At 44.0% G+C, this 121896-nt stretch overlaps 1 protein-coding gene and 1 pseudogene across 1 annotated transcript; one reads left to right on the top strand and one right to left on the bottom strand.

Moving 5' to 3' along the window:
- The first annotated feature begins 1989 nt into the window (after positions 1-1989).
- On the top strand, positions 1990-98552 carry LOC124799205 (odorant receptor Or2-like). Its single transcript, XM_047262740.1, has 7 exons — positions 1990-2292; positions 31673-31906; positions 50192-50457; positions 64481-64583; positions 69747-69848; positions 77478-77633; positions 98496-98552. The coding sequence occupies exons 1-7, from the start codon at positions 1990-1992 to the stop codon at positions 98550-98552; spliced, it is 1221 nt and encodes a 406-aa protein (XP_047118696.1).
- A 1412-nt stretch (positions 98553-99964) lies between these two features.
- Positions 99965-100161, bottom strand: LOC124799712 (annotated as a pseudogene).
- Between the last annotated feature and the right edge of the window lie 21735 nt (positions 100162-121896).

Genomic DNA, 121896 nt, shown 5'->3' with positions numbered 1-121896 from the left:
TTTGTCAATGCGAGTTTATGGCCATTCTTTGCAAACTTTGAAATGGACGCAATAGGGGAGATAACAAGCTGTTTATGGAGGGCTGTGCTTCCACGCTGTATTGTGTTAGCAAAAGACATGGCAAACGTATGGGAAAGAGGCTGTGAAGCTGAATTTTTTTCCGTTTTCTGCGAATTAACTTGAAGACCCTGATTGGTCAAATCGGTTTGCAGTGCAAAGACCATTCACCGAGCTTAGAATACCAGGGTCCAGCTTGTGATTGATTGGCTTGTGCGAAATTGGTGGAGGTCAAAAAAGAGAAATGTGCTTTTGGAACCGAGCTGAGGAGGCAACACAGAGTAAGGGACATCAGCACTCTTGTACAAGTCTCTTGTACTGGCGCTTCGCTAGTAAAGAACTGCAGGTCTCTACATAAATGGTGAGACTTGTGTCTCTTGCTAGGGCGCGACTTAGAGCCTGTGCCAGTCACCTTCTGAACCATCAGAGGTACTGCTTAAATCATCACGGTCACAACGAGTGACACGTGGGTGTACTTATTTGTCTTGAGTTGGCTGTCTAAACATTTGACGTATTCCGACATGCACAGTCATGGCAGAGAGTCAGATTGGTTTGGCAGACCAGCAAACGGGTCCACCTGCACACTGGAATCCGTCGGGGTTTCAGAGGCTCTTAGGGAAGTACCTGCATTCTGAATTAACCGAACGCGAGTCCGCGTACTTGCATTTTTCGGGATCGCGCCATTAATAACAGATTGCCGCCGTCCATGACTTCAGTCGCCAAACGCATCGTAGCGTGGCGCCTTGACCAGTAGGATGATAAAGTATTCACTGCTGCGACGTAAGGCTATAATATCTATTTCTCAGCACCCTTTTCTTTCGAACCATATTTTTCCTTTTTTTGTATGGTAGAATAAAGATGCTTGGTGGTGGCGTAGTTTGATGGCATAACTTGGATTCACGTGTATGAAGTGAGATAGAGCGAGTAGTGTTCTGGTTAGTGTCGTGTGTCGATCCCCAGCAGATCATTTTGTCCACCATAGATCCCATTTTAGTAAGGCTTTTGTTAAATAAATATTTTTTGTATGATGATTCTTTAATAATTTTGTTGTCTTGCCTTGTTTAAGATCAATAAATCGATTGTGCATTAGACTACAACTTCTCCCTGAGTTCTGATTAACAGTTGCTTCGCATTTTTATGGCAGTCTAGATCAGAAACATAAGGAGTAGCTTTTTCATTTGGTGTCCACTGCGTGGATCTTTTACTTCATTAACCGTAATCACCTTTCAAAGTAACGAGCAAACCCGAGACGGGCTGAGCACAGACCCACACGCAGTTCTCGCGTGCGGCTCGGCACACCGCGCCAGAGCCTGACACGGGGTACTTGAAAGTTGTAAACACGTTTCAATAATTGCTAACTAAACCATTTGTGGGATAAAGTACACAAAGTCACTAGTAACATCAGTTCACACTCATGTAATACACGTGAGCAGAGCCGATCTCTTGATATTTAATGATCTTGAAACTCTTATTTACATAAAAAATAACACGTATTTGAGAGAATATTTTTGGATGTAATCATTCACAGTAACAACCTAATCTAACTGTATTTCTAACAAAGGAAAACACTCTATTATGAACTCACTTTCCAACCGGATGCATCCTCTGGTGATTCTTTAGTAACACGATCACTAAATCCACAGCTAAAACCACTAAATATGTTTAAAATAACAAATTATAGGTGTACATAAACCACAGCTCAGCGATCGACAGGGCCACACCGAAATCCAAAACCTCTCGGTGCAATTGTCGTAAAATCGGTGGGAGGACCGTTCAGTAACAGGTCTCAGAAGCTTACTGAATAGGATATTTCGATAAAGATCCGAAAATGACGTCACTACGAGACTAACCTACTGCTCCGATCGGTATGAACGATACAGAATAGGGCCCGTGACGCGGGGACAAACGTGTTGTGCAGGGACGGCGCCGGCCATGCGGACGGACGCTCGGCTGCCGCGGACGCTGCTGCGCGCCGTGGGGGCGTGGTCGCCGCGCGGCCGCCCCTGGGCCCGACGCCTGTACGCCGGCTACTCGGCCGCCGTCGCCGCGTCGCTGCTCGCCTTCGTGGCCAGCCAGCTGTCCGCCATGCTGCACTTCTGGGGAGACCTGCTCAGCGTCACCACCAACGCCTGCGTCACCTTCACCTACTCCCTGGCCGTCTTCAAGCTCGTCGCCTTCCTCAGGATGCGCCGCTCCGTCGACTGCCTCGTCGCAGACCTCGACAGGTGCATGCAAGTACGCTACTCCCTTGCTTTGTTTATTCCGGATTAAGTCCCAATGCTCACCACGCTGAGCGATTCGTCGTCGCACGCAGTGTACCTACGTCCGGTACTCCGCAAAGTTTCGAGGCTTACACCAAGTGAAAGAGAGATAAAGTGAGAGGGAATTGTGTGTTGTAATATTATTGGGTTTCGGATGCTCTGTATATAACATTACTACTGGCCATTAAAATTGCTACACCACAAAGATGACGTGCTACAGACGCGAAATTTAACCGACAAGAAGAAGATGCTCTGATATGCAAATGATTAGCTTTTCAGAGCATCCACACAAGGTTGGCGCCGGTCGCGACACCTAAAACGTGCTGGCATGAGGAAAGTTTTCAACCGATTTCTCATACACAAACAGCAGTTGACCGGCGTCGCCTGGCTAAACATTGTTGTGATGGCTAGTGTAAGGAGAAGAAATGCGTACCATCGCGTTTCCGTCTTTGATAAAGGTCGGATAGTAGCCTATCGCGATTGCGGTTTATCGCATCGCGACATTGCTGCTCGCGTTGGCCGAGATCCAATGACTGTTAGCAGAATATGGAATCGGTGGGTTCAGGAGGGTAATACGGAACGCCGATCGGAATCCCAATGGCCTCGTATCACTAGCAGTCGAGATGACAGGCATCTTATCCACATGGCTGTAACATGGGGACGTTTGTAAGACAACAACCATCTGCACGAACAGTTCGACGACGTTTGCAACAGCATGGACTATCAGCTCGGAGAGCGTGGCTGCGGTTATCCTTGACGCTGCATCACAGACAGGAGCGCCTGCGATGGTGTACTCAACGACGAACCTGGGTGCACGAATGGCAAAACGTCATTTTTTCGGATGAATCCAGGTTCTGTTTACAGCATCATGATGGTCGCATCCGTGTTTGGCGACATCGCGGTGAACGAACATTGGAAGCGTGTATTCGTCATCGCCATACTGGCGTATCACCCTGCGTGATGATATGGGGTGCCATTGGTTACACGTCTCGGTCACCTCTTGTTCGCACTGACGGCACTTTGAACAGTGGACGTTACATTTCAGATGTGTTACGACCCGTGGCTCTACCCTTCATTCGATCCCTGAGAAACCCTACATTTCAGCAGCATAATGCACGACCGCATGTTGCAGGTCCTGTACGGGCCTTCCTGTATACAGAAAATGTTCGACTGCTGCCCTGGCCAGCACATTCCCCAGATCTCTCACCAATTGAAAACGTCTGGTGAATGGTGGCCGAGCAACTGTCTCGTCACAATACGCCAGTCACTACTCTTGATGAACTGTGGTATCGTGTTGAAGCTGCACGGGCAGCTATACCTGTACACGCCATTCAACCTCTGTCCGACTCAATGCCCAGGCGTATCAAGGCCGTTATTACAGCCAGAGGTGGTTGTTCTGGGTACTGATTTCTGAGGATGTATGCACCCAAATTGGGTGAAAATGTAATCAAATGTCAGTTATAGTATAATATATTTGTCCAATGAATACCTGTTTATCATCTGCATTTCTTCTTGGTGTAGCGATTTTAATGGCCAGTAGTGTATTTGTCATAAAAGAGAAGGCCAGCCATCGAGCCGTAGTTGGTAAACTATTACGCATCACAGCGCAAATGTTAAGAAAAGAAAAAATTTGTAATGTGCGTCTACATAAATACGCGAGTCCAGCAGTAACTGCTTCAAATAAACACTATGACCTGCCAAGCGCAGATATACAAATAATTGCCGCAGCGCTCGATCCTAATAAAATACGAAACATATGAATCATAAAAATTTTGTCTTTTGTTATGAATAGTTCTAAAGACTTGGTTACCTTTACTGTTTCGATGCTGACGTGTTAAGAAGTGCAGTGTAGCATCCCTACAAGTTTTATAAAATGTTTGTGTACCATCACTACAAGTTTTATAAAATGTTTGTGTACCAGAAATCCGGCCGGGGTGGCCGAGCGGTTCTAGGCGCTACAGTCTGGAACCGCGCGACCGCTATGGTCGCAGGTTCGAGTCCTGGCTCGGGCATGGATGTGTGTGATGTCCTTAGGTTAGTTAGGTTTAAGTAGTTCTAAGTTCTAGAGGACTGACGACCATAGATGTTAAGTCCCATAGTGCTCAGAGCCATTTGAACCATTTTTGTACTAGTAATGTAAATTTTCGAACGAACGCTTCGATAAACAGTGCGACACCATGAAATATTCACCCGCACCCAAGGTGGATTAATTTTGAGAAAATACTGGACATACAAGAAAGGACATTGTCGTAGCACGGAATGTGTCGAAGCTGCATTGGTAAAGAACCGGAACTTCAAGCGCTGATAGAAAGCACCGAAGCTGAAATCGTTATAGGAACGGAAAGCTGGTTGAAGCCAGAGATAACTTCTGCCGAAATTTTTACAAAGGCACAGACGGTGTTTAGAAAGGATAGATTGCATGCAACCGGTGGTGGAGTGTTCGTCGCTGTTAGTAGTAGTTTATCCTGTAGTGAAGTAGAAGTGGATAGTTCCTGTGAATTATTATGGGTGGAGGTTACGCTCAACAACCGAGCTTGGTTAATAATTGGCTCCTTTTACCGACCTCCCGACTCAGCAGCATTAGTGGTAGAACAACTGAGAGAAAGTCTGGAATACATTTCCCATAAATTTTCTCAGCCTGTTATAGTCTTAGGTGGAGATTTCAATTTACCAGATTTAGACTGGGACACTAAGATGTTTAGGACGGGTGGTAGGCACAGAGCATTGAGTGACATTATACTGAGTGCACTTTCCGAAAATTACCTTGAGCAATTAGACAGAGAACCGACTCATGGAGATAACATCTTGGACCTACTGATAACAAACAGACCCGAACTTTTCGACTCTGTAAGTGCAGAACAGGGAATCAGTGATCATAAGGCCGTTGCAGCATCCCTGAATATGGAAGTTAATAGGAATATAAAAAAAGGAAGGTTTATCTGTTTAGCAAGAGTAATAGAAGGCAGATTTCAGACTACCTAACAGATCAAAACGAAAATTTCCGGTCCGACACTGACAATGTTGAGTGTTTATGGAAAAAGTTCAAGGCAATCGTAAAATGCGTTTTACGTGCCGAGTAAAACAGTGAGGGACGGGAAAACCCACCGTGGTTCAACAACAAGGTTAGGAAACTACTGCGAAAGCAAAGAGAGCTTCACTCCAAGTTTAAACGCAGTCAAAACCTGTCAGACAAACAGAAGATATACTACGTCAAAGTTATCGTAAGGAGGGCAATGCGTGAAGCGTTCAGTGAATTCGAAAGTAAAATTCTATGTACCGACTTGACAGAAAATCCTAGGAAGTTCTGGTCTTACGTTAAATCAGTAAGTGGCTCGAAACAGCATATCCAGACACTACGGGATGATGATAGCATTGAAACAGAGGATGACGCGCGTAAAGCTGAAATACTAAACACCTTTTTCCAAAACTGTTTCACAGAGGAAGACCGCACTGCAGTTCCTTCTCTAAATCCTCGCACAAACGTAAAAATGGCTGACATCGAAATAAGTGTCCAAGGAATAGAAAAGCAACTTGAATCACTCAACAGAGGAAAGTCCACTGAACCTGATGGGATACCAATTCGATTCTACACAGAGTACGCGAAAGAACTTGCCCCCCTTCTAACAGCCGCGTACCGCAAGTCTCTGGAGGAACGGAGGGTTCCAAATTATTGGAAAAGAGCACAGGTAGTCCCAGTTTTCAAGAAGGGTCGTCGAGCAGATGCGCAAAACTATAGACCTATATCTCTGACGTCGATCTGTTGTAGAATTTTAGAACATGTTTTTTGCTCGAGTATCATGTCGTTTTTGGAAACCCAGAATCTACTATGTAGGAATCAACATGGATTCCGGAAACAGCGACCGTGTGAGACCCAACTCGCTTTATTTGTTCATGAGACCCAGAAAATATTAGATACAGGCTCCCAGGTGGACGCCATTTTTCTTGACTTCCGGAAGGCGTTCGATACAGTTCCGCACTGTCGCCTGATAAACAAAGTAAGAGCCTACGGAATATCAGACCAGCTGTGTGGCTGGATTGAAGAGTTTTTAGCAAACAGAAGACAGCATGTTGTTCTCAATGGAGAGACGTCTACAGACGTTAAAGTAACCTCTGGCGTGCCACAGGGGAGTGTTATGGGACCATTGCTTTTCACGATATATATAAATGACCTAGTAGATAGAGTCGGAAGTTCCATACGGCTTTTCGCGGATGGTGTTGTGGTATACAGAGAAGTTGCAGCATTAGAAAATTGTAGCGAAATGCAGGAAGATCTGCAGTGGATAGGCACTTGGTGCATGGAGTGGCAACTGACCCTTAACATAGACAAATTGTAATGTATTGTGAATACATAGAAAGAAGGATCCTTTATTATATGATTATATGATAGCGGAACAATCACTGGTAGCAGTTACTTCTGTAAAATATCTGGGAGTATGCATACGGAACGATTTGAAATGGAATGATCATATAAAATTAATTGTTGGTAAGGCGGGTACCAGGTTGAGATTCATTGGGAGAGTCCTTAGAAAATGTAGTCCATCAATAAAGGAGGTGCCTTACAAAACACTCGTTCGACCTATACGTGAGTATTGCTCATCAGTGTGGGATCCGTACCAGATCGGGTTGACGGAGGAGATAGTGAAGATCCAAAAAAGAGCGGCGCGTTTCGTCACAGGGTCATTTGGTAAGCGTGATAGCGTTACGGAGATGTTTAGCAAACTCAAGTGGCAGAATCTGCAAGAGAGGCGCTCTGCATCGCGGTGTAGCTTGTTGTCCAGGTTTCGAGAGGGTGCGATTCTGAATGAGGTATCGAATATATTGCTTCCTGCTACTTATACCTCCCGAGGAGATCACGAATGTAAAATTAGAGAGATTCGAGCGCGCACGGAGGCTTTCCGGCAGTCGTTCTTACCGCGAACCATACGCGACTGGAACAGGAAAGGAAGGTAATGACAGTGGCACGTAAAGTGCTCTCCGCCACACACCGTTGGGTGGCTTGCGGAGTATAAATGTAGATGTAGATGTAGAAGTGCAAAATGTAAGTTTTATATTCCATGGTTATTTGTTCATGCTTAGTGGTACGGATTATTTCAGAATATACTGATGTGTTATAATGAAATCCCTTTTTTTTTTTTTTTTTCTTTGAGTAACCTCAGTGTTTTTCCGTAGTATGCAAACTATGTTACAGGGCAGCTCTTTATAGTTGTATATTGGTTGTTTTCGGGAGGCTACTAATATATTCAGTCTCAGATTTGATAACCATTACCATAACCCACTTTCCTTCATTTCACTTTCAATATTTAGTTAGGTCCCTTAGGCATTTGTATCGAAAATCAGATTGTGTAAAGGCAATCCGGCTTAAATGTCAGGTTCAAACACCTTCGCGTAATCAAACACTATTCCTCCTGGACACAATCGAGAACTGATGCAACGCAGTTCACAAAATCTGCTCTCTCTCTCTCCAACCTGCACCAAAATCGGTAAAAAAATTATCGTGAGTTCAAGATGTAGTATAATTACTATCGTCTTACCACATTACATACGACATATATATATGTCCATTGATCTGACCGGGCCAAATATCTCACGAAATAAGCGTCAAACGAAAAAACTACAAAAAACGGAACTCGTCTAGCTTGAAGGGGGAAACCAGATGGCCCGCTAGATGGTGCTCTCATAGGTGAAACGGATATCAACTGCGTTTTTTTAAAATAGGAACCCCCATTTTTTATTACATATTCGTGTAGTACGTAAAGAAATATGAATGTTTTAGTTGGACAACTTTTTTCGCTTTATGAAGGATGGCCCTGTAATAGTCACAAACGTATAAGTACGTGGTATCACGTAACATTCCGCCAGTGCGGACGGTATTTGCTTGGTGATACATTACCCGTGTTAAAATGGACCGTTTACCAATTGCGGAAAAGTTCGATATCGTGTTGATGTATGGCTATTGTAATCAAAATGCCCAACGGCGTGTGCTATGTATGCTGCTTGGTATCCTGGACGACATCATCCAAGTGTCCGGACCTTTCGCCGGATATTTAAGGAAACAGGAAGTGTTCAGCCACATGCGAAACGTCAACGACGACCTGCAACGAATGATGATGCCCAAGTAGGTGTTGTAGCTGCTGTCGCAGCTAATGCGCACATCAGTAGCAGACAAACTGCCGAGAATCGGGAATATCAAAAACGTCGGTGTTGAGAATGCTACATCAACATCGATTGCACCCGTGCCATATTTCTGTGCACCAGGAATTGCATGGCGACGATTTTGAACGTTGTGTACAGTCCTGGCACTGGGCACAAGAGAAATTACGGGACGATGACAGATTTTCTGCACGCGTTCTATTTAGTGACGAAGCGTCATTCACCAACAGCGGTAACGTAAACCGGCATAATATGAACTATTGGGCAACGGAAAATCCACGATGGCTGCGATAAGTGGAACATCATCGACCTTGGCGGGTTAATGTATGGTGCGGCATTATGGGAGGAAGGATAATAGGCCCCCATTTTATCAATGGCAATCTAAATGGTGCAATGTATGCTGGTTTCCTACGTAATGTTCTACCGATGTTACTACAAGATGTTTCACTGCATGACAGAACGGCGATGTACTTCCAACGTGATGGATGTCCGGCACATACCGTGCGCGCTGTTGAAGCGGTATTGAATAGCATACTTCATGACAGGTGGATTGGTCGTCGAAGCAACATACCACGGCCCGCACGTTCACCGGATCTGACGTCCCCGGATTTCTTTCTGTGGGGAAAGTTGAAGGATATTTGGTATCGTGATCCACCGACAACGCCTGACAACATGCGTCAGCGCAGTGTCAATGCATGTGCGAACATTACGGAAGGCGAACTACTCGCTGTTGAGAGGAATGTCGTTACACGTATTGCCAAATACGTTGAGGTTGACGGACATCGTTTTGAGCATTTATTGCATTAATGTGGCAGAAATGGTAAGGTACATGTATCACATTGGAACAACCGAAATAAAATGTTCAAACGTACTTTTTTTCCTTTATTGTTGTTTTAACACCTGTGCATCCGGTAGGCTGGCAGCAGCATCCTACGCTGGTCTTCAGCCTCAGAGTTGACAATGAGAAAACATAAAGAAGACACATAAGAGACTAAACAAATTGGCGGGTAATAAACAGTAGACATAGAATACAAAAAAAACACGAAGCTGTTCACACTCGGCGAGAAACACACGAGAAACTGACGGCACGGCGCACAGACACTGACGACGTCGACGGCACAGGTGAATGTTGGAGCGTGACGGCGAACACCAAACACAGACACGATGGCACACACACGAGAAACTGATGGCGATGATCTCTGGCGCGCGAATGTCCACTTAACGTGTGCGAGTCTGGGGACCTGCCAAGAGGGGAAGAAGGGGGGGGAGGGAGAGGGGAGAGAAAAGATGCCAATGTCAGAGGAGATGGTAGGAGGAATGGAGGTATGGGGGTTGGGGAAGCCCGGGGGAGGAAAAAATGGTTCAAATGGCTCTGAGCACTATGGGACTTAACATCTATGGTTATCAGTCCCCTAGAACTTAGAACTACTTAAACCTAACTAACCTAAGGACATCACACTACACCCAGTCATCACGAGGCAGAGAAAATCCCTGACCCCGCCGGGAATCGAACCTGGGAACCCGGACGCGGGAAGCGAGAACGCTACCGCACGACCACGAGCTGCAGACCCGGGGGAGGAGTGGGGAGAAAGGGAGGAGGGAGGGAAGCGGGAGAGAAGGGAGAGAGGGTGCCCATAGGAACAAACACAGGAAGAGGGAGGGAGTATCAAAGTTGGTAGGGGGGGTAGATGGAGGGGAGGAGGGCATCATCAGGGAGGGCGAGTTGCCGGAAGCCACCTTGGGAGAGGGTGTGGATAGTGGAGAGATGGAGAGCAGGTGGGACGTGGAAATACAGGCGCGGCAGCGGACACTGGTGGGAGAGGATGGGAGAGACCAGCGGGTGAGGAGGATCGAGTTTATGGGAGGTGTAGAGGATCTGTATCCACTCGAGGAAAAGGAGGAGGTGGGAGAACGGAATAGGGTCATACAGGATCCACGTGGGGAAGGGGAGACGGATGTGATAGGCGGGGCGAAGAGCATGGCGTTCAAGGATCTGAAGGGATTTGTAAAACTGTAGGGGGGGCGGAGATCCAGGCAGGGTGGACGTAGCAAAGGATAGGGCGAATGAGGGATTTATAGGTATGGAGGATGGTGGAGGGGTTCAGACCCCAAGGTCGGCCGGAAAGGAGCTTGCCTTGGCTTGGATCGTCCGGAGGTGGGGGGTCCAGGAGAGGCGACCGTCGAGGGTGACATCAAGATACTTTAGGGTGGGGGTGAGGGCGATAGGACGGTCATAGATGGTGACGTAGAAATCGAGGAGGTGGAAGGAAGGGGTGGTTTTGCCTACAATGATCGCCTGGGTTTTGAAAGGATTGACGTTAAGCAACCACTGGTTGCACCAAGCGGTGAACCGGTCAAGATGGGATTGGAGAAGGTGTTGGGAGTGCTGCAGGGTGGGGGCGAGGGCAAGGAAGGTGGTGTCAACGGCGTACTGGAGAAGGTGGACGGGGAGTGACGACGGCGGCATGTCCGCCGTATACAAAAGGTACAGAAGAGGAGAGAGGACAGAACTTTGGGGCATGCCGGCGGAGGGGAAAAAGATGTGGGAATCCGTGTTGTGGATGGTGATGTAGGAAGGACGTTGGGAAAGAAAGGAGCCGATCAGACGGACGTAGTTAATAGGAATGGCGTAGGTTTGGAGCTTGAAGAGGAGACCGGAATGCCACACGCGGTCATAGGTTCGTTCAAGGTCAAGGGAGAGGAAGATAGTGGAGCGACGGGAATTAAGCTGTTCGGAGAGGAGATGAGTGAGGTGAAGGAGAAGGTCATCGGAAGAGAAGGACGGCCGAAAGCCACACTGGGTAATGGGAAGGAGGCGGTGCTGGCGGAGCGGGCGGCGGTTTACCGGGTTTATGGAACATCAGGATACGGGAGGTTTTCCACAGGTCGGGGTAGTAGCCGGTGGACAGCACTACATTGTAGAGCCTGGCCGGGGTGGAGAGTTCAAACGTACCTACGTTCTGTATTTAAATTTAGAAAACCTACCTGTTACCAACTGTTCGTCTAAAATTGTGAGCCACATGTTTGTGACTATTACAGCGCCATCTATCACAAAGCGAAAAAAGTGGGCCAACTAAAACATTCATATTTCTTTACGTACTACACGAATATGTAATAAAAAATGGGGGTTCCTATTTTAAAAAACGCAGTTGATATCCGTTTGACCCATGGCAGCGCCATCTAACGGGCCAACCATAGCGCCATCTGGTTTCCCCCTTCAAGTTAGACAAGTTTCGTACTTTGTAGTTTTTTTTTCGTTTGACGGTTATTTCGTGAGGTATTTGGCCCGGTCACGATCAATGGACCACCCTGTAAATATTTATATTATACTAGAGTGTGTATCCTCGAAAAGTTCCTTCCGTCGTACCTCCTCTGTGTTAACACAGATGACGTGTTACTTATCTCATTTGTAGTTAAGACTGCAGTACACGCGAGATGCCTAGCTGCTTCCATCGCCCTGAGTGGAATGCTTAAGTTCTAAGTCTTCTATAGTTGTTGCCCCCTGCACAGAAAACAGCACGTAGGTCGTGAATCAGTTATCTTGAGGCTGTAACTGTTAGCGAGGAACTGGTATTATATAAATAATCAAATTTTGAATTGGTTTGTTTAAACGGGGTGCCACTCGTTTTTTATTAGCGGAGTACGAGAAACACCACAGTTGCAGTGCACTTTATTAATCACTAATACGTAATTTTCAGTCTTCACATTTTCACAGAGAGCTAATAAAATAATGAATTGCATAATTACGACTAAACTATGAAACTTCCTGGCAGATTAAAACTGTGTGCGGGACCGAGTCTCGAACTCGGGACCTTTGTCTTTCGCGGGCAAGTGCTCCACCATCCGAGCTACCCAAGCACGACTCACGCCCCGTCCTCACAGCTTCACTTCTGCCAGTACCTCGTCTCCTACCTTCCAAACTTTACAGAAGCTCTCCTGCGAACCTAGCAGAACTAGCACTCCTGAAAGAAAGGATATTGCGGAGGCACGGCTTATCCACAGCCTGGGGGATGTTTCCAGAATGAGATTTTCACTCTGCAGCGGAGTGTGCGCTGATATGAAACTTCCTGGCAGATTAAAACTGTGTGCCGGACCGAGTCTCGAACTCGCGACCTTTGCCTTTCGTGGGCAAGTGCTCCACCATCTGAGCTACCCAAGCACGACTCACGCCCCATCCTCACGGCTTTACTTCTGCAAGTAGGCAAAAGTCCCGAGTTCGAGTCTCGGTCCGGCAGACAGTTTTAATCTGTCAGGAAGTTTCATATCAGCGCACACTCCGTTGCAGAGTGATAATCTCATTCTGAAACCATCAAACTAGTTCTCAGTTACATGTCCAAAAATCAGAGTTTGCTAATTAAGCTCTTAACCAAAACCGACCATGGCAGACAATATGTTTGTCCTCCTTAAATACCGATAGAGCTCTCACATTCAGGAACCAATGATTGCTATTTAAGTCGTAACTGATACCGACTGCGGCAGACAACATGCCTCTCCTCCGAGACTGCCGAGCGAACTCTTGTCTGACAGCCCAACCACCTCGCCCGTCGTCCCACTTAAGAGCGAACCGAACATCTCCGAAGTGTTTCGTCTGCCTTTTCGTTTAGCAATTGTTTATTATTCTGCCGGCAATTAACACATTTGAAATAATGGAATGATAGCCCGCTAGTGTGAGATGCTTTTATATGAAATACAAGTAAATTCACTATTTAGTTTTCCCAATATTAATGACAGAAGTTTATCATTTTGCCACGCTACTTCCGAACCCAACGTCCAATGCTGCAGAACTATCACAATGTAGGTTGTCTTTCTCACGGTACTTGTGCCGAATAAACCAATTGTTACCGTTACACCGCGTTGCGTCATCTCCCCATACTGGCTTCTCAACTGCTCTAAGAAGAGCTTCTTTTAGCTGACTATGATGACTGCAAAGCCAGAAATAATAGAGGCTCAAGTAATAACAAATACAGAAAAGTTAAGATGGTGCTTTTAACGCATGGCGTGTGCTGCATATCCGCCTTCTCCACTTGAGCACAACGCGCAGAACGTTCATATACCCATGTGAAACTGTCAGAAAAGCCCTTCTCTGGAATGTTGTTTAACTCACGCCCTACATCGTCCCCTTCTTCGGTGTTGGCAAGCCATCAGATTCACATTCTGCACTTTGTCGTTTTGTGATATTTCATACTCATAATTCAAAGTCTCGTACCCACGAAGATTTATTTACGGAAAAAAACCATCCACATTTTGTATTTCAGTCATGTCATGGCAGGCGTCCACTCATCGTTATTTTTGTTCAAAAGTCAAAGTGCGCGGTACAAACGTTGCACACACTTTTCTCGCCCTCAAAACATTTTTCAGAAGACGATATCGCAGTTCCACATTACAATACAATGTTTCTTCGGACAAGCGTGCATGCCCAAAGGAACACTGCATCGTAATAACATACGCACTGCAGTATCGTATTTAACCGCCGACAGACGCCATGCGATTTTCAAGTAAAACGTCTCTCCTGTGCGGGAATACAAAGGGTTCGGCGCTTAAATCCGGACAAATGAAACTGTTTTATAGAATTTTAGGAGGGTAATCCCAAAAGTAACGTCTCCTGTTTTTTTTATAAGTACACAGACCTGTTTATTTCTACAATGGTTTACATCAGTTTACAGCTTGAACATTTAGCTATATTTCGACATAATCACCATTTCTTTCGATGCATTTTTGTGGACGCTTTGGCAGTTTTTGTATGCCCATGTCATACCAGCTCGCCGCCATGCTGTTCAGAAAGTTATGAACCTCTTCTGTCACCTCGTCGTCGGAGCTGAATCGCTTTCCGGCCAAATGTTCTTTTAACCTAGGGAACAGGTGATAGTCACTGGGCGCCAAGTCAGGACTATAGGGTGGGTGGGTGATTATGTTCCACTGAAACTGTTGCAGAAGAGCAACGGTTTGCCGAGCGATGTGTGGGCGAGCGTTGTCACGGAGAATGTGTACGCCCTTGATCAATATTCCACTTCTCCGGTTCTGAGTTGCCCGTTTGAGTGTCACAGTACCTGTCAGCGTTAATTGTGGTCCCAGTGATTCAGCTCCGACGACGAGGTGAAAAGAGGTTCACAACTTTCTGAACAGCATGGTGGCGAGCTGGTATGACATGGGCAAACAAAAACTGCCACAGCGTCAACAAAAATGCATCGACAGAAATGGTGATTATCTCAAAAAATAGCTAAAGGTTCAAGCTGTAAACTGATGCAAAGCATTGTAGAAATAAACAGGTCTATGTACTTACAAAAAAATAGGAGACCTTATTTTTGGGATTACCCTTGTAATAAAACAACATCCAAATGAAATTAAAAATCCTTTTACATGTGAATAGTGGTATCTTACAAGAGTAACGTTACTCGATGTAATGCCGTTTAGCCGCGATGACTGCCTCCAATCTTGTCCTGAAGCGATCGCACGCACTGTTCAAAACAGCGCTGTCCATATCCGCAAATGCTGCTTTGATAGAGATGCGACATTAGGGTGTCCCGTCTAACTGGTAACTCTTCCGACTCCGCTCCAAACATAGTACTCGAGGGTGTTCAAATCCGGGCTATTCGGGGGTCAGAACTCCTTTGACCAGAACATGCCAACGTTATCCGAGAGCCAGTTTTGGACTAAATGGCTCGTGTGATATCCCCCTCTGCCATCCGACGCATTGTTCACTCGCTGACATTCAATACTGACGCCAGTTTCCTCAGCGATTGCCCCTGATCCTCTGAAATCAGCGCCTGAGCCTTTTCGATGACTGACGCAGTTCGTGACGCAAGTTTCCTGGAGTGAGGTTTCCTCGCCGGGTTAGCGGAACCTTCCCCAGACTTCTCCGAATCATTATACTTGGCCACAAATCGTAAACAGTTGGTCTCGGGTACCCGAAGAATCCAACTATTTCAGCGGGCTAACGCGCAGCGCGAAAACTTTCGATAATCGCGGCTCTTCGGTTGCACTCCACATTTGTCCGTAACATCTCGGCCATTTTCAGGTTCTAACTGTTTACTAGATGCCTATATGGCTTTCAAGACGCCAATCGCGACCTCCGGCGGAACTACGATATGGGCGGCAAATTCAAACTGAAATTTGTCCGGATCTAAGCGTCGCACCCTGCACAGGTTGCAGACACTTGATTGAAGACATACGGAAGTGTGGGTCTGGACTTGAGTCATGTCGAGACCCACGAGAAAGACCGGCCGCGGCGCGTACGTCACGGAAGTAGTCCTGAACTCGCTCGCTCGCTCAGCTCAGAAGGCAAAATGCGTTTCTAAACCTGTTAACTCGCAGCTGGGCGTGTAAGTACTAACGAGAATTGCATGTTACACTGGAATCTGCTATTATGAAGTCTTACTTATTATCAGTACTACAGCAAAATTTAATTTAAGATCAATACTCGATATCAATCGTATAACGGCTTGTTTATAGCATTTAGTCTCTTCTGCTTAACAGTACTCATTACATGCTGGAAGTGATGCCTTATGCAACTGATAATCATTTTATCATATTTTTATTTTATTGTACGCCAGTACAGCTGTAACAAATTATAAGTAGGCCCTTGGACTTCCCATCATTGTAGGACTAATAACAGGAAGATTCCATAATAGCGGATGCCAGTAGAAGATTCAGTTTTCGTTTGTACGTTTATAGCATTTAGTCTCTTCTGCTTAACAGTACTCATTACATGCTGGAAGTGGTGCCTTATGCAACTGATAATCATTTTATCATGTTTTTATTTTATTGTACGCCAGTACAGCTGTAACAAATTATAAGTAGGCCCATGGACTTCCCATCATTGTAGGACTAATAACAGTAAGATTCCATAATAGCGGATTCCAGTAGAAGATTCAGTTTTCGTTTGTACGTTTATAGCATTTAGTCTCTTCTGCTTAACAGTACTCATTAGATGCTGGAAGTGGTGCCTTATGCAACTGATAATCATTTTAGCATGATTTTATTTTATTGTACGCCAGTACAGCTGTAACAAATTATACTCGTAAGTAGGCCCATGGACTTCCCATCATTGTAGGACTAATAACAGGAAGATTCCATAATAGCGGATGCCAGTAGAAGATTCAGTTTTCGTTTGTACGGACACGCCTAGTTACGAGTTAACAGGTATAGGAACGTAGTTTGTCTGCTGATTTAAGCGAGCGAGCGAGCGCAGGACTATCTTCGTGACGTACGCGCCGCGGCCTGTCTTTCTCGTAGGCCTCGGTCATGTTCGGATTGCCTAATACAGGAGTGGTCAAATGCTGCACGCTGTGCAATAGTGCGGAAGTGCGGCACAGGTGCGCACATCTCAGCCAGCAGGCAAAGCGGAATGCAGACGTCTGTGACTAGGCACGTATACCAAATGAGCGCTTCTATGTTTGCGCAGTATCAGGAGGACCGAAGCTTACGCATTTTTGCTTCTCTCTGGCGCCTCTAGCCTTACGTGAGACGTACCGAGAAATGCCGAATATTGCAAACAAGCAAAGAACGGGAGATCTATGTTAAACACGACCGGGAACTGCAATGCTTCTTTACAGCAGCAGGTGAAAACTCACAGTGGTTGCTGTGCCGCCGAATAATAGGCGACAGCGCAAGGTGACAACTGGAAGACTCTACAACTCACCGAGCGAGGTGGCGTAGCACACTGGACTCGCATGCGGAAGGACGACGGTTCATTCCCGCGTCCGGCCATTCTGATTTAGGTTTTCCGTGATTTCCCTAAATCGCTCCAGGCAAATGCCGGGATGGTTACTTCCCCGTCCTTCCCTAATCCGATGAGACCGATGACTTCGCTGTCTGGTCTCCTCCCCCACAACAACCCAACCCTCTACAACTCATTTCACACAGAAGAATGTAGTGTATTGAACAGTGATGAGGGGCAAGCCAAATTAAGTGCGCATAAGAAAATGGATGAGGCACATCAACAGGTGGTTAATGTAAGTCATAATAACTGATAGCTCTTGAACTCTTCGTTTCTGTGTTACATTTGTATCTATATTACTGTACAATTTCTCGTTTTCAATTCTCCACAATGACAAACACAATGCATCTGGACCGCGAACAAGTTTCAAGATTGCATTAAGAATAGCAAGGTCCGGGAAACCGTTTTCCGTAAGGGTGTCTATAAAAGACTGTCTCATTGATGCTGCAGAACTTTTTTTGTCCCGTGAACGTTAGCAGGTTTGAAGATACCGGCCTTTCCAATCAGTGACACGACGTGTAAGTGTTATTGGCGGCGATGTGCAAAGGCAGTTAATAAATAAGGATAAGGGCGTCGTTGCTTTCTCTGTTCCGTTGGATGAAGCAAAAGATCTTACAGACACACCTCAGGTAGTGGTATACCGGGTGATCAAAAAGTCAGTATAAATTTGAAAACTTAATAAACCACGGAATAATGTAGATAGAGAGGTAAAAATTGACACACATGTTTGGAAGGACATGGGGTTTTATTAGAACCACCTCATATTGCTAGACGTGTGAAAGATCTCTTGCGCGCGTCGTTTGGTGATGATCGTGTGATCAGCCGCCACTTTCGTCATGCTTGGCCTCCCAGGTCCCTAGACCTCAGTCCTTGCGATTATTGGCTTTGGGGTTACCTGAAGTCGCAAGTGTATCGTGATCGACAGACATCTCTAGGGATGCTGAAAGACAACATCCGACGCCATTGCCTCACCATAACTACGGACATGCTTTACGGCGCTGTTCACAACATTATTCCTCGACTACAGCTATTGTTGAGGAATGATGGTGGACACATTGAGCATTTCCTGTAAAGAACATCATCTTTGCTTTGTCTTACTTTGTTATGCTAATTGTTGCTATTCTGATCAGATGAAGCGCCATCTGTCGGACATTTTTTGAACGTTTGTATTGTTTTGGTTCTAATAAAACCCCACGTCATTCCAAGCATGTGTGTCAATTTGTACCTCTCTATCTACATTATTCCGTGATTTATTCAGTTTTCAAAATTATACTGACTTTTTGATCACCCGGTGCATACGATGTGTCGATAATGCTCTGCATGTAACTGAGGACGTTTTGGACGTGGTGCCTTTAAAGGAACTAGGACAGGTGTAGACTTACTCCTAGCTGTCGAGCAAGCGATTGATGGTGCCGGTATGGACTGGAATTAGTTTAATCTCAGTGACCAAGGACGGAGCAGCGTCAATGCAAGGCCATCAGAGAGGACTCAGAGTACTGATGCGCAAAAAGCTAGGGCTCACAGAAGAGGCGTTGTGTGGGATTCACTGCATGCTACATCGAGAGGTGCTTTGTGCAATATCAGTGACGGTAGAAAACGTCACGCAAATTGTTGTGCTAGTGTAAACTATCTGAAAACACATATGCTTACGCATCGCCACTTTCGGGAGTTCTTGGGAGAATTAGGAGAGGAGTACGGCGACATACCTTTCTACACCGAAGTGCGCTGGTTCATCATCATAAACCAAAGGCTACGCCTTGTCGATTTAGCCACGTCGCTCTCCCCATCGTCATCCGCTTCAATTCTTTATACGATTTTATCCCCATATCTTCTTTGATGTTATTAAAATACGTTGCTCTTGGCCTGCCTCTTGGCTTTTTCCCTAAAAGTTTTCCTTCAAATACATTCTTTAGGAATTGGTTGTGTCTCATTATGTGCCCTATCATTTTTGATTTTCTTCTTCCTACATAATTTAACAGCGTTCTGTTCCCATCCACCTCTCTTAACACCTGCTCACTACTTTTTCTATCCACCCGGCTTGATTTCGTCATTCTTCTCCATATCCACATTTACATTGCTTCCAGTCTCTTTTTCTCTGCCTTTCCCAGAGTCCACGCTTCACATACGTATGTTAAGACGCTCCAGACAAAAGTCTTGGCAAACTTTTTCCTACTTTCTAGGCCTATATCATTGTCTGATAGTAAATTCCTTTTATTTTGGAAAGCTTGCTTTGCCAAGGCTATTCTTCTCTTTATATCTGTGATACATTTATTGTCGTCAGTGATTGTGCTCCCCAAATAACAGATGTTCTCAACCTGCTCTAGAACATCATCTTCTAGTTTAATATTAACTTTACCATTTTATTTTGTCTTCCCTGCTACCATAGTTTTTGTTTTCTTCTTGTTTATTTTTAGATTAAATTCTCTTAGTATTTTGGCAAATTTTAGTAACATAAACTCCATTTCCTTAACTGAGTCAGGAAGTACTACTATATCATCCGCAAAAAGATTTTTTGATTTACGTTTGGTCGTAGTACATTTTTTAAATGAGAGGGGAAAGGTTAAACCGGAATTAGAAGACCCTTGATGGATATCAGAGCTTGCATTTCTCGTGAACATTACGCCTCACATGAACGTCAGTTTCCAAGGTGAAGGTAATTTAATTTCTGACATACTGGGAAAACTAACTGCTTTTGAAAGTTAGTTTGCTCTTTGGCAGAGACGACTATTGTCTGAAAACGCTGCACATTTCCCTACCCTTGGTTTGATCCATGAAAGTGCTAGATTACAAGAATACTTGTCAATAATTATAAAAATTAATGAGCAATATGTAACACGATTTGTGGATGTTACGAGTGTGTCTCCCTTCATTCGTTACTTTGCACGACCGCTTTCAGCATCAGTTCATGGTGCTCCGAATCGTTTACAGATGGAACTGGTCGACCTACACTGCAGTACACGGCTAAAGGACGAAATCTTTGCAGCACGAGGTACAAAAGAATTGTTGTTTGGTTAAAGTCTTCCTGTTGTATCAAATCCTTTGAAAGCTCCTTCCAACGACCGTTTGTAGTGTCAATTAATTGAATTATGGCACCGCGACAATATTTCTCATGCACAGTTTCCTTTCTATTTAAATCCAGTGCTATCTCTTCTCCATTTAATCTAAATTTAACTATTCCTTCCTAGAAATCAATCTGACACTCGTACTCCTGCATACTCCCAATACCAAGAATACAGTCCACTAATAACTTCTCCACTACAAGGAACGTGCATTTTATTGCTACATTTCCCATTTTCACCTCTAATTGTGTTTGTATTTTGACATTCGGAGAGCGTGCTCCAACAGCTCCGATGATTTTGCAGTTCTGTACCGGCAAAATTGGTACCTTCTTCTTCCTAATAATTCTCCGAAAAAGAGCGCCTGAGATGACATTGGCGGAAGCGGCGGTGTCCAATATCACATTCGTTGGAACTTCCTCCATTTCAACAAATACTTCCGATACCGGAACACTCGATCTGTCATTATGACACGTTATTAAATCCTTTGTTAACTCTTCAGTCAACAGCTCACCATCATTATATCTTAACAATTGTAATTTTACTGTTTCGCCCCTAACAGATCGCCTGACCGCTCCTCCGGGGCACGATGCGGTCATGTTTAGTTTGACTGATTGTTGGTCCGATTGGTGTTTGTCTCTTCAGCTACTTCAGTGATTATCGGTTGTTGTGGTGAATCCTGTCTATGTTGTCTTGCTTGATTCGTGTAATTATTGTTGTTGTTCTGCTGGTGTTGGTAGATCTGTCCTGTGTTGCCATACATTGGATTATATCGATTAAAATTCCTACTGTTCCTAAAATAGCCCCTCGCTGCACCATTACTAAAGTTTCCATTATGGTAATAATTATTGTTTGCATTTTGTCCATTACTAAGTCTCCTCGGAGAGTGTAGTTGGTTATGATTATTGTTACTGCTACCATTACTGCCATTCCCAGTCGAGTTGCAGCTCGGATTCGCTTCTATTGCTCTTCTTTGATACGACATTTCTCTTGCCCTTTTATTGTCCTCCTCAGTTATATCAATACGATCAAGCGTAGTCATAAATGAGTCTATATCCTTATCATTTATATATAACAGCTGATTCCTTATACTGGTGGGTAGTCTGGACTTGAGTATTCTAAGTATATCCGGCAAAGGAATCGGTACATCCCAATACAAAGATTTATTAATGTATTTCTCAAAATATCTCTTTATAGATCCTCTAGAAAATGAGAAAGGCTCAGGATATAATACTTCCTGCCTAAGTCTTTCTTGTACTCCAGCAGACCAATATTTTGCTAGAAAAGCCTGCTCAAATTCTTTGTAAAATTTACAAGAAGATGTTTGTTCGGATGCCCACAATGCTCCTGTTCCTTGTATATATCCAGATACAAAACCAATTCCAATTTGCCATTCTGTCCAAGATCGTGGAAATAGACCTCTGAAACTTCGAATAAAGACTACAGGATGAACATTCCTTTTGTCAGGGTTAAAGATTTGAAATTGTCTCTGTTTAATCATCTTTCCCTCAACGGTACTACGATTCCAAAAATCATCCTGTTCGTACTCTTCACTGTGGCTATCCGTTATATCGAATCTAACTTGTGACGTACCAGTTCTGTCTACATCGGATCTTGACGTGGACGGAATTTCACGCGCAGATTGAGAATGTTTCCTACTTCTCGCTGTTTCTAAATCCTCCTGCGAGAGATTTAGTGATCTTTCGATATTTTCTTTCCAACGCGAGAATTCTTCGCCAAGTTGTTCTCGAACTTCCTTTAACCCTTCGTTGAAAAAATTCTCCTCGGAACTCTCTGAAATTGACTGTAAAGCTACTTTCACAGTTTCTTCTATGGTTTCCGAAGGAAAATTTTGCCCCTCTAATGTCATTTCTGAAAACTTTCCCGCAAGTACATTCATTCTATGTTCCACTGTCTCCTGTTTTTCCTTCGCGTCGTCAAATTGCCTCTTTAGATTATCTTGGGATTCTATAATTTCTGGTATCATAGATACGGAACACTGTATGTCCTCTTGAGCTTGTATTATTTGAGGAAACAGTTCTACTTGTTTTTGTATCGTGTCAATTTTGACGGATACATATTCGGTTAGTTCCGCTTTTAATTTACTATTGTTTTCTTGGCATTGTTGGCGGACCTGCTCAATTTGAGCAATAAGATTCTGTTCGGTCCTTTCTGCCTGTTCTTTTATTTCCTGTGTCTGGGTATTTAATCTCTGATCTAATTCGTTAAAGGTTGCTCTTAACTGATTTTGTAATTCTGTTTGATTTTCGGCTAATTGATTTTGGAGTTCATTTTGTATAACGGATAAGTCTCGTTTTACCTCCGCTTGGCCTTCGGCTAATAGAGACAACTGTTGCATAATAACAACTAATGTGTCAACAACAGTCTGATCAGCTGTTGTATGAATGTTTTCTGAACCAGTGGGATTACTTATATTGCTACCGCTAGCCACAACAGTCTCAGGATTGCTGTCCGTGGCCTCTTCTTCTGTGCAAACAGCTGAAGGCTGTTGCACGTCTCGTTGCTGATTCAATGACATTTTAAATGCCGCTCTAGTCAATACCATTAACTAACTGTCAATATCAGGTTCTAATAACTAAATACCGTTTCAAATTTACTGTCGTAGACACACTTAACTTTCAAATTACTTCACAGATGGTATAAAGTTCAATGTCCAGATACGAAAATCACACAATATACAGTTCTACAATCTAACTACTATCTGGAAAAAAGTTCTTTCTAAATTGATTTCAAACTATTTTAACTACAGGATAAAAAAAATTAGATTTCTCTGGCCTTGTTCTGTAGTCTCGGTGTTGTCCAATAGTTGACATCGTTTCTTGGTATCAGCAGTCTTTTACTATGGGCACCGAATCTCTCTTCAGATTAGTTACCTCTCGTTCTCGTTGGTTTTCATGAAACAAAAAATACATATATTATATAACAATCCAAGAGAGTCCTGTCACACTGGCGCCACTGTAATTTTTCCTCCTATCTTTTCTACGTAATTCTGTAGCTCTCAATTCGTTCGAACAATCAATCATTCATGATAGGAAACACAGTCATAGCTGAGTCACTCAAAATGATTCTGAAATTTTACTTGTTAGAATGAAATCAGGCGATGATTCTTCTTCTCTGCAGGCTCGTGCTTTGCGGCAGTCTGCTAATCTGTACAAATAAAATGCCTCGTAATTTTGGGAGCGTTGTATAATCAGTCGGGAAACCTCATATCAAGCGGATATTTGGCTTTGATGAAGTTTAACCTTCCGAAGAAGTAATGGAGCTCTTGGATTATTAAATGCAGGTTCGTATCCAGTCTTCCGGAAGTTCCCTTCTGATTAACAACTACGCAATATATCGATAAATATCATTAATTCTCAAATTTCCAATACACACCTTTTATTTGAAGGAGCAATCTATATATATATTTCCTTTTTAATCGTACAGTTTCGTCTCAGTTATCTTCTGTCATAAATCTCAATAATCAGATTACAGTTCTTCCAAGCCAAGCTCAGGCTAATCGGCACGAAGACAATCTCGGAAGCTCCCTTTCTTTGTTTCTTTCTTCTTTTTTTTTTTTTAACAACCACCAGAGAGAGTACTACAAAGAATACTTATGCGCTCATGGCATAGCTATTGTATGAACTACTTTTCGCATGGATTCTGCGAGTATGAAGATAGAAAATTAGTAAACATCATTCAAGGGTAGAATTGTATCTGAATAATTCATCGAATATAAAGATATATTACACGGCGTATTTACGCACTATTTGTTTTTATTTTTTGTTGTAGAACAGTGACTTTTCTCGATACGGCGATGGAATAATGTTATACCTTCCCGTGATTGCATTACACTCTGTGAAAATTTCATGAGAGTGCCCCGGGTACAGTGTATCTCAGCGAGTGGGTAAAGCGAAGCGGCGATATGTGTGCATAGAGACATACACTAAGTGATCGGTGTCTGTTCCTTTGCCCTGTTTTCACGTCTGGTAAGTGTGCACAACGCGACCAGGAAGCTGCACCTGCGGAGCAGGACCCCACGTGGGCAGAATTTCTGACTGGCGGTCTCGCGGTTCTGGCGCTGCGGTCCGGAACCGCGGGACTGCTACGGTCGCAGGTTCGAATCCTGCCTCGGGCATGGGTGTGTGTGATGTCCTTAGGTTAGTTAGGTTGAAGTAGTTCTAAGTTCTAGGGGACTTATGACCTAAGATGTTGAGTCCCATAGTGCTCAGAGCCATTTGAACCATTTTCTGACTGGCCCTGGTCTAGTGGCAAGGCGACCGTTTACGATAACCGGGAAACCCGGGTTCAAGTCCCGGACTGGCACAAGTTTTCTACTGTGTCATGCCATTAAACAGCTCATCGTTGTCCATATTTGCAACCGCAAATACATTTCATGTTTTTTTGCGGATGTCTTGAACACCCGGAGATATTACTCCATTGAAACTTCCTGGCAGATTAAAACTGTGTGCCCGACCGATACTGGCAGAAGTAAAGCTGTGAGTACCGGCCGTGAGTCGTGCTTCGGTAGCTCAGTTGGTAGAGCACTTGCCCGCGAAAGGCAAAGGTCCCGAGTTCGAGTCTCGGTCGGGCACACAGTTTTAATCTGCCAGGAAGTTTCATATCAGCGCACACTCCGCTGCAGAGTGAAAATCTCATTCTGGCACATTACTCCATTGCTGTTTCTAACACAAAAACGTTGACACAGTATGGTCGCACATTCAGTACTAAAGATTGCCTGCTAACTTGTCGAATGCGAATCTGTTGTTTACAGTTGTTCGTTCAAACTGCCACCGTAGCTGACGTCATTCATACATAAGGAATGAACTGAGTCTCGGAACGTTTTGGGCGGACGGTGTACACCAGCTGTTCCGACGCCACTGGAAATAGCCCGTAGTATGTATCGGTTACTTTTCTGTTGTTACATCGTCAATGTTACAAAGAGGTACGCTAAATCACTGAACGTCTTCACTTCTTTTGTCAGTCACCGTGGTTTTTATGTTTGGCTTCGGTTTATTAAACCGTGCTGCCAACAACTTATTTCAACCGTAAAACTTACGTGCAGAGAAACAGGAAATCAAAGCTCCGCATTCTAGCCCTGTTGGGTCAATCGGGACCTACCAACCGCCGTGTCATCCATGACCAATGGCCTCATTGGGTGTGATATGAAGGAAGGGGCATGGGTCAATACACCGCTCTCCTGGCTTTTCCGACCTTGTAGCCGCTACTTCTCACTCACGTAGCTCCTCAATAGACGTAACGAAGAGGAGTACACCCCATTCCAGTCCCACAAAGGAAATATTCCTGCAGTACCTGGAACCGAAACTAGGTCCTCTATAACCAGACACTCACAATGACTCCTTAGCTACGGAGGCGGATTATATACAGAGAAATCACAGTACAAAAATTTGGAACAATGGCTTGTAAATAGTTTACAATGTTCACATAGCTACAATAGATACAGCTAAGAAAACTGGACTTACTAATTCGAGATAAAGTATAAAATAAAAGGACCTCAACACAGATTGGGATGTATACACACCTGGAGATTAGTGTGTTGATGCAATCACAGACGGGACAAAAAAACATCATGTTTACGCGTTACAGTCACGTAGATAACAATAAAAGGGCTTTGTGTATTTGAGGATCGTCATGACATAATGAAACAGTCACCATGTTAAATTTACTTGTGTAGTTGTTCCTGATGTCATTGGAGAGTCATTTTCTCTGCGCCGTCAGTCCTGAGCTTGTTGTCTTGCCACTAGCAAGCGCTGTGTAAATGTCTGGAGTTGCTCCGTGTTCTTCAGTGAAACCTAGATAAGGAAAAATGTTAAAAAGCATCTCGAAGCAAATGCAAGAAGTATTTAGAAGAAAATCCGTAGCTAACGATAGGGCACATTTCATAAATACCTCTAACTTTTCAGCAGTTTCTGATTCAATTGCACTATGCAAGCACGGATGCAAGGGGTGAGGGTTGGAGGGTAGCGGGAATAAAAATTTAGGATAAGTGTTTATACAGGGTGACAATTACTGAACTATATGAAATAAAATCATCATAACTTCTTAACGGTTTGCGTTAGGACGTTCAAACTGTACGGTTGGCCGTGGGGCATGATGGGAATTAGTATGCCCTGTATGATTTGGTTTAGCGACGAAGCCCACTTGCATTTGGATGGGTTCATCAATAAACAAAACCTGCGCATTTGGGGTCTTCGAATCCTCAACTCCAACGGGTGACTGTGTGGTGTGCAAACTCCAGTCACAGAATAATCGGTGCGATATTTCTTGGCAAGGTGACTACCGATAGGTACGTGAAGGTTTTGGAAGATGATTTCATCCCCATTATCCAAAGTGACCCTGATTTCGACATGATGTGATTCACGAAAGACGGTGCTAGACCCTATCGAAGCAGAAGAGTGATGTCCTGGTGGAGCACTTTGGGGACCGCATTCTGGCTCTGGGGTAGCCAGAGGCCACTGGCATTAGCCTCGATTGACCGCCATATTCTCCGGATCTGAACAAATGTAATTCCCTTTTGTGGGGCTATATTAAAGGCAAGGTGTACAGCAACACCCCAGAAAGGTTGCTGAGCTGAAAACGACCATTCAGGAGGTCATCGACAGCATCGATGTCCCGACACTTCGGCGGGTCATGCAGAATTTCGCTATTCGTCTGCGCCACATCATCGCGAATGATGGCAGGCATATCGAACACGCCATAACTTAAATCCGAATATCTGTAGTGACATTTATGTGTTGAATAAAGTGTGTGCATACTCAACGACGAACCTGGGTGCACGAATGGCAAAACGTCATTTTTTCGGATGAATCCAGGTTCTGTAAACAGCATCACGATGGCCGCATCCGTATTTGGCGACATCGCCGTGAACGCACATTGGAAGCGTGTATTCGTCATCGCCATACTGGCGTATTACCCAGCGTGATGCTACGGGGTGCCATTGGTTACACGTCATAGTTTGTAACTAATTTACGTCTTTTTCATATAGTTCAATAATTGTCACCCTGTATGTTTACTTGTCTATTAGTTTCCAAATTTCACAGAAGAATAAAACGACATGGAAACTAAATGTGTCGGAAATAGCTAGGAATTCTAGAAATTGGTAGCTACGCTTAACACACTATACTTATCAGTTGTTCGTGTGACAGCCTGCAGAAGTGGATGGGCTTTCAGCCTTACCGGCTACATTCCAGCCATCTGAAGGTTCACGTTCACAGGCTGATCATATCTGCTGCCACGAACAAACCCAACGCTGTTCGTAAATCCAGAGCGAGAACAGCTAACCATAGGGAACCGAAGGAGGACTGAAAGGGAAATAGCCTCCACTAAGACATGAAATATAACAAAAACACTGACTCCCTAAACTTAGGCGAAAACGACTTAAAAGAATCTGCCCTCCCCTCATTCACGCCTTCGCAAAGACACAGTCTGCAGACTTGTGTTCATAAACGTGGCACTCAATGAAATACCGATAATTTTGAGTGCATACTTCGGTTATACACTCCTGGAAATTGAAATAAGAACACCGTGAATTCATTGTCCCAGGAAGGGGAAACTTTATTGACACATTCCTGGGGTCAGATACATCACATGATCACACTGGCAGAACCACAGGCACATAGACACAGGCAACAGAGCATGCACAATGTCGGCACTAGTACAGTGTATATCCACCTTTCGCAGCAATGCAGGCTGCTATTCTCCCATGGAGACGATCGTAGAGATGCTGGATGTAGTCCTGTAGAACGGCTTGCCATGCCATTTCCACCTGGCGCCTCAGTTATATCAGCGTTCGTGCTGGACGTGCAGACCGCGTGAGACGACGCTTCATCCAGTCCCAAACATGCTCGATGGGGGACAGATCCGGAGATCTTGCTGGCCAGGGTAGTTGACTTACACCTTCTAGAGCACATTGGGTGGCACGGGATACATGCGGACGTGCATTGTCCTGTTGGAACAGCAAGTTCCCTTGCCGGTCTAGGAATGGTAGAACGATGGGTTCGATGACGGTTTGGATGTACCGTGCACTATTCAGTGTCCCCTCGACGATCACCAGTGGTGTACGGCCAGTGTAGGAGATCGCTCCCCACACCATGATGCCGGGTGTTGGCCCTGTGTGCCTCGGTCGTATGCAGTCCTGATTGTGGCGCTCACCTGCACGGCGCCAAACACGCATACGACCACCATTGGCACCAAGGCAGAAGCGACTCTCATCGCTGAAGACGACACGTCTCCATTCGTCTCTCCATTCACGCCTGTCGCGACACCACTGGAGGCGGGCTGCACGATGTTGGGGCGTGAGCGGAAGACGGCCTAACGGTGTGCGGGACCGTAGCCCAGCTTCATGGAGACGGTTGCGAATTGTCCTCGCCGATACCCCAGGGGCAACAGTGTCCCTAATTTGCTGGGAAGTGGCGGTGCGGTCCCCTACGGCACTGCGTAGGATCCTACGGTCTTGGCGTGCATCCGTGCGTCGCTGCGGTCCGGTCCCAGGTCGACGGGCACGTGCACCTTCCGCCGACCACTGGCGACAACATCGATGTACTGTGGAGACCTCACGCCCCACGTGTTGAGCAATTCGGCGGTACGTCCACCCGGCCTCCCGCATGCCCACTATACGCCCTCGCTCAAAGTCCGTCAACTGCACATACGGTTCACGTCCACGCTGTCGCGGCATGCTACCAGTGTTAAAGACTGCGATGGAGCTCCGTATGCCACGGCAAACTGGCTGACACTGACGGCGGCGGTGCACAAATGCTGCGCAGCTAGCGCCATTCGACGGCCAACACCGCGGTTCCTGGTGTGTCCGCTGTGCCGTGCGTGTGATCATTGCTTGTACAGCTCTCTCGCAGTGTCCGGAGCAAGTATGGTGGGTCTGACACACCGGTGTCAATGTGTTCTTTTTTCCATTTCCAGGAGTGTATACCGTGCAAATTACGACGCTTCCACCGTTGTGTGCGGTTGTTGCTACTGTTCTTATATTTGATTGGATGACACAGGGAGATCTCTAGTTTTCTGATGAATGCTTTTTAAGTTTTATATTTCTCCGAACAATAATTTCTTGAACATTACTCTAAAGCAATGTACTAATCACAGATTAAAACAAATTATAATAACATCAAAGCATTAACTATTACTAAACACTTGGTTCAATGCTACATTGTATGTGGAGGTGATAGAAATTTATATTCGGGCGCTGTAAGGATTGGTCGTGAGATAACAACGAACAGAGACCTTAACCCAGAGTGGAATACTGGATCCGTGTCTGGCAGTAAATGTGCTCAGGGAAACTTTCGACTCCTGGCAATACGAGGAGGAGTTATCCGTTTGTGTTAGGAAAAATGACGGATTTGTGAAAAGTGCTGCACAGTCAAAGTTGCATACATGAGAACTGAATGACTTAATGGGTGCTGCTGTTGATCGCCCCTCATCAGTGCAGAAGACAGCTACAGTTTAGAACTGGATGCCTCCTTGCGCAAGGAGCCGAGAGATTACCAGACGGCAAGTATCGCCTTCTGTGGCTTCAGTGTTACATTATACGGTGAAATGTCGACAGTCCTACGTTTGCGTGAGGTTTTTCTGTCACTCAGCCTCTCTCATAACTTTCGCTTACCGCCTGATCCCAGGTGTAGCGTGTTAAAAACTTTTACCGATTGTTATTTCACTGTTCTTACAAACTGTACTAAATGCAATTTGGAGTTATACTGTCTGGGCAGTGTGGCTGCAGCAAAAACGTAGCGTAATAATCGTATGCGACTGTATTCCACAGGGCGTGGTTTAGGTTCTGTGGGAAGGAGACTCCCATGAGATAATAATAAACGTAGGGAATAGACAACGCCATGTTTACTTGCACCTTAGACTTACGATGTACAGAGGGCAGCCGTCAGCTCCGCCCTCTTAGCTATGTTTTCTCGACGACCCATTCCGTGTACATAGATGTTTGTATCATTCTAGGTAAATTCATGGACTGTCCTTCGAGTTAGAAAGTCGCCACGGCGGCAAAGAGGTGTTCGTCACAGGATTAAACGAAGTCAAAGCCTTATTGGCAAACACAACCTGTATGAAGCGAAAATGAGCGTAAGGAGAGCAACGCATGATTCGTTCAATGAGTTATTATGTACAATTTTGCCACTTGATTCGACCAGCAGAAAGTAACTCCTTTTGAGAAGTACAATTTCTTAAAATAAAATGAGGTTAAAACAAAATATAGAGAAAACGAAAAATATACAGACGATAAAGCTAAAAATGGTTAATTTAGATGTAAGGATTACTATTTTGTATGGGACAGATGTGGTGTCGATTATTAGCTGCATGGTACTTCTATAGGCTACCCGAGCCGTAAGATGAGATTTGGAAGCTGTATGGCTAACTTGTGATAGGCGGTCTTTAGGGGATAGCATCAAAAGTAGGAAAAATGCAACATAAATGCGTAGCAGATTTAGAAAGTTATAGATGAGAATTTGGAAGGTTCTGTTCGGAGAATTGGAGTAATGAGAGAAATCAGGCTATGCTTGCAATTAAGGTTGCAGTAGGATTAGATAAGCTTCACTAGTAGTTTCAAATGGCTGTGAGCACTATGCGACTTAATTTCTGAGGTCATCAGTCGCCTAGAATTTAGAACTAACCTAAGGACATCACACACATCCATGCCCGAGGCAGGATTCGAACCTGCGACTGTAGCGATGGCGCGGTTCCAGACTGTAGCGCCTAGAACCGCTCGGCCACGTAGTATGGTTGGAGCAGGAGCAGACAAGGATATCTAGGCGGGAGAGTGTAAAATGTAAGTGATTTTGGTAGTATGTGGCTGTGGAATTTGGGTCAAACATGCAACGTGGAGCCAGTGTAAAATGTAGGGGGTAGTGCGAAGGGATGAATGTTCTCGTGGACACTTCCGATAAGTTATATGTTCCTTATGGGAGTGGGGGCTGGAAGACGTTAGGACGTTCGGAGTTTTTAGGTCGAGGGATGTCTTTGGGGAAAATTAGGGCAGTCATTTCAGGTTTTAGTACGAGAGATTAAGCATTGCAAGACATATAGACATTTGACATAGTTTGGAGTAATAACTTAATATGACTTACTATGACTTACTATGACTGATGAGGAGTTCACATATAAAATGAAAACGGATTGCAATCGATATCGAGTTTGAGACATACAATATAATAACAGCTCAGCGAAACTTTTAGAACTGGAAACAACCAAGGATAGTGTGGTCAATATCGTAAAATGAAACAGGATGCACGTCAACTAACATAGGAACAGAAATCTATCGTCAAAGACATAAACATTCATGTGTATGAAACAACCACAAACGTGATCAAAGACGTGGTGTGGTCATACCAAAACAACCTTAGGGTTGAAGGCAGCCTTCCACCACTGTTCACTCCCTGGCACCTTATTCTGCGGCCTTGCAGCAGTACGGGCGGCAGCTGGAGGCCGAGAAGCGGGCGGTGTTCGCGGGCTGCGCGCGCCGCGGGCTGCGCGTCTCCGGCGCTCGCCTGGCCCTGGCCGCCGTCTTCTACGTCAGCTGGGTGGCGCAGCCCGCGCTCAGGGCCCGCGCGTGCGAGTCCGCCGCCTGCCGCAAGCAGGGCGGCTTCCCGGCGCTCATCTGGCTGCCCTTCGACTACGCCGAGCAGCCAGCCTACGAGGTAGGCGCTACTCGCGGTAAATCTGGAGTGCTTCGTGCCGACAAAACCTACACTACTGGCTATTAAAACTGCTACACCAAGAAGAGATGCAGATGATAAACCGGTATTCATTGGACAACTATATTATACTAGAACTGACATTTGATTACGTTTTCACGCAATTTGGGTGCAGAGATCCTGAGAAATCAGTACCCAGAACAACCACCTCTGGCCGTAATAACGGCCTTGATACGCCTGGGCATCGAGTCAAACAGAGCTTGGATGGCGTGTAAAGGTACAGCTGCCCATGCAACTTCAACACGACAACACAGTTCATCAAGAGTAGTGACGCGTATTGTGACGAGCTAGTGGCTCCGCCACCATTGACCAGACGTTTTCAATTGGTGAGACATCTCGAGAATGTGCTGGCCAGGGCAGCAGTCGAACATTTTCTATATCCAGAAAGGCCTGTACAGGACCTGCAACATGCGGTCGTGCATTATCCAGCTCAAGTGTAGGGTTTCGCAGGGATCGAATAATGGGTAGAGCCACGGGTCGTAACACATCTGAAATGTAACGTCCACTGTTCAAAGTGCTGTCAATGCGAACAAGAGGTGACCGAGACGTGTAATCAGTGGCACCACATACCATCACGCCGGCTGATACGCCAGTATGCCGATGACGAATACCCGCTTCCAATGTGCGTTCACCGCGATGTCGCCAAACACGTATGCGACCGTCATTATCCTGTAAACAGAACCGGGATTCATCCGAAAAAATGACGTTTTGCCAATGCTGCACCCAGGTTCGTCGTTGAGTACACCATCGCAGGCGCCCTTGTCTGTGATGCAGCGTCAAGGGTAACCGCAGCCACGGTGTCCGAGCTGATAGTTCATGCTGCTGCAAACGTCGTCGAACTGTTCGTGTAGATGGTTGTTGTCTTGCAAACGTCCCCATCTGTTGACTCAGGCATCGAGACGTGGCTGCACGATCAGTTACCGCCATACGGACAAGATGCCTGTCATCTCGACTGCTAGTGATACGAGCCCGTTGGGATCCGTCACGGCGTTCCGTATTACACTCCTGAATCCACCGATTCCATATTCTGCTAACAGTCGTTGGATCTCGACCAACGTGGGCAGCAATGTCGCTATACGATAAACCGCAATCGCGATGGGCTACAATCCGACCTTTATCAAAGTCGGAAACATGATGGTACGCATTTCTCCTCCTTACACGAGGCATCGCAACAATGTTTCACCAGGCAACGCCGGTCAACAGCTGTTTGTGTATGAGAAATCGATTGGAAACTTTTATGTCAGCACGTTGTAGGTGTCGCCACCGGCGCCAACCTTGTGTGAATGCTCTGAAAAGATAATCATTTGCGTATCACAGCATCTTCTTCCTGTCGGTTTAATTTCACGTCTGTAGCACGTCATCTTCGTGGCGTAGCAATTTTAATGGCCAGTAGTGTACATGTACACTATCCGACCAATGGTATTCGGAAACCTTTTGGTGGACATTAATACAAGGTCTGATTCACAAGTTTCAAGACTGATTCATTTCTGAGTAGGCGAACGCACGCTGACCGGTCCCGCCGGGTGGAGAAAGTAGTGGGGGTCTCAGGGAATAAACTGACGATGCGGCACGTGCCTCCGGAACCATGGAGAGTGCGCATTGCTTGCAACGTGAGTGCGTCTCATTGACCTCGGTCGAAAAGTGGGGGAGGCGAAAATGGAGTAGCGTTGTGCGATTAAGTTTTGCGTGCGACTGAAGAAAACCGCCACGGAGACTCTCGTTGTGATTCAAGAGGCCTTTAAGGAAGAAGCCATGCCCCTTCCAATGGTTTTCATGTTGCATTAACGTTTCAAAGATGGCCACAGGAATGTTGAAGACAACGACTGCTCTGGGAGGCCATCATCAAGCCGAACGGATTAAATGTGTAGGGAGAGCAGGATCTTCTAAACACTCAGAGTATGGTGTGGAGGATTGTGACAGATAATTTGATGATGTGAAAAGTGTGTGCCAAAGTGGTGCCAAAAGTTTTGTCCGTGGATCAGAAGAAACGGCCCATGATTGTTTCCCACGAAATGATCCGGTGATAGAATGTTGATCCGAACCTTCTGGAGAAAGTGGTTTCTGGTGATGAGACCTGGGTCTACAAGTACGATCCTGAGTCGAAGCGTCAAAGCTCAGAATGTGTATGTGAAATCTTATGGGGACTTAATTCCTAAGGTCATCAGTCCCTAAGCTTACACACTACTTAACCTAAATTATCCTGAGGACAAACACACACCCATACCCGAGGGAGGACTCGAACCTCCGCCGGGACCAGCCGCACAGTCCATGACTGCAACGCCTCAGACCGCTAGGCTAATCCCGCGCTGCAAAGCTCAGAATGGCACACTGCTTCGTCGCCGAAGCCCAAGAAAGCCCGCATGAGCAGGTCATGTGTGAAGTGCAGGCTGATTGTATTTTATGGTAAAGGAGTGATACACAAGGTGTTTGTTGCTCGTGGTCAGGCTGTCACAGGTGACTTTTACGCTGGAGTGCTCCGCAGCTTGAGGAATCGAGTTTGCCGCGTCCGCCCGGCGATCAAGGGCGGTTGGATTTTCCACCACGACAATGCGCCCGTTCACACGTCCCGCACCGGCGCCGAAGTTTTGCTCAAGTTCAAGGTGACAACACTGCCGCAGCCAGCCGATAGCCCCGACTTGGCTCCAAGTGAATTTTTCCTCTTCCCCCGAATCAAGACAGACCAAAAAGGGCAGCAATTCGAATCCATCGAGGCCATCCATCAGGCTTAGACGAGAGCCCTTGACAGCACGACGCCCGAGGCCTTCCAGAAGGGCTACAAACAGTGGAAGACGTGCTGGCAGCGCTGTGTTGATGTTGAAGGATCATATTTTGAAGAATTTTATTCCGCTGTACTTAAATGTCCAATAAGTATCTAGTTCTCACTTAAGTCTTGAAACTTTTGAACCACACCCTGTATGGGGTGTGTCGACCCTTTGCCTTTACGATGGCTTCAATTCTGGTGGGGACACTTTCAATGAGATGTCTCATTGTCTGTGCGGAAATGACAAGTCAGCCCATTCTTCCTCAAGAGGGTAGAGATGTAAGACGCTGGGGTATAGAACTAAATCAACGTTCTAACTCATCCCAGAGTAGTTCCATTGAGTTGAAATCGGCACTGCAGTCAGACGAGTTCATTTCAGCCATGTTCTTGCCCAAAAACCATTCTTTCGCTGATGCTGCTTTATGGCAGGGTGCATTATTATGCTGCTACAATCATCGAATCTGATGCTTTCATATTCTTCAGTATTCGGTATTTTTAAGCGCAATGAGGGGACCACGCACTAACCAAGTAAAACTCTTCTATACTGTAACACCAGCTCCTCCGTACTTCACGTTTGACAAAGAAATAAACAAATAACACGGTGTTTTGCATCAAGGCGGACTCAATTTGTGATATTACTGTTTCACGTTTGACACTATACAGGGCGGTCCATTGACAGTGACTGGGCCAAATATCTCACGAAATAAGCGTCAAACGAAAAAACTGCAAAGAACGAAACTCGTCTAGCTTGAAGGGGGAAACCAGATGGCGCTATGATTGGCCCGCTAGATGGCGCTGCCATAGGTCAAACGGATATCAACTGCGTTTTTTAAAATAGGAACCTCCATTTTTATTATATGTTCGTGTAGTACGTAAAGAAATATGAATGTTTCAGTTGGACCACTTTTTTTGCTTTGTGATAGATGGCACTGTAATAATCACAAACGTATACGTACGTGGTATGACGTAACATTCCGCCAGAGCGGACGGTATTTGCTTCGTGATACATTACCCGTGTTAAAATGGATCGTTTACCAATTGTGGAAAAGGTCGATATCGTGTTGATGTATGGCTATTGTGATCAAAATGCCCAACGGGCCTGTGCCATGTATGCTCCTCGGTATCCTGGACGACATCATCCAAGTGTCCGGACCGTTTGCCGGATAGTTACGTTATTTAAGGAAACAGGAAGTGTTCAGCCACATGTGAAACGTCAACCACGACCTGCGACAAATGATGATGCCCAAGTAGGTGTTTTAGCTGCTGTCGCGACTAATCCGCACATCAGTAGCAGACAAACTGCGCGAGAATCGAGAGTCTCAAAAACGGCGTTGAGAATGCTACATCAACATCGATTGCACCCATACCATATTTATATGCACCAGGAATTGCATGGCGACGACTTTGAACCTCGTGTACAGTTCTGCCACTGGGCACAAGAGAAACTACGGGACGATGACAGATTTTTTGCACGCGATCTATTTAGCGACGAAGCGTCATTCACCAACAGCGGTAACGTAAACCGGCATAATATGCACCATTCGGCAACGGAAATCCCACGATGACTGCAACAAGTGGAACATCAGCGACCTTGGCGGGCTAATGTATGGTGTGGCATTATGGGAGGAAGGATAATTGGCCCCCATTTTATCGATGGTAATCTAAATGGTGCAATGTATGCTGATTTCCTACGTAACGTTCTACCGATGTTACTGCAAGATGTTTCACTGCATGGCAGAATGGCGATGTACTTCCAACATGATAGATGTCCGGCACATAGCTCGTGTGCGGTTGAAGCGGTACTGAACAGCACATTTCATGACAGGTGGATTGGTCGTCGAAGCACCATACCATGGCCTGCACGTTCACCGGATCTGACGTCCCCCGATTTCTTTTTGTGGGGAAAGTTGAAGGATATCTGCTATCGTGATCCATCGACAACGCATGACAACAGGCGTCAGCGCATTGTCAATGCATGTGCGAACATTACGGAAGGCGAACTACTCGCTGTTGAGAGGAATGTCGTTACACGTATTGCCAAATGCACTGAGGTTGGCGGACATCATTTATTGCATTAATGTGGTATTTGCAGGTAATCACGCTGTAACAGCATGCTTTCTCAGAAATGATAAGTTCACAAAGGTACATGTATCACATTGGAACAACCGAAATAAAATGTTCAAACGTACCTACGTTCTGTACTTTAATTTAAAAAGCCTACCTGTTACCAATCGTTAGTCTAAAATTGTGAGCCATATGTTTGTGACATTACAGCGCCATCTATCACAAAGCGAAAAAAGTGGTCCAACCAAAAGATTCACATTTCTTTACGTACTACACGAATATGTAATAAAAAATGGGGGTTCCTATTTTTAAAAAATGCAGTTGATATCCGTTTGACCTATGGTAGCGCCATATAGCGGGCCAACCATAGCGCCATCTGGTTTCCCCCTTCTAGCTAGACAAGTTCCGTTCTTTGTAATTTTTTGGTTTGACGCTTATTTCGTGAGATATTTGGCCCGGTCACGAACAATGGACCACTGTGATTATGATGGTAGCAGGCATTTACCAAACAGAAACCATTGCATCGGGTTGCCACAGGGTATAGAGTGATTCGCCAATCTAAATCAGTCAATTGCATCCACTATCCAATGGCGTCCCTCTTTAGAACACGCCAGAAGGCACTTAGTGCTGTTGCTCACCAGGAGCTTGTCGACCACTGTACCCCATTCGCCTTAACTCCCTACGCACAGATGTTGTGCTGGCAGTCCGTCAATAGATGAGGTCTGCCTGTTCTTGGTTTATTTCTTCGCATTTCTATTTCACAGTCGCGTCACCAACAATCTACTTGGACAGCTTTAGGAGAGTTGAACTGTCTTTGATGCATTTGTTGCTCCGGTGACTTTCAATGACTAGTCCACATTCGAGGTCAATAAAGTCTCCTGACCGACCCATTTTGCTACTACTGTTTCTCTACTGACAACGCAAAACCCCCACCTCCTTTTATACTAGTGGATTTGCCTCTCGTGATATCTAGTGCTCAGGTCCACACAGTGGCGGATACAGAAAAACCTCAATGCGGGGGCGCTAAAGATATCTTGAGCTACCTTTACTTTTACCGCAATAAAATTTACGAGGATAAGTTCCGATCAGTCGCGTAAAGGAAACCACTGGCAAAATCCGTTAAAGCTTTGACGAGATGTGTTGGGCAGTGTCTCTAGTATACCCGTCGATCGTGTCGCGTCGCTCTTCTCACTTTTGAGTGAACAGTGAGCACGTAGAGATACGTAGGCAATAGCGTCTCCCGCCAAGTATGAGGGCCTGGTTAGAGATTTCGCCTGTGTCATGCAGCCCACATAACACAACTGTCGAGAAGTACCTTCTACACACCAATTCTCGACCGCACACTGCAGGGGCAATGAAGACGCTACTGCAGGGTTTCCGATGAGAAGGGTTTGACCACCCACAATACAGACTGTAATTGGCTCCCCTTGAGTCGCATCTCTGCTCACAAGAACCGCTGGCTATGAAGACAAAATTTTTCCACAGAGAACGAGCTGCAGACCAGTGCAGATAACTGGCCGAAAGCACAAGCAGCTGCTTTCTAAGACAAGGATATTGGAAAGTTGATACAACACTACGACAACACTCGAAGTTGGAGCGGCGACTATGTAGAGAAGTAGGTGGAAGGTGTACCTAACTGTTGCAAATAAAACGTTTCTGGTTTTCAGTTTCGCGACCGACGGAAACTTACTTTCTGGACAACGCTCGTAATCAAGAGGAATTATTATGAAATACTATTATTAACACTTCACAATGAACTGATTACTCTCGCTCTTGACTAATCTTCACACTTGCACTTGTTACAACTAGGATTTTTTACTTATTCATTCCTCAGTCTTAATATTTCTGCTTCTGAATGTAAACTAGCCTTCTATTCGGCGAACAGCCCGTATTCGAACAAATGCCAGACGGAATAACGTATCGAGATCACTGGAAACGCCGCGACTTCTCTCGTAGGTATGTGTTAGCTATCTACGTGCCGCTGTGTCATCCTCAGCCGATAAGCGTCACTGGATGCGGATATGGAGGAGCGTGTGGTCAGCACACCGCTCTCCTGACCGTTGTCATTTTTATTAACCGGACCCGTTACTTCTCAGGCAAATAGCTCCTCATTTGGCCTCACAAGGGCTGAGTGCACCATGCCTGTCAACAGCGCTCGGCAGACCCGAACGGTCACACATCCTAATGCTAGCCAAGCCCGACAGTGCGTAACTTCGGTGATCTGACGGGAACTGGTATTACCACTGCGGCAAGGCCGTTGACATAGCAGGAAGAATACATGATTATATTTAGAGGTGATTTGGGACTGTAGAAGGTGCTCAATTTTCTACTCAGATCTGCCATCTCTAGCAGTAACAATGTATTTAACCCGCCAGGAAATCAAGTCGAAATGCGCTTGGATAAATAATATGGGTGCGTCGTTACATGCTCCTTCAACCCTACCCTATAGAGGCCATAAAACGTAGTGGCCAGTGAGCAGTGATATGCCCATCTCTCGCCAACCTAGAGGGTGAGTCACTAACTATTTACACCAAGAATAACTCCGAAAGTATGATGTTAGCTGTTGTGACTGACAATTCGCAATTTTTCACAACACAACTTTTATTTATGTAAGTTTACAATGTCGATGACTGAACAACAAAAGAAAGATAACAATAACGATGCCAGTAAGAGTCTCCTAATTGAGGCAAACAAAAGTTCACTTCTAATTTTCCACAAATGTTCGTGGTAACACACACACACACACACACACACTGGTAAAAGTCCAATTCAGAGACGAAGACGTAATCTTCAGCGGTCGAAGTCCACGAAGTCGGCATCCGAAGTGAACTGAACTTCGGGGCTGGTTCTAGCCCCTAAATAGCTGTCTCCAGCCAGGCAGGTTTTGGCGTAGTGATACTTCCTACAGGCCGTGGCTCGAGCTCCCCCTGCAGGAAGTAGTGCTCGGAATGTCTGTTTGCTTTATCTTGTATGTAAATAGGCGGTGTTTACCATTGTGCCTTTAGTACGCCTTGGACATAGACAACCCGTTTCCTGTGGTGTAATATGGGTTGTCGGCTCTCAGGCGCTACCTTGGCTCCGGGATAACAGTAGCTGAAAACTTTGTGGGACACAAATTGCATGGGACAACGGGGGCCATAATATGACTTTGGGTTTTTGTTGCGAAGGGGGTCGCTTCTGAGATATGAAGGTCAACTTTGTTTTTTTTTTTTTTAATGGGATGCTATAGTTTTGTAGTTATTTTCTGATAGCGGCCATCGAGACGAATCCAATTATGTGTAACAGTAAGGCCTTCGAAGGTCAACGAAGGTCACAAAGGTGGTATGAATGTCCATTTACAAAAGGCGTTCGAAGGAATCAATGCAGTGCTGCCATATTCTTATCATGAATTGAGTGGTATTCCTTATCACATCGGCACTTATGGAAGCACATGCTCTGACAATTCTCTGTCGTAAATCTTCACGTGTTGTTGGAATGTCTTTATAAACAATGTCTTTTACGAATCTGCACAAGAAAAAATCCAGAGGCGTCAAGTGTGGCGAACGAGCCGGCCACAACACATCTTCTCCGCGTCCAATCCACCGATTTGAGAATTGTCCCTGCAACTCATTTCTAGCCACCAGTGAAAAATGTGCCGGAGACCCATCGTGTTGATACCTCATTCTGTTCCTTCTTCCTAAAGGTATTTCTTCCAATAACAGACCTAATGTTTCTTGCAGGAATGTGGTGTACTTCCTACCATTAAGATTTCCTTCGATGAAATAGGGGCCTATAATTCTGTCCTCCAGAATCCCACACCATACATTCACCGACCACAGTTTTTGGTGTGCAACTTGCTGCAGCCAACAAGGATTTTCAGTTACCCAATAATGGATGTTATGCAAATTAACATTTCCATGATTCGTGAATGTAGCCTCGTCAGTAAATAAAATCGAATTAATAAATGTGTCACCCCTTGAATATGAAGTTGAGCCCATCGCAGAATTCGACGGGACGCATACAATCCGTACCAGTTAATTGTTGGTGCAGAATGATACGGTAAGGATGATATTCATGGCGATGCAGAACACGAAAACACTACTCTGGCTCATGCCAGATTCCATTGCGATTTGACGCGAACTAACACAAGGATCTCGAACCATAGTGGCAAGACTACCAATTTACGTTTCCTCGTTAGTAACTTTCCTTTGCCAGATATGTTTCCGTGTGCGTTAAAGATCCAGTTGTACTCAATTTATCACACACATATTTAAATGTAAGAGGTGTAGGGTGAGTACGTTGAGAATATCTCTCAGCGTATAAGTCTCTAGCTCTCATTGAATTTCGTTAGCATTCTCCGTAAATGAGAAGCATATCGACTTGTTCTTCGAAGGAATACATCATTCACATTCGCCTGATTCGACGATATTAGTCTTACCGTTTCTATTAGTGCCGTATTGCGAAACAGTCGAATGGTGTTACATGTCAGTGGCACGTTAGGTGGATATACTGTATTCGGCGAATATTTACTATTTGCACGATATACGACAGAGAATTGTCAGAGCATGTGCTTCGGTAAGTGCCGCAGTATAAGGAATACCACAGAAACCATGATAAGAAGATTGCAGCACTGCGTTGATACCAATGGTCGTCACTTCGAACACCTTCTGTAAATGGACGTTCATGCCACCTTTGTGACATTCGTTGACCTTCAAAGACCTTACTGTTACACGTCATTGGATTCGTCTCGATAGCCGATATCAGAAAATAAGTACCCAACTATAGCATTCCGTTAAAAAAAAATAGTTGAACCTTCTGTTCATGTCACACGGCTATGCGAACCAGAAATGATCTTGTTGTATACTCAATACCACTGCATACTACCACGCCAGATACTGGGCTTTATGACGATTTCGAATGCGATCTGCAACCGTTCGTTCTTCTCGGAGCCTCCACATACGGATACATAAATCGCGATGCTGTGTGCAGATCCGGAAATCGACAACCATCTGTTGCTCTTGAGCGCACACTATAGACTCTCCTCTCTCTGCTGCCGTCTCAAGGGAAGCTTCAACAGTGGTCACCATGTTGGCGTTGAGTATGTCCCTGCTGAAGTCACAGATTCCGTATTCGATTGGCAGTCGCCGGATCGCGACCAATGCGAGCAGCGATATCGCAAAACGATAAACCGCAGTCTGAACAGTCCACGTCCTGACGCTGTCGAATTCCGACACGTGCCGACGAATGTTTCTCCTTCTTACACGGGGCATAACACGATCTTCTCACAAACAATACTCAAATGAGATTTCTTAATCAGATACCGTGTAAGGTGTCAGGCAAATCCAACACCTTCCACGAAAACCCTGACATGATAAGCAAATCCAGTAGTATGTCACATAGCTCCGAATAAATCGTGACATTAAATTAACAAAAGTAATACGAGTAACGAGTGAGCAAATGGAATACCACAGACTAACACAAGAATGCCTAAATGCATGTCATACCTTCCCACCGTGAGACAGACGCAGTTCCGAGGGGAGAAACGAGAACAGAAGCCGAGAGCAGAACCGTGTTAAGCTGGAAGGCCCTACGATAAGAGACGGACGGACACCTACGTCGCCAGCTAACTGCTAGGACCACACCACCCGCAAGTTTTAGCGTGAGACTTTTTCGCGTCTCTGTTACGTCAAGACCACCCCCAGCCAATGTTAAAAGCTAGAGCCCTCCAGAAGAACAGTATAGATCTTACGATAACACAAAAAGGGCTACACCACCCGCAAGTTTTAGTGTGAGACTTTTTCGCGTTTCTGTTACGTTAGGACCACCCCCCAGCCCATGTTAAAAGATAGAGCCCTCCAGAAGAACAGTATAGATCTTACGATAACGCTAAAAGGACCACTCCAGCTGCAAGTTTTAGCGTAAGACTTTTTCGCGTCTCTGTTACGTTGCAAACTTTAAAAACATTGCCCCACCACGAAAAGTATAACGTTTCTCATTGGATAGACAGAATTTTTGTAGGCGGAGCTTAAGGTTAACATTGAGACCCTGATTGGTCAGATGAAAACACAGCCAGATAGTTTTTTTTTAAACCAACTTCGGTAAATTCTAGTAAGGAGAAGTTAGGAGAGGAGTTGCTTCTGAGACGGCGAGCTGGACGGAGCTGCGCTGCCCTCCACCCCCTGGCGAACACCGACAGCCGGCCTCGATAGCTGAGCGGTTCTGGGCGCTTCAGTCCGGAACCGCGCGACTGCTGCGGTCGCAGGTTCGAATCCTGCCTCGGGCATGGATGTGTGTGATGTCCTTCGGTTGGTTAGGTTTAAGTAGTTCTGAGTTCTGGGGGACTGATGACCTCAGATGTTAAGTCCCATGGTGCTCAGAGCCATTTTTTGAACACCGACAAGGTAATGAACGCACGCGATGCCGCATAACAGCGCATAAAGCTTCACTCAGAACTGCAGAAGTCTCATCTATTACACCCCCTTTTTGCGTAATATTAGTGTCGATCGTCAATTAAAGCTCATGGTGTTCACATTTGCCACTTGAAGTAAAAATCTGAAACGTGATGATTTTTCTGTTATATAGTTATTGAGAAGCCACATCAGCCACTGTAATTTACGACAAGTTAGATAAGTAATTAAAGATAATTGAGGGTCACTGTAGACCATTTTGATAGTTTTCTCTCTTGTGAAACTTAATTTAAACCTAGATTATAGATGTGATATGGCATAGGTCATCCTTCGATCCATTGTAGAACTTGGAAACCCATTCAGGGAATATTCGTTCACATTTTTGTTCAACGCAGTTGGTTTTTACCATCCTGTATTAAAACATTTCCTTTTATCAATAGTGCAATTTATAAACGATGTTTTGTGAGTAGAATAAAATTTCCAATGGTAAACTTAACTGCTTTTTCGACGTTATTTTACCAGCTAACTAAAAATAGGAAAGCCTTGAACCCTTTCCACTAAATTTAGTTAGTATTAAGATTCCTTTACAGGGAGTGCAGTGGAGCTGACGCTGAAATCATTAAGTATTTGATTATATCATCGCTAGTCTCACTGAACTCTTCTGAATTCTACATGTCATGTGTGGTCTGACGTCTCCTTACCAGCAACAGGTCCCAGGTTCAAAGTAGTCAATTCCCTAAAAAACACGCTCAGAGCGTCGTTGCGCGAAAGTGGTAGGGAGACACGATATAGAACAAACAGACACCACGCAGACTGTTTAGAACCGGCTGCGTAATCTTTCCTTATACACACAACAAACACAGTGTTAACCCACCTGTCCGCAGCTCGTGGTCGTGCGGTAGCGTTCTCGCTTCCCACGCCCGGGTTCCCGATTTGATTCCCGGCGGGTTCAGGGATTTTCTCTGCCTCGTGATGACTGGGTGTTGTGTGATGTCCTTAGGTTAGTTAGGTTAAAGTAGTTCTAAGTTCTAGGGGGCTGATGACCATAGATGTTAAGTCCCATAGTGCTCAGAGCCATTTGAACCATTTTGTTAACCCACCCTACAGGAGTTGGACAAACATATGGAAACACCAGGAGAAATGCATGCTTGAACTTAAACGCAGAAGCAAACCAAATCTGCAGGTTGCGCTGTTGTACTTGACCACGGACGACGCCTGTGCAGTGTCCTCAATACGTTGCAAGTGTCAGTCGGTGTCAGAACAGTGTTCTGTGAAGTCGGGAGTGCGTTATGTCGGAGCTAAGTGAATTCGAACGCGGGCAAATTGTTACTGCTCGTATGACGGGTGCCTCCGTAACTGAGGTCGCCAAAGTGTTCGTGTGTTGAGTACCCGTGACAGAGAATCGCTGAAGAGGGTTGCGAAGAAAAAAAAGAGGACGACAGCTGCAAAAGTCACTGCAGAGCTGAACGCCACGTTCCCGAACCCTGTCAGCACCAAAAAAAAAACATGAAAGGAACTGCATAAGTAGGTATTTGATGGGTAAGTGGAATTCCAAAATCACTCATCAGTCATCCAAATGTCCGTAAAAGGGAAACGAGGAACCGAAGCCACAGAACCTGATTTATGGAGAAATAGGAGACTGTCATTTGGTCCCATCAGTCTTGTGTCACTTGTTTCCAACTTCTGGACGAGTTTTACGCCACAAGAGTGAAACATGGCAGCGGTTCGTTGATTATTTGGGCAGCCATATCGTAGTGTTCCACGAGACCCATGATTAGTGTAGAACGTTGCATTCTTGTAAAGGGTTATTTGACCATTTGACTGCTCAGGTCCATCACGGGGTACAGTGTTCGTTACCCAATGATGATGCTGTGTTCCAAGACGACAGGGGTCCTGCTCACGCAGCTCGCATCGTCCGGGACTCATTTTGTCGGCACGAGGATGAAATGTCGCATCTCCTCTGACCACCAGGCACCAGATCTCGGTACTACTGGAACTTTGTGATGTACTTTGGAGAGAACGGTGAGTGAACTCTGTCCACCTCCTTCATCGTTACCGGAACTTGCCATTGTTTGCAGCAAGAATCTACATCTACATGGATACTCTGCAAATCGCATTTAAGTGCCTGGTAGAGGGTTCATCGAACTTCCTTCACAATTCTCTATTACTCCAATCTCGTATAGCGCCCAGAAAAAAAGAACACCTATATCTTTCCATACGAGCTCTGATTTCCCTTATTTAATCGTGGTGGTCGTTTCTTCCTATGTAGGTCGGTGTCAACAAAATATTTTCGCATTCGGAGGAGAAAGTTGGTGATTGAAATTTCGTGAGAAGATTCCGCCGCAACTAAATACGATTTGTTTTAATGATGTCCACCCCAAATCCTGTGTCATTTCAATGATACTCTCTCCCATATTTCGCGATAATACAAAACGTGCTACCCTTCTTTGAACTTTTTCGATGTACTCCGTCAGTCCTATCCGGTAAGGATCCCACACCGCGCAGAAGTATTCTAAAAGAGGACGGACAAGCGTAGTGTAGACAGTCTCCTTAGTGGAGCAATTACATTTTCTAAGTGTACTGCCAATAAAACGCAGTCTCTGGTTAGCCTTCCCCACAACATTTTCTGTGTGTTCCTTCCAATTTAAATTGTTCTTAATTGTAATTCCTAGGTATTTAATTGAATTTACGGCCTTTATATTTGATTGATTTATCGTGTAACTGAAGTTTAACGGGTTCCTTTTAGCACTCATGTGGATGGCCTCACACTTTTCGTTTTTTAGGGTCAACTGCCAAGTTTCGCACCATTCAGATATCTTTTCTAAATCGTTTTGCAGTTTGTTTTGATGTTCTGAAGAGTTTATTAGTGGATAAACGACATCTGCAAACAACCTAAGAAGGCTGCTGAGATTGTCTCCCAAATCGTCTATGTAGATAAAGAACAGCAAAGGGCCTATAACACTACCATGGGTAACGCCAGAAATCACTTCTGTTTTACTCGATGACTTTCCGTCAATTACTCGAACAGTGACCTCTCTGACAGGAAGTCACAAATCCAGTCACATAACTGAGACGATATCCCGTAAGAACGCAATTTCACTATAAGCCGGTTGCGTCGTACAGTGTCAAAAGCTTTCTGGAAATCCAGTAATACGGAATAGATCTGAAATTCCTTGTCAACAGCACTCAACACTTCATCGAGTAAAGAGCTAGCTGTGTTTCACAAAAACGATCTTTCCTAAACCCACGTTGACTGTGTGTCAATAGACCGTATTCTTCGAAGTAATTCATAATGTTCGAACACAATGTATGTGCATATCGACGTTAATGATATGAGCATGTTCAAATGTTCAAATGTGTGTGAAATCTTATGGGAGTTAACTGCTAAGGTCATCAGTCCCTAAGCTTACACACTACTTAAATTATCCTAAGGACAAACACACACACCCATGCCCGAGGGAGGACTCGAACCTCCGCCGGGACCAGCCGCACAGTCCATGACTGCAGCGCCTTTGACCGCTCGGCTAATCCCGCACGGCTATATGGGCCTGTAATTAAGTGGATTACTCCTACTACCTTTCTTGAATATTGGTGTGACATGTGCAGCTTACCAGTGTCTGGGTACGGATCTTTCGTCGAGCGAACGATTGTATATAATCGTCAAGTATGGAGCTATTGCATCAGCATAGTCTAAACAAGAATGGTATAAGATTCTCCTGGAGACTGTACAGGAACTGTGATTATTCATTCCGAGACGACAGGAAGCTGTTTTGAAGGCAAATGGGTTTTCCTACACCTTCTACGCACATGCCGAATAGTCTTTGATGTTAGCAGATGATATTTCTTACGATCAGAGAAAATTCATGTTATTCTATATTACTGGTGAATGTGGCCAAGCGGTTCTAGACGCTTCAGTCCGCTGCTGCTACGGTCGCATTTTCGAATCCTGCCTCGGGCATGGATGTGTGTGATGTCCTTAGGTAGTTACGTTTAAGTAGTTCTAAGTTCTAGGGGAATGATGACCTCAGATGTTAAGTCCCATAGTGATCAAAGCCATTTGAACCATTTACTGGTGAATGATTATTCTATTGTTACAAAATATAGCTACTGAACACGCAAATTCGTACATACCATTGATCATTATGGATTTTCTAAGTTAACAGTGTTGGGCTAAATTTAATGAAGAAACCCGGCATGTCATTCAGAACCTCATGCTTACGCTTTTGGCCACGGATTATTTCGTAATCCGTTGTACGCTGTGACTTGTTTCCTTGAAGAGTTTAGCTATAGTAGGTTTGTTGCACTTGTAAGTCCAGTCAATGTGCTATTGAAAACCGGGTTTTTAATTTTTCGCCCTTTTGGCATATGTAGCAGCTGCTCCACTGACTGCACATCACGTTGTAGATGCAAGATTTGCTAACTTTCTTAGTTAATTGGGAGAAATCATGCGCTAGGAGACAGTTCATGTGTGTATTTATTGATCAACTTTCATTGTCCAATAAGTCAGAGCAGACGGGTGAACAAAGGGTCAAGATGGTGACCCGAAGGCGATTTCAGCTCTCTGGAGCCTTTTTCGGAGCCTCCACGTGGTGATACAAGATAGAGAGAAAGATACTGCGTAATTTCTCTGCGAAGACACACTGTAGGAAAGACGAAGCCACCTTGTAGCCAGAAATAGTAGAACCTATTTCGTTTTGTGGTCGCAGGACGTCTTGAAAGATTAATTCTTACTCAACTAAGAGCAGATTTTGGACATCAAAATCGTAAACTCCATCGTATTCTAATCCCTTCCTTATGCCACGAATGGATGGTTGAGGGGAAAACACAACGCCAACCGAGCAAAGCTGTGAATGAGCCACACCTCAACAGTGAAACACGTCACTGAAACCTGGTATCGTGCCTCCGTACGTTGCTCCTCTCGAGCTTCCAGTAACTGGTGTCTTTTGGAGACTTCATCTCCCGACAGGCTCAAGCGACCAGTGGCTGCGTTAGCCAAAATGGATCCGGTGTATCCCCCACATTTCTCAACTCCTCACAATTAATTTTTATATAAACTCGCGTTTGTACAAGAAAAAGAAACTTAGCAGATGACATACTGGAACAAGGCCTCTCGTTACGTAATTTCAGTGAAGTTAACTGACCATTTTATGGTAAAGAGAATATCTACAATTCAAGTGCCGGCCAGAGATTGTTCCATTTGTATGGAGGCGGCAAAGGAGAGCAGGCTCCATTACCAGTTGTTGCGGCTGACACCGCAGGATTTCGATGCCTTAACGGCTGAGGCACTTACACCTCCAAGTCCCCTCTGAGGCCAGCTTTCACATGACCAGACAAGCGCCGGCGGCGAGTTTTTCCTCCCAAGACGTGACTCGGCTGCTTCCCTTCACTAAACGGGCATTTAACATCCCAACCTACCTCTACGGAGGCGCCAACAGTGCCACACTGCTCTTCTCAACGCCTGAGTGTGCGTCTGACTGAAATAAACTACTGGCCATTAAAATTGCTACAACAAGAAGATGACGTGCTGCAGACGCGAAATTTAACCGACAGGAAGAAGATGCTGTGATACGAAAACGATCAGCTTTTCAGAGCATTCACACAAGGTGGCGCCGGTGGCGACACCTACAGCGTGCTGACATGAGGAAAGTTTCCAACCGATTTCTCATACACAAACAGCAGCTGGGGAAACGTTGTTGTGATGCCTCGTGTAAGGACGAGAAATGCGTAGTACCATCACGTTTCCGACTTTGATGAACGTCGGATTGTAGCCTATCACGGTTGCGGTTTATCGTATCGCGAAATTGCTTCTCGCGTTGGTCGAGATCCAATGACTGTTAGCAGAATATGGAATCGGTGGGTTCAGGAGGGTAATACGGAACGCCTTGCTGGATCCCAATGGCCTCGTATCACTAGCAGTCGAGATAACAGGCATCTTATCCGCATGGCTGTAACGGAACGTGCAGCCACGTCTCGATCCCTGAGTCAACAGATGGGGAGGAATGCAAGACAACAACCACCTGCACGAACAGTTCGACGACGTATGCAGCAGCATGGAACGACGAACCTGGGTACACGAACGGAAAAACGTCATTTTTTCGTATGAATCCAGGTTATGTTTACAGCATCATGATGGTCGCGTCCGTGTTTGGCGACATCACGGTGAACGCACATTCGAAGCATGTATTCGCCGGCCGCGGTGGCCGTGCGGTTCTGGGTGCTACAGTCTGGAGCCGAGCGACCGCTACGGTCGCAGGTTCGAATCCTGCCTCGAGCATGGATGTGTGTGATGTCCTTAGGTTAGTTAGGTTTAATTAGTTCTAAGTTTTAGGCGACTGATGACCTCAGCCGTTAAGTCTCATAGTGCTCAGAGCCATTTTTTAAGCATGTATTCGTCATCGCCATACTGGCGTATCACCTGGCGCGATGGTATGGGGTGCCATTGGTTACATGTCTCGACCACCTCTTGTTTGCATTGACGGCACTTCGAACCGTGAACGTTACATTTCAGATGTGTTACGACCTCTCGCTCTACCCTTCATCATTCGATCACTGCGAAACCCTACATTTCAGCAGGATAATGCACGACCGCACGTTGCTGGTCCTGTACGGGCTTTTGTGGGTACAGAAAATGTTCGACTGCTGCCCTGGCCAGCACATTCTCCAGATGTCTCACCAATTGATAACATCTGGTCAATGGTGGCCGAGCAACTGGCTCGTCACAACACGCCAGTCACTACTCTTGATGAATTGTGGTATCGTGTTGAAGCGGCATGGGCAGCTGTACCTGTACACGCCATCCAAGCTCTGTTTGAGTCAATGCCCAGGCGTATCAGGGCCGTTATTACGCCCAGAGCTTGTTGTTCTGGGTAAGGATTTCTCAGGATCTATGCACCCAAATTGCGTGAAAATGTAATCACATGTCACTTCTAGTATAATATATTTGTCCAGTGAATACCCATCTATCATCTGCATTTCTTCTGGTATAGCAATGTTAATGGCCAGTAGTGTCTTTTCCAGATGGTGTACACTGTGCTGTCACTGGGGCTGTTCTACGGCAGCCACGTGTCCACCGGCCTTGACGGATTCTTCTGCACGCTCATCATCTACTTGGCGGGTCACCTGCGCTTCCTCAACATGATGCTCGCAAACACGTGCACAGGCGTCGTTCGAGAGGCTGCGGTCAGCGGCTACAAGCGGAAGAAGGCGGAAGCGTCGCCTGACCCGGACAACCAGATGAGGTCCCGCCTTCGAGAGTGCATCCGCTACCACAACGACATCGACAGGTTCGAGACTGCGCTGCCGTCTCGTGCATGAGATACAAACCTACATCTGCGTCTATTGCTTGTCTACCGTAACCTTTTTAGGGGGCATGACCGATGTATCCGTCTATGTTCTGCTTGTTCTCGGTGGATCCGACAAATATATCCGTCCGTAGCATTATGTGCCCTGCAGCTAATGGGATGACTAGTTTTAGGCCACCGGGTGTTACAGTACTTTTACTTAATGATTTGTGCACTAGATGCTAGATCTCGTCACTCAATACAATGTATTCTCAGCCAGTTATGTTTTCATTATGCTAGTAAAGACACAAATTATGGCATTCGTTATTCTCATTACCACAGCCTAGGACAACTGCTTCGGTCCAGATATCTCTCCAGAGAGTTCAAGATTCGACTGTACAAAACCCTGATCCAGCCTGTTGTTCTATATGGCTGTGAGACATGGAGTATCCAGAAACAGGACTTCCATAATCTCCTTGTTTTTGAGAGAAAAGCGCTTCGGAAGATCTTCGGTTCGGTTCTGGATGCAGATACAGGGGAATGGAGGATCAGCTACAACCAAGAGCTTGAGGAACTATACAAGCAGCCCAACATAGCAGGAACCGCCGAAGCCAAACGAACGCAGTGGGCCGACCATGTGGCCCGGATGGAGGGTCACAGATGGCCTCGGAAGCTCCTGGATTTCACACCTACAGGAAAGAGACCGCCAGAGAGACCCAAGAAGCGTTGGAGGGATGGACTCCATGAAGATTTAAACCAAGTGTCAATAGATGTAGACGAATGGCGGATAACAGCAATGGACAGAATAGAGTGGAGGAGGAAACTTGTAGATGCGTGCGGTCCACTGGGCCTGGTCACGTAGTCGTAGTGGTAGTAGTAGTAGTAGTAGTAGTAGTAGTATCTACCTTGTCAACTGATACTCTAGTCCAACCAATGAGTAAAAACACTGACGTTGTGGCACTGTGCAGCAAAACAGATAAGAATTCTCTGACTTCACGAAACATTGCAAACAGAAAAAGCTCGAATACGCAAAGGCGTACAGAAACAAGCAGATGTTGAGGATATGAAAAGACAAGGGAGACACTTTGATGGACAATGCGTCCTATTACGACAGATTTCAGGAAGTAATGACGTCGTGGAGAAGCAAGTGTTCTTACTGATTACAACAAGAATATATCAGGCGTGGGATGAGCGATTCCACGTTGCAAAGCTACCAAACGTCCACCAGCAGAGATTTTTCACTATTTATTGGAAGTTGCATTCTTCGGTGCTTACGTTCTGTACAAAAAACTTGCCGGCGAAGGAGAAGGATTGGAACTGATGGTTAGGCTCGGGGAACAGGTGGCCGCATCCTCTCCACAACAGGGGGTCATTATCCGGACGCCGACGTCGAACACCGAAAGCGACTCACCTTATAGCTAGGTATTTTCCAGAATTTCTACCAAGCACAACAAAAAAATTACCACCAAGGGAGTGTTGGGTATGCAAGTGAAGAGGCCTCTGAAAAGAGACATCTTATTGGTATGTAGAGCGTCAAGTTCCTTTCAGTGCAGCGCCATACTTTAAAACAAAAATGGCTCTGATCACTATGGGACTTAACATCTGAGGTCATCAGTCCGCTAGAACTTAAAACTACTTAAACCTAACTAACCTAAGGACATCACACACATCCATGCCCGAGGAAGGATGCGAACCTGCGAGCGTAGTGGTGGCACGGTTCCAAACTGAAGCTCCTAGAACCACTATTACACAAAGAAAACGACCAGTAATGATGTGAAAACAAAATTACTATCTCTTATTTACTACTTTCTATTCGATCTTAATAAACTATCGTTTGTTCCCTAAAGTAAAGTCAGCAATGTTTTTATGAGTGAGCGAGGCAAGTGGCGCGACTGTGCCAACCAACGCTCGGAGGAGTATTTGCCCTGAAAAACTGGTCAAAATTATTTCAGGCATTTTTTCGCATTGGGGTGAAGTGAAATTATTTGAACTTAATTATGTATTTATTTAAAAAATATTCGAACTTGGCATGCAAACTACTACAATATATCTTTATTAAGTGTGAAACTGTTAGCCATCAGCCGACCGCGGTGGTCTCGCGGTTCTAGGCGCGCAGTCTCGAACCGCGCGACTGCTACGGTCGCAGGTTCGAATCCTGCCTCGGGCATGGATGTGTGTGATGTGCTTAGGTTAGTAAGGTTTAAGTAGTTCTACGTTCTAGGGGACTGATGACCACAGCTGTTAAGTCCCATAGTGCTCAGAGCCAATTTTTTTTGTTGGCCATCATCCTCTTAGACACCTTCACCTTGCTCTATAGTGTCCGCCCCGATAGCTGAGTGGTCGCCGGCACGGTAGCTCAGCGTGTTCGGTCAGAGGTTTTAGCTACCCTCTGTAATAAAAAAAAACTGAGTGAACGGATCAACGAGCAACCAGAACGAGTGTCATCGTGCGTCCGCCTCGAACAAATTCAACGAACAATATAGAACAAAATGAGATCAACTAAAAAAAAAAAAAATGTGGTCAGCTTGACACATTACCGTCCTGCGGGCCCGGGTTCGATTCCCGGCTGGGTCGGGGATTTCCTCCGCTCAGAGACTGGGTGTTGCATTGACTTCACCATTTCATTCCCATCCGGCTCGCAGTCGCCCAATGTGGCGTCGAATGTAATAAGACCTGCACCAAGGCGGCCGGACCTACACAGTAAGGGGCCTCCCGGCCAATGACGCCAAACGCTCGTTTCCATTTTTTTTTCCCTCTATAGTTTCGTTCCTCTCATTTTCATCTAGAGGTAAAGACGGTGCGCTTGCGACCATTAGAATGATTGCCTTTTGCGAAAATGAGATACTTTTCTTATGACGCTGTGGTCTGCTAGAACTTAAATATGGGTCTGAACTGCCGGCCGCTGTGACCGAGCGGTTCTAGGGGCTTCTGTGCGGAGCCGCGCAGCTGCGACGGTCGCAGGTTCAAATCCTGCCTCGGGCATGGATGTGTGTGATGTCCTCAGGTTATTTAGGTTTAGGTAGTTCTAAGTCTAGGGGACTGATGATCTCAGATGTTAAGTCCCATAGTGCTTAGAGCCATTTAGCCATGGGTCTGAACTTAGTAACAATCTGCGTACTACATCTATGTTACAACCCACATAACTTCATCACCATGCATTAAAACTTTGTGAAGAGTTGGTCACACACAGATCTGTGTACATTTTTTCAGTCTGACGAGAAAAGGTATCAAATTTCTCAGCACAAGTACTGTTGCCACTCGAAACCAATTCCAGGATTACTTTGAATCGTTTAATTAAAAGCACACTGAGGCCAGAGATCCGAGCATTCTGAGTCGACAAATAATCTTCTGGATGTGTCATCTCCCCAACAACCAGCTACTGTCGTAGATCTTGAATTTTTCGACGCTTGCTGCGTCACTTAATTCTTGGAATGCTTTCAGAGGTCGTCCCTGATTTCGTGCATGTTCCACAGACCAGTAACGTAGTTCCATAGAAGAATTAAGACATTGTTCATTTATCTGCACGAGACGCTCATATTTGTAATTAGTGGCTGTCCATTTTTGTTTCTTGAAATCACTTTTGAAATATAACAAAGCACGACATAAAACACATGTTTGATCACCTGGACATTTTAACATTTCTGCAAGTCTTTCTTCCATGAACGAAAACGTCTCATCCATTTCTTCCCTTTAAATTGGTTCAGAACATCGTATAAACCTCTTGTGGTAAATTTCCTGACTCTACCCAAAGAGACTACAACAGAATAAGCGAAAAACTGCCATGATGCAATGGTTTAACTAATCTGATATTTCAGTTCGAATGAATAAGAAACAAAATGGCGGACGAGGGCGGACTATGCTATTGTGTTAAATAACTGACATCGGTCTAAATTTCAAGCCTGTGAAAGATATATGGCTTGACATGACCTGACTGGTAACTAAAAACATTGGTACATCGAGATTTTGAAGTAACAAATATAGTCACAGAAATACTGTCTACAAATATAAAATTTAAACAATAAAACAGTTAAGGTACAATGTAAGATAAAGTATATGTCTTTCATCCCCATATTCAGTAGGTGATTTTATTTAAACTTAACAACATAAGCGAGAGAAACAAATGTCACAAACAAGAGCCCACGGACGAGCACACTTATTTCACTCTATGTCTGGTTTGTATCTGATTCTGCAACAGGTGGCGCCAGTGAACGGTTCTGGCTGCCGAACGACGGGCATGTTGTCGACCTCGAAGGTTAACACGTTTGAAAGGATTTTAAAGCAACTTTGCGATTTTGATTTTTGACCGGTTTTAGAGTACAAATACTCCAACGCGCAGTGCGAGGGGAAATTACAGACTGAGTCAGAGAGCATTGCGCACGCAAAATACTCACTTAACGGATTAAGTGTGGAAAGGGGCACATTTTAAATTTTCTATACTCTCCAGGGAGGTATAGATTCAGCACATCGGTAGCCGTAAGGGAAATGAAAGATTTTTTTTTTTTATTATGTGCGCAATAGGTACTGAAATTCGTTACAGAACCACGGTTGTAAAGAGGAGACATATCCTGTACATTGCTCGGTGCCAGACTACGGCAGCAATCATAATATTTAATTTTAGTTACAGTGATCAATATGTGTCTGGTTCCCAGTATTATTGTGATTCTGGAGATGGACGTAGAAAGCGTAGCAGCAAGCAAACAGGTCGGAGCCAGAAACAGTAACGCCTTTCGGCTGCTCCCGGCGGAGGTTCGAGTCCTCCGTCGGGCATGGGTGTGTGTGTTTCTACTTAGGATAATTTAGGTTAAGTAGTGTGTAAGCTTAGGGACCGATGACCTTAGCAGTTAAGTCCCATAAGATTTCACACACATTTGATCATTTTTCGGTAACGCCTTTGTTCTGAGATGGGGCTTGCCCATCCTTTGTACATCAGTTCAGAGAGTCCGAGAAAGCTTATGGCTAGGGTGACCAGACGTCAGGATTAATCCGGACATGTCCTCCTTCTTCGCTCTTTGTCCGGGGTCCGGGCGGATTTTTACAGTGTCCGGCTTTTTCGCAAAGTTGAGCGTAATACAATTAAATTTACAATTTGTCCCGTTCTATTGCTCTTTTCTTAAATACTTCAACTATTGGCACAGCCTTCGTGATAAACACGCACGAAGGCGGTGTTAGTAAGTGGCACCAGGATCGTCGATGTTATCGTTGATCGAGCTATAAGCGAATGCAAATATCGATTATTTAAAATTTTCGTTTCGTATCTTCGCTTTGTATTGGCTTGGCTTGCTGTAGTGCACGTGTGATTTGTGAGTGTGATTTTTAACCGAGTGAGTTACGTAAAATATTTGGCTATGCCTAAACGAAAGTGTACTTTTTCTGATGTCCTTTCCTGCAAATAGCCGGCTTTAAGAAAGGGAGAAATGAATTTGAAGTGGAATGTAAGATTTGTGGAGCTGGAACGAACGTCTCAGTGGCCAATAAAGGTAAGAAATAACTCGACAGATTAACTGTCATGGTTTTATTTCATTGTTTCATAGCCATTCAGTTTATTTGTATTCGGAAGGTTAAAGTACAGTTTACATGTCGTCAGCTGCTTCTTGAATTGTAGATGTTGGTAGCTGTGCGTCAAATGAAGGGAGGTGAAAGGTCTTACGTTTCTCGCTTTGTAAAGAATTCCGTGTTGTTGACATAACAAATCAAGTGACGCCACACCGTCACCACAATCAATGTTTTTAATTTTTTTATATTGCTCAGTTAACTACCACCTGACCATCAATAAAAGTTAACTACTAGTTTTACAGGTAATTCCCAGCAGTCACGTGACTTGTCCAAAGCTGACGGGTGGTATCCGCATCTACAGTTGACCCGTTTGATGTGTCCTCTTTTTTTCTTCCTTTGTCCTCCTCTTTGAAGCTGTTTGTCCTCCTTTTTAAACAATTGCATCTGGTCACCCTACTTATGACTTATGACGATTTCAGTTGCGGCTCCCCCTGGGCAGGTGAAATAATACCCAGTTTGCGTTGAGTTGCCTTCGGCACCGCGTGTGTCGCGTATATACTCTGCGGAAATTTGAGAAGATTCGATACAACGAGTGTTTGCACTGGGAGTATGGATAGCATTCTCCTGGGATGTGGGGTCATCCAAGGCTGGCTGGCCTCTCTCTATGGTTGACATGCTCTTCCATAGCTGCGGTCATGGGCCGCGTTTACAGCGGCAGTTTCCTCCGTCGGCACTGAACAGCGACACAGTGAATACGTGGGATGTTTTTGACGATCTGTAGATCACTTTTGCAGGGTTTAACTGTTAATGCAATATGGCAATCTGTACAAAATAGTTTTTTGCCACTGAAAGACTCGTCTGCAAAGAGAAAAAGGCAGATAGTGGCTGGCCGCGGTGGTCTAGCGGTTCTAGGCGCTTCAGTCTGGAACCGCGCGACCGCTACGGTCGCAGGTTCGAATCCTGCCTCGGGCATGGATGTGTGTGATGTCATTAGGTTAGTTAGGTTTAAGTAGTTCTAAGTTCTAGGGGACTGATGACCTCAGATGTTAAGTCCCATAGTGCTCAGATCCATTTGAACCATTTTTTTTTTTTTTTTTTTTTTTTGCTTCCACACCGGCAACATCTGTGATGTGGGGGTAAATTCAGTAAGAGCCAATCAGAATGCTCCATTCATCCACAAGACATCCTTTGTGCTGGGGCATAGGAGCCTCTATATAACGGTGAGAACGTATGTGTTTTGGAGATGTTTGTTCAAAGCAGGACTTAACGATTTCCAGGAAGGGTAACACGTGATGGATTGGGTGCCTTGTTGGGACCATCACGAAGAATGCAATCGTTGTTATTCTGGGCTATTTTCGTGCACCACGTGAACATTTTGCGGCGATGTGTCAGCCACGTTGGGGAGGTAAACAAGTGCATGGCTAGATGCAGCTCACACGTCCTGTTAGGATCACTAGGAAGATTGCACCCTATGCTGTTCTGAGAAGCAGTGGAACGGATTTCTACAGCGCGACCTGTGACATCAGTATGCATAAGTAGAGAGGTGTCGTGCCAGCAACAGTAAACACATGCGAGCAGCCCAGAAGTGTGTCGTGTGTGCGAGCAGCGTAAATGCGCCCCCCGGCTTGCGCACCATGAGGTGACTTGGCTCTTATTTACGTAGACATGTGATGCCAATATAACACTCAAAGAACTCGAACTGTATACCGAAAATAGACGCTACTTTCACCTGCAGGCCGTGGGCTGCAAAGCCCCCGTGTGGTGTCTGTGGTGTCGACATATGCGCACGTTGGAACAGTTCGCTGATACATCGGGGTTGACACTAGTTTAAAAGCGTTTTTTATGTGTACTGGGTGTTTGTGCACAGAATTATTTTCTTCTGTTTAAGAGTTGTGAGCGTGTTTGTGGAGCCTTTTACTTGCACTATTTTGACAGTTACCAGTTTTTTGCGTGTCTGTTGCATTATTTTGCGAGCAGGTCTGTAGGCTGTATCATACATTATTTCAGTAATTTACGAGTGTTTTGTGTGTCTCTGTATCATTGTAATGCATTATTTCAACAGTTTTTAATTAGTGATCGTGTCTGCAGAGCGTTTTACATGCATTATTTTCACAATTTACGAATTGTTTGCGTGTCTGCATATCAGTGTACTGCATTTTTTCGGTGATTTACGAGTAGTTTGCAGGTCTGTATGCTGTGTATTGTGACCCCCAAGCACGTCAGGTCGAGTGTTTTGTATCAGTGCAATAAACATACTATGGCAAATCCATCCCTAAATAAATTTCTCGAAAATCAATAAAGTACACTCCTTCCTCTCTCCAGGAGCCCAGCACAGGCTGAGTCATTTTCCCGCCATTTTTCCCCCAGATCGCCATGGAATGAAAGTACACTCTGGTGGCAGTACTGTGTACTAGGTCAGTTGGACTACGGACCTCATGGCGGACACTGGATGGAGCTACTGTCTCAAATTGTTTAAATAAAGACTGCCTGCAAAATAGAGACTAACTGTGTTAGGTGGGAATAAAATTTGAAGATATACTGCATTCAGTGCTGTGCCAAACATTTCTGCAAGTTATTTACCCTTTCCACAACTAACGGTTACTTTTGTACAACTAATTTATAAACACCCTGTGCTTAATTTCGAATGCTGTAGGTTCTTCTGTGTTGATATATATATATATATATATATATATAAGTTGGTCCATTGATAGTGACCGGGCCAAATATCTCACGAAATAAGCATCAAACGAAAAAACTACAAAGAACGAAACTCGTCTAGCTTGAAGGGGGAAACCAGATGGCGCAATGGTTGGCCCACTAGATGGCGTTGTCATAGGTAAAACGGATATCAACTGCGTTATTTAAATAGGAACCCACATTTTTTATTGCATACTCGTGTAGTACGTAAAGAAATATGAATGTTTTAGTTGGACCACTTTTTTCGCTTTGTGATAGATGGCGCTGTAATAGTCACAAACATATGGCTCACAATTTTGGACGAACAGTTGGTAACAGGTAGGTTTTTTTAAATTAAAATACAGAACGTAGGTACGTTTGAACATTTTATTTCGGTTGTTCCAATGTGATACATGTACCTTTGTGAACTTATTATTTCTGAGAACGCTTGCTGTTACAGCGTGGAGGTTGGGTCCCATGTGCCATTTGATATTCAAGGGCCATTGAGTAGCATGTCGTAAATTACGACTATGTACCCATTTCTATTCCCCCGATTACAGCGACATCTGTGGCGAAACGAAGAAAATGTTTCAGTCAAAACTTGTGTCGATTTTCCATAGAATCGTTATCTGCAATAACCAATGGGGGTTTCCACTGAAGGTTTCAAAGTTGCCCCCGCCACCCACAGACGGGATGGTATCGTTGGATGTCCCCCTCCGAGACAAAAGAAGTGGTACTATAACTTTTTTTCATCCGATGCGTAGTTTTCGAGATATTTCAATGTCTTCACTTGAAATGTATACCGTGCATAATGTATTGACAGTTCATCGTGATACGTAGTATAAAAATACACCTAAAGTATATTACTGCGTAATCCTAACTGATCGACTATTGGTGAGAGTTCTCGTAATCAGTGGGGTGAAATTTATAGAAACAGGCAAGACATAAATACTTATCGCACCAGGAACAACACACGAATTAAATTTCGACACACTGAGATGTTTTCTGGTACATTGTTAGTCGAAAACATAAGATTCACTTTGCTAAAAATAGATCAATCATATATTAATTTGGATGCGTACCAAGCATATAAAAGAATACCTTGAAAGACAGACGTGGACAACTAGTTATGGACCTTCCTTGTAATTCTCTGCCCTACTGTAATATCACATTACTTTGAAGTCGTGCGGTAAAAGTCTTTACCTGTTTGAGGAAGTACACATCACAAGGCTGACAAAGAGAGGTACATTTCGCTGGTATCACTTTCACGTTGCAGGTCGGTTGAGCACCTTCTTCTACAGAAGTCCTATCGTAGCGTGTCATGTATCACGACGTAAAATAACTGTCAGTACTTTATAAATACTTTTTTGCTTATCAGTAACACCTGCCGAAGTTTTACTTCAAACAAAGGAAAGAAAGAAAGGCATTCCCATGATCAGAACATTATCAGACACACCAAAAAAAATATCGAATGGGAATAAGCGAACACCAGGAATCGAACACGGACCAGTAGTCTGATAGTCTAATGCTTTGAACGCTGGATCAACGACCACGTTCTTCTGGTTCATAGAATGCCAGGTACCCAAGAACACACAAAAACGCTAATAACTCGAACATTATTGACTTTCGATCCGATATTGTACAGTAAGTTTTCCTACACTTGTTACATACCCTCAGCTCACAAAAAATTATTATAATTCAAATGCTCGGGAGGAATAGGCACTGAAATGAAATACTGCTCTGTGCAGACGTAGTTTGTTACCAATCCAGCACGTACATTCTCAGAATCAGCATAGAGATCAAATTAAAAAAAAAGAAAAAAAAACGAATACGAAACAAAACACACGGTGGTAGATGCTGTCTATCCCGTACAAAATTATTAAAGGGGAAGGGGGGTCAAGCTAAAACGATGCTTCCCTCGTGGAAATAGCAACGACGCTTTCTGACTATGTAAGGTACTGACCGAGATCGCCGGCCGGTGTGGCCGTGCGGTTCTAAGCGCTTCAGTTTGGAACCGCGTGACCGCTACGGTCGCAGGTTCGAATCCTGCCTCGGGCGTGGATGTGTGTGATGTCCTTAGGTTAGTTGGGTTAAAGTAGTTCTAAGTTCTAGGGGACTGATGACTACAGATGTTAAGTCCCATAGTGCTCAGAGCCATTTGAACCATTTTTTTGACCGAGATCGTGAACCGCTAGCTGAACGTCAATATGACATAGGATGGTTGTAATACAGGGCTGCAGGTCAGATGGACTCGCTGCAATGAAGACCAAGTCCACAGATAAAGATTGCTAGTAGACCCGGGCTGTCGATATGCTCACCACTGAACTGCCCAACGGGTAATGTGGAGGCTGGCTGTAGGTGCGCAGCTGCAAACGCCGCGGCCGGCGAACACTCGCGCCGAGATGTGCGGAGAATCACGGCTAGCGCGCCGAAAGAACGAAGACTGTCCTCTGTGAAGACTGTCCTCTGTGAAGACTGTCCTCTGTGAAGACTGTCCTCTGTGAAGACTGTCCTCTGTGCCGAACGTACAACGTACCTCGCCCGAACTGTCCAGACCGTCCTCTACGGTGGACAGCCACCGAATCCTCGAAAATCCCTCCCCTCTTCTGTCCAAGACACCAAATCTTCGTGGAGTCGCAAAAAATTGTCCACTATAATGACCAAGAGGCCCGCACAATTGGCGACTGTGGCATACTTAGGACACCGGGCCAGACCTCCTGCCAAGACACGGCATAGTGGGCTTCCTCCAATGTGAAAGTTTGCCGCCAAGTGGACAATACGCCTCCAGAATGCAGGCCGCTGGCCGTTGCCTCCTGAAGACGGGGCGGCCGTCATGGGCCGTCTTGATGGCTATGCCACCGGCTGCACTCACAAACAAAGCGGTCACGCTTTTGTCAGGAGCCCGGATGCTTTCGTAGAAGAGCCTATAGCTCTTTCTTTCACTGCTGGTACCCTCGTCACATCTCCCTGCCGTCTTCACCGACACAGAAAAAAATCTAATGCCACAACTATTGTTGTTAGCGCCAAACAAACTCTGTCATTCCCTGTCATACCTATAAATTACCCTTTCTGATGACTCGCTACGTAGCTGAGATGGCTGCAGTGCCTCTCCAGGGGCTACATAAAAAAAAGGCATGAAAGTTTATGTGCTCAGAGGTTCAACACCTTTCAATATTAGTAAAAATATAGCTGTTTTTAGACGATCTTTCGATGTAAAGCATTGAAATTACGATTTTTCATCATCAACTTTAACCTCGATTTTTTGAAAAACTACGGAGTGTCTCTTTATTTTCACTACAGAATGTCACTGCAAAAGTTGATGAAAATCGGTCATACAGATGTTAGACCCTCCCCTTGTAAGACAAGAGTGATGCATTGTCAGAAAAGAATACGAGTACATGTTCTGTGGTACGCTTAACAGATGCATCACAGTGTCGTCCTCTTTCACGCAAAAATTAGGCTATTGCCTAAAAGATGGTGAGCTCCCTTTTCTGGATGTTTTGGTGCGTAGAAAAGGAGACGACTCCTTGGGTCACAGTGTGTTCCGGAAGCCTGCGCACACAGACTTGTATTTACAGGCTACGAGCTGTCATCACCCCTCACAGCGCAGCCGTGTATTACGGACGCTAGTGCATAGGGCTGGGGCCATCTCAGATCGGGACAGCTTATCGGCAGAGCTCAACCATCTCCGCTCTGTATTTGCCCAGAACGGGTACTCCGAGAAGCAGATCCGGAACGCGTTTCGACCAGCACGCTCCAAACCTCAAGAACAACCTGAAGAAGCAGATAACACCACGGGGTTGGTCTTTCTACCGTATGTCGGTGGCGTGTCTTTTAAGGTGGGCAGAATTTTCAAGAAACACCGGATTAAATGTGTTTTCCGGCCTCCAGCAAAAGTGAAATCGATGCTGGGCTCTGTTAAAGACAACCTCGGCCTGAGGAGACCAGGAATATACAAAATCCCGTGCCAGTGTGGGAAATCTTATATTGGCCAGACGTGTCGTACAGCCAAAGACAGATGCGACGAACATAAACGTCACACGAGGTTGGGTCAGCCAGAGAAATCTGCGGTTGCTGAACATTGCCTTGACACGGGACACGGCATGAATTATGAAGAAACCAAGATCCTCTCGCATGCTTCCACATACTGGGACTCCATCATCAAAGAGGCGGTCGAAATACGTATAAGCAGTGACCTAATAAACAGAGACACGGGGTTTCACCTGAGCAAAGCCTGGGAACCAGCCTTGGCGGCACTAAAGAATCGTCAGCCACAGATTAGCAACCGCACCGATTCAACGCAGATGGGAAGCCTTAGCGCAGATGCTTAAATCGCGCGCCAACACCTCGCGCGCGCGAACGGGGTCCGTCGCTCCCGGCCGCATTTTCCCGCGCCGCGGCGCGCTTCCGCAGACCGCGACCCGTTTCTCCAGCAGAGGACTCTGGTATTCGACGCTGTCTACGATTGGTCTTCGATGACGTTATGCCCCGCTGGCGCCTGCGCTGTTCTAGAAAGCCAGCATATAAATTGGCGCGTTTCTCAGCGACGCGACAGTAGCACCTGAAGATGGCCGGCAGTTGTCTCTCTGAAATATTGTGCGGTTTCCACAATATTATCCAGCGTAAGTCCCGGGAACCTATCAAGCAGGCTATTGCCTGTTCCAGCATTACAGGGCGGGGGAGTGGAATGCTGCGGAACTGGAAACGTACTCAAAGTTGATGTTCACTGTATAGCGAGATTCTTGTTGGCAAAAAGTCTAAATTGCAAATTCTGGTGAAATGTGAACCAAATGCAGTGTCACTTCCACCTGTAGTGCAATGGTGCCAGCAATTTGACCGAGGCCACACAAATGTGGGCGACGCTGACTGGAAAAAAAAGCCTATCGACGTCGACCGCAGATGACATTGTTCAGGTAGTTGAGGAACTGATTCGTAGCAGTCGGTTGAGAACATTCATGCAGCGGTCCTAGAATGGCTCTACCACCAAGGAGCGGATTTCTATCGCCGAGGAATTGAATGATTTTTAGAACGTTCCGATCATTTTCTGCAGAAATTTGGTGACTATCTTGAAAAATAGTGTCATGTATAAGTGTCACTTTGAATTCACGTGCAGCATTCGAAAAAAGTTGCTTTGACTGACATAGTAATATACAAATTACACCATTGTACCCTCGAAAGATATTCATTGTACAAAAATGTGCAATAAGTATTATGTGTAGACTATATCCTCAGACGTCTTATACACAACTGTTCAATTATAGGTATCAACTGTGGCTCCGTAGCCCAGTTTTCTTCTTTGCCAATCGTTCAGAATCTAAAAACAACAGCAGTGTTTATGATTTAAACGACCTTCACTCCTCAAGGATTTGCCTGTTTCTGCCACAGAGAGGAGAAAGGAATATGTCCATAAAGGTAATCAGCGACCTCCCTATTGGACTGAAGATGCTGATATACTTAATAACAAAAATAGTATAAGCGAACTGAAACATTATTACTTGACAACAGCAACTTCATAAAAGGGTTTATGAATGGATCATATCTCTCGCTTTCTCTCTTTTTGGTGTGTGTGTTTAAATAATCAACTATAGCCTATTTTGATTGAGAAAACATATCATTTTTGCAGGCCAGTTGACGGTTAGCATTTCTTGGTGAGATATCGTGAACATGATCTATGTAACCTGAAAATATTTACCTAGCAAACAAATGGAAACCAACTTCCTTGTGCAGACGAATAAAATACAGTTTTTGAAAATGTTGGGTGTAAATACAATACGAAAATAAGAATTTGTTAGAAGCGTGTAGAGGAACGAAACAGACGTACAGAATGGTTGATGACTCACTAATTATAATGTTGCAGGTGCGTGCAGCTCCTAAGTGGTATGTTGGGACCCATCCTGCTGGGACAGTTCATCGTCAATATTATCACCATTAGCGCCACAGCTTTCATCGCCATAACGCTGGTAAGAGGCAATACCGCCATACGATGTTCAGCTCCTCTTTCAACGTCAAATTAATCCTAACTGAGCGTAAGAAACACTGACATGATAAAAAAGCCTAATGTTACACTCACATATATTACGCAAGAACAAATGGGTGCCTCGAGTTGCCTGAAGTTCTCAGAATTTGTGCCGTTATGAATGATATCACTGTAGTATAGTTTTGGCAAGGCTAGCGACTCGACTAGTTTTTGTTTTATTTTAGGTGGAAATATTTTCCTAAATTTCTGAATATCATTTAAGCAAGAGACAAATTGCTTGCATACCGTTATAGTCTGCCCTTCCTCATTTTACTAAGATTTGAAGCTCCTCTTTTCGTTCTTCCGTGTTTGCAATTTAAAATGTGGTTGTTTTGGAAATCAGCCTTATGTAAACACAATTAGTTTATTTTTATATTTACCCAGACATGTGTCATCTTCTGTGGGTCAAATTTTTATTTCTGTAAAGTACAATGTCACATTTGTAATATTTTAACTGCTGTAGGCCTAAGAAATTACATCGCTAACTGAATTGTATTCTTGTACGTAGATTTTAGTGCTCGTTTTCGTCGGTTTTTTTTGACAGCATGTCATTTGCAAATTGCGCATGTAGAAAATTATTGCGCATTTGTGGAGAGCTGTTTCGAGGTTATGTGCGTTTCTGCACTTACATTTTTCGTCCTGTTTCGTCTCCCTGGTTGGTGTCTCAATCAACAGCTATTTAGTGCATTGTTTTCACTCAGTTTTTCACAAATTTCCGCTAACTGCTTCACCTTACATGTACTTACACAAAATGTAGTGAAATGTGACCTAAGTAGACACTTCAGACAACACACTCATTAAGAGGTGTTACGTTATTGTCGTTGCTCACTTGTTCATCGTTGGTCTTGTGTTTGTTATGCCGCTGATTTGGAATGTGTGTGTGTGTGTGTGTGTGTGTGTGTGAGAGAGAGAGAGAGAGAGAGAGAGAGAGAGAGAGAGAGAGAGAGAGAGGGGGAGGGAGGGAGGGAGCGAGATGGAAAGAGGGGTGGAGAGGGAACCAAGAAAACAGAAGATCTTTCTTTTTTTTTACACTGTGGGGAGTCACCTTTGTATACTTCATTGAGTGTTCCAAACAGTGTTTTGTTTCACGGTGTTGTATTATCATTCAGGACTCTCTTTCCTATATTATTGCTTTTTGTATGTGGTAGTTCTCCTCTGTTGTGAGCTTTTTATAGAGACTGTTGCTTTCCCTGAGTATCTTAAATTCAGTCTCCATGTTTTTTGGGTGGCGGTTTTCATGTAGTGGATGGTATGCAAAAGTGGAGTGTGTACTATCACTTCTTAGGGCTCTGATCTGTTTGGAGTATCTCGTTTTGAAATTTCTGCATGTTTGGCCTATCTAGACCGACTGGCATGAACTGCAGCGTAACTGATATATTCCAGCTTTAGAGAATTTGCCTGCGGAGGTGTTCTTGGATCTTAGATTCTTCTGTACTGTGTTATTTGTGCGGAATGATATTTGTAACCCTTGTTTCTTCAATATGTTTCCCATCCTGTGGACGTTTTTGTTACTGTATGTTAGCCTGTGCCATGCTGTACTTTATGTAGTGTTCCTGGTGACCTGTGTTTGACTGGATCTCGTGTTCTTGGTTCTCTGTTGTGGCTGCTGGTTTGTTCTCTTTTAATTTTTTTAATTTTGTTGTTTAGTTTGTTTATCATTTGTGTGTTGTACCCATTCTCTCTGGCTATTTGGTGTATTGTATTTAGTTCCTGTGTACAGTTGAATTTGTCCAGTGGAGTTCTGTTGAGCCTGTGTAGCATGTGTCAAACTTGAGAGTTTGTGTGCTTGGGGGTGGTTGGAGTTGATGTGAATGGTTCTACTTGTGGCTGTAGGTTTCCTGAAAATACCAGCCAGCCGGAGTGGCCGAGCGGTTCTAGGCGCTACAGTCGGGAACCACGCGACCGCTGCGGTCGCAGGTTCGAATCCTGCCTCGAGCATGGATGTGTGTGATGTCCCTAGGTTAGTTAGATTTAAATAGTTCTAAGTCCTAGGGGACTGATGACTTCAGAAGTTAAGTCCCATAGTGCTCAGAGCCATTTCAACCATTTTTTTGAAAATACCAAAATTATGATTGTTGTTGATACCGTGTATGGTAACGTCTAAGAAATTAAGCTTTATTTCCTCTCCTGTCTCAATGGTGAATTTTATTTTTGGGTGAACTGTATTTATGCCACTGTCTAATTGTATTATTTAGGTATCTGTTTCATCAATGAAGCAAGTGATGTCATCTACATATCGGTACCAGTAAATAATCTTGTGCTGTTTTGGATGTATGATTTCATTGAATAGTTTGTTTCGAATCTGGTTTAGAAATATGTTAGCAAGTAGACCACTGATGTGTCAGCCATTGGTAGGCCATCTTTTTGCAGGTAGAACTCTTTGTTGAAAGTGAAGTAGTTCTGTTCTGTTATAAACTTTATTTCATCTATGTGTTTACTTATGTCCCCTTGATACTGCAGCTGTTTTTTGAACAATGCTGATTGTTTCTTGTACTGGCACATTTGTTTACATGGATGTGATGTCAAAAGATACCAAGGTTGCTGTTGATTGTATGAATACCTTTTATCTTTTCTACCAGTTCATCGGTATTTTTTAGGTTTCTGTTGTTTCTGAAAGTGTATAATATCTGAAGTAATGTATGTAAGTGTCTAGCTAGGTGGTAAGATGGTGCATTTTTGAAATTGATTACGGGCCTGATTGGACATTTATTTTTATGTATCTTTTGTAAACTGTCTTTGCTAATTTATATGCTCATTTAGGATCATTTCGGATTTTTAGTCTGTTTCTTGATTGGGTAACTTGGTATCATCAAGGAATATGGGAGGACGTGCTTCACGAAAATGTTGGTTGATCAACGTTAGGAGCAATATGTCAACAACCTGTGACTCCTTCTGTAATACCTGTGGCTTTAGTTTGAGGCACGGGTATCGTGCCCATCATAATACTGATCAAAGGTCACTGAAACCCAGTGGAATGGAACGGTATGCACAGCTGACAGGGATAACAAGAGTACATGCTACATGATTTTCGGTGTGTCCGAATTGCAGCAGTTCAGTGTCAAAAGCCATAGCAATTACGTTGTGGACATCTCCCTGACGATTGTGTTTTTATCTCTTCAATCAAATTGCACATTTGCACTTCGATGAGAATAAGGGTAGAACGTGCGATAGCACAGCAACTTTTATTTTGGCAAACAGAACTTTGTTAGCGCTGCATGTGGGAACATATATTGTTTCAATCGAGTGTTAAGCCTTTTGCCAAATAACACTTCACTTATGGCTCTTGCAAATCTGGTGACCATAATTGTCTGTCACGCAGTATTGTCTCTTCAGCCATTGGTGCCTCTGTAGCCTTTTGGAAAACTCTTGTATATTTGGTGGTCCGCCGCTGGTAAGTATTTGTAAAAAACATCTTGTTGTTCACCATGAACTGCATGTAAAATATTTTATTGCCAGACCTGAATTCGGATATAGAACCCATCCTCAGTGCCACCTAAAACAAACAAACAACTTTATGTACATCGATATGTTGTAGATATCTGTATGTAAACAACGTACATCAGTATGTTGTAAGTATGATATGCATACATCTGTTTATTTGCCCTCTGTGTCGGATGCCATTCACGAGGGGCTCTGTATCCGAAAGCTGATCTGGTAGATATTTTACATGCAGCTCATGGTGCACAGCATTGTGTGTTTTAAAAGATCTGTAGCCTTTTGACTGTCTGACCTGCAACCATCGAGTGTAAACAGATACAGAGCTTCATTTTGGTTGGTGGTAAAACAGATATGTCTTCGTATTCTAAAATCATTTTTATTGTGTTTTAGCTGTTAGAGCTGGGGTGCTTCCCTCGTTGGAACACCTTTCTTTAATTTACCACCTTACGCCCAGTTATGCAGTTACGTAAAATTATTACGAGGGGCGTTCCAAATTGATTTACACTTTATTTTTTTCGATCACTCATGGTGCACGATCTGACTTGTCGTTTCAGTTGCGAGTTTGTACGAGTAGTACTTTGGTCTAAGCGTAGATGACAGGACAACCACTAGAAGCGTAATCTCCGCACAGTACAGCCCATTTTCCTAAGTGAGCGGACAACATGGAGTGTGTTCATCAAGGACAGCGTTGGACGAAATGGTTTCTGTGGAAGGACGTCGCGAGCAGTGTGATTGTTGGCAGTGTGTGGGGAGAGTGCACTGTCACGAAAAGTCCTCTCGCAATACTATAACGCTCGTCGCCATAGGAGTCGGAAAGCCAACGTCTGCCATCGCTGAGACAGAATTCCAGCTACTGCCACACCCACCGTTATTCTCCTGTCTTAGCCCCTTTAACTTCCGTAGGCCCTCCTCGAACCACTTTTCTGCAGCCTTTCGCACCCTCCGCAGGACAGCTGCTAGTAATTCTTGGAAGTTAACTAATTTATGCCCGAGCAGAGGTTTCTTCATAGCTGCAAACAGGTGGTAATCGGAAGGGACCAAGTCAGGAGAATACGGTTGATAAGGCAGTACCAGGAACTCCGTGTCTGCGATGGAAACCATGGTTTTCCGAATCGCTGATGTGTTTCAAGAGCACTTTTATTAATGGTGCAGACTCTTCACACACTGCCACCAATCGCCCATGAATATCCGCAGTGCTTACACTCTTCTTACACTCAATCTACCTCATCCAACATTGTTCTTGATGGCCAGAATACATGTTGTCCGCTCAACTGGGAAAATGGGCTATACTGTGTAGGGTTTAAGCTTGTAGTGATTATCCTGCACCTAGAGTTAGACCGAAGTACTAAGTACTTCCAACTATAATGATGGGTGAAATGGCGCACCGGGAATGGCGGGAAAAAAGGTGTAAGTCAATTTGGAACGCCACTCGTAGTAAAATGTTTCTACTTTTATATTTACTTGAAAATTTTGTCTATTCGATAATTAATTTACATCGTTTGCGGACAATAGTTCTCCATCTCAAACTGAAGTACTTGCAATTATCAGTTTTTCATGGAATTTCGTATAATCATCATAGAAACACCGTGAAATGGTTAATTAGGTCTTCTAACAAATTAGATGAAATTTGCACAGCTGTGAAAGCATAACAGTAACGTGTTGCTTTCAGAAAGCTGACTCTGCGTGGATCTTCAAGTACGGCTCCTACCTGTTCGCCATCGCAGTGCAGCTGTTGCTGTACTGCTGGTTCGGAAATGACATCGTTACAGAGGTGCGTACCATCTGCTGGCTTTACCTGTTGCGTGTTTTCATTGTTCTGCTTTCCCTATGAACTCAGATTATCCGTTCGTTGGACTAGGGTATCTTGCTACCATAGGGTTTAAGATGTACCGTCGAAGAGGCTGGAAATATTGGAAATTCCTTATGTTAGTTACGTCTTTCTAGCACTAGTAGCAACTGCTACTGCGCTAACCAAGTATTGTCATCGTTATCTTTAATGTTTCCCAAGTAGAAAAACACACTTTGGATATAGTAGTCCGTCTTCAGGCCACAAGTGACCAGTCGGGACCATCCGACCGCCATGTCATCCTCGGTGAGGATGCAGATACGAGCGGCGTGTGGTCAGCACATCGCTCTCCCAGTCGTTATGATGGTTTTCTTTGACCGGAGCCGCTACTATTCGGTGGAGTAGCTCCTCAGTTGGCATCACGAGGCTGAGTGCACAGCGCATGGCGGCCCGGACGGTCACCTATGCAAGTGCTGGCCACGCCCAACAGCACTTAACTTCGGTGATCTGACGGGAACCGGTGTATCCACCGCGACAAGGCTGTTGCGCTTTGGATATAGCCCATGAGTAAATGAATTATCTGAGATAGATGATGAAAAGTATCCAGACACCTTTTAGTAGATGTCAATAGGACATGTGTTCATTTCAAATGGTTCAAATGGCTCTGAGCACTATGCGACTTAACTTCTGAGGTCATCAGTCGCCTAGAACTTAGAACTACTTAAACCTAACTAACCTAAGGACATCACACACATCCATGCCCGAGGCAGGATTCGAACCTGCGACCGTAGCGGTCGCTCGGTTCCAGACTGCAGCGCCTAGAACCGCACGGCCACTCCTGCTGGCCATGTGCTCACTCTTCGCCTTGATGAAGTCTTTAACTCGGCACAGGATACTTTCAATGAAAGGCCTGTGGGGGGAACGGCACCCATCCTTTATCTAAAACTGAAACTGGAAGAGGTAATGATGTTGAAGACTAAGGTCTGCAACGAAGTCGACGTTCTACCTCATCCCAAAAGTGTTCGATGGGCTTCAGGTCGAGAGTCTGGGCAGGCCAGGCCGTTTTAGTAATGTTGTTGACCACAAACCATTGCCTCACAGATACAAACATCGTCTCTGGGCTGTTCTTCCATTATACACAGTACACAATGCTCTAATCTACGTTCATATCCTCCTGCATTTAGTATTTCCTTGAATGCTGTACGAGGACCACACCCTGAGCACGAAACAATACCCCATGCCGTAAGACCAGCTCCTCCATACTTCACTGTTGGCACTAAACATGATAGCGGGAACGATCTCCGGGCAAGCCCTTCCATTGGATTGTCACAGGGTACAGAGTTATCCATGACTCCAAATCACTTGTTTCCAGTCATCCACTGTGCAATGGCGTCGCTCCTTCCACCATCTCGATGATCACTTAGCACTGGCTACAGAAATGTGTGGCTTACGAGGAGCTTCTCGGCCTTTGTACCACAGTCTTTTCAACTACCTGTGTGAGACACCATGCTAAACCCGCCGGGCAGGACAAATAGTTTAAGTAGTGGAAAGGGGCCAAAATAAGAGGCTGTCAAATACACTCGAACTTTAAAAAAAACACAGCTATAGTTTTGGAACTTAATTAGCGGCTGAATGTACCGTACCATCTCATGCCTTAAGGGCAAGACCACTTTAATTTAAAAACGGCTGAAAGCCAGTAACTTAAAGCTCAACCAAAATCAGAAATTTAAAAGGCAAAGCCTTATCTTAAAACAGTTCCTTAATTAGGCTGAAGGCCCAAAGAATCTAACACTTTAAGAGCAAACAACTTAAATTGAAAATCGGCTGAAGACCTAACACTTAAAACTCAATAACATTATTTTAAAAAAATCCCAAAAGCTTTACGCAAAACAGTTCCTAAATTAGGCTGAAGGCCCAAACCATCTGACGCCTTAAGGGCAAAACAACCTTAATCAAAAAAATCGGCTAGAAGCCATACAAGTACAAACAACAAGAAAAGTCAGTACACCCAAGGGCGCTCATAAGTTCCGAGTGTCGGCCTGTTATTCAAACACTAACGCTCGCTTAGGTAAGACAGGCAGTCGGCCCAACCATTGTCGATACGACGACAACCCAACAGACAGACAGTCAATGGACCCACCGACCAGCACACAACAGGGAGTTCAATGGATCAACGTAGAAGGTATTGACGCCCACAACCAATTATACATTGAGGTGTCAAACAACACACCATGCTGGACAGCAACAACACGAGGAGGAAAATACACTGCCTGAATTTACATCAATGGCCATGGCATGTAACCGGAACGTTAACAGCCACAAGGCAGAAGATTCCGCTGGTGCACTTCAATTCAAATAACCGAGTACAGTTAAATTCCACCAGAGGGTGGCTAAAATTTGCAAACTTGAAAACACACGTTGTTGCTCACAGGAATATTCCAACAGCCGACAACGAACTCCAGACGACACAATGATTTGCTGGTAGATTAAGTCAAAACTCAACTTTCATGTCCAGGATCGGAGAGCCACGAACCTCATAGCAAAGGGAACAGCACCACACACTAAGAAATCGCATAGAGGCCGCAAGCAGGCCCGGCGAAACCACGCACCACGGAGATTTCCTCGCTGCTCCACACCAACAGATCAACTGCAGACCCGGAAATGGTGAAAGGATCAAATATACGTCGGCCGATGAGACGACCAACCGAACGACCAACCTGTGGTCATCCCACTCCAATCTCCCTCCGTCGGACAGTTCATGTGCGTCGCCAGCGGTCGGCGAGCACTGGCTGTCCGCGCCTCACCAGCGCTCTATCACCAACTTCACTGCTGCTGTGTCCCGACTGCACTGCTGGTCCATCTCCAACTGACTGCCAGACACATGACGATCCGGATATACTATCGGTCGCTCCAGAGAGGGTACAACAGTGCACTTATCGATACGCACTGCTGCTGCCACTTATGGGCAAGTAAGGCAGGAAGTTACTGATGCCAGTAAATGGAATACGAAAACGAGGCTGCAGTACCGTAATAGAAGATGACTAAAAATAAATGGGATAAACGTGAGCTATTCACGGCTCACTGTGCACAATCATTGTGATAGCATTTTGGAACTCAAGAGTGATTTCTTCCTCTGATTTCGTGCAAATTTTTTTACAAACATCTGCATTGCTTGACGATCCCTGCTTATGAGTACACGAGGCCTACATGGTCTTGTTCTAGCTTTGGGGGCTGCTTCGATTTCCACTTCACACTCACATCACCAAAAGTCACCTTGGGAAGCCTTAGAAGGGCAGAAATGTCCCTGTTGGATTTGATATCCAATGACTAGTCCAGGCTCGAAGTCACTGAGCTCTCCTAACCGACCCATTCCGGCTTTACTGCTTCTCTATCGAGAGCACAATATTCCTCCGTCTCCTTTTATGCTGGCGGTCCGCCTCTTGAGACTTATAGTTCTAAATGTCGGACTGCAAAGCAGTGCTGAAATACTTTTCATCAGATACTGTGCGATGAAGTTAAATGATGGTGTAGCCGCGAAAGAATGGAGTAATAAACCATGTCCGATAGCCACCAAGAAAAATCTTTCACTTAAGAATCAGCAGAATATCACAGGTGGGGGGTTGTAACCGTCCACCCTTTATATGAATGCTTGGTGTCTGTTCTTTATGATATCCGCAGCTGTGATACGTATTGAGACGCCCGCTAAACCCGCAGAGTAGAACAGGTGATTAGGATTGCGGAAAGGGCCAAATAAGGTGTCGGTCAGGTTCACTCAAAACTGTAATTTAATATAATTTAATAACACCTTTAAACCAAAACGGCACTTAGCCGAACCCTTAGAACTACGAGTTTCAAGAAGGCAGTTATTTCACTGCTGAAGGCCTCCAAACAAGAAATCTTAAAAGTCAACAAATAAAAATTCAGTTAAAATAGCAAATAAAATAATTAAAATATATATGGTATCACAGCTAGGCTGGAAAGCCTGAAGACCAAAGTAGATAGAACAAACATATGCAAGGTGGAATACAACCGACTGAGGGCCACAAACTTGAAAATTTTAAAATATATTACCATAATCTTTTAAGGCAGAAGGCCACAATGTTTTTGCTGAAAGGGTAATTTCAAGAATAAGGTTTTAAGCGGCTTAAGGCCCACAACTGATTTTCCAAAATTCAAAAATACATGAAGTCCAGTAAATATTAGAATTTTTAAATCATTGGCTATGATAGATTATAAACAGACAAATACCGGTAAGAAGGACAATAAAGAAAACGGCACTCAGAAGCCTCCAGGGAGGTCGGTGTGCCCTCGTTCACGTAGGTGAGACAGGTGGTGAGCCCAACTACACTTGATCCGTCGGAACCCAACCAGGGGACAGCCACGGACCGACCGACACAACGACTTGCTTGCCACCAATCAGTACATGAGAACTCAAACACAAAAGGTTACGAAAGTGATTATCCACAATGAAATATGTATTGGCTGTCAAAAGTACACTCCATCTTGGACAGCGACAACAGGTGAGGAAAGGACGATGCCTGAAATTACGTTAGTGGCCAGGGCAGGTAACCAGAACACTAACGGCCACAAGGCAGAAAATTCCGCTGGTGCATTCGAATTGTATTCAACCAATATAGTTAACTGCACCGCAGGGCGGCTAAATTTCAGCAATAGAAACTCTAGGTGTTGCTCACAGCAGAACCTCCCCATCAGCAAACCACCGAAACGAACCACACAACATGAATGGACGTGGCTTGGGTAGTTGAAACCACTACTCAACTTTGACGTCCTGGGTCGGTGAACCACGAAGCTCGTAGCGATCGGACAGCTCCACACACGCTCCGACACTGCGTAGGTAGCGCCAGCGGACCCAGCCGACTACACCGCGCGGAGATAACTTCCATGGTCCGCAGCAAGCGACTGACTCCCCGCAGAGTCCCGACAACATCTAAAATAGTCGTCAGTGGAAATAACGGCAATTACACACACAACCTGACAAATACTGGACGAAGACCTAAACGATACCCAACAGTAACTAAACACGCACGAAGACAAATCAGGAGTCGATGCATACACGCACACACAGCCAACTCATGAACGACCGGAGAGCCAAACGATCCAGCAAGACCGTGGCCCGGCTCAAGTGATGCATGGCGGCAATGGTCGTGCGAGCCATGTCAACACAGACCTCACTGCTGCTCCAACCCGACTGCACTAGTGCCGCATTGCAACTCCCCGACTGGCAGGTACGGACTGCTCTCCAGACGCGTTCCAACTGAATGGCAGCCCGAATTCGCAACCCGAACTCCCTTACGACAGTCAAAGACCGGGAAGTCATAGCAGTCGAGCAAAGATTCTACGAGAGAGGATATATCGATACGCGCTACTAGCGCCGGTCACGGTCAGGCAAAGCAGCAACTTAGTGACGGTAGTAATTTAATTAACGTAGTGAGGTGGGAGTACGTTAAAAACAGGGTGTAAAATACATGATGGCGGGAACACGAGCCACGCACGGCTTACGTATTATGTAAATGGAAAGTGGAAGGGAGAAAGGAAAGGGAAGGGAAGGAACTAAGGATACCAGCGGCGACACATGAAAATATGTGTCGGACCAGGGCTCGAACCCGGGATCTCTCACTTACAAGGCAGTTGCGTTAACCTCTCTACCACTCGGACGTAGTGTTTGGCACAACTGCGCAAACTATCTCGACACGCTGGCTGACCGACCCACATTCCCACTACCCCCACCCATCTGCAGTCCCAGTTCATGTGTTCCATGCTTGCTGATTTTAGATTCCCACTGGAGATAGAACATAAGTATTCATCAGCACTTAAGGTTGTGGATTGACTGACCATCGAGGTCAATCAGTTCACCTCGATGGGCAACGGATCAGCAACCTTCAGTGCGGATGAACATTTACGTTCGACCTCCGGCAGGAATTTGAAATTAGCGAGAATTTAGGACATGGACAGGGACCGTGGATGGACGGCGCTAGATGGGAATGTGGGTCAGCCGGGCAACGTGCCGAGATAGTTCGTGCAAGTGTGGCAAACACTATGTGCGAGTGCTACAGTGTTCAGCGCAACTGCCTAGCAATGAGAGATCCCAGGTTCGAGTCCTACATCTACATCTACATAAATACTCCGCAATCGACCATACGGTGCGTGGCGGAGGGTACCTCGTACCACAACTAGCATCTTCTCTCCCTGTTCCACTCTCGAACAAATGGTTCAAATGGCTCTGAGCACTATGGGACTTAACATCTTAGGTCATCAGTCCCCTAGAACTTAGAACTACTTAAACCTAACTAACCTAAGGACATCACACAGATCCATGCCCGAGGCAGGATTCGAACCTGCGACCGTAGCAGCCCCGCGGTTCCGGACTGCAGCGCTAGAACCGCACGGCCACCGCGGCCGGCCCACTCTCGAACAGAACGAGGGAAAAATGACTGCCTATATGTCTCTGTACGAGCCCTAATCCCTCTTATATTTCGGGTCTTTCCGCGAAATATATGTTGGCGGCAGTAAAATTGTACTGCAGTCAGCCTTAAATGCTGGTTCTCTAAATTTCCTCAGTAGCGATTCACGAAAAGAACGCCTCCTTTCCTCTAGAGACTCCCACCCGAGTTCCTGAATCATTTCCGTAACACTCTCCTGATGATCAAACCTACCAGTAACAAATATAGCAGCCCGACTATGAATTGCTTCTAAGTCCTCCCTCAATCCGACCTGATAGGGATCCCAAACGCTCGAGCAGTACTCAAGAATAGGTCGTATTAGTGTTTTATAAGCGGTCTCCTTTACAGATGAACCACATCTTCCCAAAATTCTACCAATGAACCGAAGACGACTGTCCGCCTTCCCCACAACTGCCATTACATGCTTGTCCCACTTCATATCGCTCTGCAATGTTACGCCCAATATTTAATCGACGTGACTGTGTCAAGCGCTACACTACTAATGGAGTATTCAAACATTACGGGATTCTTTTTCCTATTCATCTGCATTAATTTACATTTATCTATATTTAGAGTTAGCTGCCATTCTTTACACCAATCACAAATCCTGTCCAAGTCGTCTTGTATCCACCTACAGTTACTCAACGACAACACCTTCCCGTATACCACAGCATCATCAGCAAACAGCCGCACATTGCTATCCATCCTATCCAAAAGATCATTTATGTAGATAGAAAACAACTGCGGACCTACCACACTTCGCTAGGGCACTCCAGATGATACCCTCACCTCCTATGAACACTCACGATCGAGGACAACGTACTGGTCCGATACACATTTTCTCTCGCCACCGCTGACTCCGCATAAAATCCCGATGCAACCGATATCATTAGTTCCTTTCCTTTCTCTCCCCCTCCACCTTCCACTTACATAATTTCCATTTTTTTTATCTCTTTCCGTGTGTGTGTGTGTGTGTGTGTGTGTGTGTGTGTGTGTGTGTGGTTTGAGGTTTTCGGGCGCCTTGTCAATTTCCCAATTATGATTATTAGATTTTGGGTCAGTCTGTAGGCAGCCTGCGCGGTGCAGCAGTGTCTATTACAAAGGCAGAGGGTGCGCAGCGTGACACATTGGGGATATGTATCTTTGCCGACAGAGTGAGCGCCTGCAGATGTCTGCGTACAGCAGTGACTGGACGGCGGCGTCGCCGCGCTTCCGCAAGGAGCTGCGGCTGCTGCTCTGCCGCGCCCACCGGCCGCTCAGGCTCACCGCCAGCAAGTTCTACACCATCTCCAGGGAGACCTTCCTCGCGGTGCGTAGCGCTCTCCCACCTCGCCAGCGGCCAGCGGCACAGCCGCGCTAGAACACGTTCTTTTGTTTCTATTAAGTGACAGTTGCGGCTAATATCCGGTACACAAACGAATTAGAGAGACATTAGCTGCCAGTGGAGATTAATTTATCAAGTTGAAAATCTGTGCCGGACCGGGAATCGAATCCGCGTCTCCCACTTAGCAGGCAGATGCTCTGACCACTACGCCGTCCAGACACGATGGTCACCCCATATGCACGGACTACCCTAGCAGACCTCCCCTCAGATCGAAATTCTCAGCTTACCCTCAGACTTCAAGAAGAATATAATAATTCCAATCCCAAAGAAATCAGGTGTTGACAGATGTGAAAATTACCGGACTATCAGTTTAATAAGTCACGGCTGCAAAATACTAACGTGAATTCTGTACAGACGAATGGAAAAACTGGTAGAAGCCGACGTCGGGGAAGATCAGTTTGGATTCCGTAGAAATATGGGAACACGTGAAGCAATACTGACCCTACGAGTTAGCTTAGAAGCTAGATTAAGAAAAGGCAAGCCTACGTTTTTAGCATTTGTAGACTTGGAGAAAGCTTTTGACAATGTTGATTGGAATGCTCTCTTTCAAATTCTGAAGGTGGCAGGGGTAAACTACAGGGAGCGAAAGGCTATTTACAATTTGTACAGAAAGCAGATGGCAGTTATAAGAGTCGAGGGGTATGAAAGGGAAGCAGCGGTTGGGAACGGAGTGAGACAGGGTTGTAGCCTATCCCCGATGTTGTTCAATCTGTATATTGAGCAAGCAGTAAATGAAAAAAAAGAAAAATTCGGAGTAGGTTTAAAATCCATGAAGAAGAAATAAAAACTTTGAGGTTTGCCGATGACATTGTAATTCTGTCGGAGACAACAAAGGACTTGGAGGAGCAGTTGAAATAAAAACTTTGAGGTTCGCCGATGATATTGTAATTCTGTCAGAGACAGCAAAGGACTTGGAAGAGCAGTTCAACCGAATGGACAGTGTCTTGAAAGGAGGGAATAAGATGAACATCAACAAAAGCAAAACGAGGATAGTGGAATGTAGTCGAGTTAACTCGGGTGATGCTGAGGGAATTAGATTAGGAAATGAGACACTTAAAGTAGTAAAGGAGTTTTGCTATTTGGGGAGCAACATAACTGATGACGATCGAGGTAGAGAGGATATAAAATGTAGACTGGCAATGGCAAGGAAAGCGTTTCTGAAGAAGAGAAATTTGTCAAGATCGAGTATAGATTTATGTGTCAGGAAGTCATTTCTGAAAGTATTTGTATGGAGTGCAGCCATGTATGGAAGTGAAACATGGACGATAAAGAGTTTGGACAAGAAGGGAATAGAAGCTTTCGAAATGTGGTGCTACAGAAGAATGCTGAAGATTAGATGGGTAGATCACATAACTAATGAGGAGGTATTGAATAGAATTGGGGAGAAGAGGAGTTTGTGGCACAATTTGTCTAGAAGAAGGGATCGGTTGGTAGGACATGTTCTGAGGCATCAAGGGATCACCAATTTGTTACTGGAGGGCAGCGTGGAGGGTAAAAAATCGTAGAGGGAGACCAAGAGATGAATACACTAAGCAGATTCAGAAGGATGTAGGTTGCTGTAGGTACTGGGAGATGAAGAAGCTCGCACAGGATACATTAGCATGGACAGCTGCATCAGATCAGTCTCAGGACTCAAGACCAGAACAACAACAATAACCGCACACCACTGATGTAGTGCCCCTGCTTCATAGCCTCATTACTCGCGGCGTCTCGCCAATTTCTGTAAAAGTGTGAGCTTGATGCGCATCTGCACTGAAGGGATCATTGGCCTCATCAAATCAAATGGTTCAAATGGCTCTAAGCACTGTGGGACATAACATGTGAGGTCATCAGTTCCCTAGACCTACAACTACTTAAACCTAGCTAACCTAAGGACATCACACACATCCATGCCCGAGGCAGGATTCGAACCTGCGAGCGTAGCAGTAGCGCGGTCCCGGACTGAAGCGCCTAGAACCGCTCGGCTATGTCGGCCGGCTGGCCGTCATCACCTTAATTATATACTGCGTAATGAGGCTCATCATTAGGGGGTACTACATCAGCAGCGCGTTTTATAAGTTCAGAATTTGTATGTGACCGGAGCCACGCCAGGGTAGCTGCAGTTACAGTGACCATTGTATGCTGATGGAGCAGAGGGTTGCGCATCTGCCTAGTAAGCAGGAGACCCGGGTTCGAAACAGGGTCTAGCACAAATGTGCAACTTGTCCCAGTCATATAAATCAAAGTACACTGGCAGGCATTTTTGAATACGTTTTTAGGAGAGGAAATGAATTGCCGAATAAACATATAGGGTGTGCCATTTAAAAAAGCCATATCACTGTTCATATATTTTTGAAAAACAAAGCTACAACTAATGGCAATCATGCTGATTGTTGTCCCCCTGACGGCTAAAGAACATTTGCTTGAAACATTTTGTAATTTGCATCTGGACAAACAGTTATTTTGGGTGGTCAAGATAAATGGGACACCCTGATAATGACGCATACAGGGTGTAAATTTAAAGTTGACAACCAGAATAACTCGAAAAATAGGCTTCACACGAAAAAAGTGTAGAATCCAAAGTTGATTATTTTCGAGGGGGATATCTGCAGGTGCTAAAATTAGCTCGTTACCCCAGACCCCTGGGGCTGGGGCGGGAGGCAACTTTAAAGTTTCAAATGGGAACCCCCATTTTTTATTGCAGAATCAGATTCTACATAAAAAACTACTTACATTTTGTCTTAAACATTTGTTTTGATTATTGGTAGTTGGCACTGTAGTTCAAGAATATTCTTGCGTGGAAAATGGTTACGGATAAATAAAAAATACTCATTTACTTCGTAAATTTTGAATCGCTAAAACTAAAACTCTCCCTCTCTTCCCATAGGGTGGGGTTTGAGGGAGTTTTACAAATGTTGACCCAACTATTAATTTTTTCCGCAAATTCGGATAAGTTTTGTTTGTTTCGTTGTCATGAGGCCACACAAATTTTAATTATCAAACAAATTATCTGACTAGCTAACTAACCCAACATCCTACGAAGTAAATAAGTATTTTTTATTTATCCGTAACCATTTTCCACGCAAAAGTGAGAACATGGATTTTCTTGAGTTACAGAACCAAATACCAAGAATCAAAACAAATGTTTAAAACTAAATGTACGCCGCGCGGGATTAGCCGAGCGGTCTAAGGCGCTGCAGTCATGTGCGGCTGATCCCGGCGGAGGTTCGAGTCCTCCCTCAGGCATGGGTGTGTGTGTGTTTGTCCTTAGGATAATTTTGGTTAAGTAGTGTGTAAGCTTAGGGACTGATGACCTTAGCAGTTAAGTACCATAAGATTTCACACACATTTGAACAAAAAATATACGTAGTTTATTATGTAGAATCTGATACTGTAATAAAAAATGGGGGTTCCATTTGAAATTTTAAAGTTTCCTCCCGCCCCACCCCCAGGGGGCTGTGGTGGCGGGCTAATTTTAGCACCAGCAGGTGTTTCACTCGAAAATAATCAAGTTTGGATTCTACATATTTATCGTGTGAAGCTTATTTTTCGAGTTATTCTGGTTTGTCCACTTAAAATTTACGCCCTGAATATTTAAGTGAGGTCCACCAATGATCTCTTCAGTGTGGATGCATACCAAGCCTTGACCCTTACGGGAACTAGCGAAATGCCGCGAGTAATGAGCGTAGTGGGCAAGGGGCACTACACCAGCAGTGTGTGGATAAGATTATAATGTGGGTCTGACGCGAGGTGTATCAGGGTAACCAGTGCAGTTACGATGACCACTGTGTCTGGAGGCCATAGTGGTCAGTGTCCACTAAACAGCAGACCCGGCTTCCAATCCCGGTCCAGCACAAATTTTCAATTTTCCCCTTTGTTTTAAATCAATGGCTACCGGCAACTAACGTCATTAATTCCATTGTGTCTTGATTCATAGTGGCTGCAGAATCAAACATAGTGTCTCTTCTTTCGGACATGTCCGAAAGAACACACACCGCATATATAACCTTCAGTATGTCACACTAGCCTTTGTAATATTTCATCATGTGTATTTTGAAAATGTGGTACCTTATAAGATCTGGGGGAGGAATATGATCGTAGCCAGTTGAAATTACGGTTTTCTAAGAACCTTAAATTCCGCCGTTTTTAAACTTACAAACCCGCGTCTGATAATTGCTAAGTGCCTCTGCGATAAATCATCCGGATATTTATTATTTATCTGACGAGACAAGCCGAGTGCAGTCAACACCACCTAGAGACAAGGCCCATCAACCGTCCCGTGACGTCATAACCAATAGCGATAAAAAGAACGCCACAACAGGAAGGAATTATCCTAACGGGACGGAAATCGGTAGATGTGACATACATGTACAGACAAACAAATGATCACAGTTTCTGGAAAACTGGGTGATATATTCAAGAGAAAGAGCTTCACAAACTGAGCAAGGCAATAACGCGTTGCTCCACCTCTGGCTCTTATGCAAGCAATTGTTCGCCTTAACATTGGTTGATGTCCTCCTAGGACTCCCTGTTCTGCGCTCATAGGCAGCACACCGGACCTGGTACACGCCTCGCACGGGGACCACAGCACAGCTACGACACCTGAAGATGGGATTATAACAGTCCGAAACCGGTCGTGTGAAACAAAGAAATTTACAACTGAAGCGGTATTTTCATCCTCTTTTGGACATCAGATAATTCGCTCCCCCCCCCCCCTTCCCCCCCCTCCCACGAAATGCTTTGTGGACCCTCCACTGCTATTGCTGCCACCTGCCGTCGGTGAGTGGTTATTCACCTTGACGTGGAACGTAGGTGGTAATCTCATTAGTGTGACTGGACCGTGTAATATGCAGTTGAAACTATGGTGGCAGTCGTTGGACAGTTTAATACATGCATGGCGACGAAACCTGCCGATTTTAAAGAACAGAACAAAAATAAATGTGTTCATCGCTTAAATTTCTTTTTTTGTTTCTACGTAATCGGTAACTGGTACTTACACGTTTTTGAAAATGGTATTCACAAACGACACCCCTTATTTTCAATACACCGATTAACTCGGATTCTGAAGTACTAGTCAATTTTTCCTGCGTAGCAGTGGGTAGGCGGTTATTGCTTGGTAAACATTTTCACTCAAATGTGCAAGAATAAACAATGGATTTTATATATCCCCATGAAAAAAGCCACATGAGGCAGAAGTAGGTGAGGATGGCGGCAACGGAACATACCCTCTTAAGAAGATCGGACTCCCGGGGAATTTTTCGCGAAAAACACGCAACGATCAGCAGCGCGTCGTGAGGCAGTTCTTCAAGCTGCTTGTCGAACATCAAAATCGTGTTCACTGAGTTGTTGCATCACAGCCAGCTTGTATGGGTGCAAATGGAGGCCTTCATGAAGAATTTGTCTCACAGAGTGGTCCGAAATTCGAAAGGTAGCTGCTTGTTAGAGTAAGAACTTTTAGCATATTGCAGCCCCGTCACCAACTGTGATAGACTAATATTTTGAAGAATCAGCCTCAGTTGCACAAATTTTCTGGTCTTTACCAGGTTTCGGCTAAATTAATCTAGCTTTCTTCAGAAGCATAAAATCACTGTAACATGCCAGAGTAAGGCACAGTCAACATTAAAATTAAAACCTACAGTACCGTGGTACCATGACGAATTAAAACTACTTAGGTGAAGTCCAGCCCCGGCATCTCTTCACCACGCGCTCGGTTGGTAGCGGCAACTACGTTGGTTATGCTTCTGAAGAAGGCTAGATTAATTTAGCCGAAACCTGGTAAAGACCAGAAAATTTGTGCAACTGAGGATGATTCTTCAAAATATTAGCTTGTTAGCGTCTTTAGCGCCGAGGAACTCACCAAAATTACACTCTTACAGTTTCGGTGTTTTGTAGTGATCTCACGGACCGTGATTGCCCCACTCTTCTTCTTTGTAAATCCCCAATTGCCCTGAAAGTGTACACATTGAAACAATTGACTGCGCGGCGACAACCAACCGGACGTTGGGAAAAGTAGGTCTCCACGACAAACGCGCATTGTCCCTTCAGCCGAAGCGTTGTCTCTTCTGAGGAGGATTATAAAAAAAGACTTTCCCGCCTAGAACGACGCCGTCCCTTCACAGCGTCCGTCCACCGCATACCGCATTCAGATCAATTAGTTCGCCGCACTCTATATATAACTTTGAGTTACCACTGTGACCAGTTCTTTGGCACATAATCTTTTTGCGCGGGAACTTCACGGATCCAAAGAAAACATTCTGTTACTATCTCTGCACATTACGTTGAGCCTAATGAACCTTTTAAAATGGATTAAGAGGGGTCTTGTCCACATAAAAATATTTACTTGTAATCATAACCGGTCTCAGTCGAAATGCGTCCATCTTCAGACCATTTATACACAAATGTAAATACAACACGGTTTCAGAGGGAAGTCTGATAATAGTAGTAACACGCAAATTACATGGTATATAACCAAACGGATCAGTTGTTGTGGCTCCACGAACGTCAACTGATGAGAGGAGGAACACAGCTGTTGCTTAAATGTGCGGTGCTCCACCCACCGCATACCGCATTACGTCAGCAATAGCCAGTCAGCCAGTCAGGCACACAGAACGCAAAACAGTTATTGCAATAAGGTATATACTGAATAGTTACACGAAAGTTAATGACAAATGGCGAAATAGTTACATCACATTACATAAAATAACAGACGTAGACAGCATTTCGTCAGTACCTGATATACAGGGTGTCCCATTTATCTTGACCACCCCCCCCCATGAACAATGGACCTTGCCGTTGGTGGGGAGGCTTGCGTGCCTCAGCGATACAGATAGCCGTACCGTAGGTGCAACCACAACGGAGGGGTATCTGTTGAGAGGCCAGACAAACGTGTGGTTCCTGAAGAGGGGCAGCAGCCTTTTCAGTAGTTGCAAGGGCAACAGTCTGGATGATTGACTGATCTGGCCTTGTAACAATAACCAAAACGGCCTTGCTGTGCTGGTACTGCGAACGGCTGAAAGCAAGGGGAAACTACAGCCGTAATTTTTCCCGAGGGCATGCAGCTTTACTGTATGATTACATGATGATGGCGTCCTCTTGGGTAAAATATTCCGGAGGTAAAATAGTCCCCCATTCGGATCTCCGGGCGGGGACTACTCAAGAGGATGTCGTTATCAGGAGAAAGAAAACTGGCGTTCTACGGATCGGAGCGTGGAATGTCAGATCCCTTAATCGGGCAGGTAGGTTAGAAAATTTAAAAAGGGAAATGGATAGGTTGAAGTTAGATATAGTGGGAATTAGTGAAGTTCGGTGGCAGGAGGAACAAGACTTCTGGTCAGGTGACTACAGGGTTATAAACACAAAATCAAATAGGGGTAATGCAGGAGTAGGTTTAATAATGAATAGGAAAATAGGAATGCGGGTAAGCTACTACAAACAGCATAGTGAACGCATTATTGTGGCCAAGATAGATACAAAGCCCACACCTACTACGGTAGTACAAGTTTATATGCCAACTAGCTCTGCAGATGACGAAGAAATTGAAGAAATGTATGATGAAATAAAAGAAATTATTCAGATTGTGAAGGGAGACGAAAATTTAATAGTCATGGGTGACTGGAATTCGAGTGTAGGAAAAGGGAGAGAAGGAAACATAGTAGGTGAATATGGATTGGGGGACAGAAATGAAAGAGGAAGCCGCCTGGTAGAATTTTGCACAGAGCACAACATAATCATAACTAACACTTGGTTTAAGAATCATGAAAGAAGGTTGTATACATGGAAGAACCCTGGAGATACTAAAAGGTATCAGATAGATTATATAATGGTAAGACAGAGATTTAGGAACCAGGTTTTAAATTGTAAGACATTTCCAGGGGCAGATGTGGACTCTGACCACAATCTTTTGGTTATGACCTGTAGATTAAAACTGAAGAAACTGCAAAAAGGTGGGAATTTAAGGAGATGGGACCTGGATAAACTGAAAGAACCAGAGGTTGTACAGAGATTCAGGGAGAGCATAAGGGAGCAATTGACAGGAATGGAGGAAATAAATACAGTAGAAGAAGAATGGGTAGCTTTAAGGGATGAAGTAGTGAAGGCAGCAGAGGATCAAGTAGGTAAAAAGACGAGGGCTAGTAGAAATCCTTGGGTAACAGAAGAAATATTGAATTTAATTGATGAAAGGAGAAAATATAAAAATGCAGTAAGTGAAACAGGCAAAAAGGAATACAAACGTCTCAAAAATGAGATCGACAGGAAGTGCAAAATGGCTAAGCAGGGATGGCTAGAGGACAAATGTAAGGATGTAGAGGCCTATCTCACTAGGGGTAAGATAGATACCGCCTACAGGAAGATTAAAGAGACCTTTGGAGATAAGAGAACGACTGGTATGAATATCAAGAGCTCAGATGGAAACCCAGTTCTAAGTAAGTAATTCGCGTTAGTATTTTGCAGCTGTGACTTATTAAGCTGATAGTTCGGTAATTTTCACATCTGTCAACACCTGCTTTTTTTGGGATTGGAATTATTATATTCTTCTTGAAGTCTGAGGGTATTTCGCCTGTTTCATACATCTTGCTCACCAGATGGTAGAGTTTTGTCAGGGAAAGCAGAAAGGTGGAAGGAGTATATAGAGGGTCTATACAAGGGCGATGTACTTGAGGACAATATTATGGAAATGGAAGAGGATGTAGAGGAAGATGAAATGGGAGATACAATACTGCGTGAAGAGTTTGACAGAGCACTGAAAGACCTGAGTCGAAACAAGGCCCCCGGAGTAGACAATATTCCATTGGAACTACTGACGGCCGTGGGAGAGCCAGTCCTGACAAAACTCTACCATCTGGTGAGCAAGATGTATGAAACAGGCGAAATACCCTCAGACTTCAAGAAGAATATAATAATTCCAATCCCAAAAAAAGCAGGTGTTGACAGATGTGAAAATTACCGAACTATCAGCTTAATAAGTCACAGCTGCAAAATACTAACGCGAATTCTTTACAGACGAATGGAAAAACTAGTAGAAGCCAACCTCGGGGAAGATCAGTTTGGATTCCGTAGAAACACTGGAACACGTGAGGCAATACTGACCTTACGACTTATCTTAGAAGAAAGATTAAGGAAAGGCAAACCTACGTTTCTAGCATTTGTAAACTTAGAGAAAGCTTTTGACAATGTTGACTGGAATACTCTCTTTCAAATTCTGAAGGTGGCAGGGGTAAAATACAGGGAGCGAAAGGCTATTTACAATTTGTACAGAAACCAGATGGCAGTTATAAGAGTCCAGGGACATGAAAGGGAAGCAGTGGTTGAGAAGGGAGTAAGACAGGGTTGTAGCCTCTCCCCGATATTGTTCAATCTGTATATTGAGCAAGCAGTAAAGGAAACAAAAGAAAAATACGGGGTAGGTATTAAAATTCATGGAGAAGAAATAAAAACTTTGAGGTTCGCCGATGACATTGTAATTCTGTCAGAGACAGCAAAGGACTTGGAAGAGCAGTTGAATGGAATGGACAGTGTCTTGAAAGGAGGATATAAGATGAACATCAACAAAAGCAAAACAAGGATAATGGAATGTAGTCTAATTAAGTCGGGTGATGCTGAGGGAATTAGATTAGGAAATGAGGCACTTAAAGTAGTAAAGGAGTTTTGCTATTTGGGGAGCAAAATAACTGATGATGGTCGAAGTAGAGAGGATATAAAATGTAGGCTGGCAATGGCAAGGAAAGCGTTTCTGAAGAAGAGAAATTTGTTAACATCGAGTATACATTTAAGTGTCAGGAAGTCATTTCTGGAAGTATTCGTATGGAGTGTAGCCATGTATGGAAGTGAAACATGGACGATGAATAGTTTGGACAAGAAGAGAATAGAAGCTTTCGAAATGTGGTGCTACAGAAGAATGCTGAAGATTAGATGGGTAGATCACATAACTAATGAGGAAGTATTGAATAGGATAGGGGAGAAGAGAAGTTTGTGGCACAACTTGACCAGAAGAAGGGATCGGTTGGTAGGACATGTTCTGAGGCATCAAGGGATCACCAATTTAGTATTGGAGGGCAGCGTGGAGGGTAAAAATCGTAGAGGGAGACCAAGAGATGAATACACTAAGCAGATTCAGAAGGATGTAGGTTGCAGTAGGTACTGGGAGATGAAAAAGCTTGCACAGGATAGAGTGGCATGGAGAGCTGCATCAAACCAGTCTCAGGACTGAAGACCACAACAACAACAACCCTAAATAACTGTTTGTCCAGATGCAAATTACAAAATGGTTCAGCAAATATTCTTTAGTCGTCAATCAGCATGATTGCCTTCGTTGTAGTTTGTCTTTTACAAAGATATGAACAGCGGTAGGTGACTTTTGTAAATGCCACCCTGTGTATTTTATTTGATAATTCATTTCCTCTCCTAAAGACCTAATTAAAAATGTATCACAGTGTACCATTCACTGAAACACAACGTTATTTATTACATAACACAGCATTGACGCCGGCCACGGTGGCTCAGCGGTTCTAGGCGCTTCAGTCCGGAACCGCGCGACTGCAGGTTCGAATCCTGCCTCGGGCATGGATGTGTGTGATGTCCTTAGGTTAGTTAGGTTTAAGTAGTTCTAAGTTCTAGGGGACTGAAGACCTCAGATGTTAAGTCCCATAGTGCTCAGAGCCATTTGAACCAACATTGACTTTGAGCCCGGGATCACAAACTCGTCCACTTGCTGGAGTTGTCAGAAAACAAATGAAAACCAAGTAAAAACATTACACAAAATTGACTTTGACTCTCCTGTACCATTGCCCATGAGTAGAACATTCAAAGCTGCTCAAAGTGGTGACCATGGACACCGATACACTGGTGCACTCGTTGAATGAAAGAATTATTTACCGCTTCCAGTGTTGCCTGCTGAAGAGAATTACAAGCAAGCACTATACGTTCCTGCATGTCCTCTGAAGTTGTTGGAATATCGCGATAAACAACGTCTTTAATGCACCCCCAAAGAAAAAAGTCCAGAGGATTTAAATCAGGCCAAGTAACTTTTCCTCCTCGACCAATCCATCTGGCAGGATACCTTCGGTTCAGAACACGATGTTCACGCAAGTCATTATGTGCTGGACCTCCATCGTGTTGATACCACAAAGCATTCTGGTTTTTAGCGGCACTTCATCCACAAGAGGAGGAAGAATTCGTCTGAGGAAGTTGGCATACGCTGTGCCGTTTAGACTACCACTGATGAAATAAGGGCCAATAATTGCAGTACCAAGCGTCCCACACCCGACGCTAACTCTCTATAGATGCTGATGTTCCACCTGTCTAAGCAATCGTGGGTTGTCGCTGGACCAATAATGCATGTTCCTTGTATATACCTGTCCTCTGTTTGAGAAGGAACATTCATCGGTAAATCGAACATTGGAGAAGAGTTCGGGTTGTCGAGGATTTGCTGCTGTGCCCACTGACAGAACTGTACACGACTCTGAAAATCATTCCCATGCAATTCTTGATGTAGGTGTACATGGTAACGATGGAAAAGGTGACGTGTAAGAATACGATGTACACTGGTTTTAGGAATGCCAGTCTCGTGTTCTAGCTGTCGTGTGCTAACATGTGGATTCATAGTAACGGAAGCGAGAACAGTAACTTCGGCATCTTCGTCTGTGCGAGTGCTACGACGATTGCGTTGTCGTGAGTTGAAACTTCCCCTTTCCTGAAGCGTCGCAGCAAGACGAGAAAACACCCGTCGGGAAGGTGGGTTCTTGTCAGGATATCGCTCTCTGTACAGTTCCGCTGCCTGCGTAGCATTTCGCCTACCTTCAACAACAATAAAAGAAATGTTATGTCGACGCAGTTTGTAGGAAGGGCAGCCTTCACTGTATGACTACTCTTGGTTCAAATGGCTCTAAGCACTAAGGGACTGAACATCTGAGGTCATCAGTCCCCTCGAACTTAGAACTACTTAAACCTAACTAACCTAAGGACATCACACACATCCATGCCCGAGGCAGGATTCGAACCTGCGACCGTAGTACCCGCGTGGTTCCGGACTGAAGCGCCTAGAACCGCTCGGCCACACCGGCCGGCCAACAATAAAAGAAACGTTATGTTGATGCAGTTTCTAGGAAGGACAGCCTCTGCTGTATGCCTACTCTACACAACAGTATTTAAAAGGACTAAACTATTGTATCAAATGAACCCGTACTTAGGAAAATAGTATTGCAAATACCGTTCTGCTAACTTACATTCCCCGTAGATGAGTATCATTTCTACTTTCTCTTCGTTGGTGTAAATTCCACCCGCACACTCTGTAACTGACGATGGTTGACGGAATGGCGGGTGTGCATTCTACTTATGTTTACATTTGTCCTCTGTCAACGTCATCACGTGGATGTGTTCCATTACCCCGAGTAGCTGCACTAAGCACTGCGAGCGTCAACGTCATGTTGTGTTATGTAATTAATAACGTTGTGTTCCAGTGAATGGTACAATGTGATACATTTCTGGATAGGTCTTTAGGAGAGGAAGTGAAGAACCGAATCAAATATATAGGCTGCCATTTAAAAAAGTCATACCGCTGTTCATATCTTTGTAAAATACAAAGCTACAACGAAGGCAATCATACTGATTGATGTCCCCCTGACGGCTAAAGAATATTTGCTTGAAACATTTTGTAGTTAGCGTCTGGACAAACAATTATTTAGGGTGGTCAAAATAAATGGTACACCCTGAATATAGCCGAGGTAACCAATAACTATCGGCTGTGAGAACATCGATAGCCGTCTGTGGGTATTTGCCGAAAACTCGTAGGTCGTTGCCATCAAAGAGAGTGGCTAAGTGACGTCAGCATGTCCCATGGGGACGACATTGAGGTATCGATTTGCGCCATCCAGCAGAAGACGATTTCAGCGGCTGGAGTTTAAAAATGCATTGGCATGCAGGCACGCTTGTAGAAATTGCATATCACGTATTGCAGAATGCTCCTAGATCGTAGTGCCAGTGAAAATGCTGCTTGATTGATGCCACTGTTTTGCATGGAAGCGGCTTGGAAGTGTCGATATGCAGGTTTTGACGGAAGACGATTCCAAAGCTGCAAGAGCGACTAGCTAATACAGAATTCTGGTATGCAGGTAAGACAACAGTAGCGCTGTATGTCACATCCCTCAGATGACTGTGACCAAGTGTCCAACAAAATACCAAGTAAAACAGGCGTACTTTGATATCCAGTGTATGGAAATGCGTTACATCAAAAGAATGCTATGACACAAAAGTCATGGACCCATAAAGGTACTCCAAATATGAAACAAAAAGCTTAGTAAATGAAAATCTAAAAGATACTGCAAACAAAGTTGTTTGGAATCACGAATATTCCATGAAACTAAATGAAATGTGCGCACATAATGTCAGATGCGCGCAAAGACAAGTTACATCAATGAAACACTACGACACTAAACATCGTGACCAATTGAGATACTCATAAATGTAAAACAAAAAGCATAAGCAGTCTAAATTTTAAAAAAAAAACTGAATATAGTCATTTACAGACATGAAAAATTCTGTAAAGTATCAACTAACATGAAATTAAAATTATTATTTCGAGAAATAAAAAGAGCAATAAAAACAGAAAGAAGGGAAAACGCATTCTATAGCAAGCCTACAACAAGATCATCAGATTTGCCCTTATGTTCGTTTCTATCATCATTTTTTTTTATTTCTCCACCCAACAATAATTTTAATTCCATGTTTGTTGTAATTTTATGGATTTTTTCTTGGCTCTAAGCAATTATATCTACAGCATTTTCTAAATTTTGACTACCTATGCTTCTTGTTTCATATTTTGACTACCCTGATAGGTTCATGATATTTGTGTCATAGCTTCTTTTGATGTAACCTATTTTACTTGTTATCTTGTTCGTCTCTTGGTCACGGTCATCTTGGAGATCCGACATACAACGCTACTGCTGTCTTACTTGCATACCAGTATTCTGTATCAGGTCGTTACAGTCGCAGCTATGAAATTTTCTTCCGCTAAAACGTGCGTTTCGACACTTCTAAGTCGCTTCCGTGGTAAACAACGGCATCGCTTAAGCAGTATTTGCACTGGTACTACGATCTAGGAGCGTTCTACAATACCTGTCGTGCATTTCTACAAGTCTGCCTGCATGCCAGAGCGTTTTTGACATCCACATGCTTTCGCAGCTCTGAAATCGTCTTCTGCTGGATGGTGCTTATCGATACCTTAATGCCGTCTCCATGGGAACCATTGTCGCGTAAGTTAGCCACCCTCCTGACTGACATACGATCTACGAGTTTTCATCAAATACCCACTGATGGCCATCGATGTTCTCACAGTCGATTATAATTTTTTTTTCGGCTACATATATATCTTTATGAAATGCAATCTCCATAAGTTATTTTATACAATTTAATGTACCTATTTCTTCGTTTGTTATTAATTTTTGTGTAACTATTCTGTATATGTCTTATTGCAATAATTGTTTTACGTCCTGTATGCCTCGCTGAGTATTCTGCAGAGTCATGTGTATCGTTGTTGAAGGGCTCTGAAGACTAGATTAGAGTAATTGCTAAATGCTCACAGGCATCTGAGCAGTCAATCTTCCTGCGCTCCATACACGAGTCGAACGGGAAGAAATCCCAATATGTGGTACAATGGAAAGTACTTCCCGCCGTGCACTTCACAGTTGTTTTCCAGAGTATGTTAGTAAATGGTTGAATTGGATGTGAGTACTATGGGCCTTAACATCTGAGGTCATCAGTCCCTTAGGACTTAGAACTACTTAAACCTAGCTAACCTAAGGACATCACACACATCCATGTCTGAGGCAGGATTCGAACCTGCGACCATAGCGGTCGCGCGGTTCCAGGCAGAAGCGCCTAGAACCCCTCGGCCACACACCGGCCGGCACTATGTTTGTAGATACAGAATGGACAAGGATGAGGATGGAACTCAATTTCGTCTTTTTTCAAAGAATCATGATGGTATTCATTGTGAGCAGAAACCTTAAATCTAGCTCGCCAGATAGAGATTAAATCCCAATCCTCCTGAAAGAAAATCTAATGTTTATAACACTGTGCCACATTGCTCACTTTCCTAAGAGGAAGGATATAGAAAAGAAAATGACTTCACCATAGCCTCAGATTTAAAACGTCTTAATTTTCGTGCAGTATGCACTCAGTTGAAATTTTGTAACTGGTTAATTGTGTGTCTGGCCTCATTTTTTGTGTATTTTGTGTACTTTTTTTAGTTTCATTCGTGTTCCAAATTAGATTATAAAGACAATGGATAAAATCATTTTCGGACATAAGAATTGCTTTTGAAAAATACCTCAATGTCCCAATATAATCTGATCAGTTATATAGCTAAATCAGGCTCAGCGATGAAAATAAGTCAGCGAGACAGAATGTACAAGGCAGTGGCAAAGCATTACCACATAGCTAGCGAGCCAGTGCTGATAGCACTGCGTCCTCAGTGCGGTATTCTTCATTAATAGAGAGAAAAAGTAGTGTTCAAATGGCTCTAAGCACTATGGGACTTAACATCTGATGCCATCAGACCCCTAGACTTAGAACTACTTGAATCTAACTAACCTAAGGACATCACACACATCCATGCCCGAGGCAGGATTAGAACCTGCAACCATAGCAGCAGCGCGGTTCCGGACTGAAGCCCTAGAACCGCTTGGCCACAGCGGTCGGCTCTGCGGCCGGAAAGAGATCGTGCAAGAACGGGACCAACGACGACTGAAGAGAATCGTTCAACGTGACTCAAGTGCAACCCTTCCGCAAATTGCTGCTGATTTCAATGTTGGCGATCAACAAGTGTCAGCGTGTGAACCATTCAACGAAACATCATCGATATGGGCCCACAACACCTACTGGTCTGCAGGAAACTAAACAACCCGTGTTGGACTCAAGGCCTATTTGAAGCAAATGACAAGGCTATTCAAGCTGCAGTGTATTGGGCTTCACGTGGGATATGAAAATCGCTCTGTTTCGCATTCTTAGCACTTATCATTATATGTTACATACTTTTCTATATTATTGTAGTTAATTTACCTTATAACCATGTATTATTGTATTATAACTGCTTCTCTTGCATTGTAATATAATTTTTTTTTTTTTTTTTTTTTTTTTTTTTTTTTGTAAAATGGTGATGTCCTGGATACGATAAATAAATAAATCGATATGGGCTTTCGGAACCGAAGTCCTACTAGTGTATACTTGATGCCTGCATGACACAAAGCTTTACGCCTCGCCTGGGCCCGTCAACACCGTCATTGGACTGTTGATGACTGGAAACATGTTGTCTGGTCGGACGAGTCTCGTTTCAAACTGTATCGAGCGGTTGGACGTGCACGGGTATGGAGACAACCTCATGAATCCAGGGACTCTACATATTAGCAGGGGACTGTTCAACCTGGTGGAGGCTCTGTAACGGTGTGGGGCGTGTGCAGTTGGAGTGATATGCGACCCCTGATACGTCTAGACACGACTCTGACAGGTGACGTGTACGTAAGCATCCCGTCTGAACACTTGCATCCATTCATGTCCATTGTCCATTGGGCCTGACTTGGGCAATTCCAGCAGGACAATGCGACATCCCACACGTCCAGATTTGCTGCAGAGTGGCTCCAGGAATACTCTTATGAGTTTAAACACTTCCGCTGCCCACCAAACTCCCCAGACATGAACATTACTGAGCATATCTGGGTTGCCTTGCAACGTGCTGTTCAGAAGAGATCTCCATCCCGTCGTACTCTTGCGGATTTACGGACAGCCCTGCAGGATTCATGGTGTCAGTTCCCTCCAGCACTACTTCCGACATTAGTCGAGTCAATGCCACATCGTGTTGTGACACTTCTGCGTGCTCGCTGGGGCTCTGCGGGATATTAGGCGGGTGTACAAGTTTCTTTGGCTTTTCAGTGTTCATTACGCGAGTGTTTAAATTAAGAGGCATTTCTGTATACGTAACGGGAATTAAAAATCAACTTTTAGTTCTTAAGAGCGCTAGTTAGCAATCCTGCGCTCATGATTCATCTTGTAGTAATAATACACCAGTAATTGTAGCATGTATACTTGTATTTTAGACTTGTATGTGTGAATTAAAGCTTTAGAGGCGTCAGATTCGAAAAAATACCGTAATGTAAATCCCCGACTGCACAACTTTTCCGGGTTTCAGTATTACTTGTGTCACCAGGCACAAATTCGACCACGTCAGATGTGACGCAGGAAGAGCAACAGCCACTCATTACAACTATATTTGGTGAAACTCTCCAAGATTTTTTTCTGCAGTGAAGTAGCGCATGCGGTGCCACATAGCCTATAGGACTGTACCTTGCTTGCTTTGGCTCTGCTATAAGAAACGAATCAGGGAAGCTCCAAAACAACCAATTGGCTGGAAAACTTGACTTGCGCCATAGGGTGGTGGGGTTTCGGGTTCCGCTGAATAGGTCAGGAATTCATTACACTCAGCTGGCGGCTACACGGGTAGCGGAGGCTGTGTGGCGTGGACTGGGCGGTTTTTTAGGTTAGAAGGCCTCGGGAAAGTACGGGGTGGGCTGCAATCTCAAAGGGTGCATGGCAAATACAGGACGTGCTTGTATCAAGGAACAGTCGGAATTGTAGTTGTAAATTGTTGTAGTTGTGCTGGGAAAGTCCCTGAGCTTCAAGCGCTAATAGAAAGCACAGAAGCTGAAATCGTTATAGGTACAGAAAGCTGGCTAAAGCCTGAAATAAGTTCTCCAGAAATTTTTACGAAGTCTCAGACCGTGTTCAGGAAAGATAGATTAGGTAGCATTGGTGGGGGAGTATTTGTGTCTGTCAGTAGTGGTTTATCTTGTCGTGAAGTCGAAGTAGATACTCCATGCGAATTGGTATGGGTGGAGGTTATACTTAACAGCCGAACTAAGTTAATAATTGGCTCCTTCTACCGACCCCCAGACTCCGATGATATAGTTGCTGAACAGTTCATAGAAAATTTGAGTCTCGTAACAAATAAATACCCCACTCATACGGTTATAGTTGGTGGTGACTTCGACCTTCCCTCGATATGTTGGCAAAAATACTTGTTCAAAACCGGTGGTAGGCAGAAAACATCTTCTGAGATTGTCCTAAATGCTTTCTCCGAAAATTATTTCGAGCAGTTAGTCCACGAACCCACGCGAATTGTAAATGGTTGCGAAAACATACTTGACCTCTTAGCCACAAACAATCCAGAACTAATAGAGAGCATCATGACTGATACAGGGATTAGTGATCACAAGGTCGTTGTAGCTAGGCTCAATACCGTTTCTTCCAAATCCACCAGAAACAAACGCAAAATAATTTTATTTAAAAAAGCGGATAAAGTGTCACTAGAAGCCTTCCTAAGAGACAATCTCCATTCCTTCCGAACTGACTATGCAAATGTAGACGAGATGTGGCTCAAATTCAAAGATATAGTAGCAACAGCAATTGAGAGATTCATACCTCATAAAGAGATGGAACTGATCCCCCATGGTACACAAAACAGGTCCGAACGCTGTTCCAGAGGCAACGGAAAAAGCATGCGAAGTTCAGAAGAACGCGAAATCCCGAAGATTGGCTAAAATTTACAGACGCGCGAAATTTGGCACGGACTTCAATGCGAGATGCCTTTAATAGGTTCCACAACGAAACATTGTCTCGAAATTTGGTAGAAAATCCGAAGAAATTATGGTCGTATGTAAAGTACACAAGCGGCAGGACGCAGTCAATACCTTCACTGCGCAGTGCCGATGGTACTGTTACCGACGACCGTGCCGCTAAAGCGGAGTTATTGAACGCAGTTTTCCGAAATTCCTTCACCAGGGAAGACGAATGTAATGTTCCAGAATTTGAAACACGAACAGCTGCTAGCATGAGTCTCTTAGAAGTAGATACCTTAGGGGTTGCAAAGCAACTCAAATCGCTTGATACGGGCAAGTCTTCAGGTCCAGACTGTATACCGATTAGGTTCCTTTCAGATTACGCTGATAAAATAGCAGCATACTTAGCAATCATATACAACCGCTCGCTCACCGATAGATCTGTACCTACAGATTGGAAAATTGCGCAGGTCGCACCAGTGTTTAAGAAGGGTAGTAGGAGTAATCTATCGAACTACAGACCTATATCATTGACGTCGGTTTGCAGTAGGGTTTTGGAGCATATATTGTATTCAAACATTATGAATCACCACGAAGGGAACGATCTATTGATACGTAATCAGCATGGTTTCAGAAAACATCGTTCTTGTGCAACGCAGCTAGCTCTTTATTCGCACGAATTAATGGCCGCTATCGACAGGGGATCTCAAGTTGATTCCGTATTTCTAGATTTCCGGAAAGCTTTTGACACCGTTCCTCACAAGCGACTTCTAATCAAACTGCGGGCCTATGGGGTATCGTCTCAGTTGTGCGACTGGATTCGTGATTTTCTGTCAGGAAGATCGCAGTTCGTAGTAAGAGACGGCAAATCATCGAGTAAAACTGAAGTGATATCAGGTGTTCCCCAGGGAAGCGTCCTGGGACCTCTGCTGTTCCCGATCTATATAAATGACCTGGGTGACAATCTGAGCAGTTCTCTTAGGTTGTTCGCAGATGATGCTGTAATTTACCGTCTAGTAAGGTCATCCGAAGACCAGTATCAGTTGCAAAGCGATTTAGAAAAGATTGTTGTATGGTGTGGCAGGTGGCAGTTGATGCTAAATAACGAAAAGTGTGAGGTGATCCACATGAGTTCCAAAAGAAATCCGTTGGAATTCGATTACTCGATAAATAGTACAATTCTCAAGGCTGTCAATTCAACTAAGTACCTGGGTGTTAAAATTACGAACAACTTCAGTTGGAAAGACCACATATATAATATTGTGGGGAGGGCGAGCCAAAGGTTACGTTTCATTGGCAGGACACTTAGAAGATGCAACAAGTCCACTAAAGAGACAGCTTACACTACACTCGTTCGTCCTCTGTTAGAATATTGCTCCGCGGTGTGGAATCCTTACCAGGTGAGATTGACGGAGGACATCGAAAGGGTGCAAAAAAGGGCAGCTCGTTTTGTATTATCACGTAATAGGGGAGAGAGTGTGGCAGATATGATACGCGAGTTGGGATGGAAGTCATTAAAGCAAAGACGTTTTTCGTCGCGGCGAGATCTATTTACGAAATTTCAGTCACCAACTTTCTCTTCCGAATGCGAAAATATTTTGTTGAGCCCAACCTACATAGGTAGGAATGTTCATCAAAATAAAATAAGAGAAATCAGAGCTCGAACTGAAAGGTTTAGGTGTTCGTTTTTCCCGCGCGCTGTTCAGGAGTGGAATGGTAGAGAGATAGTATGATTGTGGTTCGATGAACCCTCTGCCAAGCACTTAAATGTGAATTGCAGAGTAGTCATGTAGATGTAGATGTAGATGAAAACCTGGACACTGGTCTTTACTTTTTCGCTTATTTATTTAATTGGTTGTCTATGCTTTTATTTGTAAATATGAATGCCACAAAGTTGGATATTTGTGATTTTCAGAGAGAAATAACCATTAAATAATTAACAGTAATATGAATACTGATTTATGACGGTTTGAGCGAATGACACAGGGGCTGTATGAGTACGTGAGTGTCATAATGTAGGACGTACGGCCTACCTGATGAAGGGGGCTTGCAAGAGTGGCGGAAGTGTTGGTTTATTTTGTAACATGAATCTGTCACCAATCCGGATGAATATGGATGCCGACTCTGGCCTATATTTTGTTGTTGTTGTAAATATTGGAGCATAAGCAGGCGTGTCTAATTAGCTGTGTAATTGTGTTTGTTGCAGCTGATGAACGCTTCCTTCTCGTACTTCATGGTGCTGAGGGAGTTGAACGCCGAATAGTCGTCACTTCCAGAAAGACACTAGCACCGCCATGTAGCTCTAGCACAAAGTTCTCCACCTCTGTTTAACCAATAAAGTGCTTATCCAAATATTAGCGTTACCTTTCTTTCTCATTTAAAATTAAGTATGGCGAAAAATGTAGAAATATGTTACGTATCAAGAAATAACCAAGTATCTCAAATCAGCAGCCTAAGAATCCTTCACCTAGAGATTACGCAGAAATAACAGATCCACAGAACATATTAAAAGCAGCAACAACTCACTTATGAACGGAGGCAGCAGAAAGTTCAATAAAATCATTACTAACATACTTGCACATCGGCGTTATCAACATCCATATTTTTAATAAATGAAAAGCACCAGTTTGCTTTTGTTCTACAATATTACTTTTATTGTAAACCGGTTTTCGGCTTACAAGGCCATCTTCAGACATTTACTGAGTATTATCACCAAAGACGTTAAATGTTGGCAGACAACATTGGAAGAGAAGTAACACATCTAGTCTGATGTAGAAACATACAGTAAGTAACATCTTTGCAATGAAAAAGTAAAAACTGAACTGTACATGAATAACAATGGAATAACATGGAGAGTGATACACTACAAATTAAAAGAAGAGACAGTTATCAATGTAAATACCATGTTTCATACCTCCTGATGAAGCCTTGTCTAGTACTAATTTTATTTTATTAGTTTTGTTTATTAATAGAAACTGTTATGCAGGTATGCTATTCCTATTTTGTGCTAAAAGTTTTCCTGTCTACTCCATTGTTATTCACGTACAGTTCAGTTTTTACTTTTTCATTGCAAAGATGTTACTTACTGTATGTTTCTACGTCAGTCTAGATGTGTTACTTCTCTTCCAATGTTGTCTGCTAACATTTAACTTCTTTGGTGATAATACTCAGTAAATGTCTGAAGATGGCCTTGTAAGCCGAAACCCGGTTTACAATAAAAGTAATATTGTAGAACAAAAGCAAACTGGTGCTTTTCATTTATTATAATGTTGTTCTACCAAGAACCGACGGAAGATTCTGTTAATTTCCATATTTTTAATTACTACGCTGTCGCACCATTATGAACAAAGCGCTAGATCGAGTAACGCTGAGTTCTCGTGACAGTTCAAACACCAGTAAGGCCCTCTATTTAGTTATGCACGGCTAATTCTCGGAAACAAAGACTTTATCACTAAGAACATTGTTCAGAACGACTCAGATATAACTGAAAACAAATGAAAACTACTAATAAATTATTTTGTTGTATTCGGTTGATTACTAGCTGATGTACAGCACAGATAACGTATACACACATTATTAAACACAACAGTGCTAATTATAACAGTTGACTTCGAGCTCAACACCATGATGGCAATAAGACGCACAAATAGTCAACTGAGTCTCCCAAGCCTTAAGACGAAAGTCCCTATTCCCTTCCCCCCAAAAGGCATGGTGAACGATCATCGATTGCAGATGAGATCCCACGAATCCCATTCTGCATGCCTCATGCTCAGGGAAAGTGCTATCACTCATCATCGTCGTTGTGTCTACTCCAGTATTGAACTAAAGAGAATTGAAGACATGCTACAGAAATGATCATCAAGTATACAAATTTTAATCATACTGATAATTTTAATTACGTTTTGTAATGCAGCAATCAGATTTATTCTATTCCAGGACCACTTCATTGAAGAATTAGCTGTATATTTTTAAAAATCCCCACACCCTTAAAATGCCCTGTTACAGCAGACAAAATAGCGGGGCCTGAAGCTTTCATGCACATTCGCAGCATGTCAATATCTGACATACACTGACATGACAGAAGCCATGGGATAGTTATATGCACATTTACAGATGGCGGTAGTATCGCGTACACAAAATATAAAAGGCCAGTGCATTGGTGAAGTTGTCATTTGTTCTCAGGTGATTCATGTGGAAAAGTCTCTGACGTGATTATGGCCGCACGACTGGAGTAAACAGACGTTGAACGCAGAAGGATAGTTGGAGCAAGACACTTGGGACATTCCGTTTTTGAAATCGTCAGGGATTTCAGTACTGCAAGATCCACAGTGACGGGATACCAATTCGTTTCTACACAGAGTACGCGAAAGAATTTGCCCACCTTCTGACAGCCGTGTACCGCAAGTCTCTAGAGGAACGGAAGGTTCCAAATGACTGGAAAAGAGCACGGGTAGTCCCAGTCTTCAAGAAGGGTCGTCGAGCAGATGCGCAAAACTATAGACCTATATCTCTGACGTCGATCTGTTGTAGAATTTTAGAACATGTTTTTTGCTCGAGTATCATGTCGTTTTTGGAAACCCAGAATCTACTATGAAGGAATCAACATGATTCCGGAAACAGCGATCGTGTGAGATCCAACTCGCTTTATTTGTTCATGAGACCCGGAAAAAATATGAGATACAGTCTCCCAGGTAGATGCCATTTTCCTTGACTTCCGGAAGGCGTTCGATACAGTTCCGCACTGTCGCCTGATAAACATAGTAAGAGCCTACTGAATATCAGGCCATCTGTGTGGCTGGATTGAAGAGTTTTTAGCAAACAGAACACAGCATGGTGTTATCAATGGAGAGACGTCTACAGACGTTAAAGTAACCTCTGGCGTGCCACAGGGGAGTGTTATGGGACCATTGCTTTTCACAATATATATAAATGACCTAGTAGATAGTGTCGGAAGTTCCATGCGGCTTTTCGCGGATGATGCTGTACTATACAGAGAAGTTGCAGCATTAGAAAATTGTAGCGAAATGCAGGAAGATCTGCAGCGGATAGGCACTTGGTGCAGGGAGTGGCAACTGACCCTTAACATAGACAAATATAATGTATTGCGAATACATAGAAAGAAGGATCCTTTATTGTATGATTATATGATAGCGGAACAAACACTGGTAGCAGTTACTTCTGTAAAATATTTGGGAGTATGCGTGCGGAGCGATTTGAAGTCGAATGATCATATAAAATTAATTGTTGGTAAGGCGGGTACCAGGTTGAGATTCATTGGGAGAGTCCTTAGAAAATGTAGTCCATCAACAAAGGAGGTGGCTTACAAAACACTCGTTCGACCTATACTTGAGTGTTGCTCAACAGTGTGGGATCCGTACCAGATCGGGTTGACGGAGGAGATAGAGAAGATCGAAAGAAGAGCGGCGCGTTTCGTCACAAGGTTATTTGGTAACCGTGATAGCGTTACGGAGATGTTCAATAAACTCAAGTGGCAGACTCTGCAAGAGAGGCGCTCTGCATCGCGGTGTAGCTTGCTCGCCAGGTTTCGAGAGGGTGCGTTTCTGGATGAGGTATCGAATATATTGCTTCCCCCTACCTATACCTCCCGAGGAGATCACGAATGTAAAATTAGAGAGATTCGAGCGCGCACGGAGGCTTTCAGACAGTCGTTCTTCCCGCGAACCATACGCGACTGCAACAGAAAAGGGAGGTAATGACAGTGGCACGTAAAGTGCCCTCCGCCACACACCGTTGGGTGGCTTGCGGAGTATAAATGTAGATGTAGATGTAGATGTCAAGACTGTGCCGCGAATTTCAAACTTCAGGCATTCCTCTCACCACGGACAACACAGTGGACGACGGCCTTCTCTCAACGACGCAGATCAGCGCCTGTGTGTAGAGTTTTCAGCGTTAACAGTCAATCAACACTGCGTGAAATAACTGCAGAAATCAACATGGGACCTATGACGAACTTATCCGTTAGGACAGAGCAGCGAAATTTGGCGTTAATGGGCTATGGCAGCAGACGGCCGGCGCGAGTGCCGTTGCTAACAGCAGACATCGCCGGCAGCGTCTTTCCTGGACGCCTGAACACATCGGTTGGACCCTAGACGACTGGAAAACCGTGGCCGGGTCAAATAAGTCCAGATTTCAGTCGGCAAGAGCTGATGATAGGGTTCGTAGATGGCGGAACCCCACGAAGCTATGGACTCAAGTTGTCAATAAGGCACTGTGCAGGGTAGTGGTGGCTCCGTAGTGGTGTAGGCTTTTGACTGCTTTGACCCACCGTGTCAAGAGTGTGCCGAGAGAACCAAACTTCAGGCATTGTCTCTCACCACGGACAACGCAGTGGCTGATCGCCTTCTCTTAACGACCGAGGGCAGCGCGTTTGCGTAGTTTTCAGTGCAAATAGTCAACGGACACTGCTTGAGATAACAACAGAAATCAAAGCGGGCTTATTTACAAGGAATGGATTTGGGCCTCTAGTTCAACTGAATGGCTCATTGACCCGAAATGGTTATGTTCTGCTACTGGGAGACCATTTTCAGCCACTCATGGACTTAATTTTTATGGATGACAATGCGGCATATCACCGGGCCCAATTGTTCACGAATGGTTTGAAGAAAATTCTGAACAAGTCGAGAGAACCATTTGGCCACACAGATCGGCCGACATGAATACTATCGAACATTTATGGGACATAATCTAAAGGTCAGTCTGTGCGCAAAATGCAGCATCGGTAACACTTTCGCAATTATGGACGGCTATAGAGGCAGTAAGGCGCAATATTTCAGCAGAGGACTCCCAACGATTTGTTTACTCCATGCCACGTCAAGTAGCTGCACTAAGCCGCGCAACAAAAGGAAATCCGACACGATATTATGAGGTATCCCATGACATCTCCAGTCTCATTGTATGAAAACATCTTGCGCGTCGCTCGATTCATCCATCTGAATTGCAAATTTTGGACTTCCTTCAATTCTTGCAGTAAATTGCTCACACTGGTCATTAATGATTTCCTAACTACGTCTACCAACTGTGTCCTATGGGAGTGGATTTTTTTACTTGGTCTGCGAACTTCTGGCCCAGATTGGTTTAGCTCATTCTTACTGCCACCACTAAAACATAATATTCGCCTATGTTACGAGGGTTGGAACTTAAATAGTGGCAACTATTTATTCACAACCGATACAAAAGAGTTACATGATTGCACCTCTAACTGTCCTTCAAAGTAGTCACCAGCGTTGTGTAGATCCCATTGCCAGCGAGGATGTGGAAGGCGTAGTATACTGTCAGCAGAGCCTGTTCTGTTGATGGTGCGAATGGAGCAGTCTACTGCCTGTCGAATCTCTGGAACACTTCTGCAGCTCATGCTCACTTCTGGAGCAAATGCCACGAAGTAGTTCCTTCATCTTCTGAATCAAATCAAAGTCACAAGGACGTAAGTCCGGGGAGTATGGTGGATGGTACAGTACTTCCCAGTCCCATCGACCGAACAGAGCAGCCACAGCTTGCGCTGTATGCGCCCGCTCATTCTGAAAAACCATGTGTATGTCGCCGCTTCTTTCGCAAAGCATTACGGGTCGCCTCGAAAGTCGAAAGTGCGTCAGAGCCCCAGTATGGTGAAAGTTATGGTGATTCTCATGTACAGCTGTGATGGTGTTATCCTAACGCATTACGTTCCTCCACGGCAGACCGTCAATGCACAGTATGACTGTTCGTTTTTGGAGCATCACCTGCGACCAGCTTTGCGAAAGAAGCAAATGCTACGGGCCCCGCACAATTTTCTTTTTTTTTTTTTGGTGGGGGGGGGGGGGGGGGAGGGGTCGCCGTGACTGGGCGCGAAAACCTTGCCAACTTAGAGGGTTTTAATATTCTGCCAACTGATTAATAATGTTTCTGGCGTCAAGATGAAGAACAGGGTTATCGGTGTTCGGAACTAAGCTCTATGGCCAGCAATAGCTTCTTAGTGACATTTAGTTCATACAGCAAACCCCCTTGCATGCAACGAACGCCACGCAGCACAGTTACTTATGTAAAAGTGCGGGAGTGTTGACGTTGGCAACAGCGAGTCAAGAAGGGCAGTCGACACAAGTCCCGAGAGGTACAGACATCTAACCATAGGGGCTTGGAGGTCAATCGTCAACTTCTTTTACAAAGTAGAACATTATTCTGTGCCATCGATTTTATATAGCGATTCCAAAATTGCTGACTGAAAAGAGAGAATCTCTGAAGCATAAAGTAACGTCCTTGTTTGTTCATATACTACCCCGAAGTGTAAACAATAAAAAAGTACGTTGGTTCTCAGTATGTAACTACGTAGGAATCAGATACGTGTTTGATATAATCATAAAACACTGTAGTTTTTATATGGATGATTTCGAATTTTGCAGATATTTATTTAGCGCTTAGAATTTGTTCACCCTTAGTACTGGTAAATACTTGAGAGTTTTTAATACCTCAATGCCATATTTTAAAGAGCAAAACAGAACACTGATGAAATAAAAATCTTGCAACCGATTTTGCGTCAAACTTTGAGCAATAATTTTGATAGTGCGCAGCATTGATCATCTGTGAGGTACATTTTAAGCACTAGCACGTTGCGTTACCCCAACCCACTGTATCCTCATAATGGTAAAGCGTGAAGTTTGAACACAGCTAATTGGTTAAACAATTATTTTAAGAACAGTTTAATAATTTTCAGTTTACAAAGCCGTAGTGCTGGTGTAGCTCTTGAATCTGTACTTCACATTAATAACGTCAGCATTACAATTGAAAAGAAATGTCCCTTAAACGTACCTATAAAATTTTTCAAAGGATGGTGATCTAGAGGGACGTCCACCCAACTATTCAATACATCGGCAGCAAAAATCGTTCAATATTGGACATAGCTTTGCTACATATAAGCCGTTACTCTTTGAATGATACGCTCAGTTGTTCTTACTGCATTGTGAATTTACACATGTAATAAAATTGTAACTTGAAGATGTCTGTACGTAGGAGATATTTAAGAAAACTGGATATGAGAGTGCTTTTTATATTAGGTATCGAAGCGAAAAAAATTATTTTTAGGATTTTTCTGTGTATGTCTGCACGTGCACCCGCAAAAACTAATTCACGGAAATGGATGTGATTTTCAGATGTATTTTTGCAGGTCTAACTTAAAATATGATTCAGCTTTCATTTCGGCACGCCGGGTAGGACCAAAGTTACCGCAGTTTTGCCATAAAAGCATGTGCTGTTACACACCATACGGCACTGTCGCTTGCTGCAAAAGAGTCAGTTGCACCGGCAGGACGTCAAAGTTTGTGAGACGCCGCCCGCACCGTCGTCTTTTCATGCGCGGACGAAGTCACGGGTAAAAGTTAGTCGCAGTATAAAAATGTGCAAAACAAAGATGTCTCTGGCACCAGTAACAGACTAATAAAGCACATGAACGCTCTCAAAACTATATTTCGCCGGAAGTGGCGAAAAAATTACGGGTACGACCGCGGTTAAGTGTGCGTGGTACTGGCTCTTTTTAATGTCTATCGAACGAAATAACGCACACAACTGTCGCCATTTAGTAAAATTTTAGCAAAGAGTGTTTATTACTGCGTTGTTTTCAATCATTCTAATTTTCCCGACAGCAAAAACAAGTCCGGGCTTATCTCAGACAGTCCCTCCTCCGCAATGGACAGCCTTGGATGCGGTCAATACGAAGTCGAATCCGGGGAAAGCCAGACTTGTGAAACTCCAAACCAGTAGGCAAACTTCTTCCACCTGGTCTTATCGTCATTCCGGAAACGGCAGACTCTTTAGTTCCACGTTCTTCATTTATTGACAAGGTTTTGTGTTGTGGTCTTCAGTTTGGTTTGATGCAGCCCTCCATGCTACTCTATCCTGTGCAAGCTTCTTCATCTCCCAGTACCTACTGTAACCTACATCCTTCTGAATCTGCTTAGTGTATTAGTCTCTTGGTCTCCCTCTACGATTTTTACCCTCCAGGCTGCCCTCCAGTACTAAATTGGTGATCCCTTGATGCTTCAGAACATGTCCTAAGAACCGATCCCTTCTTCTGGTCAAGTTGTGCCACAAACTCCTCTTCTCTACAATTATATTCAGTGCCTCCTCACTAGTTACGTGATCTACCCATCTAATCTTCAGCATTCTTCTGTAGCACCATATTTCGAAAACTTCTACTCTCTTCTTGTCTAAACTAAAAGCTTCTATTCTCTTATCCTCTAAACTATTTATCATCCACGTTTCACATCCATACATGACTACACTCCATACAAATACTTTGAGAAATGACTTCCTCACACTTAAATCTATACTCGATATTAACAAATTTCTCTTCTTCAGAAACACTTTACTTGTCATTGCCAATCTACATTTTATATCCTCCCTACATCCACCATGGTCAGTCGTCTTGCTTCCCAAATAGCAAAACTCATCAACTACTTTAAGTTATTCATTTCCTAATGTAATTCCCTCTCATCACCTGATTTAATTAGACTACATTCCAATATCCTCGTTTTGCTTTTGTTGATGTTCATCATATAGCCTCCTTTCAAGACACTGTCCATTCCGTTCAACAGCCGGCCGGAGTGGCCGTGCGGTTCTAGGCGCTGCAGTCTGGAACCGAGCGACCGCTACGGTCGCAGGTTCGAATCCTGCCTCGGGCATGGATGTGTGTGATGTCCTTAGGTTAGTTAGGTTTAATTAGTTCTAAGTTCTAGGCGACTGATGACCTCAGAAGTTAAGTCGCATAGTGCTCAGAGCCATTTGAACCATTTTGAACCATTCCGTTCAACTGCTCCTCCAGGTCCTTTGCAGTCTCTGACAGAATTACAATGTCATCGACAAAACTCAAGGTTTTTGTTTCTTCTCCATGGATTTTATTTCCTACACCAAATTTTTCTTTTGTTTCCTTTAAAAAATGGTTCAAATGGCTCTAAGCACATGGTACTTAACATCTGAGCTCATCAGTCCCCTAGACTTATAACTGCTTAAACCTAACTAACCTAAGGACATCACACACATCCATGCCCGAGGCAGGATTCGAACATGCGACCGTAGCAGCAGCGCGGTTCCGGACTGAAGCGCCTAGAACCGCTCAGTCACAGTGGCTGGTCTCGTTTCCTTTACTGCTTGCTCAATGTATAGATTGAATAACATCGGGAATAGGCTACAACCCCAACCACTGCTTCCCTTTCATGCCCCTGACTCTTTATAACTGCCATCTGGTTTCTGTACAAATTGTAAATAGCCTTCCGCTCCCCGTATTGGACCCCTGCCACCTTCAGAATTTGAAAGAGACTATTCCAGTCAACATTGTCAGAAGTTTCTTCTAAGTCTACATATACTAGAAACGCAGGTTTGCCTTTCCTGAATCTATCTTCTAAGATTGGTCATAGGGTCAGTATTGCCTCGCGTGTTCTAACATTTCCACAGAATCCAAACTGATCTTCCCCGAGGTAGGCTTCTGCCAGTTTTTCCATTCGACTGTAAAGAATTCGTGGTAGTATTTTGCAGCTGTGACTTATTAAACTGATAGTTCGGTAATTTTCACACATGTCAACACCTGCTTTCTATGGGATTGGAATTACTGTATTCTTCTTGAAGTCTGAGGTTATTTCGCCTGTCTCATACATCTTGCTCCTCAGATGGTAGAGTTTTGTGATGGCTGGCTCTCCCAAGGCTATCAGTAGTTCTAATGGAATGTTGTCTACTCCCGGTGCCTTGTTTCGTCTTACGTCTTTCAGTCTCCTGTCAAACACTTCACGCAGTATCATATCTCCCATTTCATCTTCATCTACGTCCTCTTCCATTTCCATAATATTGCCCTCAAGTACATCGCCCTTGTATAGACCCTCTATATACTCCTTCCACCTTTCTGCTTTCCCTGCTTTTTGGTTTTCCACCTGAGCTCTTGATATTCATACAAGTGTTTTCATTTCACCAAAGGTCTCTCTAATTTTCCTGTAGGCAGTATCTATGTAACCCCTGGTGATATATGCCTCTACATCCCCACATTTATCCTCTAGCTATCCTGCTTCGTCATTTTGCACTTCCTGTCGATCTCATTTTTGAGACGTTTGTATTCCTTTTTCCTGCTTCATTTACTGCATTTTTAAATATTCCCAATCAAAAGTCAATATCTCTTCTGTTACCCAAGGATTTCTACTACCCCTCGTCTTTTTACCCACTTGATCCTCTGATGCCTTCACTATTTCATCTCTCGAAGCTACAGAAACAAGTCCGGGCTTATCTGAGACAGTCCCTCCCCGCAATGGACAGCCTTTGATGCGGTCAGTGCGAAGGCAAATCGGGAGAAAGCAAGACTTGTGACAACTCTAAACCAGTAGGCTATTACGCTATGAAAACTAATCTACTGTAATCTTGTATGATTTTAGAAAACACGTCTTCTCGCGACATCCGTCAGTGTTCCTTGTCTATAAAATAACCTGTCTGCTAAAATATGATCTCCATAAAATAATCTTTGCTCATATGGTGCCCCTAGTATGCACGTCGCTTCTTTTAAAAGTAGAAACAGAGACGACAGCAAGTGTCGATCTGCAGGTAGCTTTGGCATGTAGTGCAGCGCTGTATAGTATTACTGACGCACAGACTGCACGGGTGAGTCATCTTTCGCCCCTTTTTGACAGGAGGACGATCATACGTGATTTCTAAAATGAAAATACTCTTATACTTATTCTGTCTACCGAAAACTCACACAGGCATAGTAGGTGGGGTGTCGCTGAAAAATTCGTCACACACAGTAAATATGACTGTTTCATAACGATACCTAGTTGTTTTGTTGTAGTAAGATGGGTTACCCTTCGCACCACAATGGAACTCTTACTAAATACGTACTCCCATGTAACAGATTATTTTAAAAAATTAGTCTCACTTGTATTGTGGCTATAACGTCGCATTGCTCAATATGTTAACGTCGTGTACCATCATGTTATTGTGACATACGATATTAAATTTATGTAGATCGATTATGATGACCTTTGAAAACATTTGCACACGCGTACATCGGTACTGCCCTATTAACTGTTATTTTTCAGATCGTTTTTGTTTTTGTTGTTGTTGTTGTTGTTGTTGTTGTTGTGGTCTTCAGTCCTGAGACTGGTTTGATGCAGCTCTCCATGCTGCTGTACCCTGTGCAAGCTGCTTCATCTCCCAGTACGTACTGCAACCTACATCCTTCTGAATCTGCTCAGTGTATTCATCTCTTGGTCTCCCTCTACAATTTTTACCATCCACGCTGCCCTCTAATACTAAATTGGTGGTCCCTTGATGCCTCAGAACATGTCCTACCAACCGATCCCTACTTCTAGTCAAGTTGTGCCACAAACTCCTCCTCTCCCCAATTCTATTCAATACATCCTCATTAGTTATGTGATCTACCCATCTAATCTTCAGCATTCTTCTGTAGCACCACATTTCGAAAGCTTCTATTCTCTTCTTGTCCAAACTATTTATCGTCCATATTTCACTTCCCTGTCTACACTCCATACAAATACTTTCAGAAACGACTTCCTGACACTTAAATCTATACTCGATAGTAACAAATTTCTCTTCTTCAGAAACGCTTTCCTTGCCATTGCCAGTCTACATTTTATATCCTCTCTACCTCGATCATCATCAGTTATTTTGCTCCATAAATAGCAAAACTCCTTTACTACTTTAAGTGTCTCATTTCCTAATCTAATTCCATCACCATCACCTGATTTAATTCGACTACATTTCATTATCCTCGATTTGCTTTTGTTGATTTTTATCTTATACCCTCCTTTCAAGACACTGTCCATTCTGTTCAACTGCTCTTCCAAGTCCTTTGCTGTTGTGAGAGAGTTACAATGTCATCGGCGAACCTCATAGTTTATATTTCTTCTCCATGGATTTTATACCTACTCCGAATTTTGTTTTTGTTTCCTTTACTGCTTGCTCAATATACAGATTGAATAACATCGAGGAGAGGCTGCAACCCTGTCTCACTCCTTTCCCAACCACCGCTTCCCTTTCATGTCCCTCGACTCTTATAACTGCCATCTGGTTCTGTACAAATTGTAAATAGCCTTTCGCTCCCTATATTTTAGCCCTGCCACATTTAGAATTTGAAAGAGAGTATTCCAATCAACACTGTCAAAAGCTTTCTCGAAGTCTACAAATGCTAGAAACGTAGGGTTGCCTTTTCTTAATCTTTCTTCTAAGATAAGTCGTAGGGTCAGTATTGCCTCACGTGTTCCAACATTTCTACGGAATCCAAATTGATCTTCCCCGAGGTCGCGGTGGTCTAGCGGTTCTAGGCGCTCAGTCCGGAGCCGCGCGACTGCTACGGTCGCAGGTTCGAATCCTGCCTCGGGCATGGATGCGTGTGATGTCCTTAGGTTAGTTAGGTTTAAGTAGTTCTAAGTTCTAGGGGACTGATGACCATAGATGTTAAGTCCCATAGTGCTCAGAGCCATTTGAACCATTCCCCCCCCCCCCCCCCCCCCCCCGAGGTCGGCTTATACCAATTTTTCCATTCGTCTGTAAAGAATTCGCGTTAGTATTTTGCAGCCGTGACCTATTAAACTGATAGTTCGGTAACTGTCACATCTGTCAACACCTGCTTTCTTTGGGATTGGAATTATTATATTCTTCTTGAAGTCTGAGGTTATTTCGCCTGCCTCATACATTTTGCTCACCAGATGGTAGAGTTTTGTCAGGAGTGGCTCTCCCAAGGCTGTCAGTAGTTCTAATGGAATGTTGTCTACTCCCGGGGCTTTGTTTCGACTTAGGTGTTTCTGTGCTCTGTCCGTTTTTGTTATAATAATTAAAAAATCTTCTTAACGGCCCTGAAAGATTCTCTTCTTTTTAGTCTTCCAGAAAGTGACAGACCGTTTCGTATACTCCTTCGCTATCATCTCGAGCTACAACTGATGATTTTAAATCTTCAGAACAGTCCTCACTATCGCTTACTTCCTTACATTAGCGTCCATTGTCCTTACCACCATTGGAGGCTGCAAAGAAGCATCGAGCGTTAATTCATTATTTGCATATTCATTTGGAAAGCTGTCTATGATATCTGCAACAAAACTGAAACGTATAAATAAGAGCGCAAAGAAAAGCCCATACATTTCCACTTGCATGTGAAATAACCGGAAAATAATGATTTCAGTCAGTCATGTGTTTACTAGCTCTCGCTACTTTACATTCAACCGTTTCAATTTGACCGTCTTTCTATTCAAATCCAGGAACTGTAGCTCGCGGGTAGCCAATTAAGTCGAGGTCACGTGTGTACTTCGTGCTTAGGTTTAAAACGGCTGCAGTGTGGCAGGGCGAGTGACGAACAACCAGTGTGCACGAGTATAGTCAGGTCTTAACTGCATACTTTCACTATATGGCCCACATTCTCAAGCTAGGTCGTTTGTGGGAGTCGACATTTTACCAGCGTGCTACCTTTATTAAATATAAAAACATGGAGCTAAGTGAAGGATGTTTTATTGAGAGCGCTAATTACGAATACTTTAAAGATGTGCGTTTGCGCATTCAGGTGACACTGGATTCTACTCCTGATATACTTGAAGTAGATCAACTGACGATGATAGTACGCTATGTCTCACCATCCGGTCCAGTGGAAAGATTTGTGAAGTTTTTGGATATGGAAGGTCGTACTGTTGAACAACTCTCCCAAAGCTTACTATTTTTTTTTTTTTAACGGAGGATGACATTAATATCGAAGAGTGTCGTGGGCAAGGTTCAAATGGCTCTGAGCACTATGGGATATACATGTGAGGTCATCAGTCCCCTAGAACTTAGAACTACTTAAACCTAACTAACCTAAGGACATCACACACATCCATGTCCGAGGTAGGATTCGAAACTGGGACCGTTGCTGTCGCGTGGTTCCAGACTGAAGCGCCTAGAACCGCTCGGCCACAGCGGTCGGCGTCGTGGGCAAAGCTACAACATGTCAGTAACATGAGTTGCAGGTACACCGGCGTAGAAGCACGAATTAAAGATATAAATAAGTACACTGAATATATTCCCTGCTTTTCACGTTCGCTAAATTTGATCGCTAAGTGTGCTGCAGAATGTTGTATAGAAGCATCCATTTTCTTTGATTTCCTTGAAAGCCTCTATACATTTTTTCCGCTTATACCTATCGATGGGGGCCTTCTTTTGAAAGTACTGAAAAATGGCTACTAAAATTCCGATTTTGAAAAGATTATCGGACACTAGGTGGTCGGCCAGAGCTGATGCTTTTATTTGGTTTTCGTACGATCAAACAAGTTTTGAATGACATATCTACTAACAGGCATCAAAAGGTAGAGTGCCGCAATCAGACTTCCGGACTGGTTTTGAAAATGAGTAAGTTGGAAACGGTAATAATGTGTGTCGCATGGAAGAGAATCCTAGAACGCTTGCAAGCGACTAGCGATTCGCTGCAGTCGTCTGATCAAGATCTGAGCACCGGATATGCACTTTATAAATCCTTAGATGAATATATCCAAGCAATGAGGTTCCATATTCAGAAACTGAGACAAAAGCCAAATCCCTGAGTAGCTGTGAAGAATATCAGAAACAAACTTCAAGACGACGCAAGCGAAATACAAAGTACGACCGTTTTACTGGGTCAACCACAATCGATGAAGTTGTAGAAAATCAAACACCTGGAGAACATTTTGAATTTCAGATGTTTATTGTGATGACTGACAATGTACTGGCTGCATTAGCTAAACGCATGGAAAAATACCACCACCTGACTGATGTTTTTGGAATATTACGGGACTTCAAATCTCTTTCAGCAGAAGAGATCTTGAAAAGAACCTCCTAATATCGTGAATGATTTCCCAGATGATCTAGAAGAGTTACTAGGCGACGAACTGGTACAGTTCGCTGACCCATTGACAGAAAAAAAGAACGGAGCTTTGGAACTAAAAATTTACAAAATTTTAATGTAAAATTCGTTAGGATCGTGTTTTCCAAATGTAGAAATGGCCTTGCGCATTTACTTATCTTATGATGACCAACTGTAGTGGAGAACGTTCTTTTTCAACGTTAAAGCACATTAAAAATGAATTAAGAAATACCATGGGACAGAAACGTACAAATGATCTCAGTATAATGAACATTGAATACGATTTGCTCAGAGACATTGATCTAACTTGTATTATTTCTAAATTTGTCGTAATTAAATCGAGAAAAGTTTATTTTAGCAATCTTGTTTTATTTTATATCCTAAACCATACGACCTAAACAAACCGAGGTCAGAGTTTACTGCGGGCCCCCCGCATTCTTAATCCGGCACTGCTTCTGTATAGAGTTTTTTGTCAGTCTGGTAAAATGCGGGCGGGCGTTCTGGTGGAGTAGCACTTCATGCCGTCTTCCTGGTCGTTGTTCTTGGACTGCATCTGCAAGACGTCTCGTTTTTCTGACAGTAGATGTCACCAGTGATGGTTACACCCCAGGGAAGCAATTCTTAGTACGCCACATCGTCGCTGTTACACCGGTTGCATGTGGATTCGAGCACGTCTTTTTGTATGGAGGGTTGCTGCTCTGTCTGGACTCAGCCATTCGTTTGGTTTCCATATGTTTGCTTAAAGACACTATTTCTCGTCACCGGTATCGATGAAGGATAGGAATAGTCGGTGTAATTCAAGAGCCAATTGATGACAAGTAAGCAGAAAAGCACCTATGGTCACTCTCTGATTTTTGTGATTTTGGCTCAGAGCACGCGGTACCCACACACCCAATTTTTGATCCTTCACCATTCTAATGTCGCATGATGGTGGAACAGTCACAGTTAATGGCATTTGCCACTTTTTCCGTACACTGACGTGGATCATTATGGACTGATGAGTTTAAACGATCTTCATTAAACCCCGAAAGTCTTCCCGAACGTGGAGAATGACTAATGTCAAAACGATCCTCGGTAAAATGAGCAAACCATTTTCCCGCCGTGCTCTGTCCAGTGGCATTATCCTCATATACGGCCTAAATGTCTCTGGCTGCCTCTGCTGCCGTCAACCCTCTACTGAACTCAAACATAAGAATATATCGGAAATACTCCGATCTCTCCACTTGACACTCCATTTTCTAGAGTGCACAACTGCACTCACTATCTCCAAATGACGGAATGAAAATACGTTAACTCAAATAGCAACAGCGAGCTACAAATAAACAATTACAATGGGTAAAAAAAACATAACCACCGGGAAACCGACATGCAAAACAAAACCGCTACGAACTTACGCACCAACCGTTATATGTACTTAACGATGCAGTGAAAATAGCTCGTTTTATAAAAGGTCATCGTATTAAATATTGAAGTTTTGCGATACTTGTATGAGAAATGAGAGGTATTTAAAAATTATTATTGAGGCAGACAGATGTTAGGTGTTCATCTCAATGCAGAACTGTTTTCATATTGTACAAAGTTCATCTTTTTCTCAGGACATACACCTTCCCCATGGCAAAGTCTGGCTTCAGACTGGCTTATTTGGCAGACATTTTCTTAAAAATCAACAATTTAAATTTATAACTTGAGGAACCAAACACAAACCTTTGTACTGTGCAAGACCACACTGAATCGCTCATGAAAAACCTTACAGTTTGAAAAATAGTTTTAGATCCCAATCAAACCAGAGTTCTTCGATACCCGTCACGATTTCCTAGTAGAAATTCGTCTTACTTCGGACGTCTAGTACATACTTAACCAGCACTTGAAGGGACTTGCAAAAACTTTCAACGATTGTTTCCCTACTCTGTCTAGTAATAACAGTTGAATTCGTAGTCTCTTGGAAGAGACAATAATTTTTGAAACTACGAGGGTAATCCCAAAAGTAAGGTCTCCTATTTTTTAAAAGTACATAGACCTGTTTGTTTCTACTATGGTTTACATCAGTTTACGGCATGAACATTTAACTATTTCTCGACATAATCACCATTTCTGTCGATGCATTTTTGTAGACGCTGTGGTAGTTTTTGTATGCCCATGTCTTACCAGCTCGCCGCCATGCTGTTCAGAAAGTTATGAACCTTTCCTTTCACCTCGTCGTCGGAGCTGAATCGCTTTCCAGCCAAATGTTCTTTTAACCTACGGAACACCTGATAGCCACTGGGCGCCAAGTCAGGACTATAGGGTGGGTGGATGATTATGCTCCACTGAAACTGTTGCAGGAGAGCAACGGTTTGTCGAGCGATGTCTGGGCGAGCGTTGTCATGGAGAATGTGTATGCACTTGCTCAACATTCCTCTTCTCCGGTTCTGAATTGCCCGTTTGAGTTTTTTCAGTCTCACAGTACCTGAAATTTTAATTGTGGCCCCAAGGATTCAGCTCCGACGAGGTGAAAGAAGAGGTTCGTAACATTCTGAACAGCATGACGGCGAGCTGGTATGACATGGGCATACAAAAACTGTCACAGCGTCTACAGAAATGCATCGACAGAGAAGGTGATTATTTCGAAAAATAGCTAAATGCTCAAGCTGTAAACTGATGTAAACCATAGTAGAAATAAACAGGTCTATCTACTTATAAAAAAAAGTAGGAGACCTTACTTTTGGGATTACCCTCGTATATGAAGTATAAATGAAAACGAGCATGTTCTCGAAACTTTAAGTCTCAGAAGCGTTATAAATGTTTGTCACCGATAAGTTTCTGGTTAACCCTACACGCGGAGTTCCCTATGCTTTCAAATAAAGCGCTAACAAATTTATTATCTGTCTTGTCCATATATAAGTGCAGAAAGGATTTTGTTTCTCGCATTTATGTAAAAAATAAAAACAGAGACAGACTTCTCGCGGAAAGTAATTTAAGACTGTCTTTAACTCTCGTAGTTCCTGATTTCGAACTTACGTGTCATGCACAGCTGGTAGATCATTCTCGTGGGATTCTAAGAAAGGGTTGGCCAGTTGATTCCGTAATGAAAATATGTAGGTAAACAGAGAAAGTGTAGAATACTTTAATATTGCATACTAGACCAACCCTTATGCAAAAGCTTTCGTCAGCCGTTTTATGTGATACACCTCAAACGTACACCATATAAAAGCATTTGTGCTATTAAACCGCTTGCTTGTAATTAAGTTTCTTGCCCGTTACTATAAGCACTTTTCTTATTTTTTGTAAGTGGAGGTTCGCACATATCATATTTTTTTGAACGGGGGTTACAGGTCAAAACTGTTTAGGAATCACTGCTTAATGATATCTGCAAAAAATACCTACATGATATCGTAGTTGTACAATAAGCCATTAAATTATCTGTTGGATGCAAATACATTTGTTAGAAAAAAAATGGCTCTGAGCACTATGGGACTTAACATCTATGGTCATCAGTCCCCTAGAACTTAGAACTACTTAAACCTAACGAACCTAAGGACAGCACACAACACCCAGCCACCACGAGGCAGAGAAAATCCCTGACCCCGCCGGGAATCGAACCCGGGAACCCGGGCGTGGGAAGCGAGAACGCTACCGCACGACCACGAGATGCGGGCACATTTGTTAGAATTAAAAGCAAAATAATGAAGAAATACAAACTGCAGACAGGAAAAACATATGAAGATTACTGAAAACGTTCTTGCTTCAAGTAAATAAAGAAATTTTCTTCACTTCGTATGTTATATCGACCTCCTGGATGAATTTATTCCTGAAACAAACATTTGTCAGAGGTCTGTGATAACGAAAATGGACGTTATGTAAATGTATTTGAAACTTGCAACGGTATTGTAGGCCATGCACATTTTCCTTGGATATTCCACTGCGTTAATCAGTAACGACAACCGCATCTCTGCCCTATCGCTAAAAGCACTATAGGCAGGTGAACATAGAACCGAATGCCTCTGCCTACAGTCTAGCGTAAGTTGTTGCTCTCGATTTTCCACCACTCCAGAAGCAACTGCCCCTCATCTGACTTTCCCGTCACCAGATACATGGGAACTTCATCAACAGTTTCCCCTCTTCCGACCACGAAGCAAAGACACTCTTCCCACGTTTTGAAAGTGTCGATGCTGAAGCTTCGTCTTCTGTATAGGATTCTCCAAATGATACAACTTGCCTACATGGTGGATAAATATGTTATATCGCGTAGCTGCTAATAAATTTGGTCCATTGTTCACGTGAATTTACGTATTTTCACTGTTATACGATCAACCTATGCAGACGTCATTACCGACAAAATATTTATGTACCAAACCTACACTACATTTGTCAACTAAGCACAATACATCGGCAACGTGCCACAGTATAAACCTCCTCTCTCTCTTTTATCCAGAGTTCTGACGACGGGCCGTGGTACTAGAAACAATGCGAGCAAATGCACTGACTTTATTTCCATTGATTCACTGAAGAGATTCCGAGCGCGTGATTTCAGCAATGCTGTTTTCTGCAATGATCGACAGTACTGAGGCACACCATCATCTTTAAATACGATCTCTTATACAGTTCTGGATGTTTAAAATATTTAACGAAACATTTGAATTTTATTGGTTTGTAGATGCACCATTTTAGGTAAATAGGAGTGCTTACCTCACTGTCTGGCGCATTCGCAGTAGTGTTCCTGTTATTGAAACACCCACTTCACAAACAACTGCAGCATCGGAGCTCTGCCAGCTGCCATTGCCCCGGTAGTCTCTTGAAATAAGTACTTCGAAAAACTGAAGTAATTTGTCAGTTACCTGGTAATCTCAGTTCCCAAACAAGTGTATTTTCCCGAATTTACGAAAAACTTCAGCAATTTGTTCACGCTGCATAAACATGGATTTTTAGCATGACACGGAAACTAGTCGAGCGAATTTCAACGTGCTGCTTACAGGTGAATTGCATCACGAGTCTTCCACATGGCCATCCCTCTTTCAATAATTTACGACAGTAAACGTTGCTTCCATAGCTGAGCAAACATAGGACAGTATGCATGCAACCATTTATCCTCAAGAGTGGGCCGTAGAACAGGGGTCTCCAAACTTTTTAGTCCGCGGGCCACATTGACTCCTCCACGAAGTCATAAGGGCCACTCACGGTGAGTGGTTACGGAAGCTAGCATTTTATACAGACTTGACTAAACATATGAATGACCTTAATTTAAAATTGCAAGGTGAAAACCAGCTTCTGTCTGATTTATACACGCTTGTTACGTCCTTTCGACAAAAGATTGCTTTGTTTCAGTCACAGTTGAACAAAGTATGATTCACGCATTTTAATACACGCCAAACATTCAGTCAGCAAACTGAGATTCTGTTTCCTGTAACTTTCGCAACTGAAGCTTTGGGCGCTTTAAAAATTAATTTTGAATCACGTTTTTCAGATATCGATGCAAATTCAAACAACATCAAGATATTTCAAAATCCCTTTGACGTCGGTATAGAAGCGTTACCCGCAGAACTTCAGTTTGAAATTATTGATTTGCAATGTAGCGACTTTTTCAAAGAAAAACATTCAAAGTCAACATTACTGGAATTTTATAAGTGTCTTCCATCCACACAGTTTCCAAATTTACATAAATTTGCCCGTGGCCTTTTTTCCGCTCTTGGCACTACTTATTTATGTGAAAAAACTTTCTCCAAAAAGAAACATGCAAAATGTATTTACAGATCAAAATTAAGTAATGAGCATTTGAAGTCGCTGATGATTATCTCTACCAGTAAACTTGATCCACAACTGGAGGTAATTATGAAAGGAAAGTTACAGCTACATGAAAGTCACTAATTATCACTAAGATGTTATTTTCTTTACGTGAATACTCCAACACTGTGAGTTTTCAACATATAAATAAATTACAGTTTTTTTATACATCAGTTATAACTAAAATATCCAATATCATTATGTACACCAGGTATTGTATTTTCTTTGAATTGCCTTTAAATAAAAATATTTTTACGATTTACTTGCTATGTGTATTTTACAACGTAATAAAAAGAAAGTGAAACCTCGCTTAAGAAGCATCTTCCATAATGATTGATTACTAAGGCTAGTCGCCGAAGTGGCGTCCATTTGAAAGACTTGCACCAGACTAGTGAGTAGAATAAAATGCAAAGAATTTTTTTAATTAAAATGTTTTCGCCAAACTAGTCTGTTAACCGTTCTTTTTTTTCACTATCGCACGGAGAATGGCCTGTCTGTTTATTGTGGATAGCCACAAGTTTAAACGTGACCTTCCGCTTTGTAAAGATAGGGCTCCGACAATGTCGCGGTTTATTGTTCGCGACAGGCCTCGAAACCCAATTGTTGGCAGTATAGGTACCACCTCAAATATTTGGCGGGCCGGATACCGGGGATGTCCGGCCAGCTAACGCGGGCCGGTTCGCAGGCCCTCGCGGGCCGGTTTCGGCCCGCGGGCCGTAGTTTGGAGACCCCTGCCGTAGAACTATGCAATGGGGGTGACTGTTCCACAGAAGGCGACAATGATTCTCAAGTGCCTTGTGAAAGCATTTGGCCCCTAATCGGCTACGAATGTAACCCTCGACAGATGACTTGTAAATATCCCTTACTTGCTCATGTTACAAGGTGCATTCAAGTTCTAAGGCCTCCGATTTTGTTTCTCCGGACTGGAAAGAGATAGAAACATGCGCATTGTTTTAAAATGAGGCCGCGTTCATTGTCAATACGTCCCAGAGATGGCAGCACCGTATGGCAGATGGAATTTTACCGCCAGCGGCGAGAATGAGAACTGTTTTAAATACTTAAAATGGCGACGTTTTCCTTACTTGAACAGCGTGCAATCATTCGTTTTCTGAATTTGCGTGGTGTGAAACCAATTGAAATTCATCTACAGTTGAAGGAGACATGTGGTGATGGAGTTATGGATGTGTCGAAAGTGTGTTCGTGGGTGCGACAGTTTAATGAAGGCAGAACATCGTGTGACAACAAACCGAAACAACCTTCTAGCTCGCACAAGCCGGTCTGACGACATGATCGAAAAAGTGGAGAGAATTGTTTTGGGGGATCGCCGAACGACTGTTGAACAGATCGCCTCCAGAGTTGACATTTCTGTGGGTTCTGTGCACACAATCCTGCATGACGATCTGAAAATGCGAAAAGTGTCATCCAGGTGGGTGCCACGAATGCTGACGGACGACCACACGGCTGCCCGTGTGGCATGTTGCCAAGCAATGTTGACGTGCAACGACAGCACGAATGGGACTTTCTTTTCGTCGGTTGTGACAATGGATGAGACGTGGATGCCATTTTTCAATCCAGAAACAAAGCGCCAGTCAGCTCAATGGAAGCACACAGATTCACCGCCACCAAAAAAAATTCGGGTAACCGCCAGTGCTGAAAAAATGATGGTGTCCATGTTCTGGGACAGCGAGGGCGTAATCGTTACCCATTGCGTTCCAAAGGGCACTACGGTAACAGGTGCATCCTACGAAAATGTTTTGAAGAACAAATTCCTTCCTGCACTGCAACAAAAACGTCCGGGAAGGGCTGCGCGTGTTCTGTTTCACCAAGACAACGCATCCGCACATCGAGCTAACGTTACGCAACAGTTTCTTCGTGATAACAACTTTGAAGTGATTCCTCATGCTCCCTACTCACCCGACCTTGCTCCTAGTGACTTTTGGCTTTTTCCAACAATGAAAGACACTCTCCGTGGCCGCACATTCACCAGCCGTGCTGCTATTGCCTCAGCGATTTTCCAGTGGTCAAAACAGACTCCTAAAGAAGCCTTCGCCGCTTCCATGGAATAATGGTGTGAGCGTTGTAAAAAATGTGTACGACTGCAGGGCCATTACGTCGAGAAGTAACGCCAGTATCATCGATTTCGGGTGAGTAGTTAATTAGAAAAAAAATCGGAGGCCTTAGAACTTGAATGCACCTCGTAGTTTCCGTCTCCTCTCGTATGTTTGTAGCATCTATCTCTGTATGAGATGGGAACTTTGCAACAAAAAGTACGCGATTTTTCCACTGCAACTCCCGCGAGGTAGAATGAGTAGTAAGAGTCAAATAATGCGTTGTAGTGCACACGTCTGTACCCGTGCCAATTATACTTACACACGCAGCATTTGGGGGACTATAGATTGCGAGAAATTGTCGAAGGATGGTCAAACACGTCTCTTGCATTTGCAGTGGAGTACTGAGCTCCTGTTTCTAGCAGTGTTTGTGCGAGATCTTGAAAACCTTGTCCTGCAGCTGTGCTGAATGTCCACAGATCTCTTGCATATGTTCTTACACACTTCTCTAGAATAATGGACGTTGCTGTCGCCGGAAGGTTGCTACTACTATTGATCTGACTATTAGCAAAAGTTTTGCAGGTATTCAGGTGTCACACCAGGGTAAGAGCGCTCTCAAGGAAACCTAAACTACTGCAGTGATCGGTGCCTAGCGCCGAGCTGTCTGCATAGGGCTGCTTTAGTTGGCCACGCACGAGCGGATGTTAGCGACGGGCTACGGATTTTCCCGATGGATTCTGGAACACCTGCAGGATCCGTCTGCAATAGGGGACAGCGCTACCGTGAGTCCTCCAGTTGCAGTTCTCGGAACAGCCAATCTGGTCTCATCAGCTGGCGCATACGTGCGGATTACAGCAGCAACGCACCAGGCCACGTTCAGAAAGTTCGTGAGATTCCCTGTGTTTCTGAAGTGACAGTGAGCTCTAGTTGTTTCCAGTATGGTGAAGGAATGGACCACTTAC

This window comes from Schistocerca piceifrons, chromosome 5 (genome assembly GCF_021461385.2).
Source record: "Schistocerca piceifrons isolate TAMUIC-IGC-003096 chromosome 5, iqSchPice1.1, whole genome shotgun sequence".
Lineage (NCBI taxonomy): Eukaryota > Metazoa > Arthropoda > Insecta > Orthoptera > Acrididae > Schistocerca > Schistocerca piceifrons.
Note: the sequence above shows the minus strand (reverse complement) of the source record. Positions and strands in the feature narration are given on the sequence as shown.

Bases quoted from the DNA above. Each gene is read 5' to 3' on its own strand.
- LOC124799205 (XM_047262740.1), top strand. From the start codon at position 1,990: ATGCGGACGGACGCTCGGCTGCCGCGGACGCTGCTGCGCGCCGTGGGG. The intron at 31,907-50,191 runs GTAGGCGCTACT...TGTCTTTTCCAG, and splicing joins CCGAGCAGCCAGCCTACGAG to ATGGTGTACACTGTGCTGTC. The intron at 69,849-77,477 runs GTGCGTACCATC...CTTTGCCGACAG, and splicing joins GAAATGACATCGTTACAGAG to AGTGAGCGCCTGCAGATGTC.